The 142,500-nt window shown below is 38.7% G+C and overlaps 1 protein-coding gene and 1 long non-coding RNA gene across 10 annotated transcripts; one reads left to right on the top strand and one right to left on the bottom strand.

The window, feature by feature from the left end:
- Window positions 1-63,067: 63,067 nt before the first annotated feature.
- On the top strand, window positions 63,068-85,101 carry LOC130454991 (uncharacterized). 2 transcript variants are annotated; one of them, XR_008912743.1, is made up of 3 exons: window positions 63,068-63,244; window positions 71,968-72,164; window positions 84,781-85,101. It is a non-coding gene; the product is annotated as an uncharacterized LOC130454991 (long non-coding RNA). The 2 variants fall into 2 exon arrangements; XR_008912745.1 differs by lacking the exon at window positions 63,068-63,244 and adding an exon at window positions 69,706-69,820.
- Window positions 81,462-132,320, bottom strand: ALDH18A1 (aldehyde dehydrogenase 18 family member A1). 8 transcript variants are annotated; one of them, XM_007478725.3, is made up of 19 exons: window positions 132,182-132,318; window positions 124,998-125,074; window positions 121,509-121,639; window positions 118,412-118,635; window positions 113,089-113,238; window positions 112,903-113,007; window positions 109,416-109,574; window positions 108,838-108,928; window positions 102,156-102,280; window positions 100,408-100,552; window positions 99,731-99,804; window positions 98,016-98,115; window positions 92,483-92,703; window positions 88,558-88,695; window positions 85,964-86,159; window positions 85,532-85,653; window positions 83,335-83,521; window positions 82,723-82,818; window positions 81,462-82,468 (listed from the first exon to the last, which is right to left on the bottom strand). In XM_007478725.3, exons 3-19 carry the CDS (start codon window positions 121,597-121,599, stop codon window positions 82,287-82,289), a joined length of 2,406 nt encoding a protein of 801 aa, XP_007478787.2. In that variant the 5' UTR covers window positions 121,600-121,639; window positions 124,998-125,074; window positions 132,182-132,318; the 3' UTR covers window positions 81,462-82,286. The 8 variants fall into 8 exon arrangements, with proteins under 8 accessions (XP_007478787.2, XP_056657895.1, XP_007478785.2 ...); XM_056801917.1 differs by having other exon boundaries at window positions 109,422-109,574; XM_007478723.3 differs by having other exon boundaries at window positions 132,163-132,280.
- Between the last annotated feature and the right edge of the window lie 10,180 nt (window positions 132,321-142,500).

Genomic DNA, 142,500 nt, shown 5'->3' with positions numbered 1-142,500 from the left:
AAACAGGCATTTATTAAGAGCCTTCTATGTGCCAGGCATTGTACTAAGCCTATTAAGCTATTAAGTTCCTGAGGCAAGATTTGAATTCAGGTCCTTCTGACTCCAGATCCAATGTTATATTTACTATATCACCTAGCTACGTAGGTACAGTATGAGTGAAGTTCGGCTAAGCAACAGTTCTTATGAAAAAGAAATGAGTTTGAAAGGGAGTCAGAGTCAACAGGGCAGAGTGAAATGAGCAATTTTGCCAAGTTCTCCCAGCATACTCCTCTAATCAACTTTTAAAAGTATATCAAATTGAATTCTGAATGGGTAAACCAAAATAATTCATAGTGAGTAATTTTCCAGCCTAGGATAGTTTAAGAGGACAGAAAATGAAGTCTGTGGACATTGGAGTGGGAGCTAACACAGAGGAATGGCATCAGCTGTAGGCCTCAGATATAGTAGTAATAGTGGCAGCAGTATGCTGGGAGTGCCCAGTGCCCAGGGATGGTAAGAAGTCTGAACACCTGGTCATAAAGAGATTCCAAAGGATCTCTGTGCTAGTAATGGGCACAAGATCAGGCTCAATTTACAAGACCCATTGCCTATTATTCAGGTTTGGCTCATAGTTCCAAAAAGGAGAGGAGTGGTTGCAATTATCAGCAAAAGCCCTACCCAATTAAGGACAAGAGTGCCAACCAGGAGGACAGTGACCAAACCTCTCCCCAGATCACAATACCATGAAAGCAATTCCCCAGATTGGTTATTTGGGGTGGGGGGGGGTAAGGGGAGAGGGGTAGGGGGAGAGGGAAGCATGATACACAAGTAATAATATTGGCCCAGATATTTCCCTCAATCCCAGGGGAAAATAGAGCCCAACTCTAACATAAAGTCTAAAGTAAAATAATGGGCTGAAAAAAAAATATGAGTAAACAATAAAAAAGAACCTGATCATAAAAATCTAATGTAGGGATAAGGAAGGTCAAGACCTAAACCCATAAGAAGACAGATAGTGAAAAATATCTAAAAGCAAAGACTCAAAGAAAAATGAAGATTGAACGCAAACTCAACACGCAATCTAAGAAGAGCTAAACAAAGGAATTTTCTTTAAAAGTTCTAAAAGATTTTTAAAATTAAATAAGAATGAGAGAGGGAAAATTGAGAAAAGAAATTAGAGCAATGTAAGAGAATTTTGAAAAGAGAATTATTCACTTTTTAAAAGAAACACAGAAAGAGACACTGAAGAAAATAACTCCCTAAAAAATAGGATTGGTCAAGAGGAAGCTAGGAAATCCATAAAACATCAAGAAACAATAGAAAAAAGTCCAAAACCTGAAAAAATAAAAATGTAAATATCACATAGTAAAAATAACTGACCTAGAAAATAGATTCAGGAGAGATAATTTAAGAATTATTGGACTACTTGAAAGCTATAATAAAAAAAATAAGCCTAGAAATAGTAGTTCAAAAATTATAAAGAAAAACTACCTAGATATCAAAGAACCAAAAAGCAAAGTAGAAATTAAAAGAATCTACCTCTCACCTCCTAAAAATGATCCCTAAATGAAAACTCTCAAAAATATTATAGCCAAATTCTATAATTCTCAGCCAAGGTGAAAGGCAGCCAGAAAGAAACCAGTGAAACATTGTATCTCTGCAGTCAGGTTCACATAATATTTCATAAATCAGAGAGTTTAAATATGATATTCCATAAGGCAAAGGAATTAGAATTACTATCAAGAATAACCTACCTATCAAAACTGAACATAATCCTATAGAGGGAATATTTAATAAAATATGACTTTTATGCATTCCTGAGGAAAAGATTAGAACTGAATAGAAAATGTTATATTCCAACACAAATTAGGAGAACATGGAAGAAATGCCCTATGGGTATGGGAAGAGTTCATAACCTAACAAAGATAGAAGGGTTCACAGGAGGTAAAACGGATAATTTTGATTATATAAGTTGAAATTATTTTTGCACAAACAAAATGAATGCAAGTAAAATTAAAAGAACATCAGAAGCCTAAGAGGAAAATGTAAATATATGGCACATTTCTCTGATTAAGTTCTCTTTCCTTTTTTTCTTTTTTTTAAACCCTTACTTTCCATCTTAGAATCAATACTATGTATTGGCTCCAAGGCAGAAGAGTGGTAAGGGCAAGGCAATGGGGGTTAAGTGACTTGACCAGGGTCGCACAGCTAGGAAGTATCTGAGGCCAGATTTGAACCCAGGACCTCCCATCTCTGGGCCTGACTCTCAATCCACTGAGCCACCTAGCTTCCCCCTAAGTTCTTATTTCTTAACTGAATCAATTTTATAAAATTAGGAACCATTTTCCAGTTGATAAATGGTCAGATTATTTGATCAGGCAGTTTTTAGAGGAAGAAATCAAAGCTATCAATAGTCATACAAAATGCTCCAAATCCCTAGCAATTAGAGAAATGCACATTAAAACAAGTTTAAACTACTGCCTCACACTTAACATATTGGCTAAGATGACAGAAACCAAAAAGGACAAATGCTGGAGGACTTGTGGAAAAATGGGGTCACTAAGGCACTATTGTTGAAGCTATGAATTGGTCCAGTCACTTTGGAGAACAATTTGGAACCATGTCCAAAGGGCTATAAAACTCTGCATATCCTTTAACCAAGCAGTACCATTACTAGATTCTTCTGTACTCAAAAGGAGATAAAAGAAAAGGGGAAAAGACCCAAATGTACAGAAGTATTTATAGCAACTCTTATTGTGGAAGCAAAGAATTGGAAACTGAGGGGATGCCCATTAATCAGGGAATAGCTGAACAAGTTACAGTATATGAATGTAATGGAATACTATCATGCTATAAGAAATGACAAGGAGAACAGTTTCAGAAAAATATCAGAAGATTTTTATGAACTGATGCAAGGTGAAATGAGCAGAACCAAGAGAACAATTTACACAGTAACAGCAATATTGTAAAGATAAGCAACTCTGAAAGACTAAATAACTGATCATTATGACTATCCACCACAGTTTCAAAGGACTTGTGATATAAAAATGCTATCCATCCTCTAGATAGAAAATTGATAGACTCAAAGTGTAATTGAAGAATTTTTCCCTTTATGTTTATTGCTTTTTCCCCTTCAGAATATGATTAATATGGAAGCCTGTTTTGTGTGACTTCATAGATAGATAGATAGATAGATAGATAGATAGATAGATAGATAGATAGATAGATAGATAGATAAAGGAGATCATATTTCTTGCCTTCTCAAGGTAGCTATGTAGCACCACAGAAAGGGTATTAGGCCTAGTATCAGGAAGACCTGAATTCAAATCCAGCCCCACACACTTACTAGTTGTGTGACCCTGGGAAGTCACTTACCCTCAGTTTGCTTCCATTTCCTCATCCATAAAATGGAGATAATAATGGCCCCTCTCTCCGAAGGTTGTTGTAATGATCAAATGACAAAATAATTGTAAAACACTTAGCACAGTGTCTGGCACATCGTTAGTGCTATCATAAATGTTAGTTATCATCATCACCATCAATGACACATGCATCAATGGATGAAGGAGGAACTGAAGAAAGGGAAAAAATTTAGTACTGAAAACAAAAGTTAAAATTTTCAAAATATTATGATATTTAATATTTTATGTTTTATCCAATTACATGTAAAAATACTTTTCAACATTTTTAAAATTCTAAATTGTCTCTCTTCCCCACTACCTTCCCCCTTTTCTGAGAAGGCTAGCAATTTGATATAGGTTGTACATGCACAGTCATGCAAAACATATTTCCATATTAGTCATATTATGAAAGAACATACAAACAACAAAAACATTCCAAGAAAAATAAAGTTAAATAAAAATACTTCAATCTGTATTCAGACTCTATCTGTTCTTTTTGGAAGTAAAACAGCAAAAAAATTGAAAATAATTTGAAAATAAAAAACTCAAGATAATATAAAGCCATTAGGCCTGATTTAAAAATTTTTGAAGAAAACAATTTAATTTAATGTAAGTTCACTATGCATCAGAGTAATGATATAACAGAAAAAGAAAAATTATGGTAACCTTAGTTTGCATTGAGGTCTAGCATCCTAAAAGAGGAATATGGGATCCCCCCTCCCAATCTGTTCAGTTCTGAGTATCACATTTTAAGGACATTTAAACACTAGAGCACATTGAGAGGAACATCCGACTAGGTTCGATACTGACTTGTGAGGTTTGTTTTGAGGAAATTAAGCATGTTTAGCCTGGAAGAAAGAAGATAAGAGAGACATGATCACTTTGTTTTAAGTACTTAAAGGACTGTTTTGGGGAAGAAGGATTAGGCTTCCTCTGCTCTGGCCCCAGAAGGAAAATCAGGAACAATGGATGGATGCTGCAGAGAGGCAGATTTAGCCTTGAAGTAATGAGGAAAGCTTCCTCATAACTAGAGCTATATGAAAGATGAATTGGCTTACTTAGGAGGTAGTAAATTTCCCAACACTGGAGGTCTTCAAATTGAGACTAATTCACCATTTGTCAACAACAGGGATTTCTGGTTAAGTGTGAATGGGACTAAATGGCTTCTGAGATCCAGTGCTAACAATTGTGATTCTGACATGGTCATCTAGTGTGCAGATTGGCTTTCCTTCTCAGCTTTATGGCATCTGCCAATTCGATAAGGCTACCTTCTAGGTCATCACTCAAATCATTGCTAAAAAAATGGTGAATAGGCTATGAACAAAGCTTGACCTTGGCAGTACCCCATAAAGACTTCCTTGTGGGAGAACACTGATCTACTAATCAACCAATAGTCATAATTGTTCAGCCTGGGAATCCACCTAGTAGGGAAAGGTATAATATATGCCTGTCAGATGTACTCACATTCAAGTCTTTTTCATATTGCCTATTTCAGCATTTAAAGCACATTCCCACTCAAATGACTAGCCTTGGAATGTTTCTTTTTCTTCCATCCATGAACCTCAATACTACTGCAACATTAACTTTTAAAAAAGCTAATTAAAGCTTACACTACTAGTAGCTATTCACATCCTCTCTCTAGTGGCATTTTAATGCACCAAATGACTTCCCAGAATCTTTCTTCTAACACTGGGCATAAATAAAAATTCCAGCCAGGAAAGTCATGCATACAAAGTAGAGGACATGGGGCTCCAACTAACATGAAATAAGCAGGGGGAGGGGTGCAGAGGGATAATTCCTGGTGGAAGGAAGTCTTATATGATGCCAGCCATTCATGCATCTATAATGAAGAGCTCATAGAATGGGAATATAGAAAAATAAGATGGAGTAGGAGGAGAAACTGTGAGTTTTCAGAGGGTCCCTTGAATAACCGAGACAGCACAGTGGAGTAGTTAGGGCCCTGAACTTGGAGTCAAATAAGCCTAAATTTGAACAGCATCTCAAATACCTTTTAGATTTGTGAGCTTGGGAAAGTCATTTAACTTCTCAGCCTCAATAAGGATAATAATAGCACTTGCAACTTAGCATTCTTATGATGCTTAAGTGAGATGGCATATATAAAGACTTTTCAGGTGCTATGGAAATATATTGTGGTTATTTTCCACATCTATTCTTAGCAGGCCAGAATATTGCTCCAAACCTAGTAAGATGAAATTTATAGGGACAAATATAAAATCTTATACTTATAGGATCAGGAAATCTACTTCTCAGATACAAGATGGATAAGACAGTCTTAGATAGCCGACTGAAAAATATCTGGGCATTTAAATGGATTGTAAGCTCAATATAATTTAAGAGAATGATACGTTTTAATACTATACAGTTTAAAAAAGCATATATATCCTTTGGATGCTTTAAAAATGTACCCCAAGGAATAAAGAGATAAAGTCCTGTACCCTACTCTCCTCAGCTTGTATCTGGAGCTTTGTGTAAAGTTTTAGACTTCACATTTAGGGTATTGATAAGTTAGAAAAGATTTGCAGGAGGGCAACAAAGATGGTACTGTTAATGCCATATGACAATCAGTGGAAGGAACTAGTCATATTCAATTGAGAAAAGAAGCTAGAGTGTGTTTTTGTTTGTGAGTTTGGGGGGTGATGAGGGGTACACATGACAGTTGTATTCAAGACTTTTAAAGATTGCCACATGGAGAAGGGATTAGATTTGTCCTCTTTGATTTTAAAGGTGAGAGATACAAAGAAGAAAATATAGGTTTGATGTCAGGGAAATTTTTCTAGTTGAATTGAGCAAGAAAATTTTTTCTGCCACACCCAGAAAATAGGTGAACCTTATAGCATATTTTCTGCATCTTCATATTTTGTCTAATACCCATCATTTTCACAGGAATCCCAGTTTTATATTTCCTAAAAATCCTGTTTTACTCAACAGAATTGTGCTTGTTTAACTAACCCAAAATGTAGCTACTGATGATTTCCGGTTGTGTTTGGCCTATGAAACAAACCAACTAACCATCCAATAGTAGTGAGCCAGCATACTTGCACTCACTGTACCCTAATATCATTTTTCCATTATGGAGATTTCTTGATGGAAGCATTCCTTGCTCTCATTGCTGATACCACTTAGGTTTTCTGGGAAGAAATCCAAATGTGAATCCAAGAAATGGATCTTAAGTAGTATGTTAAATCCTATAACTTTAGAGACTTTGAGATCAATGGCAACTTCATATTACTTTCCTACCTTGTTGTTTCCCCCCCAAAAATTGGTCACTTTAAACCATTAACATGCCACTTCTTTAACTTTATTCAACTGTTCTACAGATCATTTATCTTTCTTGGCTTCTCTTTTCTGAGGAGCCACAAATACCACCCCCTTCTTTGAATTTAGCCTCCAAGTCTTAGAAATTTATTTTTCAGAGAAAGAAAACCTACTCTGTTTCAATTCATCACCTTGACAAAATTTTTATTAAACCAAGTTTAATGAGCAACAGTGGTAAGAAATCTTTTCAAGACTGAATCAGTGGTTGACTTTTCCTGGATTCAGTTCTTTACTTTGAGGCCAATGTTTTTTAATGTTGTTTTTGCTGCCTCTGATCTCCCCATTCACAAATAAAGCAATAGTATTTGGTATGCCCAAGTTGTTATCCTAGTAAAAGAGCAATCTTTCTCAGATCCTCACAGATGTGCCAAGAATACTTTTTAAACTTTATGCCTCTTAAGAGAAGTTTCATGTTTTGATCAAATATTGGTATCCTCTTGCAAGAAATTCTATTCTTTTAGTCCCTGAGTTGAAAGTACAACTTGATTCTTGAAAGCTAAGTCCATGAATAAAAAAAAGGCAGCCATGTTGTAATAGTCAAAAAGCTATCCCCAGAGATTAGAAGCCCCAGATTCAAGTCTCATTTCTGATACATATCATCTGTGTAATCCTGAGTAACTTCTTAGTCCTTTAAGCCTGTGGTGTCAACCATGCTGACCATGTGTGGCCCAAACCAGATTAAAAAGTAATCAGGAAATAGTTAACAAAATAAATTAATATATAACAAAACATAATGTTACATTTTTAAAATTAAGTTTTTAGGGACCCTTTTATTTGGATTAGTGGAGCCCATTTCTATTTGCATTTGAAAGTATTGCACTAAGCAACTCCCTTCATTGCAGAGGAAGTGTAGACTTGCAACAACAAAGGAAGTTTCTTCAGTTGGAGTTCTCTAGATCAGTGACTACAGGTCCAGCTCCTCTCCTCTCCTTAAGATCATGAACAAGGTCACAAGGTTAAGTCTACCTGAGTTATTAAATCTGAATCTGAGGACTGAAAGATTACTTCATATGGGAAATCACCATCTTGGTAGTTTCTTAGCTCATCAGACTAAGCTTTATCATCATTATAATTATAATGATTAGGTTCATATGGTTCATCCAAATGTCAAGTTTCTGATGACTGGGGTCAAGTAGCTCTTCATAGTGAATAAAGTAGGTTTTATAACTAATGGCAGGTTTAGATAGTGTATAGGAGGCCTAAACTTGAAGGTAATATCTAGTCCATTGGTAATCTGCAGTCTTGGAGGTAATCTCCATATTAATTAAAATAATTAATCAATAATCATGTATTAAGCACTTATTCTTTTCCAGGTACTTTGTGAAGTTCTATATAAGTATTAGCTGTGAATCTTAAAACTACTCAGACTGTATTTTAGAAGATTTGGTCTAGCTATTCCCCTATTGTAACAATGGAGATACTTGATCAGAAATGTATTGGGAACTTTTAAAATTACTCCACCCTACTCAGACAGTGCCTTGGGGGAGATAAAGTTGTAAACTCCTGATTGAACAATGAAAGTCCCCAACTCATACCTTAGAGTAAAGCTAAAATCTTAAGCTAGGTCTAGTTTTAGATCTAATACAAAAAGGTGTTAAGTACCTGTAAAGGTTAAATTAGTACCTAAAAAGGTCAAGTAACTTACAAAAGGCAAGCTTAACAAAGAGGTGTGAAGTACTCAGAAGATTTAATCTAACCAGAGAAGGTGAAAACCAAAGAAGGTGAAAACTAAGAATGGGCAGTCCTAGAAAAAAGCATCTACTGTGATTGGTAGATGTGAAAATTTAGGGGAGGTGACATAAGAGAAAAATCTCTTTAAAAGGAGGTGAAGGAACAGTTCAGGGACAATTTAATTCAGTTTGGAGAAGAATTTTTAGTTCGAAGTGGAAGAACCCAGCTTGGAGATGATCTTGTGGTGAGTGATGATCGCTCTCCCTTAGGCTCAGGCCTAGGCCATTTTGACCTAGGCCCTTTACTACTGCTTGGCTCAGCCTGAGCCAGAGCAGTTTAAATTAATTTTCTCTCTCTCTCTCCTTCCCTTAATTCCTTCTCTCTTTATTAATTAAAATCTCCATAAATCCCAGCTGACTTGGGTATTTTCATATTTGGGAATTTCCCATGGTGACCACTTACTTAGATTTTAAGTCAAAACACTAAAAATTATCCGTAACAGTTTTGGAATTTACATAGCTCATCTGAATTTCACAGCATTACTGGGAAGTAGGTAATATTATTATCATCCCCATTTTACTAACACTAAAGAAACTGAGGCAAACAAGGATTAAGTGACTTGCCCCAAGTCACATAGTTAGCAAGTATCTGAGACCAAATTATACTCAGGACTTCCTGCTTCTAGGACCGGAACTCTATTCTCTGTACCACCTACCTAGAGATATATTGAAAAGCAAAAACCTTCAAGGAGCTTCCAGGCTAATGGAGAAGGTGATATTAATAGTAACATGTTAAACCATATTTTTGCTCTCTCCACTGCAAATAGCATGTAATGACTTCCATGTCTCCAATTAGTAGTGTAATACAAGTGATGAAACACAAGTGGGGTGTCCAAGATTTATCCTGATCACCTATTACAAACAAAATAGAGTTCTTTTGCTTTCTTAAGGCAAGGAGTAGTTTCACCTCTGAAACTTAAAAGGTTAGGTCCTTCTATACATAACAAAAAGTATTTGTTGACTGGCATGTTTACAAGGAATGCTGGGAATTTCAGTTCTATACACCACCATTTATGATGTACAAAAGACTTGAGACAACAAGATTAGAAAAAATAATGAGATTTACCAAGAGATAACCATCACACAAGCAACCCATCTCCTTATACATTAAGAATTTTATGGTAGAAAATTATACCTGTGTGATCAAGTCCCAGCCTGCTTAGCTACACAGGAAATACTCTGGGCTTCCACATAGTTACAGGAACAAGTTAACCAGTGACCTCTACTACTCTCCCCTCCCCACTTCCTCTCGTGGGCAGCCAGATGTCACCATGGATAGAGCATTGCATCGGGGGTCAGAAAGACCAGAGTAAGGTCTTTCTTTGAAAGGAGGCTTCTTTGAAGATTCAGTCTTTAGCCCTTCTGTCTCTGTTCCCAACCTTCTGGGTAATGCTAGTGTTTAACCTCATCAGAGATCAATTGCTTGACTTCAAGTGCCACCTTCTGCAGCTGGCATCATTAAATCTTGCCCACCAAGCTAATCCCATTAGGCTCCTTTCCTATGTCTGACAATCTAGTCTATCTTGCATATCAACTTGACCTTAGGCTTCCCTCCCTTAACTGGCCTTGCCTCTCTGGCTAGAACCTCCAATTACCTAAGACAGTTCCAAATAGACAGCATGTCAATAATGGAATGGCCACCCTGACTAGCTAATAAGAACAAAATTTTATACTAGACATAATTTAAAGTAGCTGCTCTAGTAAATTATGATGGAATTGCTAATACGAGTTTTTAATATTATTTTGTGATCTGTCCTTCAAGAATGGGTATTTCATACTCAAATGGATGGAACCAAAAAGATGGACATGTCATCTCCATTGATGAATATAGCAGCTAGTCCATGCCCACCACCCATCTGGTGCTACTTTTGTCTCTGGCCTCTCATAAATTCACTTGGAGGGTGGGGAGTTGTCAGACCAATGTATTAAGAATCTTCCTTTCATTCTGAGATGCTGACCATATAGCCAGCTTATCTTGTTTTCTATATGTCTTTCATGGCTTCCTGTATCTCAGTTCTTTTTTTTTTTTTAAACTTTAACTTTTCTCTTAGAACTGATACTAAGTATTAGTTCCAAGGCAGAAGAGCAGTAAAGGCTGGGCAATTTGGGTTAAGTGACTTGCCACATAGCTAGGAAGCTAGGAAGTATCTGAGACTACACTTGAAACCAGATCTCCCCTCTCTAGGCCTGGTTCTCTATCCACTGAGCCACCTAGCTGGCCCTACCTCAATTCTTATTTATAATTCCTTATATAGGTTCATAGATTTAGAATTGGAAGCCTGCTCCTGTCTATCAGGATCCTCTTAATTAATCTGTCTGACACTAATTCTTACAAAGCACAATATTCATTCGACAAACTGAGTAATAAGCATTTAGTAAACGTCTACTATGTGCCAGACACTGTGAAGTACTGGAAATACAAAGACAAAGATGAAAACAGTGCCTGTTCTCAAGCACTTTAGAGTCTAGCTATGAGAGATGACATGTTATATGATAGGTAGGTATATACAATTAGATATGAAATATGGATGAACTTACTTGAGGGGAAAGGCAGTGATAGCAAAGAGAGTGGTTAGAAAAAGCCTCAAGCAAGAGGTATGTGAGTTGAGTAAAATAAACCAAGGGGAGATAGAGGCGAGATGATAGAACATTTAGGCTTAGGGTACAGACTGTACAAAGTCACAGAGGTAGGAGATGGAGGATTGGGCAAAAAGAATGGCAGGAAGGCCATTTTGGTTGAACCACTGAATGTGCAGAGAGATTTCATGTGCTAGGAAGATACAATATGTTGGAGCCAGGCTGTGAAGGGTTTTAAAACCCCAAAGAGGTTGGTTGTATTTGATGCTGGAGATATAAGGGAGCCACTTTAATTAAGTAGGGAAGGAGCATAGTCAAATTTGCATAAAACCAAGTCAATAAGTATTTATTATGTAATCCAGGACAATTCTGAAGTACTTATGAGAAAAAAACGCTTTCCACATCCAGAGAAATAACTGTGGGAGCAAAAACACAGAAGAAAAATAGCTGCTTGATCCTATGGTTTGATGGGGTATGACTGGGGATATAGACTCTAAACAATCACCCCAGTGTAAATATTAATAATATGGAAATAGGTCTTTATCAATGACACATGTAAAACCTAGTGGAATTGCTTGTTGGCTACGGGAGGGGGTGGGAAGAGGGAAGGGAAAGAACATAAATCATGTAATCATGGAAAAATGTTCTAAATCAATTAATTAACTAAAAATTTTTTAAATGAAAAAAGAAGTATTTATTATATGCCTCCTGTGTACTGTAAAAATTAAATTAGTGTCTAGTAATAAAAGTATTATATTTTATGAGTTTTATTAAAGATTATTAGAAATCAAGGATACAAAATAATGAACCAAGTGCCTAGGGCTGATTAGCCCATTCACAGCCTACTTACTACATGTTGCAATGTCCGAGTAGAGGAAGAGGCTCTTGGGAGGCAGAGAGCCCGTTAAATACTAAATTATGATCTCACCCAGGTGGAGCCTCAGGTGAGATTATAGGGAATTCTGGGATGTACCAAGGACTTCTGGGGATTGAAGTCTAGGGTTCAAATCTCCATTTTTACAGTACCAGGCACCATGCCAAGCACAAGCAAGACACAAAGAAAAAAAACCCAAAACAAAAATCAGTGATATGTGAGGTGAGTAAGAAAGAAAACTTGAGAATAACACCAAAGTTACCAACATGGGCAACTTTGGAGAAGGTAGTATTCTGTAACTGATAGCCATACAATTCTAGTCAAATGTTTTAATGAGAAATATGGCCCTTTGATTTTAGGGAAAATTTGACAAACATTAAAGAAATGTTGCAATTTCCCAAAGGCTATTCAGTCCATTCTCTTCTTGTCTTTTAATTTTAAGTCCAACTCTCTATCCATTTGTAGTTTCTGTCCATGATGCATATGTTGATGAATGAGCTCTCTAGGAATCTATCTAACTTCATGTCATAATCTAGACAGTAATCATCCATCATCCACTTTAAGTGAATGCTAAGGCCAGACTTGTTTGAATGGTTACAGAGCTTGTCCAGGAAATTCTGAAAAGTTCTGGGGCCTGAGGCATATGGCACAGTGTTATCTACAAACAGGATCACTTGGAAAATCTATTCATCTACATGGAATCCTTCCTCTACTTGGACTCTACAGTCTATCTCCATCAGAGTAGTAAACATCTTTGGGTTAGACTATGTCTTCCTGTTTTCTGCTTTCCCTGATATTAATGATAAGGGGCAGTTATCTCTACAGAATCCAGCACATTTTTTCATGTATATCTGAGAGAGACAACTTGTTAGAAAAATAGTCATTTAGGCAGAATTTTGCTCAAATCAAATGCTATTTAAGGTGGAATCATATATTTTGCATTTTTGGTCAATAATATTCAGATTCAGATTCAATCCACTGTGGAATATGCTTGCAAAGACTTACAAGATTTCAATAACTTCAATGCTGAGAGGTCTGAAAGAATGAGGATTGAGAAAAGACATTAGATTTGGCAACTAAGTCATTGGTAACTTTGAACCCAGAAGTTTTAGGAAAGTGATACCAGAAGTCAGGCTGAAGAAAGTTTAGAAGGATGTTGAGGGGTAAGAAAGTAGAGACAATAAACATAGATGGCTTTTTCAGAGTTTACCTGAGAAGAGCAGGAGAACCATAGAACATTAGCTGGCCAGTATGGCAAAATCTAATGGAAAATCGAGAAGTAAGGTAGAGGCACTTGGGTTGTTAGTAGACAGTAGGGAAGACAGCAGTGAATAGGGAGAAAGGTGGAGGATGAGAATGGATCAGTATACTGAAGAAGCTGGGAGATAATGAGATCAAGTTTACATGTAAAGTTAACCTTGTCCAGAAGAAAGTATCCCTCTTTATTACAGATTTTGGGAAAAGAAAAAAGCAGGAACAACAGTGGTGAGGATGGCATCAAGGGACTTTGCAGAGGGAAAAGGGAGCTCACAGCAAATGGCCTCAATTTTCACAACAAAGTAAGAGGGCAGACCTCCAGCTGAGACAGAGGGAGGAAGAATGCTGTGAAAAGCATAAGGAGAGAACAGAATGCTTGAAACAGCTTTTTTTGGTAAATGGGAGAGTCAATTAGAGGAAGTCAAGATGATCATGTGGCTTCCTCCAGCTCCATTTGACAGCATGGGAATAGGAACACAGAAGGCAGATAGTGGAGTAATCCAGGATTGGGAGTTGGCAAGCTGTTAGCAGCAAGTGAACCAGGTAGATAGGGATTTCAGAGTCAAATATACTGAAGTCAAACTATTCACTAAGACATCAAGATTGGGAAAGGAAGAGAGTAGAGGTAGAGTTGGAGTGTTACCTTGGGAAACACTGAAGAGTGAAAGGACCAGAAGTTACTATGGGGATGAAGGATAGGTTTAGACAAAGAACATCAAAAGGGGAGTTGGAATGATGATTATGATCAAGCAAAAAGATTTTAGAGTTCTTGAACATGGAAATGAAATACTTGTGAGCAATGGCAAGTTTAAGGGTATGACCACCCTTGGGTGCAGTAAAGGAGTAGATCAATCTAAATTGATTGAGGACCTGGAAAGTTAGAATATTTGAAATTACTACAGTTAATATGCTGAAGGCCCCTAGTATGAGGGCATGAGTTGAAGTAGAGAGAGAAACTGAGAATCAGGCAATAAATTCAATGAGAAAGGTAAGAGGATGGCCTATGGTTCAGTCAATAAAAACCACCAGGATTTTGACCGATTGACAAATATGAAGGGATTAAATCTTAAAGGAGGAAAAGTTGCTGAGTGATGGCAATAGAGGGATAATCTACAAGTAGCAATGAAAAGAAAGGAGCATTTTGACTATCTCACAAAGAAATATGAGAATTTGAGAAGGTAAGAGAGAAGATGCAAACAGTACTGGGATGAATGGCCAGGGATTCCATGTGATGAAAAGAACTCTAAAATAAAAGGAAATGTATTTATTATAGATAAGATTACAATGATAAAAAACATATGGCATGCAATTAAAACTCTATCCTGCTTTTTTAAAAGAACTTGACAATATGGGATATGAATGGACAGATATAAAAGAATGGACATAGACACAGACTACAATGATTTTATGCAGAAATTTAGTCAATATAAATCCATTTCTATATTAAAAGAATCAAAAGGGCTAAAAATCACCTAAATTAGCAAGCTTAGCCATTTAATGTAAACACAAATTAGTAATATCTTCTGGAGGCTGATAAAAAATTATGAACAATGCTGCCTTATAAAACTTAGAGAAGCAATGGAGGATAAAACTATTTTTTAAAAAGCTTGGTGAGAACTTTAATTGTACAAAATCATCCCTAGGAGAGTAAAAGATGAAAATGAAAGGAAGACAACATGCGGAAGAAAAGTAGAGAAGGTCTACAAAAATATTTTAATAAACTTTTTTCACCAATAAGGACAGTGCTGCCACCATGCTTGCATTAATCTGCCTAGAGGCTATAATGGAACATGGTTCATATGAAAAGCTTTATTGCTTTGAATTTGCGAGCTGAGGTGCATTTGTAATTATTGATGCTCTGACTCTAACATTATAGTCTTATATAAGTGCATAGAGGAGAAAGACAGAAAAAGCATCAGGATTAGATCAAATGTATATAGAAGATATCTGACTTGGAGGAAAATCAGTTATTTATAATATCTCTAAAAGGGTAAATAACAAAAGGTGGGGGAAATTTCAGGTTTTACTAGTTCCCCCTCCCAAAAAAAGTGACTGAGAAAACATCAATTACTGAACTATACCCCTGCTTTCTCATATATATGCCATTTGAATGAAAATAAGGGTTATTCAAAGCCCTTCATAACCTAGCCCCCTCCTACCTTCCTAGTCTTCTTACCTCTTATTCCTCCACAAGTACTCTTCAACCCAGTGACATTGACTTCCTTGCAATTTCACAAACAAGACACTCTATCTCTCTGCTCTAGGCATTCTCTTAACCCTCTCCCATGCCTGAAATGCTCTCCCTTCACAACTCTACCTACTGACCTCTGTGGCCTCCTTTAAGGCACAACTAAAATTTTATAGGAAGCCTTTCCCAAACTCTTAATTCTAGTGCCTTCCTTCTATTAATTAGTTCCTATTTATGGTGGTTATAAGTCTTTTGTATATATTTGTTTACATGCTGTCTTGTTTATTAGACTGTGAGTTCCTTAAGAACAAAAATTGTTTTTTGCTTCTTTTTGTATTCCCAGGGCTTAGCGCACTGCCTGGCACATAGTAGGTGTTTAATAAAAAATGATTGATTGATTTTGTACTTGCATCCAGGGAATAGCCTAGTTCATACTAACTTCATTGACAGCTAAGTTGTTCAGTGAATAGAGCAGAGGACCTGAGTTCAAATCCAGTCTTTGATTTGAATTAGCTGGGTGACCCTGGGCAAAACACTTAACCCTGTTTACCTCAGTTTCCTCATCTATAAAATGAGCTGAAGAAGGAAATATCAAACCATTCCAATATCTTTGCCAAGAAAACCCCAAATGGGGTCCTGAAGAATCAAACAAGACTAATTGACCAAACAATAATGACAGTAAATGGAGACTGTAAAAAGTTTAATTTGTGTTTATAAACTTCAAGGTTTCTATTTCTAATTCATTCTACCCCTCTGTAGGGTTCACATAAATCTGGAAATAGTCAGGCTGGGCAGTTATACCCAGAGCCATCACTAACACAGGACAGATGTGGCTTTGCCATAGGATATTGACACCTGCAGGATGTATGGGTGAAGTGAAGTACTTTCTTCACCTCAAGGTGACCACTATTCTTATATCTTACCTTTTAGCCCCCTCCAGGTCCATATGATCATGGCACAACTACCAGGGCTACCACTCCCAGGGAACCATCACCAGGTTGTCTCTCTCCAGTGGTCTGTCTTCTTTTTGACTCCCATAGGAATAAGACCCAGGCTCTTTGGGAAACAAGTTTCCTTTTCCTTGTTCAAATGCATTTACAGCAGGATTGTCCTCTGTGCTATCACTGCCTCCCTATTCCCTACCAATAGCTGGATTCCTAATTATGCCTCTAGTCACATCTATTAAACACCTGGTACCGGATAGCACTTGGTAGCAACAAAACCCAAGGGCATATGGAACCCCCATTAGCTCAGCTCAGAAAAACTTAAATAAGAATTCACAGACTCCTAAAATCATAGAAAGTTAGATCTCCAAGGAACCTCGAAGATCATCAAGTCCAATCCCCTCTTCTTTACAGATGAAGCAACTGATTAACACCAAATCATAATAGCAATTTTGAAAAGGGAGGCTGTGGATATCTCCGAGGAAAATGAATGTGGACTGAAAAACCACTTATGCACCATTGATTTTCCCTGCTGATTGTGCCCTGTTTATCTCATTTGGCAGTATTGCCTCACAGTGCTTGGACTATTTTTGCTTCATTCATTTTCAATAGATTGATTTCACTGGGCTTGCTAATTGGCTATCTTGAAATGCAGCTGGCAGCAGTAGGCATAATGTCAGCCTCTGGAGCAGAGGCCATAGCAACAGCAACTACTGTTGTGGGGGTGGTAGACCAAGGAGCACCACCCCCCTTCCCTTCCCCACCCCCACCCAAAGCCAGAGGATCTACTACGTCTGTTGCATTCTCTCTTCTGGCCATCTCCATTCTCCTTTTCCCAAAGTTCCCCTCCTTCTTCTTTCCTCACACCTCAATCAGTCATCTCCTAGCTGGAATAAGATGATGATGACAGTTCAAGGTAAGGAGGCAATGAGAAGAAGAGGATAGATAAAAAGAGAGGTCAAGAGATAGGTTTGAGACACTTTTTGAAGGGAGAGATGGAAGGATGGATCAAAAATGAAAGGGAGGAGATAAAGACTAGAAAATGTTCATGTTAAAGGGAAATGGTAGTATCCTGAACACAAACAGGGAAGGAAGGTTGGGAAAGAATTGTTTTCATGGGAGGATGATCTGGTTTTTAACATATTATATCTGAAGTGATGCCCAGGCATCCCAGTGGAAAGTTGAAAATGATCTCAGGAGACAGTGATGCCTAGAAACAGATTTGGGGTTCATCAGTCTGCAAGGATAGTTGATAGTTCAGTTCAAGTCAATAAACATTTCTAAAATACCTACTATATGCAAGGCCCTGGAGATAAAAAGATTAAAAAAAAACCCTGAAAAACTAGTAACTGCCCTCAAGGAGCCTGTATTCTACTGAGGAAATACAACATACAAAGAAAAAGTAACCTTCAGTAATGCTGATCTATAAGAGAGTACTATAAGAAATGTAAGTATGGGCAATCTTCCATCCTCAAGCCTGATTTGGCTTATTTCTCTACTTGTCATCTTTAGAAGGAATGGAATGTAGTCACCAAAGATACAGGGTGACTGCTGGAGAGGTGTTGATTCCTCAAAGAATTCAGAAAATCTCTGGAAAAAGAAACTTTGAGTTAAAGATGATTAATGGGATTAATTGTCTCAACTCCTTGGGTTAAACACTACTATCACCTCAGTTTTTTTCATTTGTAAAACAAGAAAATTGGAACTGATGATCTCTAAGGTTATTTCAAGGAGCAACTAGGTGGCACAGTGAATAACATGTGGGACCGGGAGTCAGGAAGACTCCTCTACTTGAGTTCAAATCTGTCCTTAGAAAAAGTAATTTGTATGATCCCTGGGCAAGTCATTTTAACCCTGTTTGTCTCAGTTTCCTCATCTAGAAAATGAGTTGGAGAAGGAAATTGCAAACCACTTCAGTATCTTTGCCAAGAAAACTCCAAATAGGGCTATGAAGAGTTAGACAGTGTTGAACAACAAGGTCCCATCCAGCTTTGACATTTTCTGGCTCTACAAGTAGGGAAGGCTTTGTAAAGCTGACTTCTTTTTGGTCAGGGGCTTGATGAGTACTTATGATGAGAAGCTGGATCTTCAGGGAGAAAAACATTAAGTAGATGGGTGTATTTATATAGAGGTTTTGTCTATGGAGGAGAAAACTCTAAGATTGGGTGAAAATGCTAGTGAATGACAGGGGTTCAGTTTTTACATTGCTGCCACTGTCCAAAAAATGAGAAGGAAATTGAGTAGACTCTGAGGCTCTATAGAGGCCTGTTTTTTAGTTCTATATCACTCCTCAGCAAGGGTTCAGCACATAATCCCCAAGAATACTTAGAAGGAAGGGAGAAGATAGTTAAGAGCTAAAAAAGTGAGAGAAGAACCTTGTTTGCTTCTAATTCAAATCTTTCCCTCAACTCATGCATAGTGCATTCAAGCTGCCTGGACAATGGTTTTCAGACCCATCACCATCCACAAAATTTATCAACCAGCCACAATATTATTAACCTACTCACACAGATTTATCAATGGCATATACCAGTGATGGCAAACCTTTTAGAGATAGAGTGCCCAAACTGCAACCCTCACACTGCATGTGAAACACCCCCTTACCCCAGATAGGGGAGGGAAGAAGCACTCCCATTGGGTTGCTGGGAAGAGGGATGGGTAATGTGAAAAAATGTCCTCAGGCCCAGTAGAAAGGGGGAAGGGAAAAGCCCCTTCTGGCATATGTGCCATAGGTTTGCCAACACTGGCATATATGCTTCTTAGAGTCTCTTATCTATTAAATAAATTCAATCCCAAAGCACTTATTAAGTGCATACTATGTTCTATGTTCTAGCCACTGTGCTAGGTGCTGGGGATGCTTAGACAAAAATAAAAATATTCCCTGCCCTTGATAATAATATTAGTTCTTTATATAGCTCTTTAGGGTTTGCAAACTGTTTTATAAATAATATCTCATTTTGTCCTCACAACAACCCTAAGAAGCAGGTGGTGTTTGTTATCATCTCTATTTTACAGAGAAGAAACTGAGGCAGACAGAGGTTAAGTGACTTGGAGATAAGTAAGAAGGTCATACATTTAGGAAATGTAGGCTGGGTTTGAACTCAGATTTTCCTGAATCTAAGTCCAGTGCTCTATTCATTATACCCTTCTTGAATAGCCTGTATTCTCTTGGCATAAGTTTGGTTGCCTGGATGATAAAGAGGCTTATTCTCTTCCTCTTTCTCTCCAATCCCAGAAAGTTCTCCCATCCCCCGATTCTCCTTTCTCTTCTATACTCTTGACAATCTATGGTTTTTCTTTCTTTTTTTAAGAACCCTAACCTTCTGTCTTAGAATGAATAGTGTGTATTAGTTCCAAGGCAGAAGAGTGGTAAGGAGTAGGCAATGGGGGTCAAGTGACTTGACCAAGGTCAGAAGAAGTATCAGAGACCAGATCTGAATTCTGTTATATTTCTATCCTCTTTTTATCCTCTCTCCCTCACTCTCGATCTTTACCAGTTACATTTTTACCTGTACCACTTTTCCACTTGCATAACCATATGCTCACTCACCTTCCCTTCCGTATCCTTGCCATTTCTCCCTGTATTTTCCCCACCATGCAAAGCATCACTTTCACGTTGGAAATTCACTGTTCCCCAGCCTTCTCACCTTGAAAGTTTATCTAGCCCCCATGGTCCCAGCAATCAGTTCCTTAAGAGAACCTCGGATTCAAATAAAAGGGCAGGATCCTCTCCTGCCTCGTAGAACTTTACTTCTCTTTCTATCCCTTTTTTAGCCTCTTTCCCTATTTTGTCTTCCCTCATGAGAATGTAAGCCCCTTGAGAGCAAGAACTGTGTTTCTTTTTTACTTCTATTTGCATTCTCAGGACTTTGCATAGTCCCTGGCCCATACCAAGTGCTTATTGACTTGACTTGATATGACTTCTCCTCTGGTAGGAGTGCTGAGGTATCACTCAAGCCATGCTAGAACAAAGCTTTGTATTTTATCTCTTAATCTTGTCACCGTAGCTGACAGAGAGTCAGCAATTGGACAGAAAAGCATAGGATGGAGGCATACAAGGCCAGAAAGTGACAAACTCCAGAGGATTGTTAAGGGAGAGACTTGCCCTCAATATTCAGGAATTAACTTAACAGTCATGAGGAAGAATTGAGGCCACTAGGGAGCCTGGTGGAATCCTATCCAGATCTAGAGTCATGTCTCAGACAAACAACTCTTCAACCCAATTCCACAAACACTAGTTAAGCATCCACTCTATGCAAGCTACTCCTCTTACCCTGCCCTTGCTAATAAGATACTGTGACTTTTCATCCTGAGTTTTCTCCATTAATATAATAGCCAATGGCCTGTTTATGCAGGCCAACTGCAAATTTGGGGCCTCATTTTCCTTCTTGGACCTTCACTTATTAATTAAACAAGATAGCTCTGGGTTTTCCAGACTTTAAGAATAAATGAAAGAAAACCCATCTCTTTTCCAAGCAAGGCCTGCTTAAAGTGGATATGTTGCTGTTTTTCCATTCTGGTCAGGTGCTATGAAAGCTGTTTCTTGTTCTTCTTATTGTGGGTGGATGAACTGGTATTTTTTCTAGCTGATGGAAATTCAGGAAGGAAACCGAGTAAATCCCAGTAGAGACAAGTACTTCCTATGGTACCATCCAAAAGGGCTTTTAAAGATTTCAATCTTGCATGTGAGAACACTGGCAAACAGAACCTATTTGTGAGCTCATAAATTGTTAGGTTATGGATGTAACCAATTCCAGAAGGTTGGAGAGAGGGAAGCAATGCTGCCATTTTGCAATGGAAATCTTTTAGATCTAGGAGTAGAATCATCAATAGGCTAAATAACATACAACAAGCAATGGGACTTAGAGTTTGGAAAACTTAGAAATCATCTAGTCTAACCCCTTTATTTTATAGATGAGTAATCTGAGGCCCAGAAAGGGGAAATATCATATTCAAGGTCACAGAAATAGTAAGTTTCTGAGTCAGGATTCAAACTGACGTCCTCTGACTTCAATCCAATGGTTTTCCCTTTATACCAGAGGTACTAAATACAATATGCAGATGACCCACAATACTCTCAAGTAAAATGTAACGGGAAAATATTTAACCAAATAAAACACAATTTAAAATATTGTTTAACATAATAAAAATAATTAAATACATTATAAAATAAATTAAATCAGTTAACATTATTTTTTAAAACTAAGTCAGTATGTAGCCTGCAATAATCTTTATGAATGAATTAGTAGTCCCTTTTTAAATTTGGATTTGATACCCTACCTTACACCATGCTATTTCAACAATGATAAGAAATTTTAGTAAAAACTGGTAGCCATATATAATATATTATATTACTTGCTATCTCAGGGAGAGGGGAAGACAGGGAAGGAGAGAAAAAGGGATTATGAAATAAAAAAAACAAATATTAAAAATTATATCTACACATAATTTGGAAAAGTATAATAGTTTTTTCAATTTAATTGGTAGGCCCCTTCAAAAGAAGGCTCTTTCCTTTCACTCACTTGAGCCTTCTTTCCAGTTTTGGTCATAGCAACTTTAAAGGGGATTTGGAATATGAAGGCTATATCTATACAATCCCAAATAGTCAGTTGTAAAATTCAGTCAAATTGCCTAAACACATGGTTTTAGAAAATTTGCAAAGGGGTTTAAGGAAATAACTTCATAGTATTACAAACTTAAAGGAACCTCAGGAGGTCTTTTGGCTAACACTCTTATGTAAATGGAAACTAGGCATTAGAGAGGTTAAGTGACTTGGCCAAAGTCACATGGAGAATAAGTCACAACCTCAGAATTTGAACCTAGGTCTTCTAATTTCCACTATAAACGCTCTCTGAACCCTTACCTCCCACCTATTCTAAAAAATATAGTCTGAGTCACATTTCAAATGATCCAGCCTTTTTGGTTGGTCCTTCAAACTAGAGGATGCTCCTTTTAAAAAAATCTGGGTTTGATTCTCATCTCTGATGCTGAGGTTATATAGTGTAGTTGATGGGTCCTTGACCTTGGAGTCAGCAAAATCTGGATTCCAGTTTTGCCTCAGACACTTTACTGTGTGTCCCTGGATAGGTCACTTAAGCTCTCTGTGCATTATTTAGTATCTTCATTCCTAAAAGGAGGGAGTCAGATTTGATGATTATACTTAGTGCTAAATCTATGATCCTATGAACCTCTCTGGGCATCATTTTCCTTCCATATAAGATGAAGGAGAGATTGGACTAGATGACTGGGAAGGTTCCCTTTTAGCTCTAAAATAGGATGATTCTAAGCCTTCTCTTGTCTTAAATAGTTGGGTGGATATCAGTGGATTCTTTTAATTTCTATTTTATCCTCTGATTCTTGAATTTCTGGGCAGTTTTCCTTGATGATTTCTTAGAGTATAGTGTCTAAATTCTTTAAGAATTAAAGTAGTTTCGACTATTCCTGAGGAAAAACCTGGTTGGGGTGGGGATAAGAAAGGAATCTTTCAAAAGGTGGATAGAATTTTTAAAAATGTAAGGGGGAAGGGACAAGGGAGGAACCTTTGAAAGTAGGAGGGCAAGGGAAAGGATAATAGGAGATTTTTGGAAAGCAGTGTGATTTAGAGAGATATTGGTCAAAGGAAATTGGACATCTGAGGAGGGGTATGACAGAAAAGAGAGTGGAAAAAATAGGCAGGAGGAATGGAGTACAAAGAAATGTACAACTAATAATGATGACATTGAGTATAAATGGGATAAATACACTCATGAGAAGAAAATGGATATCAGAAAGGATCAAAAACTAGGATCTGACAATGTATTGTTTCCAAGAAACACATTGAAAACGAGAGACACACATTGAGTGAAGATGAGGGGCTGGAACAGAATATACTTTGACTCAGCTGATCCAGAGAAGGCAGGAGTAACAGTTATCATCTCTGATAGAACTTGGACTAAAATGGATATAATTGGAAGGGATGAATAAGGTAATCATATTGTATTGGGGGGTACTATGGATAATGAAATATTATCAGTATTGGACATGTAGACACCAAGAGTTATACCATCCAGATTTTGAAAGGAAAAACTAAATGAGATACAGATGAAAATAGATAACAAAATAATAATAACAGGAGACTTTAATTTTCCCCTCAGAACTAAATAAATTAAACAAAAAATAGATGAGAAAGAAATTAAAAAGATGAATGGATAAGTTAAATATGAGAGATATCTGGTAAGCACCCTCCTTACCTAAACAAGACTAGTAATATATATATATATATATATATATAAGCCTGAGTGTACACATAATTCAAATATAGTTTCTGGTGGGACAACAATAGTTTAGAGAGCAAGAATATTTTGTAAATGTCATACTTTAACACTTATACTATGGAAGTAATCCTGCACTCCTGAGGGGTTGAGCCATTGGACATAACTTTCAGGTAGTCCAGTAATTCTTAGATTGTCTCTCCTGGACCTATTTTCCAAGTCAGTTGTTTTTTCAATGAGATATTTCATATTTTCTTCTATTATTTTCATTCTTTTGATTTTGTTCTATTGTTTCTCGTTATCTCATGAAGTCAGTTTCTATTTGCCCAGTTCTAATTTGGGAAAATTTTCTTTTATGAGCTTTTGTACCTCCTTTTCCATTTGGTTAATTCTACTTTTTATGAAACTCTTCTCTTCCTTGGATTTTTGGGCCTCTTTTTCCATTTGGTCAATTGTGCTTTTTAAGCTGTTATTTCCTTTTGCATTACTTTCATTTCTCTTCCCAAAATTTTCTTCTGCCTTTCTTTTTTTATTTTTGAGATCTTTTTTGAGCTCTTCCAGAGGCCAAGATCAATTTCCATTTTACTTTGAAGTTTTACATGTGGTTACTTTGACCTCACTGTCCCTTACCAAGTCTGAATCTTGCTCTTCTTTCTCTCCAGAAAAATATCTATGGCTAGGTGTTTTTTTTTTCTGTTTGTTCATTTTTCCAGCTTTGACCCCCCCCTTTTTTTACTTTTACTTTTATCTTAAAGGTGGGTTATATTCTCAGGCTAGAGAATGTACTCTCTTAATCTTCAGTTTTGCCTTGGCACTACCTTCAAACTCTAGTTCTGGTTTTCTGCAAATAGCTTCCAAAGTGGGATGATGTGGGTTGGGAACTCTGCAAGCCACCTCTTGCTGCTGTTTCAAACTACTCTAGGAACTGCTGATAGCTTACAGGGCTCAGAAAATTGTGAACTGCTATAGGTGGGGGTGGGAAGCTTGTACTTCTCTGTGTATGGTTTTACTTCCAACTCCCTTTTTACCCCAGTGGAATAGATCCTTTCTGCCTACCTTTCAAGATGTTTTCTGTAGGAGAGTTACTTCATTCCATCCCCTTGTTGGTTCTATGACTCCAGTATTCATTTTGAAGTGCTGTTTTATGATTGATTTGAGAGGATTCTCAGAGTGATCCCAGTTTTCCATCCTGCTACTCTGCAATCTTTGGATTGTAGCATTGGAACAAAAGTTTCACTGGGTATAACCAAACTGGAAAGACTTGGTTTTGGAAAGAGTATAGTCCTGGCAACAGATTGTGTCTGCTGCCTATGGACCAATCTCGTTAAATACGACCCTGGTAATGAATGTTTACTGAGAACCAGGTGGGTCAAGTTAACTAAATTAAATGCTGATGGGAACATGGAGAACAGGCCTAATATTACATTACTAGAACAGCTGTGAATTGTTTTTTAGAGAACAAAATGGAATGTTCATTGACCTAGGATTAGACCCCAAGGGCATTATTGAGAGAGTAAAAAAAGCTGTGTGTGTATGAAAATATTCATGGAAGCTTTGTTTGTAATAACAAAATAATTTAAAATAACACAGATGCAATGACTGGAAGAAATGGCTACATAGATTGTGATATTTGAATATAATGGATTATATATGTATATATTTTAAATAAATTGTAAACAACATGGAGTTTGTGATTTTGCACATAACTTTTTTATGCATTTGTTTATTTAAATTATTTTGGTGGTTATTATCAAGTATATAATTTTTAAAAATAAAGGAAAAAAGGGTTTGGTTTTTTTTGCAGATTTTGTTTTCAGATTTCTAGTGAGAGAGAACTCACTACTTCTGAGGTCAAGTCATTCCATTGTTAAATAGCTCAAATTGCTTATATTTATATTAAGTGTATAGTTGCTTCTTTGCAACTTTCATTGCTCCTAGATATGCCCTATAGGACCAAACTGAATATCTCCAGTCTTTCTTCCAAATAAAGACCTATAAATGCTTAAAGACAATGATCACACACACCTATCTTATCTCTTCTCAAAACTAAATATCCAGAAACTTCTCATTGTTTCTCATTTGACAGGACCTGTTGAACATAAATTCCTAGTGAATAGGGGTTGATTTACTCATTGTATTTGCATTCCCAGCATTCCACAGAGGGGATGATACGTAGTGTATATTTAATAAGTATCTGTTGATGATGATGGTGATAATCTTTATGTCCTTCACCACCCTAGTTGTCCTTTCCAACAGTCTAGCTTATCAATGTTCTTTCTAAAATGTGGCTACCAAAAGTGAATATAATGCCTTAGATATTGTCTAAGAAGGACAGAAAGCATTGGAATTACCCAGAAGTTAGCATTGTGCCTGACAAATAGGAGATTTTCAATAAATGTTGTTAGCTGACATCTATGTTCTGGATACTATGCCTTTCTGAAGACAACCTAAGCTTGTGTTGGGTTTGGGGATAGCCATTTTGCACTGCAGACTCATTTAGCTTGTGGTTTCTAAAAATCCTTAAATGTTTTTCATATGAACTGCTCTCTAGTCATAAGTAACACACCTTGTGTTTGGGAAAATAGTTTCTTTAATCTAAGTGTAAAAGTTTATTTTTCTTCATCTTGTGAAAACATTGTACAATCCTCCATTTTAATTCAACTGAAATTATTAAGCAAAAACACTTTCTCTAGCCAAAAACCCTTTCTAGAATTTTCCTTTTAAGAAACTAGGTAGAATAAAAGCTAAGGTCATATTAAGGAAAATGAATGAAGGGAAATAACCAAATTTAACTCTTGCCTAGATAAGATCTTTGCTTCTTCAACTATCTGAGATCATTAGCCCCATGATCCACCTTGGGGCAGTGAGTGTCCTTTTTTGCATTGAGGTTAAGATATTGATCAAAGGGAAGAAGGCTGTTTCATTCTTTGAGGAGAGAAGGACAAGAAAGAACTGAAGAGTGATAACTATTTGGAATTTTAACCTCAAGCTATATTTTAATATATTGCTATCTCCTTGTTCAAACTTTCTATAAATGTTACTTGAAATCTTCTTTAATTTGGAAGTCATGTTCTATGGCACAGGAGAACTATGCTTGTTTGAACATTCTGTCTCTCGGATAGAAATGCTTAGATATTAAAATAATGATAAATTAAATAGCATTGTTTCTAGTATAAGATTTATATTAATATCCAACACTCCAAGAATTATAGAGTTAATTAATAATCACTTGAAGTGGAAGGAATAAAAAGGAAATAGAAGTTTAAAAAAGCCTAATTATCTAATAAAATTAAGACCACATGAGCAATAGTCTCCTGGCTCTCACCTCACACTACCTCCATCAAACGCAATCACAGGAAGAGAGCCAGAGGCGGGACTACATCAAATGTATATCCTTCCTATGTCAGCACATAATGTGAAAAGGAACATGAGATGCTGGGAATTGGAGTTCTAGGGTAAAGAAATAATTTACACAATCCCTCCTGTGATTTCCATGGAAAAGGAGCATGTAAAAATCTCTCAGATTGACATGCCTAGTTTCCCCATGGAATCAGTACACATAACCAACTTATATCTCTAAAGATCTATAACTATAGGTACATACAATATTGTCATTTCTAAGGGGAAAATTACAATAATTTGGGGATAAGAGGGAAATTTAAAAAAAGAGAATAAAACTAATGATTACTAGGTGCATTGACAAAAAAAAAACAATTAGGGGGCAGTCCCCTTTGGCATAAGAGTGTACATAAAAAACAAATGCATTCAATCCCCCACAGTTCAATTTCACTACAACCCAAAGTTCATTCTGGATCTTTTGGTGCAGTGTGTGGTTTCTGCAGGCATCTCTATGGAGCCTTCTCCAAACAGTTCACTTTCTTGATTTGGGGAGGTAGCAAGTTTCTTATTCTAAAATTACTCTCAAACAAAAATAATTTTTATAAAACTAGAATTTTATGACAATAATACAATCCCCCTGAGGAGGGTATTGATAAATATATGACTCACTCAGGGATACATGGCTGAGTTATGAGGTATGTGAATCAATTGTAAAAAGGAAGTAAAAAACACACACACACACAAACAAATTGAAGAAAAGAAAAAAAAATCTAAATTAAATAGTATATAAAAATTCTGAGTAAGCAAGAGAGATTAAGCTGATAACAAGTCCTGGAATCAGGGCCCAGTAAAGTGATTTATGTCCTACAAGCCTGTAGGACCATTGCAGCAATAGTCTCTTGGCTCTCACCTCATGCCACCTTCACCAAACCTGATTACAGGAGGAGAACAAGAGTCAGGGTTACACCAAATTTATATCCTCCCTATATCAGCATGTAACTTGAGCAGGATGGGATGCTGGGAATTGGAATTCTAGGATACAGAAATTAATTACACACTAGCAGACTTGTGTCTAAAACAGAGTGAAGAATTAATTTTTTTATTCTAGCTCATAAAATTTTTCTTCTGTCTTGATTTTTATCATCTGGTACATTAATTATCCCTCTTAGTTTTGTGTCATCTATACATTTGGCAAGCATGCCACTAATAATAATAAGCAAGTCACTAATAAGAATGCTACACAGCACAGAGTCAAACTCAGATTCTTGGAGCTTTCCTGGAGCTCTCCTTCTGCTGGGGATCTCCTTCTACATTGCTAATGAGCCACTAATGACTACTTTTGGGGTCTGGATATGTATAGGTAGTTTTCTTCCTTCTCTTTAATAGTTGAAACCCCCTTTGATTAGATGTGTAAGACTCCTGGAAAATACTCTTTCATTTGTCTTTGATAGGCATATTACATTTGTAGTAAAGAGCTCATCATTTCTGTTTTAAGCTTTGGTCCAGAAATTAATGACATAGGTTTTTAAAACCTTCACCACCTTGGTTGTCCTTTGTATGTACTCTAGTTTTATTTTGTTTTTTAAGTTCTTAGAATGTGGGACCTACAACTGCTTATACTGTTCCAGACTGACTCTAACTATTACAGAATGTGATAGAGATGTTATAGCCCATGATCTGGACTGTATTAATTTTCTTAACATCTACATCATATTATAGAATTCATAATGGGCTTGTGCTCCACAAGAAACAAAAAACCTCTCTCATTTTTTTTCATATTTATTGCTACTAAGGCAGGTTACTACTATCTTGTTCTTGAGGAATTGATTTTTTGACCTTAATGCTGATCTTCCTAATTTTCCCTGTTAAATTTTTTAATTGGTTTTTACATAATTGGTTTTGGCCAATGTTTTTATATCATTTGGAACCTTAAGGCTTTCATCTCTGACATTAAGCATTCCTCTAAGCTGTGTGTCATCTACAGATTTGATCAACATCCCTTCTATATTCCCATCCTCCATCAAAGATAAAAATGTCAAACAGGATACTCACCTTGAATAGATCCAATAATAGGCTCCTGTGGCACTCCACCCTAGATTGTCTTCTAGGTTGTGGCTGAGTTATTATTAGAAATGTTGGATGCAATAGTTCCTAACTGTGATTAATCTACCTAACCTACTATTTACCACCTTATCCAAAAAGGATGTCATGGGAGATTTTGCTAAATATTTTGCTAAATTGAAAGATGATTCTTGCATTTTCTGACATGCCAATCTGGCCTATAAAAAAGGAAATAAGATTGTGTTGTGATTTTTTAAAAATCTGTGTTGGTTTTTAGGAGTCACCTCTTTCTTTGCTAAGCGATATAAAGCATTTGCTTAAGCAATCTGTTCTCGGCATATAGAATGATCTCTGCTTTTAATATCTATTTGAAAGTTGGAGACATTTGCTTATCTTCCATTATCTGATACTTCTCTTATGACTTCTCATCAAAAATGATCAATCACCACCTTAAGGCCATACCAACTGCTCCCATAAGTCAGCACCCTGGCATCTGACCAAACTGAGCATTGAATCATGAACCACTGAAAGCAGCTATGTGCGCCATGATGGTTTCTTCATATCTCTTGCACTGCAATTCCTTCTTTGCCATATTTATGCTACTCTTTCCAGTTTCATAACCTTTCCCCCTTTGATGTAAAAGGAAGCAAAGGAGGAACTGGGTGACTGCTTTCTCTGGCCTCTGGGAACATTGGACTATGTTCTCCAAGCATCTCCTCTGTTCTTTCCATGGTGGTCTTCATACTCCAAGGCTAGACTTTAAAAGCCTGCTTTTGTCATCACTAGCATTTACTGCAGTTTTAACTCATTCAGTACTTCAGCCTTCCTGATCTATCTCTCATGAGTCTGTACAATCCTTTTATTATAATAGCTAGCACTTACATTGCACTTTAAAGTTTGTAATGGGCTTTACAGATATCTCAAATTATCCTCACATAACCCTGGAAAGCAGATTCTATTATTATCCCATTTTATAGATGAGACAGATGGGACAGACTTAAGTTCAGTGATTTGAGTAGGATCACATCTAGTATCTGAGACTGGATTTGAACTCAGGTCTTTTTGACTCCATTTCTAGCACTCTAGTCATTGTGTCCCCAAATGGCTCAAGGATTATAGTAATCACTAGTTTTGTGCTTCTTGTCTTTTATATGGATATTTGTAATAATGGCATATTTTCAAGTTTCATATGTGAGAGCCTCTGGTATTTGCTAAGGACAGATTTTAGAGGTATCTGAGATCCTTTTGGCCAAAAGTAATATATTCACACATATTTACTTCTCTTTATTCTCCTTACCCCATTTCCCTTCTCCCAAATTTCTCCCAAAGTAGGCAAAGCACAAGTCAGAATAAAAATAGCTTAAACTGAAACGGCTGAATTAGAGAAAATAGTTCTGACCTGAATGGGAACACTAAGCTAGGAACACTCGTGTCCCAAGTTTTCTGCCTTCCAAATAAACCAAAGATTATCAGAATTTTTAGAGATGGAAGGAACATTAGCGCACAGCTAATACATCCCTATCATTTTTCAAGCAAGAAAGTGGCAGAGTGAAGTTGTTGTTTGGTCATTTCTAACTCTTCTTTGGGGTTTTCTTAGCAAAGATACTAGAGTGGTTTTCATTTCCTCCTCCATTTCATTTTACAGATAAAAAACTGAGGCAAACAGGGTTAAATGACTTACCCAGGGTCACACAGTAAGTGTTTAAGACCAAATTTGAACTCATGGAAGATGAGTCTTCCTGATTACAAGCTCAGTTCTCTATCTTCTGTGTCATCTAGCTGCCCTAAAATGGTAAAAAGACTGCTCCAAAGTCACAAAGCTAGGAAGTTGCTTCTATTCCATACTAACTTAGGCATGTAAACCTATTCCCTTCTCTCCCTTTTTCTCTCTCTCTATCTCTAATTCCTTTCTTACTCCTATTGTAATTAAACTCCAAAAAAGGCTGACGGCTGACTTGAGTTTTTCATTTAGGAATTACATAGCTGATTCCTTGGCGACCTTAAATTAATATATATCAGTCTTTTAAAGTGATTCCCTTGTTACAGGCATCCCAGTCTACAATGGTGCTAGATAAAATCATTTCCAGCTGCTACTAGAGCCCTACTAACAATTAATTAGGTAAAATTCTTTCCCAGTCCTTCGTCCTTCACTTCTCTCTTATGCCTGCCCTTTTCTAAGGGCCCTCTTGCTACTGTTATGATGGAAACCCCATCCCACCCTGGGGTTCCCTCCCTTATGCTCCATATTCTAAAATTATTTCTTCCTGTGCCACCCTCTTTCTTTCAACATGACAGTATGTACTAAGAAGGATAGTTATGTGTTGATCTAATTCAAGGTCTAGAGATTTAAACCTCTCCATTTCTGGGAATGCTCTCATCCCAGAAAAACAGGCTGCTTAATCCAGATGATTCTAAGTTGGTGGAATAATTAGGGAGATTTTTGGAGCTTAGTTGGGAGGGTGAATGCCTTGCTGACTTGAATAAGGCATATTTCCCTTCTCTGACACCCCCTCTCCCAGATCAATCAATCTGCCAACAAACATTTATTAAATGCAAGTCTTCCAGAGAATAAATTAACTGGAATTAGAACTAATATCCGGCAAACATACACCCACAACTCTCCTTTGCACATGGCCCTGTAGCCAACCATTAGAAAACAAGTATGGGTTGACACAGAAGAATTTTCAAAACTAGGGACTTCCTGTGAATGTCCAGGGTCTCCTACAGTCCCTAAAAGCATTTGCTTGAGTGGCATTGTAGCTGTGCTTCTGGATTAGTAAACCAGAACTTTGTTCCATCATCCTGAATTACCCAAAGCTGGCCAGGCCCCTTGGCCGAGAAGTTTGGCAATTGCTGGGTCTAAAAAACGCCAGGGCTGGGGATCCTTCACAAAGGACATCCAGCTGGAAAGAGGGAGACAAGTGTCAGAAGCAGGAACATCTCACCCCCTCCTGGAACTTGCCATTTGCAGATGACTCAGAAGTTTACACCAGAGGATATACAAGATAGCTCCTTGGGCATCACACACTACTTTGCCAGTTTCCGTCATCTTCAATTATTCACTGCCTCACTGTCTGCTGCTGAAATAGAATCTGAAAACTCAGTCATAGATGGAGCTTCTGCTACAAATGAGAAATGAAGACCCACCTTTCAGCAAAGAACTCGGGACAGGAACAGTCTAGTTCTTCCTGAGATGCCATAGCATCCCAAGCATGCATTTTGTTTTTCTCAAGCCATACAAATTGTCCGTAGGAAAAACCATTTCCAGCTATCTCACCAGAAATTTTGATACTTTTTAGAGTTCCTTCATTATTCTTAGAAAATTCACCGGAAAAGAAGTGACTAGAAATACCATTTTTTGGCTTAAAACTCAAGAATTGGAAAAGACATTAGCTATTAGATCTGCTATCAAATAAAAATCTAACAGGTGGACATATGAACATTTCTGAGTCATCCATCACAAATCCAATTCACTGATCAGATTAAAAATAAAAAGGACAGATTTCTCAGTGTTCCTTCTTATCTAGAAGAGTGGTGTCCATAAATAAAGGGGACTTGGCCACTTGGGGCACGGCAAAGAAGAAGATGGAAGTTAGATTGCATGTTTGTTCCAGGGCTAATAAATGGCTGACCATGAGCTAATGTCCATAAACAGAGAACAGCTATTAACGTATGTAGTGAATAAGGATTGGACCCGTCATTTCACTGACATGGGGAGCTCCCAGATGAACAAAGGAGGAAAAGCTCCATTCCTCTTCAGCTATTTTGAGAGTTTCCTAAAAGTCTGAGGGGTTAAGTAATTTGACCAGGTCTTCCTGAAGCAAGCTGTCCATCCCTCAAACTAAGCTCAGCTATTACAAATGATCCTAAATAATGACTCCTAACAATTAGTCAAGTTAAGCATATGCAGCTTTAAGTCTGGTGTATGCTGAAAACAAAATAAATCTTATGCACATTTACACATTGCAAGAATAATTATTCCAATCTTTATTGAGTATTAATTTACTTTTATTTTCAATTTTAAACATCATGAATGTAAAAATAAAAAAAACAAAATAATTTTTTTTTAAAAGCACTTACCTTGCGTCTTGGAGTCAATACTGTGTATTGGCTCCAAGGCAGAAGAGTGGTAAGGGCTAGGCAATGGGGGTCAAGTGACTTGCCCAGGGTCACACAGCTGTGAAGTGTCTGAGGCCAGATTTGAACCTAGGACCTCCCATCTCTAGGCCTGGCTCTCAATCCACTGACCTACCCAGCTGCCCCCCAAAAGAATTTCTTAAGAGGCCATGTAGCACAGTGGATAGAGAGGATTGACCTTGCCTTCAGCTTTTTCCTCTGACACATTTTGGCTGTGTGAACCTGGACAAGTCACTTAACTTTTTAGCACCTGAGACATCTCACAAAGATTATATAAGTTAAAGATTAGTTACAACGAGAGTTTATACAATAGGAGTTTCCATCATGATGAAACCATAGGTCCAGACCAAAAGATCCAAAATGTCATGCAAAAGAAAAACATCCTTAAATCATGGAATATAAGATTTTGGAGGAGTCTTCAGGATCACTTATAGTACAACCATCTTGATTTACAGATGAAGAGGAGGCTCAAAGTCATGCAGCTGGCCAACAACAAGACTAGGACCAGATCCTTGATGCCATGTTTTTTGCAATCTTCCATGCTGCCTTTCTGCAAGGAAGAGGTAGGAAGAGGCGAGAAAATGAAAAAAAGACAAAGATTTCTCTCCCCAATCAGAAGCATGAAATTTGCCTGCTAATAAGGGACACATTAAGGGGAGAGAGGTAAAGAAAAGATGCCTTAGGGATAGTTAGAAAAACCAAATGCACCTGTTATTTGTATCAAGTATCTCTAGTGGATCTTTAAATAATTAAAAGTAGTCAGCTCCCTGAAGGTGGGAGGCTATAAGAGCTGCCAAGCAATCTTCTCTTCTTGCAAAATTGGAGCACACTAAGGATCTGATTACTTGAAAATGGGTCCAGCCAGTGGCTAAGATGAACTTCCTTCCTGTGTCCTATATCTCTCTTTAGGATTAAGACATTGAAGACCTTTGTTAAAATGCAGAGATGTCTCAGAGCAGGGTAAAACATTAAACTATGAGGAATTTAACTTGAATTAATCTATCAGATTATTCCAGGTATTTCCCTGGAGGAAAGAAGCAATAGAACAAGTAGGTTTTTTGGGAGGTGTTGGAGGGTAGGGGCAAAATAATCATAGAAAGCAATAATAGTGCTTTAAGGTTTCAAAACACTTTACATGTTATCTATTATGATCCTTACAACAACCCTGTGAAGAAGACAATATTATTATCCCCATTTTATAGGTGAGGAAACTGAGGATGAGTGAGATTACATGACTTATCCAGGGTCACACATCTAGTAAATGTCTTGAGGAAAGATTTGAACTCAAAGACTTTTTGATGTCAAGTCCAACACTCAATCAATCCCCTATGCCAACTAGTTGTCCTGTCTGAAATGATGGAGTACCCCACAGGGCAACATGAACACACTGGCCCCCTAGGAGGGAGGGCATTGGAAAAAAAAGAATATATAATAGCTTTCTGCCTCTCCAACCCTTCAGGACCAATAACTGGAGTCCTTTTACTGCAGCTTGTAGAGTGAAATTCCGGGACTAAACTAGCAGGAGAGATCACAAGGACCATGGATCAAATACCTCAGCTCTGTTAGGCTTGCTATCAATCCTATTCTAACTGGGTCTAACTCTGCCCAGTCTTCCTTACGCTTAGGCTGTCTCTTCTCCCTGGACCATGCCCCTTTACACTGTTTCTTCCAGGAGGAGGAGGAGGGCTTAATTCCTCCTCATGTCCCAGGAAGGACTGTCTCTGATTCACAACACTACCGTCACTTCCTGACCCAATACCTGGCCCTACACGTATCTATTTCCTCCAGACCAACTTGCTGGAAATGAGGTGATAAATACTATAACTCACAAAGGACTATAAGGCTATACATAGGCAGTTGAATTTAATTGGAGTTGTTCACGTTTCAAAAAAGTTTTTTTGCTAGAAACATAACAACAGTAGACCTACTTCTATGCCCATTCCATTCCCATTCATGCAGCACTAGAAGATAAGCTCTCACACTATGTTGTAGTTATCTGTCCAGATCTCTCAGAGTACCATTTGGAACCTAGGCTGTTATATTCCCAGGACATTTTTTATTATATAATAAAAGACTCATCTTTATCTATACAGAGCTTTAGTGTTTGCAAAGTGTTTGCATCCCAACAGTCCTGGGAGAGGGTCTTTATATCCCTAATACTGAGGATAGTGCCTTGCTAAATATTAGGAACTTAATAAATATTTCTTGGGGTTAATGAAAGCATTATACCCATTTTACAGATGAGAAAAACCAAAACTCTGAGAGGATATATGACTTGACCAAAGTCACATGAGAAATGAGCATTAGAATCAGAACTCAAAATCACATCTTCTAACTCCAAGTCTAGTATCACTTTTGCCCTACATTCATTTATTTATTTATTCATTCAACAAGCACTTATACAAGGCATTGTAGTGTATAACGGAGATGTCATACTGGCTGAATCAGAGGAAAACCTGAGTGCTTGCCAAACAAAATTAGACTGTAACTGAGTAGGAGTAGGTAAGTGACTCAGTGAATAGAGAGCCAGGCGTTGTGAGGGGAAGTCCTGGATTCAAATTTGACCTCCAACATTTCCCAGTTTTGTGATTCTGGGTCAGTCACTTTAACTCTCATTGCCTCTTACTGCTGCTATGCCTTGGAGCTGATACTGAATATCACTTCTAAGACAGAAGTAAGGTTGTTTGTTTTTTAATGTAATTGAGCAATAGTTAACAAAATAAATAAAAATATAATACAACATAGACAATGTTCATTTGTGGTTTCTAAACCGTAGGAATCAGTTTCTATTTGAGTTGGACACTGTTGATGTAGAGGATAAAGTATGCTTTGAAGTCAAGAAGACGGGTTCAATTTCACCTCATACATCAAGGCTGTGTGATTCTAGGCAACATACTTAACATCGTACATTGCAGAGCAGTGGCTAGGCTTTGGGGAAGGGAGCTTTCTCATGGGGAGTCCCCTTTGCAAATGAATGTAGAAATCTCATCTAATATATGAGACACTATGCACCAGCCCCTGCCCTCAAGGAGCCTACATTCCCCCAGACTGAACAATAGCATATTGCCCCTCGCTATGGCACGCTGCCTCTTTGGGCTATTAGAAATGGGTCCCCACTACACCCAGGCACTTTTTTTCCTTGGGGATTCTGTTTTCAGAACGTGATCAATGCCTGGTCTCGCGGGTGTGATTTACAAAACTGGATTCTCAAGTCTTTGTGACCAGACTGCCCCCTAGTGGGGACGGACAAAATGATGCGGGCTACAAAGCCAAAGTTGCTTCTTCTCTCAGGTTATGGCGACTTGGGTTCCAGATAGGAAGCCAAAACACAAGCTCAAAAAGAAATCACTGGTTAGTTGTCAGCTTCAATCCCAGGAGTAGAAATAAGGCTAGTCTGTTCTTCACAATCTGATCCCAGCCCGCCTTTCCAGGCTTCCCCTCCCCTATTCTATGCTCCAGAGAATGTGGACTACCTTGTACGTGCTGTCGTCTGCCTCTGTCTTTACACAGACTTTCCCCAAAGCCTGGAAAGCTATCCCTCTTGGCTTCAGTCTCGTGGAAAGCCTTAATTCCCTTCAAGGCTCAGTTCAACTGTCACCTGCCACACAATCCCGCCAATCTTGGTGACCTCCACATCCCTTCGTATCTATTTTGTATGCGTCGTACATTTACTTATCTGCATACCTGTTACATCCTCTAGTAGAATGTAAGCTTCTTAATAGCAGAAATGGGTTATCTTTGTATCTCGGTGCATATAGCAATACCAGGCACACAGTAGGCATTTTTAAATGGTTTTTGATTGACTGATAAGGACTAGGCAGTTATAGAGTTGTGAGATATTAGAGAGTGTAGGTGTACCTTTCTAGAGGACTAGTTGGTTATTCCATTTCTCTGCTCATCTTTGCCTCCAAATATTTTTTTCCAAAGCTACACCCTCTAGATTCTTTCCCCAGAGTTCATAATCTTTCCCCATTTTCCTCTCTTACAACTTACTATATTTCCTTTCAGACTTTTTTAGACCCTGCTCCCATCTACTGTCTTCATCCTTTCTCTTTGGTCCACTTAAGCTGAACATTTCCTCACTTATTTTGTGCTTTTTCTTCTTCTTCACCTTACATGCTCTATCCGCCTCCCTCCATTACACACTTGATCAATCCCTGTCTGCATTAAGCTCATCCTTGTATCCAGTTCCATTTTTGGTAGCTCAATTACAGGCACATTTCCACAGAAACAGAGTCTTGGGGGCATTTCCTGAATGTTTTCTTCCTTTTACTCTTCTCAGAATGATCCAAAACATCTAAGTATGGTCTGACTGAGGATAAATGATGCTTTTGTCAGCCGTGGACCCATCTGAAATCCTATGAGGTGTCTCCTTCAGCACAGTCAATCCCTTTCACGTCACTCCATACAGGCTTTTCCAAGTTTATTGTTTCAGAATTTTCTCCTGGTATTTCATGTTTGTAACTTGCAGCCCATTTGCAAGTCCACTAGGCAGCCTCCACTGCCCTTTCTATAGCCATTGCCAAATGTGCCTATATAGAATTTTTAAATGCTCACTTATCTGCAAAAAATGGCAAAGAAATCTCCTTGCAAAATCTATCCATTGACTTTGCCTGCAGCAAAGCATCTATATCTTCCTAGAACTGTTCAATTTCCCTGTCTTCTTGCTGTGTTAGGCTGTGAGTTTGGACTATTTAGAGTGTTTGCAAATTAATTGATATACAGAGGGAGTATTGCAAAAGGGGTAGAGCACATTGCAGCTTTCAAGGAGAATGATGGCTTCAGTCTTCTCAATAAATCCCACACCTGCACCACTGTTTTATGCTTCCCTTCCAAGAAATAATTGTTCTTGCTTTCCCTATGCTATTATTTCCTTTTCCTTCTTAATTCACATATACTAGTGACATCAGCATTAATCTCAATTTTATCCAGACCAGTGTTAGTGTGCCTATTGCTTGGTGGTTGCATATGCTACCTGATAATTTGTAGTGTCCCTGTTTTTGCAGAAATTCAAAACATCCTGGATCTGCTACTTCTTATCTGTGTGATCTTGAGCAAGTCACAATCTCTCTGCTCTGCACCTTCTTCATCTGTAAAATGAGAACCCTGGACTCTGTAACTTCTATGGTTATGCTAAAGCTCCAATCCTATGCTCCTGAGTTCAGACTTTGTTTGAAAAGTCTGTGTGCCAGTGATGGTGAACCTATGGCACAGATGCCAATGCCGGCATGCAGCGTGCTCTCAGTTTGTTACTAGAAAAGCAGAGGGTCTTGGGTGGAGCTATTCCCCTCCCCCTCTCCACTATGCCTGATTACATTTTTTCACATCCCCTACCCCTGTGCCCAGCATTCCAATGGGAGAATACAGCAGGTAAGGGAGGGCAGCTCATAGGTGGCAGAGCTAGAGGGGAGCAGAGCACTCAGGACACTCCCCCACTCTACACTCACTGAGGACACTCCTCACCTCACCCACCCCTCCACCCAGCAGCCCAATGGGAGCACTTCCTCCCACCCCTGTTTGGGGTAAGGAGGGTGGGAACATATTCAACATGTGGGGGGGATATAGCCACAGGACTCAGTCTGGGGGATAGAGTGGGGATAGGGCTTGGCACTCTGTCTCTAAAAGGTTTGTCATCACTGGTTTATGCATTTATTGACCAGTATTTCTATTAGATTCTATGGAATTTTGAAGCAGGACATTCAGGTTGCTGACCTTCTTCTCCTGCTACTGCCTCTTACTATCTTTTAGCCAAGCTACCTGGAAGATAAGTAGACTCTTATTTCCTTTGGGAGATAGCTCCGTATCTTCTCAACTGAGGATCCTGTTGGAGGATATTTGAGTTTCTTTCATCAAGTTCAGTTCACAACCAGGTGACCAGAAGGGAGGGAGGCTTTTGTGGGCAAAGAAAGAAAGAAGCAAATAGAGAAAGCTTAATCATTAATTCATTTGTTAACTCCAAGGTCATCCATTGGGTGGATTTTGACATAGTGCTAAATGCTTTAAAAAATGGAATCAATCTGCTATATATCAATTTGCTGGCAAACACAAATGGGGACTATAGGGAGAAAAAAACATTCAAATCTTTATATGTCATCATTAAGAAATATAAGAGCTAAGACAGCACAATTTCTTAGAAACTATTTATGTAATGTAGAGAATCAAGTTGATTAGGTTAAAAAGGAGATAAGCCTTTGGAGCTTTGATTGCTTTCCTTATGTGGGTTTGAATGGGCCTACAGTTCTTGGGCCTGAGTATTAGTTAATTCATTTATACCATCTTTCATTTTGGATGAATAGATTCAACTTGTGTTTGAGGGAGATCTGATTGGATCAGGTTGTTGAGCCAATGGAGTTACCCTTTTATAGTGGCCCAATAAAAGGACAGCTTATCAGCAGCCTCTGGAGAGATCCAGGGAGACCTGAACTTGCACAGTTAGAAAGAGAGAACTGTGCAAAGGTAAGAGAGTGAATAATAGCTAATACTTGTATATAGTTCTTTAAGATTTACCAGATACTTGATGTAAGTTTTTTTCATTATATTCTCACAATAACCCTGGGTAGTAATTGCTTTTATTGTCTCCATTTTATAGCTGAGGAAACTGAGGCAGACTGAGGTTAAGTGATTTAGCTAGGGTCACACAGTAGGTTTCTGAGGAAGTATTCAAAAACAAGTCTTCCTAGCTCCAAGTCTAGCACTCACTACTGTATGTACCTAGCTGCTTGAGAGAAGGTCTAGGTCCTAGGGATGGGGGAGAGGAAGGGGAAAGATATGAAATCACAGCCTCCATAGCATCTTCCTAAGAGAAGTTACTGATGGTAGCCTTAGAGGGGAAGGGACAGAGGTGCAATGTCATCACACATGTATTCAGCCCAAGATGTGGAAAATCATATAGACTGCATTTGGGCTACTATGAGTCTTCGGGGTTTTTTTGCATTCTTTCTAAGGAGTAAAATAAAGAGTATCCTATACCAATATGCATTATCACCTTATGTGCATGTTTAGGAGTTCCCACATCTGTGGATACTTAGACCCAATTTGTATTTTGACATATCCAGAAACTCTGGGTAGAGGAGAACAAGCCAAAGAGAAGTGATTTTTGGAATGGAACCCAATGTTGAACCCAGGCTTTGTTAATTCAGGGCTTGGGAGCAGTGGGTTATATCTCCACGAGTAACTATTAATTAAGTCATGTTATCATCTTCAGGTATGTGAAGCACTTTCTTCACAACAATGCTGCATGGTAGGTGGTGTTATTATTGTTATCCCTAACTGACAGGTGTAAATCTTAAAAACTACTCAGACTGTACCTTAGCAGATTGGTTTAGCTATTCCCTTATTGTAACAATGGAGATACTTGGTCTAACAAGAATCAGGAATGTATTGGGGACTTTTAAAATTATTTCACCCTACTCAGACAGTGCCTTAGGGGAAGATAAAGTTGTAAACTCCTGATTGAACAATGAAAGTCCCCAACTCATATCTTATACTAAAGCTAGAACCTTAAGATAGGTCTGTTTTTAGATCTAATACAAAAAGGTGTTAAGTACCTGTAAAGGTTAAATTAGTACCTAAAAAGGTCAAGTAACTTACAAAAGGCAAGCTTAACAAAAAGGTATGAAGTACCAGAAGATATAATCTAACCAGAGAAGGTGAGAACCAAAGAAGGTGAGAACTAAGAATGGGCAGTACTGGAAGAAAGCGTCTACTGTGATTGGTAGATGTGAAAATTTAGGGGAGGTGACATAAGAGAAAATTTCTTTAAAAGGAAGGAGAAAAAAGGCAATTGAGTTCAGAGTTGAATTGAGTTAGATTCTGAACTCAGTTCAGGAGATTCAGTGGAGACTGGAGCTTGCTTGGAGACAATCTTGTGGTGAGTAATAAGACTGACTCCTCTCCCTTAGGCTCAGGGAGGCCACTTTGGCCAAGGCCTTTACTGCTTGGCTCAGCCTGAGCCAGAGCAGTTTAGATTAATTCTCTCTCTCTGTCTCTCTGTCTCTCTCCTTTCCTTTCCTTAATTCCTTCTCTCTTTATTAATTAAAATCTCCATAAATCCCCAGCTGACTTGAGTATTTTCATATTTGGGAATTTCCCATGGCAACCACTTATTTAGATTTTAAGTCAAAACACTAAAAATTATCCTTTACAGTTTTGGCATTTACACAGGTGAGGGAACTGAAGCTTGAAGGTGTCACATAGCTAAAAATAATCAGAGTTGGGATTCATTTGGTTATCTTGCTATTGGCTTATTGTTTTGTCTTTGAGCTTTTTGGTGATGCTAAAGTTGGATGTGATAAAAAATTAAAATAAAATTTTAACCAAGCCTCCAAAAAAATTTAAATGATTAAAAAAATTTAAAACTCTCCTGACTTCAAGCCTTGCATTCTACTTACTATTCTCTTGTTCAAATACCAGTAGCACATTTCAGTAAGCTTATCTGAGAACCAACCTGGAAGTAGAATAATTGGAGGTAGCTGGCACATTAGCTTTCTGGAGGTAACTACACAATACTTACCAAAGATCTCCATGGGTCTGTAATGTAAAAAGCTGCAACTGCAAAAACTAAGCAACTCCAACTGGACCCAATATGAAAATATCAAAGATGATATGAGTATTCAACAGACTCTCATCAAGGGAGCTAAGTCAATAAGAGAGAAATCCAGGAAGGCAGTTGGCTCAGTACTACTTTGAGGGTCTTTGCTTAACAACAGAATTACCTCTGGGGGAAATTTAGCTGAAGAAGAAAGTCAGCCTGAGTAAGCTATGGCAGATGAAAACATCCCAGCTAGATGAGTAATTATCCAAAGCAAAGGAGAAACCATTTATCTGCACCATGGATAAGTGGCTTAGAATATTGGTCAACTAGATTCATGGATGGAAAAAAGTTAATAACAACAAAATAAACCACTGTGAAGAAGAAGACAGTGACTCTTCATTCATTTATTCACACATTTATTTGTGCAACAAATACTTTGTTCCTCTTTGGTGCTGCCCATTATATTTGGGTTTGGAGATACATAAATCTAAATAAGACATAGTCTTTGCTTATGAGGGAACTTACAGTTTAAAAGGGGAATAAGAAATCCTGGCCTCTACTTCTTCACTACCCATTAACTTTCCAGTACATTGAATAGTTACTAACCCCACCATGCAACTGAAACCTCGGTTTTGACCAAGATTCACAACAATCTCTCTTACCTGCTGAAGGAGAAGACAAGGCATATATCATCTGATTCTAAATCCAGGTTTCCCCCTTACTTTATCACCCTGTCTCCTCTGAAAGGTGTCCTGCATGGTTCTGTCCTAGACTCTATTTTTTTCTCTGTCTATACCAAGAATTCTGAACCTTTTTTTTAAAAATCTATGTACCCTTTTGGCATTCTGACGAAACTAGGTGATACAATACTAGTCTTCGAGTCAGGAAGACTTAAGTTCAAATCCTACCACTGAAACTAACTGTATGACCCTAGAGGAGTCATTCAACCCCTGTTTACCTCAGTTTTCTTAAATGTAAAACAGGAATGATAATGGTACTTACTTCCCAGTGTTGTTGTGAGGATCAGATCAGATAATAATTATAAAGTGCTTATCACAGTGACAGGCACATAAGTGCTATATAAATTTTAGCTATTATTATTATTATTATTATTATTTTCATTACCTCTGGACCTCTTCTCAGGATATAATTTATAAAGACACAAAATAAAATACACTGGATTAAAAAGGAAACCAATTATATTGAAATACAGCTATAATTTTTTTTTTAAATTCACAGATCCCAGATTATAAACTTATTTTATACTTTCACTTTTTGATATTCCCATTTCCCTTGACTATCTGAATTAGACTGTGAACTTGAGAGCAGAGACTATCTTTTTCCTCTCTTTGTATTTCTAATGCTTAGGAGGCATAGTGCCAGGCACATAATAAGCACTTAATAAATGCCAGGTGTTTTGAAAAAGGGAAGTTTGGAGAAACCGTGGTTCTGAGAGGAAAAGCATTCCATTTGGGACCTGCTGGAGGACAGTCCTTTGTCTACAGTTCTAGGGTTACAACCTCAGAATTGTTACTATGGGGTGTTTAAGTGGAAGAGACAAGAGGTAAAATTATAAATATTTTGAGTTTATTAATGTGAAATGGGATAGGAATGAGGGTAACAAGGAGAAGGGACATTTCTAAATCATATCCCCAAAATGAATCCCCTAATAACTCTCCTATTGGCTAACCTCCTAAGCTAAATAAGTTAAGTCCCACATAAATAGTATCTCACAAAGTTGAGTCCAAGATGGGCCAAGGTCCAAGAGGAAAGGTAACAATAGTTCCCATCCAAGTAGATGAATCTTCCTTATATTCTCTAGTCCAACTGACCTGCAGTCTGGCTGAAGTAGTCTCTCCACAGTTGATATCTTCCAGGGCCAGTTGTATCTTTGTATGGTTGAAATTGCAGCTACCAGCCAAACTTCCTGCTCCTACTTCTGCTCCAGAAAGAATGACCTTTGGCAGTTGGGACAAACCTCCCCCAACCTCCTTGCTTAGAATCTTGACCCAGGGTCCCATGTTATTCTGTGTCACATGGCTCTGTCAATCAAAATACAGTCTTTTCCTTAATACAGTCTTCCCTTTGCACAAAGCCTAAATTGTGTTGAAAACATTATTTTAGCATTTGTGCAGAACCTAAAATACTTACCTAAACTAAGATATCTACCCAAAATAACAAACAATCTACACTCAACTATCTTAATCTATTACTAACCTATTCTAAGGATATTAACAAGGAAAAGGGAAAAGGAATTAAATGATGAATAAGTATATCTGTCAAACATAAGCAAAAGCTCAACAAGCAAATAACATCAAAACAAAAGATGAACATAACTTCCATGCAAACATCAAACTCAAAATACTACTCATCAACTAATACAGAACATTGTAGTGCATTAACATCAAACTTAGAGAAAAATTTTTTTTGAAAATTACAATAAACACAACATTATACAAGTTTTACACAGAAAATCAAACCAAAACCTTAAACTCACTTATGCAAATACATGTAACAATAGATAGTAGTGAACTATGTACATAATTTTATATACACACACACACATATATAATATATAGAATCATCCTTGACTTTTCCTTCTTTCTTATTCCTTCATAAACAATCAGTCCTTTTTTCCTTCTCTACATCCAAAAACTCTCACATCTGTCCTCTTATTCCCACTCATATAGCCAACACCCTTTTTCAGTCCATAGCCATCTTTTGATTAGACTGTGTGATGAAAGAGGTTATTTGGGTCTATTAGTACATATCTATAGGCCCCCATTCATGTCTCAGTGCTGTCCATTGCCATAATCCCCTAATCTCCAGAGTAGCTGTTTTAGAGCTATATGCCTGTCTCTGGCAAGTCCTCAAACTAACCAGTAGGCTGAAAAAGAGAGCTAATTGGATTCCATAATATCAGTTATGCTGTGATATCATTTATCAGCTTGCCTTTTCACACTGGATTATCCCTCTGCCATACTGCCCTCTTCTCCATTGGCATGTTCCTTCCAGAGGCCTCTATTTTGGTCAGAGGCCTAGGCTGGCCATGCTTCTTCTTCTCCCTACTCTCTCCTCTTTAGCTTCTGACTCTCCATACTTCACCACCATAATTGTGAGTATAAGCCTTCTGACTATAGGATTTAAATTAATATCCAACACGCTAATAATTATATTCTATAAAGTTTATTAATAATCATTTGAAGTAGAAGGAACAAAAAAGAAATAGAAGTTTAAAATAAACATAATTATCTAACAAAATTAAGACCATGTGAACAAACTTCTCACACTACCTCCACCAAACCCAAACACAGGAAGAGAAGGAGAGAGGCCGGGCTACACCAAACTTATCCTCCCTAGGTCAGCCCATAATGTGAGAAGGAAAGTGAGGTTCTGGGAATTGTATATCTAGGGTTCAAATTGTAATTATACCACCCCAGCACTTTTCAACTGTTTTAATGTGTTGTTGAGTCATTTCAGTGGTGTCCAACTCTTTGTGGTCCCATTTGACTAGCCTGGTTTGCCATTTCCTTCTCCAGTTCATTTTACAGATGAGGAACTGCGGCAAACAGGGTTAGTGACTTGTCCACTGTCACAAGCTAGTAAATGGCTGAGATCAGATTTGAACTCATGAAGGTGAGTCTTCCAGATTAAAAACCTAGTGCTCTATCTCTTGGTCCACCTAGCTGCTCCTTTTATGTGTTATCTTTCCCCATTAAAATGTATTTGTATCCTCAGTACTTAGCAGAGTGTCTGGCACATAAGTACTTGGTAAATGCTTATTGCCTGCCTACTTGTGTAAAGGCCCAGCCTTGTCTCTAAGTTCATTCCAATCAATTTACTCCCACCTTCAATCTAGTACACTGTCATCTGGGCCACCCACTTTGAGTTTCCATCCCAACCACCTTCAGGATCTATGCCAATCTAACCACAAAACAGCAGCCAAAATACCTGTAACAGAGTCCCTACAATCAGCTCCATGGACTCTGCTCATCCAAGCCCAAGCTACCTATAAGATACAGATCAATAAGCAGCCCCAGCTTGAATGTCCTTCTCTGAGGACCATCACGGGGGCTAATGTCTTCAAGCAAACCTGACTTTCCTTTCAGCCCATAAACTCCATTTTCTAAACTCTCTGAGGTTCTGACAAATGTTCCCACTAACTTTTTAAACAGGAACATATCCAAACTAAGTACATGAAAAAATCTAGCTCTAATCCCACATTCTGTAGATCTTGCTGGTTTGCTTTTCACTCCCTCCATTAGCTTCTAGTGTCTTCCCACTGAGATTCCCTTCCATCAACGTTATATATATATATATATATAGGTATATATATATATATATATATAGGTATATATATATATATACCTAGTTTTTACACATAGTCTTCCCCATTGGAAGATGGGCCCTGGGGAAGGGGGAGACCAAGACCCCCTGTTTTTGTCTCTTTTTGTATCCTCAGAACTTGGCACAGAGCCTAGCATATAATAAGTGCTTGATAAATGCTTACTGCTAATGATGGTAAGCAACAAATAAGACTGTTATGAACAGTTGTGAAGTAATGGAGTAGAAATCAACAAAGTTAACACACACTGAATGACAGGCAGAATTGTGTTACAGGCAGTTATTGTGTTACATGGCAAGTAAGCATAAATAGGACACAGTTCAAAGAAATGAATGCAATTATTGTTACTTTTTAAAAGCCAGAATGCAATTATTGTTACTTTTTAAAAGCCAGACCAGACATTTGCAGGAATGGAGGACAGGGGGAGAAGGAAAACAAGGAAAAACAGAGAGATGCTCTGAGACATCCCTAAAGATCCCTGGATCTGTAATTCAGGAGGATTCTTGTACTCCACCCCACCCTACTTTTCTGGCAGAGGATTGCTTCCCCCACCCACCTCACCAAGGGTTGAGAACACTCTAGCCATGAATCAGTTTGATTCATTGTAAGGTAACACCCAGCCCTTCTGCTACAAAAGTTTCCTACTCAGAGGAATTTATCCTTCAGTGTTACAGAGATACCTTTCCTAATGCTCTCACTCTGATCTCCCACCAGCTGCTTTTGCCAATAGTAATGATTCTGAGGAACTAAATCAGAAGACTGAATTTAGCTGCATGGCATAATTTAATTAATGAGTATTTTTCATCTACTCAGTTATGAAGGGATACTTGTTTCTTTTCCCTTCTTCATTAGACTTAGCCCTATATCATCTTTGAACACTTTTATAATGATCAGATGAATTCCCAGGTTTCTCTTGACTCTTGCTTTTATGTTTAAGAGTTCTTTCTCAGCTTTGGCCTTTTATCAGAAATTCTTGAAAGCCTTCCAAGTTGGATTCATTTTTGGGTGGGATGGTCAACTTTGCTTGGTGTGTCTCCTGGATTCCGGCAATCCACCTTCTACCTCTTGGGTCAGATCTCCCTAAAACTTCGAGATTCAGAGTACCAGGTTCTTAGGGCCTTCTATGGCATCTCCTAGTAGCTGCTAGCATACGGCAGTGGCCACACCCTGGGCAACGGCTTCGACAGGCTGGCTAAACCTTGTGAGGGTAGCCAGCAGGTCATAGACCCCTGATAAACTAAGGTTTTGCTCACCCAGCATGTGAAGACTGCTTCGGCCAAACAGATGGAAGAAACCAATAAGAAGGTTCAACGGCTGAGAGGGCAACGCAGCAAAGCACTGTGGAGTGCTTAGGGGGTATTGGAGCACAAAGGACAACACGGCCATCCAATGCAGCTGAGGAAGTCTCCAGGTGTAACAACTTTTTGTGCCACTGATCCCAGGCTTCCAACACCGAGAGAGTGGGACTGTCTCTGTGCATCGACTTTTCCACTTAAATCTCCTTCACGTACAAGTGTCTTTGTGCACACTCATCTATACACCATAGATGAAAGCGCACAAAGACAATTGTCATCCTCGGTTACCGAGAGACTACTACTAATGATTACCTCGGTTCCATTTAACCATTTAACATCAGTAAGGAAAAAGTCACAACAAAAGTACAAATAGTTGCCCCCAACTCTCTCCTTGATCTTTGAGGAGAGTAAGCACAGACCATAGAGAAGGGAGAGGATCCAGCACTGGATACCATCAGTGAAGGAGTTAAAACTAAGAGAAGAGATTAATTAAGAGAGAACAGTTAAGGAAAAAAGTCAAGTCCCTGGTCTTCTAGTAACTTTTAGAAGCACCCAGTTCTAGCAATTCAAAAGAGTTTCTCCCAACAACATGGCTAGCAGGCTAGAACTATGTATAGAATATCTACAGATGTATCAAAGTCTCTCCAAGGCATGTCCATCACAAATCATCATGACTTTCCTTTGGAAGAGGGTCCCTGTCTCTTCCACATGGAAAGTAGTGTCAGAGGCACTGTAAGCATGTCACAGTCACTCAGTCTAGGAGTAAAGGGAAGATAATAATTATTCTGAAAGTGGTACCCTCAAGAAAATGGTGGGGGGGAGGAAAACGGGCAGTGAATAATAATCCCGAACCACTGTTTCTGCCTTGGAAAGGGACTGGGGATCCCAGATTTCATTTCTAAACCCATCTATTTGCACTCCTGCAGCTGATTGGGTTATGGACATAAGGGAGTTTATAATAATTCTAGAATATTAGAGCTGGGAGGAACTTAAGTTATCTAGTTGAATCCCCCATTGTACAGTAAAGAAAACTGAGGTCTAAAGATAAGAGGCACACAGCCATTGTCTGCTCTACCCAAGTCCTTTTCTTTAACTGGTGACTAGCTCTTTTATTCTCTTGCCTCCTGATCTGCTCTTTCCACTACTGGTAAATCACTTAGAATTAATCACACTCTCTTTCACCCTTTGTGTCTCCCTCCACACTGAACACAGGACCTAACACAGTAGGCGTCAGTGCAGCTGAGGTCAGCTGAACATTACACAATTCAGCAGCAATCAATGTCTACTGCTCCAGGGCTTCCTAGCATTTACAGAGATTTAACTGTCCCAGCCATCATTGCCCTACCCCTCTTCTTTGTATAATTTTATTACTTAGAAAATACTTTAAATTTCTTTTTCAAATTATTATTTATACAAATTATTAGATATCCCTCCTACCTCCTTATTCCCTCATCCTCTCAAAAGCCCAAGGCCCTTGTACCCTCCACCTCTCACTATTACATAATTATTAATGCAAATTATAGCTGATATTTATACAGACTTTTAGATTAGCACAGTCTGGCACAAACATAATCTCATTTGATCCTCCCAATAATGTCAGGAAAGAGTTATGATCATTCCCATTTTACAGATGAGGAAATTGAGTCTCAGAGAGATTGTGACTTCCCCATGATGATATTACTGCTAATATTGGAGGCAGGATTCAAATCCGTGTCTCTCCTGAACCCAAATGCAGTTTCTTTCCATTTACCACAAAATAAATCTCTTAGGCAGTCAATAAGCTTATTCACACTGCTTTATAAAGGACTGAGAAAGATGAAGGACCGTCAATCCTAATGAGTTTGCATTTTGACAGAAAGATAAGCCATTAACTAAAAATAATATACTGTGCATCTAATTATGAAATTTCACAAGCTGACTCCCATTTACCTCCAAGAAAGGATGTTTTAAGGTAGTCGTTCTGCCCCCCACCCAGAAATCATAACTGGGCAGCTTCCAAGTTTTAAGGTTATCCATCCCAGGGTACAGAAGTAGAATATTGGAAAGTAGCCAGGGTAAAGGTGAGGCTTGCCAAGCCTTGTGGATGTAAATCAGACTAGGAGAGGGAAGAAAGAAAGAGTATAGATTTATGAAGGGAGAAGGGGTGCTTTGTTGTCAAAATTCTTTTCCTTGTAATTGAAACAAAATAGAAAAGAAAGTCAGTTCAACTCTTTGACACATGCTGTTTAATCTGTTGGGATCTTCAGCTCTTCCCAAAGAAATAGATTAATAAAAGAAAACCTGAATTCAGTAGCGGACAGCCAATCTCCTTACCATTATCTAAATAAAACTTAAATCACTTCAAGTTTTAGGGACTAAAAATGAAAGCTTTCTCCCTTAGGACAGAAATCAGAACATCAAAGCTTTTAACTTGTTATCATACAATGATGTTTGCAATATCTGCAGGCCTCATATTGGTGTTCTTTTTTTTCTCTTGATTTTCCAGAAGACCAAAACATTGGCACTTGATTAAACTGTAATGAGACTTATTCTGGTTGTTAAAGGAAAGCAGAAAACAAAGTTGCAATAAACTCTTAGAGGGACACATGTAGGATCCCTCTGTAGATTTACAACATGGGGGGGGGGGGGCGCGGGGAAGTGTCATCCTCCATATCCTGCCCACATTTCAAACTTAGCATATCCAATACTGAATTTAGCATTTTCCCCCAAAACAGCTCTTCCTCCAAGCATCTCTATTTCCTGGTGCTATCATTCTCCTAAGCACCTATATTTAAAATTCTGGCATTAATTTTTACTCTTCCCTCTCCTTCACTCTATAGATCCAATCAGTTGCCAACTGCTATACATTCCACCCCCACACCATCTTTCCCATCTGCCCCTAATCTCCACTCACATGGCCACTACCCAAATTCAGTCCCTTACTACTTCTCATCTAAACCAATAAGCCTTCTGACTGGTCCTTTAGTTCTTAGTTTCTTCCATTTCCTATCCCTCCCTTACCTGGCTGCAAAAGTAAGCTCCTGGTATACTGATGGGATCTCATTTCTGTTCCACTGAAAACCACCACAGAATGAATTACACATTCTTTATTTTGGTATTTAAGAACCCCAGAAAACTAACTCCAGTCTACTTTAGCAGCATTAGGTCATACTACTCCCTTTTGTGTATTCTACGTTTTAGTCTATCTGGACCAAGAATAGAGGCAAAGCCAGGAATTGCCAGCTGGTTCAACACTAATGAAAGTCACTTTCTTCCTAAAACTTCACCTGTAGCTGGGGGGTGCTGTGTCCAGCACCATGCTGAAGTAATGTTTCTGGGACACTGAAATGAAGAGCAAAGGCTGTTAATGGGGCTCTTTGATGTAATGAGACTGGCCAGCCTTTTGTATGTGTGTGCCTTTTGGTATTCTAGATTTGACTCAAAGTGAAATTAAGATCTAGGTAAGCTTCCAGGCTGAAGGTAGGGAGCTATTGCATGGCTTGAGTTTCCTGTCTAATGTGGGCTTGGGGATAGTTGCAGGGGAAATGTGTATCCCAACAGGACACAAGATCAGTTTTCTGGTGAAGTCTGAAGTGGAAACTAGTGTGATCTAACTGGATGATCTTTAATAATTCACTTAACTTCCCAGTTAGATTACACTAGTTTCCACCTCAGACTTTACCAGAAAACTGATCTTGTGTCCTTTTGGGACACACATTTCCCATCTGTAAAATGAAGAATTTAGACTAGATTGTCGCTGAGATCTCTTTGAGTTCTAGATCTAGGATCCTATGGGCTAATATTTAAACTTTTTTAAATTTGAATTCCAAATTCTTTCCCTCTCCCAGCCCCTTCCCAATCTACTAAGAAAACAATCAATTTAAAAAAGAGACAGAAAAATAAAGTGAGAAAACTATACTTCAATTTCCACTTAGAGTTTAATTCTCTCTCCAGAGGTAGATAGCATCATGAGTCCTTTGGAATTGTCTTGGATTATTGTATTGATCAGATTAGACAAGTCTTTCACAGTTGATCATAATTACAATGTTGCTGCTACTGTATACAATGATATCTTAGTTCTCTTTACTTCACTGTGCACCAATTCAAATAGGTCTTTCAGTGTTACTCTGAAATCATCCCCCTCATCATTTCTTATAGAACAATAATACTCCATCACAAGTATGTGCCACAACTTGTTCAGCCATTCTTCCATTTGATAGGCATCCCCTCAATTTACAGATGGGAAATGTGTGTCCCAAAAGGACACAAGATCAGTTTTCTGGTGAAGTCTGAAGTGCAAACTAAGTGTGATCTAACAGGTGACCATTACCTCTTCAGTTTATTTTCTGAGATCATCTCAACATAATTAACTCAGGCCTGTGCCCTCTGTCGATGTTCTAAGGACAGTTATGTGTTGATATATGTAGACTGTGTCTAACTGTCCTAATGATGATAAAATTCTTGAGAAATACATGTATCATTTTCTCATACAGGAATGTAGTTTAATCTTGTTGAACCTCTTATGTTTTCCCTTTCGTGTTTCTCTTTTTATGTTTCTCTAGGTGAAAGTGCCAGATTTTCTATTCAGTTATTGTCTTTTCATCAGGAATGATTGAAAGTCCTCTATTTCATTAAATATCTATTTTTTGCCTGAAGGATTACACTCAGTTTTCTTGGGTAGGTTATTCTTGCTTGTAATCTTAGTTCCTTTGCCTTTGAAATGTTATATTCCAAGCCCTCTGTTTCTTTAATGTGGAAACTGCAAAATCTGTGGTTCCATTATATTTGTGATTCCTGACTGTGGTTCCATGATGTTTCATATCTGAATCATTTCTTTCTGGCCATTTACAATATTTTCTCTTTGACATGGGGGCTGTGGAATTTGACTATAATATTCCTATGAGTTTCATTTTGGGATATCTTTTAGAAGGTAATCAGTGAATTCTTTCAATGTTTGTTTTGGTTTCTGGATCTAATTATAATTTCCTGAAATATGATATATTGGTTCTTTTTTTTTTTTTGATCAGGGTTTCCAGATAGTCCAATACTACTTAAATTTTCTTTCTCTTTGATCTATTTTCTATGTCAGTTGCTTTTCCAAAGAGATAATCTACATTCTTAATTTTTTCATTCTTTTGATTCTGTTTTACTTCTTGATATCTCATGGTGTTATTAGTTTCTACTTGCTCAATTCTAATTTCTTTGGGGGGAATCTCTTTCAGGAGGTGATCAGTGTATTCTTTCAATTTTTTTTTATTTAAACATTATTTTATTTGGTCATTTTCATACATTGTTCATTGGAAACAGATCATTTTCTTTTCCTTCCCCCCCAACCGCCCCCACCCCTTCCCTAGCCGACGCAGGATTCATCTGGGTATCACGTGTGTCCTTGCTCTGAACCCATTTCCTTGTTGTTGGTATTTGCATTAGGGCGCTCATTTAGCATCTCTCCTCGATCATGTCCCCTCAACCTCTGTAGTCAAGCAGTTGCTTTTCCTTGGTGTTTTTACTCCCTCAGTTTGTCCTCTGCTTGAGGATAGTTTTTTTTTCTTCTCCTAGATCGCTGCAGGTTGTTCAGGGACATTGTAAAGCCATTACTGGAGAAGTTCATTACGTTCTCTTGTACCACAATGTGTCAGTCTCTGTGTACAATGTTCTCCTGGTTCTGCTCCTCTCACTCTGCATCACTTCCTGGAGGTTGTTCCAGTCTCCATGGAATTCCTCCACTTTATTATTCCTTTTAGCACAATAGTATTCCATCACCAACATATACCACGATTTGTTCAGCCATTCTCCAATTGAAGGCTTTCCAATTTTTGGCTACCACAAAGAGTGCAGCTATGAATATTCTTGCACAAGTCTTTTTCCTTATTATCTCTTTGGGGTACAAACCCAGCAGTGCCATGGCTGGATCAAAGGGCAGACAGTCTTTTATCGCCCTTTGGGCATAGTTCCAAATTGCCCTCCAGAATAGTTGGATCAATTCACAACTCCACCAGCAATGCATTAATGTCCCTACTTTGCCACATCCCCTCCAGCATTCATTACTTTCCTTTGCTGTCATGTTGAACAATCTGCTAGGTGTGAGATGATACCTCAGAGTTGTTTTGATTTGCATCTCTCTGATTATGAGAGATCTAGAACACTTTTTCATGTGCTTATTAATAGTCTTGATTTCTTTAACTGAAAATTGCCTATTCATGTCCCTTGCCCATTTTTCAATTGGAGAATGGTTTGATTTTTTGTACAACTGGTTTGGCTCTTTATAGATTTGAGTAATTAGACCTTTGTCAGAGGTTTTTGTTATGAAGATTGTTTCCCAATTTGTTGCTTTCCTTCTAATTTTAGTTACATTGGTTTTGTTTGTACAAAAACTTTTTAATTTGATGTAGTCAAAATTATTTATTTTGTATTTTGTGACTCTTTCTAAGTCTTGCTTGGTTTTAAAATCTTTCCCTTCCCAAAGTTCTGACATGTATACTATTCTGTGTTCACCTAATTTACTTATAGTTTCCTTCTTTATATTCAAGTCATTCATCCATTCTGAGTTTATCTTGGTGTAGGGTGTGAGGTGTTGATCCAAACCTAATCTCTCCCACACTGTTTTCCAATTTTCCCAGCAGTTTTTTATCAAATACTGGATTTTTGTCCCAAAAGCTGGGGTCTTTGGGTTTGTCAAAGACTGTCTTACTGAGGTCATTTACCCCAAGTCTATTCCACTGATCCTCCTTTCTGTCTTTTAGCCAGTACCAAATTGTTTTGATGACCGCTGCTTTGTAATATAGTTTGAGATCTGGGACTGCAAGGCAACCTTCCTTTGTATTTTTTTATTATTTTTCCCTGGATATCCTTGATCCTTTATTCTTCCAAATGAACTTTGTTATTGTTTTCTCTAATTCAGTAAAATAGTTTTTTGGTAGTTCAATGGGTATGGCACTAAATAGATAGATAAATTTGGGTAGGATGGTCATTTTTATTATGTTAGCTCGTCCCACCCATGAGCAATCAATGTTTTTCCAATTGTTTAGATCTAGTTTTAATTGTGTGGAGAGTGTTTTGTAGTTGTGTTCATATAGTTCCTGTGTTTGTCTCGGCAGATAGATTCCTAAGTATTTTATATTGTCTCGGGTGACTCTAAATGGAATTTCTCTTTCTAATTCTTGCTGCTGAACTGGGTTGGAGATATATAGAAATGCTGATGACTTATGTGGGTTTATTTTGTATCCTGCAACTTTGCTAAAGTTGTTGATTATTTCGATTAGCTTTTTGGTTGATTCCCTGGGATTCTTTAAGTAAATCATCATATCATACGCAAAGAGTGACATCTTGGTCTCCTCGTTGCCAATTTTAATACCTTCAATTTCTTTTTCTTCTCTAATTGCTACTGCTAGTGTTTCTAGTACAATATTAAATAATAAAGGTGATAATGGGCATCCTTGTTTGACTCCTGACCTTATTGGGAAGGCTTTGAGTTTTTCCCCATTGCAGATGATGTTTGCTGATGGTTTTAGGTATATACTGTTTGTTATTTTTAGGAAAGGCCCTTCTATTCCTATACTTTCTAGTGTTTTCAATAGGTATGGGTGTTGTATTTTGTCAAAGGCTTTTTCTGCATCTATTGAAATAATCATGTGATTTTTGTCGGTTTGCTTGTTTATATGGTCAATTATGTGGATGGTTTTCCTAATATTGAACCATCCTTGCATTCCTGGAATGAATCCTACCTGATCGTAGTGGATAACCCTTGTGATGACTTGCTGGAGTCTTTTTGCTAGTATCCTATTTAAGATTTTTGCATCTATATTCATTAGAGAGATTGGCCTATAGTTTTCTTTCTCTGTTTTTGACCTGCCTGGCTTTGGGATCAGTACCATGTTTGTGTTGTAAAAAGAATTTGGTAGAACCCCTTCTTGGCTTATTCTGTCAAATAGTTTGTCTAGTATTGGGGTTAGCTGTTCTTTGAATGTTTGATAGAATTCATTTGTGAATCCATCTGGACCTGGGGATTTTTTCTTAGGGAATTCTTTGATGGCTTGTTCAATCTCTTTTTCTGATATGGGGTTGTTTAGGTAATTTATTTCTTCTTCTTTTAGTCTAGGCAATTTATATTTTTGTAAGTATTCATCCATATCACTTAGATTGCCATATTTTTGCCAGTTTTTAATGATTGCCTTGATTTCCTCTTCATTAGAGGTGGTCTCCTTTTTCACCTTGGATACTGTCAATTTGGTTTTTTCTTTCCTTTTTTTATTTAGACTGACGAGTACTTTGTCAATTTTATTTGTTTTTTCAAAGTACCAGCTTCTAGTCTTATTTATTAAATCAATAGTTCTTTGACTTTCAATTTTACTAATTTCTCCTTTGATTTTTAGGATATCTAATTTAGTCTTCATCTGAGGATTTTTAATTTGTTCACTTTCTAGTTTTTTAATTTGCATGCCCAATTCATTGACCTCTGCCCTTCTTAATTTGTTTATATATGAACTCAAGGATATAAATTTTCCCCTGAGTACTGCTTTGGCTGCATCCCATAGGTTTTGAAAGCATGTCTCACCATTGTAATTTTCTTCAATGAAGTTATTAATTGTTTCTAGGATTTGTTCTTTAACTAGCTGGTTTTGGAGAATCATATTGTTTAATTTTCAATTAATTTTTGATTTATCTATCCATGTACCCTTACTAATTATTATGTTTATTGCACTGTGGTCTGAGAAGGTTGCATTTATTATTTCTTCCCTTTTGCACTTGTTTGCAATGATTTTGTGCCATAGTACATGGTCAATTTTTGTGAATGTACCATGTACTGCTGAAAAGGTGTATTCCTTTTTGTCCCTATTTATTTTTCTCCATATGTCTACTAACTCTATTTTTTCTAAGATTTCATTTGCTTCTCTCACCTCTTTCTTATTTATTTTTTTATTTGATTTATCTAGTTCAGATAGGGGAAGGTTCAGATCTCCCACTAGTATAGTTTTTCTATCTATTTCATCCTTGAGCTCCTCTAGTTTCTCCTTTAAAATTTGGATGCTCTGCCATTTGGTGCATACATATTGAGTACAGATATTTCCTCGTTGTCTATACTGCCTTTTATCAGGATGTAATTACCTTCCCTATCTCTTTTAACTAGATTTATTTTTACTTTGGCTTTGTCCGATATCATGATTGTTACTCCTGCCTTCTTTTTATCATTTGATGCACAATAGGTTTGGCTCCATCCTCTTACTTTCACCCTATGCGTATCTACCTTCCTCATGTGTGTTTCTTGCAGACAGCATATGGTAGGGTTTTGGATTCTGATCCACTCTGCTATTCACTTGCATTTTATAGGTGAGTTCATTCCATTCACATTGAGAGTTGTGATTACTAGCTGTGTATTTCCCAGCATTTTGATTTCTATTCCTGGTTCTGCCTTTTCTTCTTTCACTATTTCCTTCTATACCAATGTTTGTTTATAGTCAGCCAACCCCCACCCCATTCCCTCCCTTATTTTACTTCACTTTCTACCCCTCCCTTCTTATTCCCTCCCTTATTTTCCCCTGTAGTCTTTTTAAAATTTCCCCCCCATACCCTCTCCCCCCCTTGTACTGCTTCCCTCCCCACCATTCCATTTTTTACCCTTCTATTCCCCTATAGGGCACAAATCTATTCTCTTCCCCAATGGATTGGGTTGTTTTTCCCTCTTTGGGTCAGTTTCAAAGTACATAAGAGGTGAGTATTTCCTGTCTCCAACCTCTTTACCCTTCCAATGTATCGATGTTCTCCCCCCTCCCACCATGAGATTCTTTGTGACATATAAATTTACCCCCATTTGTTTCTTTTCCCATTACTTTTAGTCATAACCTCTTTTCTTTTTTAGCTCTAGTCATGTATATATATGTACATACACATGTATATGTATTTATGTATGCATATATCTATATACCTATTTATGTCTTGTCCTTTCATCCTATACAGTTTGTCACTGTTCCCTCTGAGTGTAATTCTTCTAGCTGCTCAGGTGATAGCAACAGTTTTTAAGAGTTACCAATGACCTCTTTTCTTATAGGGATACATATCATTTTAACTTATTGAGTCTCTTATAAAATTGTTGTTGTTGTTTTGTTTCTTTTTTTCCCCTCTTTTTTAATTACCTTTTGATGATTCTCTTGAGTTCTGTGGTTGGACATCAAATTTTCTGTTCAGGTCTGGTCTTTTATTTATGAATGCTTGGAACTCTTCTGTTGTGTTGAATGACCATACTTTCCCCTGTAAGAATATAGTCAGTTTTGATGGGTATTTTATTCTTGGTTGTAGACCTAGTTCCCTTGCTTTCCAGAATATCGTACTCCATCGGTCCTTCAGTGTGGATGCCACCAGAACCTGTGTTAACCTCACTGTATTTCCATGGTATCTGAATGGCTTCTTCTTGGCAGCTTGTAATATCTTTTCTTTCATCTGATTGTTTTTGAATTTGGCTATAACATTTCTTGGTGTTGTCAGTTGGGGATTAAATACAGGCGGTGATCTGTGGATTCTTTCAATCTCCACTTTCCCCTCTTGTTCTAGGATCTCGGGACAGTTTTCCTGGATAATTTCCTCTAGTATTATATCCAGGTTTTTTCTTTTGTCGTGGTCTTCTGGTAGTCCAATTATTCTTAAATTGTCTCTTCTTGAACGATTTTCTAAATCGTCTGTTTTGTGAATGAGATGCTTCATATTTTCCTCAATTTTTTCATTCTTTTTGTTTTGTTTTATAGTGTCCCGCTGCCTTGTGAGGTCACTTGATTCTAGTTGTTGTATTCTGGTTCTTAAAGATTGGATTTCATCTCTAGCTTTTTGGTCATCTTTTTCCTTCTGGTCTGATTTTCTTTGAAGATCATCTTTCATCCTCTTTACCTCATCTTTCATCTCCTTTGCATCATCCTTCATCTCCTTTGCCTCATTTTCCAGCTGGTTGATTTTGGCTTTCAAGACACTATTTTCTTGTTTTAGTTCAAGTTCCTCTGTTTCCAGATGACATATCTTAATTTTTCAGTTCTTTTCCCAATTGTCTTCAGCCTCTCTTAGTTGTGTTTTGAGTTCTTCCACAGCCTGTATCCAATTCTCTGGGATTTCTGGTTTATCGTTTGCTGATCTCTCCCCCTCTGTTCCATTTGCTGAGTAGTAGCTGTCTATTATAGTTTCTTTCTTCTTTTTCTGTTGTTTGCTCAAATTCACCCCTTCTTTACTCCCTGTATTTGTCTGTGCTCTTGTTCCTCTCATTTTCTTTGTTTTTGGGGGACTTCTATCAGTCTCCCCTCTTGGAGCTTTAAGAGAAGATCTCTTGGTGTAGTCTCTTGGGGAGGGTTGTTGGGGGTTTGAGCTTCCCTGTCCTCTGGAGGCTTTTGATTGGCTTAAAGTCCAGCAGTCAATGAGGATGGGTGGGGAACCTGGGCTTCCCTGTGTTCTGGAGACTTTTGATGGGATTAGATTCAGCTGATTCTTTCAGAAGACTCTGCTCTCTAAGGGGGGAGGGATTGTGGCCTCCCTGGGCTCTGAGGGCTCCTGATGGGATTAGGTTCAGCTGGTGTGGACCGAATGATCCCCGAGCCAAAAAAAAAAAAGAAAAAAAACCAACCTCCTCCTCCACAATTTGTGTTGAATGCCTGGAGACTGGCCCAGGTTACTTTCAAGGTAAGCTCTTTGAAGCAACCCCTTTGCCAGCCCTAAGGTCTCTCTCCTTTCAGTAGCTCTGAGGGCTCCTGATGGTATTGGGTTCAGCTGGTGCCCTAAAGCTGGGACCTCCCTTGAGACTCAGTTGGAAGGACCCAGCCAGGGTGCTACAGGCTTCCCCCTTCTCTCTATGTTTCCCTGCCATCTGTGTTGGGCATCCCGGAGACTGGCTCAGGTTGCTTTCAAGGTGAGTCCTTCAAAATAGCCAGCCCTCGGACCCTTTTGCCGACCCTGAAATTCCCGCTGCTCAGCACTCTGGGTTGGGGGGAATGGGTCCTGGGACCATCCTTCTGCCTGCCCCTTAGATCCGAGTAATCTAGGGTTTTGGCTTTTGGGGGACCGTACCTTTTGATCCAGGTCCAGGAGGAGGGTTCCCCGGATCTGTCCTGTTGTTCAGCTTGAATTTCGGTGTCCTAGGATCTCTCAGTTTGCGATCGGTAAGGAAGGGTTTCTGAGGTCTGAACTTTAGCAGCTTCTAAGTCACCATCTTGACCGGAAGTCCTGTATTCTTTCAATTTCTATTTCACCTTTTGATTTTAGAATGTTAGGGCAGTTTTCCTTGATAATTTCTCCTAGTATTGTGTGTAGGTTCTTTTTTTTATCTTGGTTTTGCAGCAGTCCAATACTTCTTAAATTATTTCTCTGTTTTCTATTTCCCTGGTCTGTTGTTTTTCCAATGAGAAAGTTCATATTTTATACTATTTTTTCCATTCTTTTGCTTTTGTTTGTTTCTTGAAGTCTTATAGAGTCATTATTTTCCATATGTGTGATTATAATTTTTAAGGAATTATCTTCAGTGAGCTCATGTATCTCCTTTTCCATTTGACCAATTCTACTTTTCAAAGAGTTGTTTTACTCAGCACATTTTTGGATATATTTTCCCATTTTTTGCATTTATTTTATCAAGGAATCGATTCTTTTTTCATGGATTTCATGTATCACTAATTTTTCCCTCAATTCTTCTAAGTCTTTAGATTATTAAAGTCTTTTTGATTCTTCCATTAGATGTTGGGGGACCTGAGGCCAATTTATATTTTTCTTTGATGCTTCATCTGTAGTTGTTTTGTCAATGCTTTCCTCTTCTATGTTTCTATCTTGAACCTCCCTTTCACCACAGTAACTATTCAGGGTCAGATTCTTTTTTGTTGTTGTTGTTTTGGGGTCATTTTCATTTGACCTATTTTAAGTGTTATTTTCTTCAGTATTTATTGTTCCTCTTTAACCAAGCTGTTAATTCCTTCTTTATCATTTTCTTGCATTACTCAAATTTCCCTCTACAACCATTTTCTCTTTCTTTAACTCTTCAAGGAATTCTTAGTTGAGCCTGTATCAAATTAGCATTTTTCTTTGAGGCTTTGGTTACAGGGTTTTTCACATTTTTAATCTTCTGAGTTTATGTCTTGGTCTTCCCTGAAACCATAGCAGTTTTTTTATGGTTAAGTTCTTTTGTTGTTGTTTGCTAATTTTTTCCGACCTATTTCTTGACTTTGAACTTTATGTTAAGTTGAGCTCCATTTACCCAGGGGTAAAGAGGCACTGTCCTAACCTTTAGGCTTTTTTGAGTTACTATTTCACAGCTAATTTTGGGGATCTTCAAGTTTTTGGTGCTTCCAAGGTGGTATGATCCAGAGAGATGTTTGGTCACTGCTCTCCTAGTCTGCAGCCTGGTCTTTACAAAAGGAAAGGCATATATTCTCCTACAGCCACTAGTACTAGTGATCCTCTTGGACCTGGAAATGTGATCAGGGCCCCTGGCCTCCTGGAGTTGTAAGTACTAGTGCTCCTCTTAACCCTGGGACTATGACCCACAACTGTATATGGGCAATAGATTTTCTGCTGCTGTTGCTATTGCTATCACAGCTGCCTCCAAGGTCTGCTGCTGATGTTGTATGTATACTCTGTGCCAGTCCCTACCTAAGTGTCACAGACCTCTCCTGCCAACATCTTAAATTATCTTAGGCTAGAAAAATGTCTTACTTTGACCATTCTTGACTCTTCCACTCCAAAATTTTATTTCAGGCACTATTTTAAAGTTATTTAGAAGGGAATATTGGGAAAGTTTGGCTAGGTTGCTGGCACTGATCTGTCATCTTGGCTCTATCCCATCTCCTTCCCACAAGCTTATCAAAGAAGCCTTTTCAGAGAATTTCTGACAAAGTTCAGGAGCTGAAATTTTATTATCATCCAAAAAAAGTATTTTGGGAACTCCTATAAAAAGCTAGCTAGCTGTTCCATCATCTTTTGTTTTTTGCCTACTTCCCCCTCTGTTTATAAACAGAGGGTAGTCTCCATCTCTGAAAGAGGTCTATCTATATCTTTACCCATTGAAATCCTTTCATCCTCTATGATACTTCTCCCAATAACTCATAAATAAATAAAGTTCTTTCCTCTCTACATCTCTTATAGGATCATAAGATAACATTTAAATCTATAAGGGATCATTTTATAGATGAGGAAACTGAAGACTAGAAAGGTTAAATAATAATAATAGCTAACAAGTCTTTAAGGTTTGCAAAGCACTTTACACATATTTTCTCTTCTGATCCTCACAACAGCCCTGGGAAGAGAGAAAACTGAGGTAATGACAGTGGACTGCTGCCTCTAGCAGACCCTATCTTGCTAATGTCTTTGGGAATGGGCCCAGTGATGGAGAGTCTCATCATGTCACAGAGATGATCCTAGGTTCTTAAATGCTATAGCAATGAACCATAAGCTCTGACAGGCCCTTCTTAGGTATTAGTCTGATAATAGTCCCTGAGATGGAGAGTCTTATCACAAGGTTCAATCCAATTTGATAACAATTCAATAAACTAAATGCGTATTATATACTAGGCATATGTTAGGTGCTGGGGATAATAAAGACCTAATTCTTAAAGAGCTTATAATATACGAGAGTGATAAAATATGCACAAAAGTCAATCAAGACAAGATAATTTCAGTATATAGGAAGCACCAGAAACTAGAATAATCAGAGAAAGCTTCCTAGGAGGTGGCCTCTAGGCTAAACCTTGAAAGAAGTCATGGTATGAGGAAGGGAATCACTCTACAAATTAGAACAAGCCCCTTGCTAATGCTTAGAGACAGGAGATATAGTCTCAAGTTTAGAGGAACATTAGTAAGCTAAATTGGTTACAAGACAAGGAATTATCCAGTTCCAATAACCCTCAAAGAGCATTGTCATACAAAGGTTGTGTTCTGTGTCCCCAGGAAGGAAGTACCAAAACCTTATGAAACGACAGATCTTCAAAGTATTGAAAATGTATCCCTCCCACCTACAATGTCTAGTCATTGGTAGGCACTGCATTGAATGACAAGAAAGATCTGAGGCTCTATATATGCCCCCAAGGACTCATGTAAAAACCCTGGGGCTCTGCAACATCTTAAATAACAGATGAATAAGGTAGGTAGAGTCAGATGTCATATTGGTCACCTTCATCAGAATCTAAGTTCTTGGGCAGTAGAGATTGACACCATTATTGCTTTTTTATTGAATTGTATCCCTAGCACCTAAGACAAGAGACAGAACTTGGACCATTGTAGGCACCTTTTCATTGATTTTATTCATATCACCAGCTCCTAGCACAGTGTATGACACATTGTAGGCCCTTGATAAATATAAGATGACAGAATCTCCCTAGCCTCCTCAAATCACTACCCACCCACTCTTGCTGAGTCATATTGGAGTGACTGATGGGACACAATCAGGAGAGATCAAAGATCTATAGCACCCCCTTGCTGATTCTAAGTTTAAAAAAAACTCATTAGGGTTCAGACTACTCATATGGAAGATCCCAAGCCCTGAATCTCTTAAAAAACCAAATTACTGTACTATCAATGTCATGATATCATGAAATGGTAGAAGTGGTGAAGTAATGAAAACGGGGAACTTAAAACAGAAAACCAGGGAGAAATTAGGAAAAGACACTGGTATTCAGAACTCTCGATATCTGTGGCCCAAACTAAACCACCAAACCACTCCCCACAAAAATTCTATCTATGGAAAACTGGAAGTCTAGCTCTGTCTTAGCCCCTCAGACCTTGTTACAGGAAACTGATAGATTAACATATTTCCCCATGGATGACCACAGAAAGTCATTTTGATGATTTTGTCCCCAGGCTGTTCATCCTCTGACTGGATGAGATCAGGAATCTTCCACTGCTGCTCCCATTATGACATGACTGCAGGAACTGTAGGTGGCTTTTACATCAAATGTCAACCTAGACATCAATATGAATGATGAAACCTCCCAGAGCTATAACAGTGCCCAACATCAAGAAGATGACTTCAGGCCCAATACCCTATATACTGTGCTACCTAGCTATTCATAGTAGGTGCTTAATTAATATTTATCAATTGTTTGATTGATCTTTAATATATCACTGGCCTAAAAGTAGCACTTAAAACTAAACAAAATACTTTAGCAGGAATGGTATCATAGGGACAAAATACAATGGGGCCTTCCTTTCTGAATGCATTCTAAGATGAAATCAATATTCTTTGCTACCATATAAATTTCTTCATAGTGAATTTTTTTAAACCCTTACCTTCTGTCTTAGAATCAATAATCTACATTAGTTTCAAGACAGAAGAGCAATAAGGGCCAGTCAATTAGGATTAAGTGATTTGGCCAGGGCTACACAGGTAGGAAGAGCCTGAGACTAGATTTCAACCCAGGACCTATTATCTCCAGGCCTGGCTTTCTATCCACTGAGCCACTTAGTTGTCCCCCCTACTCATAGTGAATTTGAAGTCTTATCACCACTAATCATTTTTTAGGTGAATTGCTCTCAAATCACACTCTCCTCCACACTAGCCTTTTAAATTAATTTTTTGTACCCAAGTTTAAAACTTTACATTTAAAATCAACATGACTGTAGTTTTTACTTTGATAAACTGAGATTTACAAAGTGCAAGATGAGAAGATTGAGGAAGAATATATAGCTAAGGATAGCTGTCTAATTCCTATAATAATTACTGGGAAGCTAAGATGCTGAATGAGAGAGGCATCTACCACACATACACACACAAATCCCCAAGCAAGTAGAATTAAAAAAAATGTAATGCTCAGAAAGAAGAAGCATTAGGAATGGGCTGGCCCACTTCTTAGGGAAGATAATGATTTTGTTGGAACTGTGGGTGGGATGAAAGGGAACATGTTTTGGAAAGTTGTCATAATGAAAATTACGTAAGTAATATTCTTCACAGACTGGAAATGGTGTCTTCCTGCCCTTAGTTTTGATATTCAAAAGCCCAATATTGTTAGGAATTCTGTTGCAATCCAGGTCTCTCTGGAAGGAGAAAATTTTTTGAATCATGTTCCAGAGAACCTTCTTCCTATGGCATGTCCACATGCAATCAAAGCAATGGTATTCCTGGCTTGCAGTTCCTGACTATTTCAGGAGTACAGTAAAACCTTCCTTCCTTCCTTCCTTCCTTCCTTCCTTCCTTCCTTCCTTCCTTCCTTCCTTCCTTCCTTCCTTCCTTCCACCTTCATTTGTTCATTCGTTCATTCCTTCCTTATTTCTTTTCTTCTTTCCTTCCTTCCTTCCTTCCTTCCTTCTTTGTCTTTTTTCCTTCCTTCCTTTCTTCTTTTTCCTTCCCTCCTTCATTTCTTGCAGCCTTCTTTCCTTCCTGCCTTCTTTTCTCTCTCCCTTCCTTTTCTTCTTCCTTCCCTTTTTTCTTTATTCCTTCCTTATTTTCTTTCTTCCTCTTTTCCTTTCCTTTTGTTGAGCCTTTTGGCTCCATATTCAATACACTATGTCCCAACAAAAACCTAGCCCCACTGGACCTTACCCAATTAAGAGAAAGCCAATTTTCCCCTTACCCAAATGTTTTCAAATTTGAGTTCCCACTATTTACTTTTCAATGGACCTCTTGTGCTTAGGGATACTAAACCAAAGAATTTCAAAACTGGAAGGAATCCTAGAAATAATCTGGACCAACTTTCTCATTCAACATGTAAGGAAACTGAAACCCAGAGCTCCCAGTGATCTGCCAGAAGTTATGGAGTCATTCAGTGGATGAGCTGGAACCAGATTCCAAATGCCCTGATTCTAGTTGTGTTCTTTGCTTTGTACTACACTATAAGATCTTTGCGATCTTTTTCATGTCTCTGTCAGTGTGACTCAATCAATCACAGACTCAAAAATAGTATACAAACACTGGCTGTAAGGAAAACTATATTTAAGAGGTGGAAAAAATATCTTTGTCCCCTGATAAATGAATAGAAAGATCAGATACATCCCCTGTGACTAGTATGGAAATTGATTTTTTTATTAAGATCCATGATTTCATCGAGTATTTCATTCCAGCTATGGAAACTCCCTCTACTTATGCAGGTAAGCAACTAACTCAGCTATAATCTTCTAGTCTTAAAGCAACTAAAAAGTTAATACATTATTAGTTTGGTCATAGGCAGAACCTGAATTTGGTCTTTCCTGACTCTAAAGCTAACTATCTATCAACTTTGGCCACATTGTCTCTCATAACGGAAATAGAAAGAGAATGATTTTTAAAAGCAAGGCATCTTAACTTTTTTGTATGTCATGAATCCTTTTGGCAGCCTGGTTAAAGTTTATGGATTCTTTCTCAGAATGTTTTTGAAGGCATAAAGACATATAATTACTAAGGAAATCAAAGTCTGGTGAAAATAAAGATGTGGGGTTCTTTCACCATGAAATCTTTCCATGGACACCAAGTTAAGAACCCCGTTTTAGAATAAGCCATCCACACTTGAACTTACCTTGGAAGGAAGCTAGGATTCTAAGCTATGGTGATAAGGAGAATGCATTCCAAGTCTTGAATTGTTTGCCTTTTCAGATGTGGGAGTTTAATTTTTCCAAATTCATTGTACACTTCCAGAAGGCAAAGGCAATATTTATATGCCCCATAGCAACTGGTAGTTTTCTGGGTGCATAGTGCTCAATAAAGACTTGGGGATTTCTGCATTGAAAAAAAAAAAAGAAGAAGCCATCCATGATTCCTCACTCACTACACCTGGGATCTAAAGTATTAGCAAACCTGTCAGGAACAGGTATTACCTAGCCAGTACCACAGCAAGCTTATTCTACGTCACTAAGTCCTGATTTTATTGATCTAGAAGCATTAAGTGTCTACTATGTGCCAGTCTGAGTGCTAGACTATGGGGTATGAAGACAAAAATAGAACAGTTGCTACCCTCAAGGAGCTTACATTCTAACAGAGGAGAAACCATGTCTATGTATAAATATAAACAGGATAAATTAAAAATAAATACAAGATATCTTGGGAAGGGAGAGTAGTGGGAGCTAGAAGAGTCAGGAAAGGCTTCATGTAGAAAATGATACTTGAGGTCAGTTTTAAGGGAAATAAGGGAGAAAGTATATTCCAAACATGAAAAATGGCTAGTACAAATGTCCAGAGATTGGTGGAGGGTGCTGATGTGTAAGGAACAGTGGCTAAGCTGGCCTTCTTGCTGTCCCTCTCACATTCAGTGCCCCAATTTCAGGCACTCTCAAGAAGGTCAGTGATGGCCAGGAGGCACACAAGAGAGAGCCAATATCTAAGAGAGACTCTAGAAGTTATCTCTAAGTAAAGGAGCTTAATACAGATCTAAAAAGACAGACGAAAATTAATAAGTGAACAACTAGGGTAAAATACAAATTCTACACTTGAATAAATGAGTTCACCAGATGTGGAGGTAATTATAGAAGTCAGTCTATCTGCTGTACCCTGAATATATTACCTTCATAATCATCATGGTTGTTTTCTGGAACCATTTTTAAAAATTAAATGTTAAGTTAAACTAATTTAAAAAATTTTAAACTGAAAAAAAATATCTTCTATTTTTCATGAACTATACTTCCTACTACAAATAACTTTGCAGGGAATCAGTTCAGCTTATTCTATTTAGTTAAAGACAGTATTCAGCACAACTCCCTTAAAAGTTTTGTTTAATCCCTGGAACAAGTCATTTTGAACACTAATAATTGGGGGCCTGAAGCTTGATCTTGGCCCCAGTAAAATAAAAATAAAATAAAATCAGGGTATAGATCTGTCTCATGGATCTTTGTGTAGAAAGGTAGATCCTGGTTGTGTATTCTTTAGAGTATTGGGAGCTTAGATGGGTGACAATGCCAGTTGAACCATGGAGAACTGAGACAAACACGATCTCCATTTTCTAAGTGGGGTCTATCAGGCTCAACCAATTCCTGATTGGGGATTTTAAAAGGAGAAGGATTCAGAGACTTGCTGAGCCCAAAACTTGAAGCAGACCACCAAAAGATAGAGATAAATCCATGGTTAAAGGCAAAGGGTAGGCCCTATTACCAGTTGCCCATTTTAGATCAATAATGGCTACAATACATAGATTTCAAAGGACACAGGTCCAAACAAGGTCTTCCCAAATCATTTGTGAATATTGGAGGGCACTGGCACAAGTTCCAAGTTCCAAGTCAAGAAATGGGGATAGAAATACGGGTATACAGAGGAAAACACCAAACAGTGAAGGAATACTATAGCTTAAGGGAAGGTGAAAAGATAAACTGAGAGGAGGAAAGGTACTCTGCAACAACTATAAGTAGAATCTCAGAGGAAGAAATTACTTTCTTCCAAGAAATACAAGAATGGGTGGAAGAAGTCAAGCAAGAGATAAAAAAAAATTACAAATGAAATCAGATTTTTTTGTGGGGGGAATCACAAGGAGAATAAATAGCTTATATCGGAAGGTAAAAAAGAAATGAACTAAAATAATAGATTCTCTAAAAATAGAATGGAGGCAGAAAGAACTCTATGAATTCCATAAGACAAGGAATATTAGAACCAAATTAAATGACTTTTTAAAAATTGAAGAAAATAAAAATTATCTAACTTCACAAACTGATCTGAAATACAAGTGAAGGGGAAATAATTTAAAAATCATTAGACTATCTGAAAACCAACAATGAATAAAAACACTAGATAATATTTCAGGATATCATAAAAAAATTGCCCATATCTATTAGAACCAAAGGGCAAAATGAAAATAGAATCTCCTGAACACCTCTTGAAACTCAAAACTGTAAATATATAGTAATATCATAGGCAAAATCCAAAGTTTATGAGACAGAACAAAAACAGGGCAAGCTGCCAGAATAAAAGAATTCAAATACCAAGTAACCAGTCAGGATCACATAAGACTACACTACAAGCAGATAAAGAAAAGAAAATCTTCTAATAAGATATGCAAAAGGCAAAAGATAAAAGACTTTTAAACAAGCATAACTCAACCTGCAAAATTGAATATAATCATACTTTTTTAAGAAGAGAGAGGAAAACCAAATTGTGCAGTATCAAAATTGAAAAAGCAATAGTCACAAAAATAAAGGAACTGATTAGAAATTGTTTCATCTAATTATATTCCAACAAACTGACAGTTCAATGAAATGGATGAATAACTACACAATACAAAATACCCAGATTAACAGAAGAAATAGAGAATTTAAATAAATCCATCACAATGAACAAGCTATAAATAAACTCCTTCCCTCCTTTAAAAAAAAAAACACAGGGATTTATAAGTGAATTCTATCAAATAGACAATGGACAATTCATTCAAATGTTATACAAATTGTTTGCAAAAACAGGGAAGGAAAACATACTATAAGACTTCTGTGATACAAATGTAGTACTGATACTTAAATCAAGGAGAACTAAGGCAAAGAAAGCTATAGGTTAATTACTAATGAATATCAACACTACATATTAGGTAAAATATTAGTGGAGAGGCTACAACTTATTTAAAGGATCATATACAATGAATGGGTTGGATTTATGCCAACAATGCAAGGTTGAATAAATATTAGGATAACTAAAAAACATAATAAGCCATCTTAATAACAAAACAATAAAATCATATTATTACATCAACAGATAAAGAAAAGGCTATGGACAAATATAACATCTTTTAGGCTGAAAACATTAAAAATAGACCATTCTTTAATATCACAAATAGTATCTATGCAAATAATTAACATTAGAAATAAATGCTAGAGGTCTTTCCAATCAGAGTAAAAATAAAATAAGTAAGCTTACTGTCACCATTATTATTTGCTATAGTCCTAGAAATACTATTAATAGCAATAAGATAAGAAATTGAGAACAGCATAAACAAAGAGGAAAGAAATTATAATTTTTGCAGATGATACAATGGTTTACTTAGAGAATTCTAGAGATAGAATTAAAATTAAATGAAACAATAATTAGAAAATCTTATATAGAATATATAAGATATTTATTATTCTATCTACCAAAAACAAAGAGAAATTATATGCAATTAAATGCAAAATTCTTTTTTTACAAAAATGGATTTGTAAAAATATGAAGGAACCTGGGACAAATTAGGCCCACTGAGGAAAAGCAGCCACAAATACATGCTTGTAAGTTTGCCTGAGACCCTTGGCAAGGCCAGTCTCAGCTCACAGCTGCGAGCTGTTGTCTAGGCTGAAACTTATGGGAAGCTGTCAAGCCCACGCTGTCTGAAATGGTCACACGTGAGTTCCATAGTTGCAAACAACACTCTGGAAAAATAAGGCACTCATGGAACATCCCCCCCACCCCCATGTGACTTCTCTTTCTAATGGAATTGTTATGATTATTGTTCTCTCCCCAATACAGGAGAAATAATATAAGAGCAAATACTTATAGGGTTAATACACATATATCCCACCTTAATCCCCCACAGATTATTACCCTAAAAGATTAAATTCACAGAATTAAAAACCTAAAGATCATTACCAATTACCCCCCTCCTTTCCCTCTCCACAGAGTTACATTCACTCCCATTACAAGCCAGGCAAGTCAAGAACGTCAATCACCTTTAAGCCCAGATCTACAGGACAAACTCTGCTGAATCTGTTTGTGGACAGAAACCAGGCAACATTGCCAGGTACTTTAAAATAACACAAGAAAAATAGAACTTGTAAATTGAGGAAAACCCTAAATCTGATCTGTCATTAAATTACCCTCTAACCCTATACCTAGCTACAAAATATTTTGTTACCCATCTCCTAAGTAATTGTTATTGATTGTGAAAGCTGACCAAAAGTAACAATGATTCTCCTAACTGGTGATCCCCTAGGTCAAGAGGGACTAACCTCCAAATCACTCTACTCTTCATCTTATCTTCATCTCTATTGTAGCAACAATGCTTCTTGACTATCTCCTCAGGCTTTGGGTCTGTTGTTAGGTTCTCTGGAAACATATATGTTGAGAAATGATTGTGTGCCAAGAAAGTATGTACTCACTGAACTTATAAAATAAATCAACCCCTGTGCCATGGCAGAGCACTCTGTAATGACTGACATGGGATTGAGCATGCAGTGCCTCTCAGCAATTATTTGACTGAATTGTTACACTTAGACAGAAGGACCCTTCTCTCTGAGAGACTGCTGGCTTGGCTCTCAGAGGAAACCCAGATAAGGAGAACCCTTGAAGGATTCCTCCCCAAAATGGTCATTATAAAACCTTTAGTCTTTCCTTATTTTGAAGAGCAAAGAAGCCTTTATAATCATGGCCAAATCACCAAGACCTTCCTTTCCCCAAGTTACGCAGAATAGATTAGCTGTCACTCTTTCTTAATTTGCTTGCTTTTGTAGAGGAGCCCTGGAAGTGTTTTGGGTATCATCATTTCATAAAGAATATTCTGTGGGGAAAGTAATACCTCCTAAAAATAATGTAATGCTTAGTATTCTACTTTCTATAAAAATCTTTCTCTTTGTCATAATAAATGGAGATACTGCTCCACCCTGTCTGGCCTTGCTTTGTATATATCTTCCTCCCTCCTTCCTTCTCTCTTTTTCTCTTTCTGCTTTTTCTTTCAATATCAATCAGAACCTTAACTCAATGGAAAAATAGGAATTGTTCTTGGTTGAGCCAATAAAATTAAATGATAACACTACTAAAATTAACTTACAACATGCTACAGTAGTATACTAATCAAACAACCAAAGAGTTACTTAAGAACTAGAAAACAATAATATAAAAAATGGAGAAGGAAAAGATCTGGAATCTCAAAGGAAATAATGAAAACAGTGGAATGAAGGTGACTTAGCCATATCAGACATAAAAGGGCATAGCATAAACAAACTAAAGGATGAAGAAAAGAGATTTCCACTTGCTGCTATAAATGGGGAAAAATCCTTGACCAAATAAAGAATAAAGAGGAGCACAAGAGATAATGGTCAATTTTTATTACAATACATAAAATGGAATAGCTTCAGTCTAGACAAAGGCAATCATTAAAATTGGAAGAAAAATAGTTTATATGAGTTAACTGGGGAAAATATTTTCAGCATGTTTCTCTGAGCAAGGCCTTATATCCAAGATATATAGGAAACCAATTTAAATATATAAGAACAAGAGCTATTTTCTAATAGATAATTAGTCAAAGATTATGAACAGGACATTCTCAATGAAAGATACCCAATCTATCAACAAGTATTTTAGAAAAAAATACCCTAATTCACTTATAATAAGAGAAATGAAAATTAAAACAAATTGGCAAAGCTGGCCTTAGGAGAAAAAAAGAAAAGAAAAAATGACAATTGTTGAAGAGGTTGTGGAAGGACAGACACACTAATGCAATATTAGTAGAGTTGTGGAGTAATCCAACAATACCGGAAACCAATTTGGAACTATATCCCAAAATTCATTAAACCATGCATGATCTTTTGACCCACTGATACAACGTACTAGGCTTATACCTTAAATAGATCAAAGAAAAAGGGAAAGGAAGATTAAGCAATCGATAAACTTTCTTCATGTGCTAAATACTCTGATAAAAAATACTATGGTAGCATGTTTATTGTAGTAGAGAACTAGAAACAAAGTTGGTGCCCATTGATTAGAGAATGATTGGACAAATTATTTCATAAAATGCGCTGAAATGTGATGGAATTGTGATAAAATGAGATAAAATTTTTAAAGTGCTTTGCACAGTGTCTGGCATATAGTAACCATTATATAAATGCTAAATTGTTACTTTTATTTATAATTTTGCAATTTGTAATCATTATGATTATTAAATTACAAAAGGGATGGATTCAGAGAAACCTGGAAGGACCAGTATGAACTGATATAGTGAAGTGAGCAGACCCAGAACCATTAGTACATTGATGACAACATTGTAAAACAAGATGACTTCAAAAGAATTAAGAATCCTGATGATCAACCACATCTCAAAAGCCTGATGATAAATCATGCTTTCCACTTCTTGACACGTATTTTCAGAGGTAATTGGTATATTTTTTCTTGATTATACTTATTTGTTACAAGAGAGCTAGGAGGGAACAAGGGAAAGGGGAGGAAGGAAGCATTTATTAAGCAACTACTATGTGCCAGACATTGAGTTAAGTACTTTACAAACATTTCATTCAATCCTCATATCAGGAAGGTAGATGTTATCATTATCCTCATTTTATAGATAAGAAAGGTTAGTTAGGTCAAGTCTATTACAGTGCTCTCTCTACTAATATTTTTTTAGCAGTGGTGGGGGGAAGGTAATGGGAGGGTACACGAATACAAGGTTGTAGAGGCATGTAGTTATAGTGATGCCAAAAAAGAAAGAAAGAAAAGAATATAAAAGGAAATATTAAAAGATACAAAGAAAAAACTATCAATAATCACATGAAAAAGTGTTCTAAATTCCTCCTGATTAGAGAAATGCAAATCAAAATAACTCTGAGGTAGCAAGATTGGCCAACATAACAGTAAAGGAGATTTGGCAAAATTGGGATATTAATGCATTGCAGATGGAGTTGTGAAGTGATCCAACCATTCTGGGAGGCAATTTGGAATTACGCCCAAAGGGCTTTAAAAGAATGAATGTCCTTTGATCCAGAAATATCACCATTAGGTTTGTATCCCAAAGAGATAAAAAAATGGGAAAAAACATGTTTGTACAAAATATTTATAGCTACACTTTTTGTGGTGGCAAAAATTTGGAAAATGAGGGGATGTCCCTCAATTGGGGAATGGCTGAACAAATTGTGGTATCTGATGGTGATGGAATACTATTGTGCTATAAGGAATAATGAACTATTTGATTTCTATAAGAACTGGAAGGACCTACTCAAACTGATGCAGAGTGAAATGAGTAGAACCAGGAGAACATTATATGCAGTAACTGAAACTTGTGGGATAATCAAATATAATAAACTTTGCTATCAAAAGTAATACAATGATCCAGGATAATCCTGAGGGATTAATGAGAAAGAATGCTGTCCACATCTTGAGAAAGAACTGTGGGAGTAGAAATGAGTAAGAAAAACATATGATTTATCACTTGGTTATATGGGTATATGATTTGGGTTTTTGGTTTTAAAAGATTACTGTTATAAAAGTGAATGATATAGAAATAGGTTTTGAGTGATAATATATGTATAATCCAGAGGATTTGCTTGTCAGCTCTGGGAGGGGGGAAAGTAGAGGGGAGGGAGACAACATGAATCATGTAACCATGGAAAAATTTTAAAAATCAAATATTATATTTTAAAAAACATACATAGAAAAGAGCAGAAATAACCCAGAGGAAAAGATAGATCAGAGAGTTTAGAATTACCATGTTAAACATTAGGTCATTTAAAAAAATAGCTATGAATAATAATTTGTATTTTCATATTTCTTTTGTTTTTTAAATATGAAAATGATCATTTTAATTGATATTTCTCAAGTTCACAATCATACAAAAGAAACTTGTGTGAAAAATAAAAATGTTTTCAAAAAAGGAAATGAGATTATTGGGTAATAACCTATTCTTGATGAGTGTAGGCTAGGCTTTAGAGACCATAGTTTCTTGCTCCAAATGCTTACAAGCCACTCCTTTAACAAGATGTTCTAGAATTTTGCCAGGAACTGAATTCAACTTGACTAACATTGCAGGCTACACCCTCTTTCCTTTTTTGAAAATCGGGACATTTTCTCTTTCTAGGGTCTGTGATACCTCTCCTTTCCTGAATATCTTTCAAAGATGATCAATCGTGGCTCAGCAGTCATTTCTAACATTTCTTTCAGTATCCTTTTTACTTCCCTTGGGCTAGGTAACTAACTCAATGAGAGCAAGTCTGTGCCCCTTTACCCTCTCCTCACTCAGCTTGAATTTCCACTCTTGTCCAATTTTGTTATATTCTTCCAGGCCCAAAATCATTCTTCTTAGACTGTAGTTTACTCTCGCTGTTGGCCATTCTTACCATCCCATCTACCCCCAGCTTTGATCACTAATTTGAACTTTTTGCAAAAATGTCTTTTTAAATAAAAATATTTTAGTGACGACAGCATTTGAAATTAGCCTTACTTCCTTCTAGGCCTCAACAGTTTAATGTTCTTAGGGGACTTTGTTACATTTTTTATTCATTCCCAATTTCTTGTCTTTCGATATGTTTCTATCCAATGAATCCTTTGAAAGCCTATGCTGAGTGTTACTTTCTACCACCATTTTTGATAGAATGACTACTTGCTCCTTGTTGAATCATTTTTCATTTGGGGCTGACATACTATCTTTTAGGGGTTTTCTTGGCAAAGATATTAGAGTTGGTTTGCCATTTCCTTCTGTAGCTCACAAGGAAACTGAGGCAAATAGGATTAAATGACTTGCCCAGGCTAACACAGCTAATAAGTGTCTGAGGCCAGATTTGAATGCAAAAAGATGAGTCTTTCTGATTCTAGGCCTGGCACTCTATCCACTGTGCCACTTAAGTACCCATAACTTGCCCTTTAAACTTCCCCTAATTTCTACTTCATCTAACTTTGTTGGTTAAAATCAGATCCACTTATTATCTCTTTGGGGTACAAACCCAGCAGTGCTATGGCTGGATCAAAGAGCAGACAGTCGTTTATCGCCCTTTGGGCATCGTTTTACAAAGTACAAAGTTGTACAAAGACTTGTACAAGAATATTCATAGCGGCGCTCTTTGTGGTGGCCAAAAATAGGAAAATGAGGGGATGCCCTTCAATTGGGGAATGGCTGAGCAAATTGTGGTATCTGTTGGTGATGGAATACTATTGTGCAAAAAGGAATAATGAACTGGAGGAATTCCATGGAGACTGGAACAACCTCCAGGAAGTGATGCAGAGCGAAAGGAGCAGAACCAGGAGAACATTGTACACAGAGACTGATACTGTGGTACAATCGAAGGTGATGGACTTCTCCATTAGGGTCAATGCAGTGTCCTTGAACAATCTGCAGGGATCTAAAAAACACTATCCACAAGCAGAGGATAAACTGTGGGAGTAAAAACACCGAAGAAAAGCAACTGCTTGACTACAGGGGTTGAGGGGACATGTCTGAGGAGAGACTCTAAAAGAACACTCTAATGCAAATACCAACAACATGGAAATGGGTTCGAATCAAGAACACATGTGATACCCAGTGGAATCGCAGGTCAGCTATGGGAGAGGTGGGAGGGGGGGTAGAAAAAGAAAATGATCTTTGTCTCTAGTGAATAACGTATGGAAATGCTCAAATAAAAAAAAATAAATTAATAAAATCATATCCACAATAGCAATTCTCTTTCTTGCCTTCTCCACCTCTTAAAAGGTAAAATTCTCATTAAAATAAGTCACACATTTATCATTTGGACTCCTTTTGCCATAAAGAGAGCTCTAGCAGATCTCTGAATAATTAAAATTCCCTATCAGCACAAAAGCATGCTTCCATGCCAAATTTGTGATCTCTTTCCCAAACTCCTGTGGTATATTCCACCTAACAATATTGCTTTTGTTTATTGTTCCTTTGATCCTTACCCAGATGCTCACCACTGTTTCCTTCCAGTTTTCATGAATATAATAGATTATGCCATTCCATTGCCTTTCATTGATTTAATTCCTTTCGAATAAGGCCTTTTCTTCCATAGCCATATTCCAGTTAAGTTCCAACTAGGACTCGTGCTACCAGGTCGTTTGCATTCTTATATTAAGAACTTATTTAGATAAAATACAACACCCATTCCTATTAAAAACACTAGAAAGCATAGGAATAGAAGGGTCATTCCTAAAAATAATAAACAGTATATATCTAAAACCATCAGCTAATATCATCTGCAATGGGGATAAACTAGATGCATTCCCAATAAGATCAGGAGTGAAACAAGGATGCCCATTATCACCTCTACTATTTGACATTGTACTAGAAACACTAGCAGTAGCAATTAGAGAAGATAAAGAAATTGAAGGCATCAGAATAGGCAAGGAGGAGACCAAGTTATCACTCTTTGCGGATGACATGATGGTCTACTTAAAGAATCCTAGAGATTCAACCAAAAAGCTAATTGAAATAATCAACAACTTTAGCAAAGTTGCAGGATACAAAATAAACCCACATAAATCATCAGCTTTTCTATATATCTCCAACACAGCTCAGCAGCAAGAACTAGAAAGAGAAATCCCATTCAAAATCACCTTAGACAAAATAAAATACCTAGGAATCTATCTCCCAAGACAAACACAGGAACTATATGAACACAACTACAAAACACTCGCCACAGAACTAAAACTAGACTTGAACAATTGGAAAAACATTAACTGCTCATGGATAGGATGAGCCAATATAATAAAAATGACCATCCTACCCAAACTTATTTATCTATTTAGTGCCATACCCATTGAACTACCAAAATACTTCTTCACTGATTTAGAAAAAACCATAACAAAGTTCATTTGGAAGAACAAAAGATCAAGGATATCCAGGGAAATAATGAAAAAAAACACATATGATGGGGGCCTTGCAGTCCCAGACCTCAAACTATATTACAAAGCAGCAGTCATCAAAACAATTTGGTACTGGCTAAGAAACAGAAAGGAAGATCAGTGGAATAGACTGGGGGAAAACGACCTCAGCAAGACAGTATACGATAAAACCAAAGATCCCAGCTTTTGGGACAAAAATCCACTATTCGATAAAAACTGCTGGGAAAATTGGAAGACAGTGTGGGAGAGACTAGGAATAGATCAACACCTCACACCCTACACCAAGATAAATTCAAAATGGGTGAGTGACTTAAACATAAAGAAGGAAACCATAAGTAAATTGGGTAAACACAGAATAGTATACATGTCAGACCTTTGGGAGGGGAAAGGCTTTAAAACCAAGCAAGATATAGAAAGAATCACAAAATGTAAAATAAATAATTTCGACTACATCAAACTAAAAAGCTTTTGTACAAACAAAACCAATATAACTAAAATCAGAAGGGAAACAACAAATTGGGAAAAAATCTTCATAGAAACCTCTGACAAAGGTTTAATTACTCATATTTATAATGAGCTAAATCAATTGTACAAAAAATCAAGCCATTCTCCAATTGATAAATGGGCAAGGGAAATGGATAGGCAGTTCTCAGATAAAGAAATCAAAACTATTAACAAGCACATGAAGAAGTGTTCTACATCTCTTATAATCAGAGAGATGCAAATCAAAACAACTCTGAGGTATCACCTCACACCTAGCAGATTGGCTAACATAACAGCAAAGGAAAGTAATGAATGCTGGAGGGGATGTGGCAAAGTAGGGACATTAATTCATTGCTGGTGGAGTTGTGAACTGATCCAACCATTCTGGAGGGCAATTTGGAACTATGCCCAAAGGGCGACAAAAGAATATCTACCCTTTGACCCAGCCATAGCACTGCTGGGTCTGTACCCCAAAGAGATAATGGACACAAAGACTTGTACAAAAATATTCATAGCTGCGCTCTTTGTGGTGGCCCAAAACTGGAAAACGAGGGGATGCCCATCAATTGGGGAATGGCTGAACAAACTGTGGTATATGTTGGTGATGGAATACTATTGTGCTCAAAGGAATAATAAAGTGGAGAAGTTCCATGGAGACTGGAACAACCTCCAGGAAGTGATGCAGAGCGAGAGGAGCAGAACCAGGAGAACATTGTACACAGAGACTAATACACTGTGGTATAAATGAACGTAATGGACTTCTCCATTAGGGGCGGTGTAATGTCCCTGAACAACTTTCAGGGATCCAGGAGAAAAAAAACACCATTCATAAGCAAAGGATAAACTATGGGAGTGGAAACACCGAGAAAAAGCAACTGCCTGAATACAGAGGTTGAGGGGACATGACAGAGGATAGACTTTAAATGAACACTCTAATGCAAATACTATCAACAAAGCAATGGGTTCAAATCAAGAAAACATCTAATGCCCAGTGGACTTACGCGTCGGCTATGGGGGGTGGGGGGGAGGAAAAGAAAATGATCTATGTCTTTAACGAATAATGCTTGGAAATGATCAAATAAAATATATTTAAAAAAAAAAAGAACTTATTTACTCTTATCATTAGCTACAATTCATTTGCATAAACATCTATGGCATTGCTTATTGCTGGTGCTTGTAGATACTTTCCCATCACTAGAGCTCCTCTGCTTTTCTTCCTTTGTTGGGCTGAATGATTACTTAGAATACTACAAATGAATATTATCTATATTGTATTGTAGTTACATTTATTTTGTTAACTTCCCAATTACATTTCCATCCGGTAGAGGCTGCAGTGGGGATCTATTTGGCACCTCTCCTCTATTGTATCAGACTTGATAGATCTACACAGGCCATTTTCTCCTTCCCTCTCTCTATTTCAATTTTGTTCCCTCTTGATTACATTTACTTAGGCTCCAGTTAAACCTGTTTTAGCCAGCCTTTGCAAAGTGCATGCTACCCATCTCTTCCTGGCCAGGAGCCCATCAGTCCCACATGTCATGGTCCAGGAATCTAGTACCTATTCAGTTACTCTCATTGTAGCTAGTCACTCCCTTCTGACATGCCTCTCCATCCCCCCAGCTGTCAGCAGGTGGTAGTACTACAAATGTTAATTCTACAATCTTTATTTTTTTTTTTGCCTGGGATTTCGTATTTCTTAGCAAAACTTTCTTCTGGGCTGTACTGCTTATCCCTTAAGTCAACAGAAGTGGTCATCAGAATCTCTTTCATATCTTAGATGTGTCCTAAAAATGATACCAACTTAACTTTTATACAGTACTTCCTCACAAGCCTATAAAGTGGTGTCATCCAACTATCATATCAGTTTTACAGACTTGAAAACTGAGGCTATGATGGTTTGAACAATATGCCCATGGTCACAAAGCTAAAATGTCAAGGGCAAAACTTGAACCTAGGTTTTACTCCAAGGATGGCATTCTATCTACTACACTACACTCTCTTGTTACTCTTATTCCAATATGACTGGCTTGATATCCTTCAGAAAAACAAATAGTACATTTTGTGAGTCATTAAAAAATGATCTTTGCCAGACATACTTGCAAGATCACCGCCTTTTGTCTTCTTTAAAGTAGCTCTTTGTTAAATTGGAAAATGAGGGGATGCCCTCCAATTGGGGACTGGTGGAACAAATTGTGGTATATGTTGGTGATGGAATACTATTGTGCTCAAAGGTAATAATAAAGTGGAGAAATTCCATGTGAACTGGAATGACCTCCAGGAATTGATGCAGAGCGAAAGGAGCAGAACCAGGAAAACATTGTACACAGAGACTGATACACCGTGGTACAATTGAATATAACGGACTTCTCCATTAGGGGCAATGCAGTGATCATGAACATCCCGGAGGGATCTACATGAAAGAACACTATCCATATTCAGAGGAAAAACTGTGGGAATAGAAACACAGAAGAAAAACAACTGCTTGATTACATGGGTCGAGGGGGATATGATTGGGGATATAGACTCTAAATGATCACCCTAGTGCAAACATCAACATGGAAATAGGTTCTGATGAAGGACACATGTAAAACCCAATGGAATTGCGTGTTGGCTATGGGAAGGGGGAGGGAGATGGGAGGGAAAGAATGATTCTTGTAACCAAGGAATAATATTCTAATTGACATTAAATAAAATTTTCCAAAAATAAAAATAAAGTGGCTCTTTGTTAACCAAACTTGTGGCCAATTTGCCACCTCTGTTCATTGTTTTATTTGCTCACCAGAATTTGACTTCTTGGCACCTAACAAATCATCCTGATGAAAAGATATCTGGATCAGAATTATTCAGTTATTTCTGAAACACCTCATCCATTCAACATTCAACAATTTCCAAGTACCAACTCTAGTGAAGTTCTATTCTTGGTACTGTGATATCTATAAAGATTAGAAAATATTGAACAAAGCAGACATACAATAAACAGCAGTAAAATATTATACTAATCTGGTATTTGATCAAAGAAAAAAATTGATAAAAATCAGATTTATGGATAGGAGAGGAATCTGTGTCAACAAAAGATAGAGAATTGTGAAATGTAAAATAGATAATTTTGAATACATGAAATTGAAAAGGTTTTGCTGAAATAAAATAAACACCACCAAGATCAAAAGGAAAGCAGGAAAGGGGAGGTTTATAGACAACCCCTCAGATAGAGGTCTCATATCTAAAATATATAGTGATCTTTGTTGAATTTATAAGAATGAGAGCCATCCCTGAATTGATAAATTGACAAAAGATTTGAACAATATTGAGATGAAGAGCTAAAAGCCATATAAAGGTATATGAAAAAATGCAAACCAAAACAGCTCTGAGATTTCACCTCACACCCGCCAGACTGGCCAATAGGACAAAAGGGAAAAGTGACAAATGTTGAAGGGATGTAGAAAAATAGCAACACTAATGTGCTGTTGAGGCTACAAATTAATACAACCATTTTGGAGAGCAATTTGGAATTATACCCAGAAAGTTACAAAACTGTGTATACCCTTAGACCCAGCAGCTGGGTCTGTTTCTCAGAGATTGGGGAAAGAGGAAAAGAACCCATATGTTCCAAAATATTTATAGAAGCTCTCTTTGTGGTGGCAAAGAATGAGAAACCGAGGGGATGCCCATCAATTGGAGAATGACCAAATTGTGGGATATGATTGTGATAGAATACTAATCTTGCCATAAGAAATGAAGAAATTTAATTTTTTTTTAAAAAGCCTGAAAAAAAACATATGATAATGGATAGTGAAATTAGAAGAACCTTATAAACAGCCACAGAACTAATACTAGACGAATAAATTGAAAATGTTACCTCCAGAAAGTGAATAGAAAGATAAAACATGAAAGATTTACTTTTTATGAACATGGCCTCCATGATGATATCATAAATGATATGGGGAGGGTAGGGAGGAGTTGGGATACTAGTAGATGGGATCTATTATGTAGATATGAAGGAAAGTAAGTTAATCATATAGGAGATTTGTGATTTCATTTGTGTAATGTCTTTTTTCTTTATATATGGAAATACTTGTTTTATTTGTATTTGTAAACATTTAGAATAATAAAAAATCATTAAAAAGGTTAGAAAATATTCTTATGGTTGTTCTTGTTGGGTTAGTTTATTTTGGATAAATATGTAGGGTTCCTTACAGTAGCCCTTTTGAATAAATGTGGCAGTAATAAAAAAGTGTTAAATTCATTTCCAAGTTGGGTGAAAAAGGAATTGTATAAAGAGATAAAGCAGTGGTCTGCTTTAAGACGAGCACAAGAAGGCACCAAGTGAATGAGAGTAAAAAGGAAGGTAATGGACAAGAGAAAACTTTAATTGCACACACATCTTTTAATAAGAACTTTATTTTTAAAAAAGGGAAAAAAATTTAAAGTATTAAAATATTCTTTGTTATTTCATTGGGAGAAGAGCAGAGAATGGGAAGGATAATAAACAGTTTATATAAAATACTTGAACGTAGCTGGAGCAAAAACTGTTTCCTTCCTCTGTAGATGGGACATCTACTCCTAAATGTTATAACTTTTGGTTTCCTTACTAGGGTTAACAAAATAAATCACCTACAATTTAGAACTCTCTTGGTCAAAGGCATTTGACAAATAAATACAAAAAAAATCAATCACAGTCTCAATTTTTTCTGATTTTTCTAATGAAATGCTGAAGAGAAACAAGTCTTTATAGAGTACCCCACATTTCCTCTTTTCTAGTAAAATCATGACAATGTAGGGAATGAGATAGTCTGTCAAGAACATCAGGCTACAGTACTGAAAAAAATGTCCAAGGGGAGTCTTTACCTCACTGAGGCGATAAAAAGGCAAAAAGAGGAAACCAATTGTCCATTTTCTTCTCTCTCTAAGGATAATCAATATCGATTTGCATTATATAAAAGAAATGAATTTGGGAAAGAGAAAGTCCTATCTGTGACAATTGTACTTTCCTAACCGGCAACCTGGAGTGTGTGAATTAGCAGACACATCTCATCTTCTACTGCACAGGTCAAAACAACCCAAAAACTTCCAGGTGTACCTCAAAAGAGCAAAAAATCACCCAAGAATTGGAGACAAAGTCCTGTGTGATCACCGGAGTTTTAATAGTGAAAAGAGCTTGGAACATGCCCCCCATATGTTCCAGCGTGCTCTCAGCTGTTGTTTCTGTGAGAGATGGGAAGGTTTTCATGAATATATTTTAAAGGTCCATTTTCTGAGAAGTCAGCTACGATATGTTCCCGTCCCCTAAGTAACCACTTAGTAGTTAATAATCCTTCAATTCCTACTGGTCCCCGGGCATGGATTCGAGACGTGCTGATGCCTACTTCAGCTCCTGCAAAAAATTAAATTAAATTAAATTAAAATAGTAAATGAGCCTTCTTAACTTCATGAACCCCCTGCTCTAACCAGATCTGCCTCTTCACGCTTTTGCTAGGATGGCTTCCCTCCCTTCTGCACTGACCCGGTTCCTCCTCACTGCCCCTCTAGGCGCACTTCATTGAGTTCTGGCTATAGGATGCCTCTTCCCCCCAGCACTTCCAATCATTGACTCGGAATCACAATACTCCCTAAAAAGTGGTCTCCTACCCAGGCCAAAGCGGTAGCCATCTGAGAAGCGGGTGCTAGCATTCCAGAACACACAAGCGCTGTCCACGTGCTGAAGGAAATACTCTGCAGTTTCCTCTGCTCAGGAAAGAAAAAAGAGTCTGTCAAGGATCAGGTTCACAGGAGATGGGTGTGGAAAGTGGTCTGCTGTCCGAGGTCCTCCGGCTAGCCTTGAACCCAGGTCTTTACTCATCAGAGATCGGTACTCTGCCCACCACGCCATTCTCCTTCTAGCATCACTATTACTTTTAAACAGGAACATGATACATAGAAAACAAAGGGAATGTGAAGGAGAACTAGACTTGAGAGTTCAAACGCCTTGAAATGAAAGACTTTTCAGTAACTACAACTACCTGACATTCATTCGGTATGAAAAACGTTACCATTTTCAAAGCATTTCATACGTAAGCCATTTGGTCATTCTAGATTGAAAGGTTATAGCATCTAGTGGCACAACCACAGAAACCTTCCATGATAGCCATGAAGGCACAAGGATGGGAAAGAGCCAGCCGTGATCAAGTAGAAGAGCTGGAAGCTGCCACGTTGACCTGTGGATAGCCACCCTTTAACCATTTAACCCAACTTCGTACTGACCGTTCTCTGTAATAATCGCATCCGTGTGGGAGCTGCCATATTTGTGGATATGGTCAATGGCTTCCTGTACGCTGTCCACCACTTCAATACAACATTCTAGGTCTCCATACTCTATTCGGAGAGACTTAACTTCACATGGGCTGAAAGTCAAATAGGAGGCAAACTTGGGACCTGCATGAATTTTCACCTAGACAAAAGAAAATACAGAGGATGGCCGGCAAAAAAATCAACAAAAGTCCGTGTTTTCTCTCTTAGATCTAAATGTAAGACATTCCCAAGGGCCTTTCCCTTTAAGTTAATATTTATGACAACTGGCCAAATTACAGGATGAAATTTTCTACTCATATAATTAGTCTATTCAAACACACTTCTGTCTTCAAACTAGAGCAAACTTCTAGTCCTTCAGAATGTACTCACAGGCCAAAAATCAAACTCTTTTCACCTAAAGCAAAAAAGTTCTCCAAGAGGCCATGGATCAAGAGCAATAATTAAAGATTTGGGATTTCAGGTAGAAGTCAATAAATAATAAATGTCCACGACTACAAGGCATTTACTAACAGATATGACTATGTTGTAGAGTACATTCTTCCACTTTTAGTAGAATTTTGCCTAAAAAAATACTTAACTAAAAATCATGTCTTCTCCGATAGTTTTCTACCTCAATTATTCTTTCCTTTATTTTGAACTCATATATCAAAAAAGAGCTTCTTTGTATGTTTAACAAAATAGGAAGGTTCATGTGAAAATGGAAATCTCTATTTCAAATTGCCTTTTTTTAAAAAAAGTCACAGGTCACTTTTTTGTTGGAACGAGTATTGCTTACCCCTTTTTTTCTACCCCAAGTTAAAAAATGAGAGAAAGAAAAAGGGGAAGTTAGGTAGTTCAGTGAATTGAGAGCCAGGCCTAGAGTTAGAAGGTCCTGGGTTCAAATCTGACCACAAACACTTCCTAGTTGTATGACCCTGGGCAAGTCACTTAACCCCTATTGCCTAACCCTTACTGTTCTTCTGCCTTGGAACCAATGCTTTATATTGATTTTAAGATGAAAGGTAATTTTCTCTTAAAAAATAAATACAGGAGAGTCCTCATATCTGCAATGGATACATTCTAACACCTATGATGGATATGAAACAGTGGATATAAGTGAATACCTTCCAATTCCATATAGAACATGATTTTTGTGTATACACATATGTACGATAAAGTCTAACTGATAGTCTAAACACACGGTAAGACATTACCAACATTAAAATATACTGTATATTATTGTATAGTATTATACGATAGTTCCCCCTTATCTGCAGGGAATACATTCCAAGACTTTCAGTGGATGTCTGAAACCATGGACAGTTCTCACTCTAAATACCCACATTAACTTTTAATTTGATTTAAAAAATTTTAAATTTAATTTAACAGTTTTTAAAATTTTTAAATTTAATTTAACAGCTGAAAACTGCTCCTTCTCCTTGGCTCTGTGCTCTGAGGTCTCCTCCCTCTCCGAAAAAAAAAAAATTCTAAAAAACAAATTCGTCTTGAGTGAAAGTAGAAAAATGGATCCCTGGGGAGACTGGACAGCCTGCTACCATGGGGATGGACCTTGGGCACATAAACGGTGCGCTGATCCCTTCCTGATGACTCCTTCCCCTGGAATGACTGTAACCATGAAAAGTGAAATATCAGATAAGTGAGGGATTACTGTATTTTCAAAACTGTCCTGCTCGTCTCTGCTTCCTTCTGAACTTCCTTTTGTTCTTTTCTGTTCATTAAAAAAGAAAAAAAAAAGTTTCCACGGACCACTTTTTTTTTGGTGGCACCAGTACTGCTAACTCCTTTTCTCGACCCCAGTGACAGGCCAGTTAAAAACGGAGAGAAAGAAAGCATCGTGTAACCAGTATGTAGAGTCAAGCAAAAGAAATCCACATTGTGGCCCTGTCCGAAAGCGGGTCCTTCTTTCTGCATTTCGAGCCCAGCATTTGTCTCGAGGTGGGCGCCTACTTCTGCCCCCGAGTCCTCTGGAGACACGGATGAGCGCTGCACCGGTTAAGCCTCCCACAATCATTCTCACTTACAAAATGTTTATTTTAAAATGTTTAGTAATTTATAAGGCAAATTCACTAGACCAGCCTGACCCAAGAGGCTCTATTCTACTGGGGTGATTTTAATCCGGGTTTACCCCGATACACACTAGTGCTCTCACCTGCTCTACTCGCAGCATGTCAATGACCATGTCGAACAAAGGGGTCCTCAGCAGATCTCGATGGATTAACAGAGTCTCCAGGGCATTGCAGGCAGCCGGATATTCACACTTAGAGTCTCTCACTGGAAGGGAAAGAACAGGTGGGGGATGGAATGAAGATTTCTGAGAGGGGGCAGCTGGGGGGTTCAGTGGATGGAGAGCCAAACCTAGAGACGGGAGGTCCTGGGTTCAAATCTGGCCTCAGACACTTCCCAGCTGTGTGACCCTGGGCAAGTCACTTGACCCCCATGGCCTAGCCCTGACCACTCTTCTGCTTTGGAGCCCATATGGACTCCAAAACAGAAGGAATGTTATTTTTTTTAATTAAAAAAAAAGAGTTCTGAGAGAGGAAGAGAGTCCCCAGTGAAATGAAGTCTAAGCTCTCCCCCTTACCTAGTCTGGTGACCTTATCGGGACAAGCTTCTGCATCTATGTACATGTGGCAGATTCCTTCGCTGTGACCCAGCACGGGGATGCCTTTGGCAGCTTTCTGGATGTGTCTGACCAGCTGAGAGGAGCCCCGTGGAATGATCAGGTCAATCAGTTTATCGAGCCGGCAAAGGTTTTCCACGTCTTCTCTGGTGTTCACCTGTGAGGACGGGGGAAGGAGACCTGGGTCAGGGCACGCCTCGCTGCCAAGTACAACTGAAATGCCTGCCGAGCAGGACGTTCTGACAAAGATGACGGCCCTCAAGCGTTAGGGACCTAAAAGCTTTACAGAAAAAGTGCCCCAGCCAGGCGCACGTGAGGGGGTGCAGGGGCTGCAGCTGCCTCCCCTCAGCATTCTGCGTCCACAGGGTAGCTGCTGAGTCTGCAGAACCCCCCCACGGGACAACTAAGGCAATGCCTTCAGCTTCCTTCCTACTGCTCTACCTGTTCCTTCTCTGAATCCTCCTCCTCCTCCTCCCAGAACTCTGTCCTGGCCCTACTTGTCTCCTCTTTCTACACTATCCTCCGTGATCTCAGGATCACGCGCCAAATCCCTCATCATCTCTATGCAAGTGACTCCCAGAGTTCTCCCCTACACTCCATTCCCACATTATCACTCCTGGGTAAAGCAAACTTCAGATTTAGCATCGCTCTCTGTGTGTGCTGTGTCTCTCTCTGTGTTTGTCTGTCTCTCTGTGTGTGTGTCTCTCTGTCTGTCTCTCTGTGTGTGTCTCTGTCTGTCTCTATTTGTCTCTCTGTGTTTGTCTGTCTCTGTCTCTCTGTGTTTGTCTGTCTCTCTGTCTGTCTCTGTCTCTCTCTCTCTGTGGCTGTCTGTCTGTGTGTGACTCTCTCTCTGACTTCGTCTGTCTCTCTCTGACTTCGTCTGTCTCTGTGTGTGTCTCTCCCTGTCTGTCTCTGTCTCTCTCTCTCTGTGGCTGTCTGTCTGTGTGTGACTCTCTCTCTGACTTCGTCTGTCTCTCTCTGACTTCGTCTGTCTCTGTGTGTCTGTCTCTCTGTCTGTCTCTGTCTCTCTCTGTGGCTGTCTGTCTGTGTGTGACTCTCTCTCTGTGTTTGTCTGTTTCTCTCTGTCTCTCTCTCTGACTTTGTCTCTGTCTCTGTGTGTGTGTCTGTCTCTGTCTGTCTCTGTCTCTCTCTCTCTGTGTCTGTCTGTCTGTCTCTCTCTGTTGTCTGTTTTTCTCTGTCTCTCTCTCTGACTTTGTCTCTGACTGCGTGTCTGTCTGTCTCTGTCTCTATAACCACAAAACTATTGCTCCTCCAAATTTTCCTATTTTTGGCATTACTGTGTACAAGGCACTGGTAGAACCGGGAATACAAAGACAGAACAGCCTCTGCCCTCAAGGAGCTTCCGTTTTACCAGAGTAGTAGTGGTGGTGGTGGTGATAAAGGATGCACCCAATCAAGTCAATACAAAACAGTTTCAAGAAGGAGAAAGGGTTACAATTGCTAGGAGCTTGAGGAAGGCGTCTTGCCAGCAGTGGCTCCTCTGCTGGGCTCTCAAGGAAGCTTGAGATTCTAAAAGGAGGGGAGACAGTGTGTGCCGGACATGGGGGTCCCTGGGGCAAAGGCTCCTACATGGGGGATGGAGTGTCACATACAGGGAAGAGGGAGAGGGTGAGTGGAAAGAAGAATGCTGCAGAGGTGGGAAGGAGCCTGACTGTGCAGGGTTTTCAGTGCCATGATCACCCCGTTCGTAATAGGTCAGGGGATCCTGAGATATGGAGCATAAAGCAGGGGTCCTTAACCTAGAGCCCAGGAACTTGGCTTTTTGAACACGTTGATAACTGTAGCTCCATGCAATTGATTTCCTTTGTATTTTTGAAGAATGTATTTAAAAACACTATTCTAAGAAGAGATCATGCTCTATCACCTCCCCTCACGGTAACAGCCATATGAATAAAGTCCCCTTTTTCATCAAAGGCAACTCAAGCCCCGCACCCTCTTCTATAAAGCTCCCCTGATCACCCCAGTTCTCTACAATCACTCCCTTCTCATATAGTATGGCATTCACTCTCTCTAGCACTCACTTAGCAGTGGCTTCGTATAAATGCATTCAAATCCCACCTCAAACACTTTACTTTCTTGCTGTATGACTCTGGGATAGTCACCCTCTAATTTGGCCTGAGTTTTCTCATCTTTAAAATGGGGATAATAATAGGACCTTCTCTGCAGCTTTGCTGTATCAAAACAGATAAGATTTATGCTAAACTTTGCAAAACTGTGTAGTTCTGTTAAAAGCTAGTTTTTAAAAACTTTTTTTTTAGCATATCAAGTATTACTTTTAAGGTCATTTTATCTTTTTTATATGTGAATTCCATCTACTTAGACTATTAACCCTTCGAAAGAAAGGATGATGTCTAAACCCCTTGCATCTTCGAGCAAAATCCATACTTGCATGAATCATTCAGTTAAATTTGGTTTACGATGAGGAAGAAATAAAGTCTGGCTCCATGATTATCCCTTCTGTCCCTCCCTATCCATTCACTAATACACGTGAGATTTTCTTTTGGTTGTGCCTTAATTCAAATCTGCAAACCTACCAGCTGCACCGCGTCTTTGACCCCGTAGAGGGAGAGTGCCTCCTGAGTCAGCTGATGCAGTAATCGGTTGCTGTTGGTTGCCTCTTTTCCTCCTTTCAGAAGCAAGCCATTGCCACTTGCAATAGCCAAAGCGGCCACCTAAAGATCAAAGGTGAGAAAGATCAGACAGAAGTAGTGGCCCAGTATTGGTCAGATTAAGTTAAAACAAGAATTCCTGAAGATCTCCCTTTGTGCCAACAGTAAACTTCCTAGCACTGCATCTGAGGGCCGAAAAGTCAATAGGCAGAGGCTTACCGGAGTAAGTGCACGCTTTTTCCTGAATCTTAGATAATTTGCCAAAATTTAATATGAACAAGTGGAGAAGAGGAAGGAACCTGCCAGCCCCTAGACAGCTAGAGTATCAGTTACTGGGGGAGGGACACTGCAGCCCACACTGGTGGAAACAGAACCATGAGCCATTCTGGTCAATGTTTTGGTGACACTGGTCACAATCCTGTTCAAGGGGAAATATCATATGCTCACAACTTGAGTGGATAGCTTTAGAACACCTCAAGATGAAAAGTCAATTGTTGTAGTAAATCAGTGTAAGGAAAGGACATTTCCCAAGCAAAAAAAACCCCTCCAGATGGTTCAGCTAAGAGCTTCTCTAAAACACCAGCTTATCTGGGTAGAGAAGAGCCAGGATACCTAAAGGACCCTACAGTGATCCAGAGAGACTCGGGGCCAGAAACCATTAACCTACAAGACAGGACTCAACTTAGCAGAGGGGAGAGGGGATCTTTGCCAGCATGAGGCCGAGGAGTAGACTTCACTGCAACAATTTAAGAGTCTAAGGAGTACCTGATAGATCCATGAACTTGGCCTTCTCCATGTGCAAAGAATGTGAAGGATAAGAAAACAACATACATAATGACTTCAATGTAAACAATCACATGCAAACAAAAAAATATGATTGCAAAATTACATAGAACAAGCATGGCTCCAAAGAAGAGATGTGAGAAGACCCTCTCATTCCACTGCTTTGCACGTGTGGGAAAACCATGAGAGTGGCTCATAGTTTTATAATTTCTCAACAGACAGATCGGTTTTGGTGATTTTTTTCTGTTCCTTTTTTTTTTTAAGCGAATATTTTTTCTTATATAGCATGGCTCTCTAGGTAGGGGCAAGAGTGAAATTTTTGTGATGTCAATAAAAATTTATTAAAAAAACAAAAAAGCCAGGAGTGAAAACCCAAAATACTTTAGGAAATGGTGAGAAAGACTATAACCCTTCTTAATGATAGGGCTCCCAAAGGAATAATAAATATCACTGCTAAGTCATTATTGGTGACCGTTTAAAGATCTTGGTGAACAGAAGGACTGACAAAATATTAGAAGAGGAAAAGTCCTAATATTAAGGGAAAAGAGTGAAATATGTAAAGTAGAAGTAAGTGAGTCTGACATCTATTTCTGGCAACACTTTAGCATACAATATTAAAGGAATGATTGGTAAGCACACAAAAAAGGAAACAATGATTAAAAGAGAATGTGGCTTCATCAAAACTGATTAAGGCACATTATTAACTTCATTTCTTGTTTTGATAACCAGACTGGTAAATCAAGAAATGCAACAAAAGTAGGATAGTTAGCATTTATGAAAACATTTAATGAAGATTCTCATGCTATCTCTGAAACACGGAGAGGCTTGGGCTAGAGGATAATAAAATTAAATGAATTTAGAAATAACTAAATGATTATCTCTAAAGAGTAGTTATTAATGAGCCAATGTCAATTGGGATGGTTGGTCTTTAGCATGAGGGATTTTTACTTGGCCCTGTGCTACTGACATTTTTATCAGTCATTGGGGTAAAGCCATATAAGTCATGATTGCCAAACTAGCACATTATATAATACTGGGAGGGTCAGCTAAATGTTTTGGATGACAGCTAAATATCCAAAACTAACTTGGCAAGCTAGAAAAATGAACCACATCTAATAAAATCAAAGATAAAATCATACACTTGGACTAAAAATTAGACTTTATAAACAAGTTCAGGACAGGAAGGTGTAGCGACATAAACAAAAACAGGAGATCTAAGAATTTTAATGAGAAATGGCAAAAAAGCTAATGCTCTCCTAGACCACATTGAGGAAGAGTGACCAGAACAAAGGAAATGGTGGTCCCCTAGGATTCTACTTTCATCCGACCACATCTAGAGAATTAAGTTCAGTTTTGGGGCACATTTTAAGGAGGACAGAGTCAGCTGCAGGAAGCCTTAGTTGATTAAAGGAATTGGAAATGGAACCTAGACAAGAAATGTTTGAGGGGAGAAGGTGGGGGGAAGAAAGTAAAAGAGACATGATATAAATCTTAAATATCTGAAAGGCTATCTGTCATGTAGAGAAGGAATTGGATTTATTCTACTCAGACAATGAGTACAAGTTGCAGGAGTAGTCTTGGGCATGATATCAGGCAAACTTCTTAAACATTCAAACTGTCTTAAAGTTGAGTGAGTGGTCCAGGAAGTTCTTCCTCAATGGAAATCCATCATCAGAAGCTGGATGATCACTTATCAAGAACACTGTAGAGAGGGTTTTAGTAAGATGCTACCTAGATTGGATGGTCCCTTCCATCTCAGAAATTCTAAGAAATAACATTTACAATGTCAATTATGGGACTCTGGGACACTGGAATATTGTGGTTGTCCCTTTATCTCACAGTGATAAAACTTTCTTTGGCTATCTTGTGGCCAGAATACTTACACAGAAGGAGTTGGTATCAGCGGGGGGTTAAGTAGTAGAGAGACTTTCCCTAGAGGATTTGAGCTAACAGAAGCAGAGCATGCCTTTAAGATTAGTTTTTTTTTTTATTTTGTGGAATCAATGTCTCTATTGTAAGATTACACGAACACTACTGACCACCAGGATGATTCCAAAATTTATTTAAGTTAAGCCCATGTTCCATTTTTCATTTATTGGAGCTCCTTTAAATATAAACTCTATGTCCAATTGGAAAATTGATCTTGAATTGTCCTATCTTTTGTGAAATAATTTCCCTTTTAGTCCCCCAAAACAGTTTGATTTTAAGGCTGAAACAGAGTCCTCCCTTCTTCTGTTTATATCTTGAAAGGATAACAGGATTTAGTTTAGGACTAAGCAGTCACTGGACTGAAATAAAATCAGCAAGCCCTAACTACCATTTTGGACTACGGTGACCCAACTCACATGGCGGGGAGGAAAAAGGTCTGTTGGTGACCTTAAGACCTGCCATGTCCTGTGATGAAGTAATGAAGGAGGATTTGGGATCTCTCAGACCACCTTCTTGGTGGCTATTCGTCTTGGGCTGTCCAGGGGATGGCTGAGTGATGAAGCCACAAGGGGCGATATTAGCATGCCTAGAAGTTTCCTGGGCTCTCTCCCTCTTCTGGCCATGAGGGTTCTTTTGTTAAACTCCTTTGCCCAGCTCACTCTCTTTGGATTCTAGACTGGCTAGTTTAGTTTGTCTTGAATGATCTATTAAGATCTTAAAATTAAGGTTACTTAAAACGAGAATATTATTGCTCAAGAATTTCAATGGCTACCCTAGTTAGACATTTTGTGCTACTTAAAAAGGTCCCTTTTTACACCAGGTCTAAATAATCATTGGCACTGAAATACTAGAGAGATGAAGTGGGTCAGGAAAGTTAAACACTACACTGCAAAACATTTTGTACTTTACTGTGTGACTTCAGGCAACCTCCTCCCTGTTCTACCTCTATAGATGAATACGTTCTTTCCCATCTCATAGGTACCAAGTCAGAACTAAAGAAACACGATAGGCATACTGCTAGCAGTGACTAAGGAAGAGCTGAGAATGAAACCTCGAGCATCTTCTTCTGAGGAAATCAAGGTCAAGTCATGAGAAGGACCCCAAGCCCAGAGGGCAGAAAGGTGTCACTGCTACATACCTGAGGCAGGCAATCAGGGCGGGACTCAAAAATCACCAGAAGGACTCCAATGGGGACTGTAACTTGCTCCAGTTCCAAATCTTTTGCGAGTCTTATCCTGCGCAAGACTTGCCCAACACTGTCCTTTGAGGAAGCAGCAATCTGACGTAATCCAATGGCTAAACTATTCAATTTAGATGTAGACAAGCTCAATCGTTTTAGCAAAGGGGCTGCTAGACGACCTGGTGTGAGAGAAGAGCAAGTAGAAAGGGTGAATAATAAACTGTCAAACTTCTGGGAAGAGTATTTCCAACCATAAAGTAAAATGTATTAACAGTTGATTATGGAATATAAACATTCACAGCTCTTTGGCACCTCAGTCAATTTGGTTTCCCTGTGCGATTCAGTCCTGCCAAGGGAGGGAATGAGTGGGAGATGTTCATCCACAAAGCATTCCAACCCTTTTTGCTATTCACAGGCAGATATACTGAAGTACCCAAGATATGTATCGGCCTTACTCAATATTCCGTTCAATCTTGGGACATGTCAGGACCCCATTTTCCCTTGCTTCTCAGTGGCTATTAGACAAAAACAAACAAAACGACCTCTTTGATACTTTTTCCTGAGTGAAGTCAGTGATGCAGTGATACAACCTTCAGTTCACACCTATTCAATTCTTCCTTCCAGTAATTTAGTATTTACTAAAATGTGGCAGGCTTAAGAACATAATTCTGTTCAAGAAATGGATATTAAGGCTGTTAATAGGTAGAGAGCATGTTTTAAGGTGTGGTAAAATTTAACTAAGATGCAATTCTGACTTCAGAGGACAATAAGACTCACAAACAGATACCACGAAATGCTTCTAACATTGCTTCTAAAATACTTCTTCAAAGTACGTTAGAGAGGGTAACATAAAAAAATAGCAGGAGGTTGTGGGACAGCGTGGTTAGTGATACACCTTGAACAACAAAGAAGCTTTCCTGGAGGAGGTGGCTCGACCTCATCACTCATTCACAGAGTCAGGAAGGAAGGGAACAACATCCCAGACACTGGGAAGAAGATGGAAAGAATATGGCATATTAACAGGATCACAAAAACAAACAAACAAAAAAAAACCCCTCAGCATCAGAAAGAACCACAGAGGCCATAGAGATCAAGCTATGCAATTACAAGATTCCCTTGGACAAGAAACCAAATAGACTTAAAAAAAAAAAAAACCTCCAGCAGAGGAATTTGTGCTTGTACCCAAGGCAACCCAGTTTATATTTGCATAGCTCCAAGAGTTATGAAAATGTTCTTGACATCAAGCCCCAGTTGATCTCTTTGTAAGATCTGTCCACTGCTCTTAGTTCTGACCTCCAGAGATTAATGATCAGGAGACATTGGTTGGCCTGGCTAGAGCACAGAATAAAGGGCAGGGGAGGGTGAGGAAGGAGGAATTATAAAATAAGACAAAGCTAGAAAAGAATAGGAAACTGCAATTAAGAATGAAACTTTTCCTCAGAATCCTGGTTCAGTGCCAAGAGAAAAAAATCTATATAAAACCCTGCAGATTTGGGTGCAAATAGAACCTGATGCTCAGGGTGAAAGCCACACAGCACCGTTCTGAAAAAATGAAAGTGGAAGAGTCAGGAAGGGTTGCGTAAGGCTGCAGACTTTGCCATTTTTACTACTACCATGATCACATCACTTAATGCATCTCAGGCTCCTCATATGTAAAATGAGGGCTCCTGGGGTTTGGATTAAATAGCCTAAGATTCTTGCCAGCTATAAATCTATATTTATATATAAGCATATGTAAGTATATGTATATATAAATTCCATGAAAACACATCTGTCCAAATACATAAAAATATAAACAATTTATCAATTCTTTGAGAAACAATCTTCAATGAAAAAGAGGGCATGTTTTGCAAAAATTTAAAATAATATTTTTGTAGTAATGGAAGTTAAGAGAGTGAGTGGGCTGTACTGAAAACTTCTTTCTCTATTTAAATCCTCATTTTTTATTGACCTTATTCTAGCTCAGTACAACTTTAAGGAAATATGGTTATAAAAGAAAACAGTGTTAGCAAATATAGATATAGAAAAAAACATCCAGGTCTTCTGATTATTTAACAGCCAAGGTTGCTCGCTCTCCCTCTCTCTCCCTCTCTCCCTCCCTCCCTCTCTCTCTCTCTCTCTCTCTCTCTCTCTCTCTCTCTCTCTCTCTCTCTCTCTCTCTCTCTCTCTCTCACACACACACACAGACGGCTGAAGAATCACCCTATTTTAAATAGCTTTGAAAGCTCACTGGTGTCCGTTATGTTGCAGTGACACCTACTGGGTACTACAGCACTGTGCTCTCCAACACTGAAGAAAAAGCCACTGCCCAGTCTCTGTTCTGTAGAAAAAATTCACAAACACAATAAGTTTAGGATCATCTCATCTTGTCTACTCAGTTCCATGGCTTATCCCATACTTTTTCGTAGAGGTTATTTTAAAAGCTTCATTTTTGATGTGCTTTCCAAACATTTCACAAGACAAATTCTGATTAACATCTAAGAAAATTAAAGACAGGAAAGTGAAGAATAAAAGTAGTAGCTGGTATCTCAATCCTATTTTCAAATCTAAAAATACTAACAAAACAAGGGCTACACTTCATTGAAATAGCCATGAAAACCTTTATTTACATTTCCTGCTCAAACAGGGACAGTTTAATTATTCTTGATTTCCATGAAGTACTAGACAACCCAAAGCTGACCCAAGTGTAATGTGGGTCTGGACTCTGTAGGACTTTTCTTGGAAGCCTTCGGTGCGCCCCTAGGAGGCAGAGGGCACGTCTCTCTTCAAATTCTGTGTTTCCCAGGTTTGTAACTTTTCCCCTTTCATTAGCTCAGTCCCATCCCTTGCAGTAAAATACAGTAGGACACAATGCTGAACCACCTCACTACATTATTAGGGATTTTCTTCAGAATTAAAAAGTTTCTTCCAAGTTGGCTCTGTTCCACTCATCTTAGAATCTGGCTGGCTCCCTCTCTAGTCCTGGTCCTGGCAGCTCCCATCCTTTCCTACGATCATCTCCTGGAGCCAAGGGTCTGTCTGTTGGTCAGTCCAATCACAAGGACTGCTCGCGATAGGCCAGGCACTGCACTAATCACTGGGGGTACAAAGGAAAAGCCAAACCAGTCTCTGTCCTCGTGGAACCTACATTCTAATGGGGGGGGGAAGCAGGAAATTAGAAGGGACCTAAAGGATTCACACAGCGAGATGGGCGGCAGCCTAAAGGAGAAGGCACCAGCATCTGAGGACAGGAGAGGCCCCCAGAAGAGAAAGCCAGGGATTCCCGGAGGCAGGAGTAAGGAGGGAGAGCATTCAAAGTCCGAGAGGCAGCGGCCGCAAAGGTTCTCACACAGGAGTCGTGACAAGGGGCCGGCACGGCTGGACTGTAGCCTACTGGGAAAGGATAGGAAAGACAGGAAAGGCCACCCTGGGAAGAGTTCTAAATGTCCATAAAGGCGTTTGTGAAGACTGGGGGGTAATAGGGAGCCACTGGTGTTTACTGGGCTAGAGCATGATGCAATCAGAACAACACCTTAGAAAAATCACCGAAAAGGAGAGATGAGGAGGGCCTGAGCCCAGGCCGTGGCTGTGGAAGCAGAGGAAAGTTGTGAACGATGGAGAAGAAGAAAAGACGAGATTTGGGGATGGATTAGAAATCAGGGGAGAGCCTGAGAGAGGAAACAAAAAGAACTCGTGTGCTCTCAATGCCAAGGGGGAAAATGGGAAAGAAATGAGTTTTGGGGGGGAATAATAATTTCTGTTTTTAATATGCCTAATTTGAAATGCTGATGGGACAACGAGCTCGAGGCAGCTGGGGATGTGGTGATGGAGCTCCAGAGGGAGACACGGGTTAGACAGAGATGTGCGAAACCTCCACAGAGGATGCAAAGGAGTAGAAGGGAAGAGAGAAAGGCCTCGGAGAGAGCTTTGGGGGACACCCACAATGGAGGGTGTCGAACAAGACTGAGCAGTGGTCAGACAGGTGGGAGGAGAACCAAGGGGGAACAGTCATGAAACCCCCCGAGGAGAGCATCCAGGAGGATGCAGGCACGGGTCAGAGGCTGCCGAGAGGTCAGGAAGCTCGAGTCCTTTACACTGTCTGAGCCTGGTTTCCTGACCCGCGAAACGAGGAGAAAAAGAACTAGAATATCTACGGTTCGGGACGATTGTGAGAACCAAATCCAGTCATTTTGATCAGCCTTCACAAACATGAAGGCATTTTAGCCGCTTGAGTTCTATTTCCACCACCGTGTGACTAAGTCCCATTTACCACGTTCCTCTGCCGAACACCTTCCCTTCCTCCGGTGTGCGCCGCGCCCTCCCCGCGTGCGCCGCGCCCTCCCCGCGTGCACCGCGCCCTCCCCGTGTGCGCCGCGCCCTCGTCGGCTCTCTTAAGGCTCTCATGTCCATGGGCGGATCCACAAGTCTCCCGCATGTCAGTTCCACCCCTTCACTACTCATTCACGACTGACCTCAGACCACAGGCGAGTCTCTTGGGTTCTCTGCAATTGCAGGGATTGGGCTAAAGGATGGCTAAGGAACTCCCACATCTCCTAAACAGATTCAAAAGGATAAGCTACAAAGTGGAATCAGAGAGGAATCCCAAAGGCCTCCTGCGCGCTGGCTGCCTGCCTGGCATAACAAGCCAACTGTTGACGGGGCAACGGCTCAGCTGGCCAGGGAAGCCCGTCAAAGCCGTCGGGCTTACAGCCACGGAAGCCCACTTCATGAGCAAGGAGCCGACACAGAGGGTGCTGGAGACAGCCCTGCGCGGCCCGCTCTCGAGTGGAAGCCACACCATAAGACCCTCCGTCACTTCACAGCCGGGGGGTCAGACATGCGGCCCACGACACTCCCCAAGGCGGATCAAGCCAAATTAAAATGCAATTGGGAAATGGTTAACAGAATGTTTAAAAATGCAGTACGACAGAGACACTGTCAATACGGAGTTTTGTAAGTCAATATAGACCCTGCTGGGTTCTATTGGAGTAGACAGTACTGTCCTTGACCCCATATTATTATCTCGTATGGAACTGCAGACCCAAAAGGTATGCAATAATTATCAGCTGACTAAGGGACAGGTTATGGTATTCTATGTCTTTTTTTTCTTTTTTAAACCCTTACCTTCCGTCTTGGAGTCAATACTGTGCTCCAAGGCAGAAGAGTGGTCAGGGCTAGGCAATGGGGGTCAAGTGACTTGCCCAGGGTCACACAGCTGGGAAGTGTCTGAGGCCAGATGTGAACCCAGGACCTTCCGTCTCTAGGCCTGGCTCTCCATCCACTCACTGAGCCACCCAGCTGCCCAATGGTATTCTATGTCTGCATCCCCCAATTCTACAAAGCTTTCAAAACATGTCTCCATCCAGTGTTTCTTGAAAAGGTTTTTCAAGAAAGGAATATTTTAGAGCATGATTTCTGACATGACAGACTTGCCCCTCTTGGAAAGAACCACAATAAGGGGGTAAAAAGCACCCCAGCTGCTACGCAGCGGATTTCCAGGGCATGGGGTTACCTTGCTCCTCCGCCTCCTCCAGGTCCTCTTTGTTGGCCAACAGGATCTCTTCCCGCTGGTCAGTCAGGAGGTCGGCGAGATGGTTGATGATCTCTGCTCTCTGAAGAGAAGAGCAAAAGCAAAGCATCTTAAGGGAAACCACGAAGGTGCTACTCCCACGACCGACATCCACGATCCCCTGCTCGGACAGTCGTTGGAACAACCCCCGAGTGTCCGTTATTTTTTCTTCCCATTTTCTCATTCTTCCCTTACATTCCTTCCCCTGCTTTTCTTATTCCGTACTCATTGAGCAAGTGCAACAACATGGAGGCTGCACAAATCACACGCAGGCTGACCCAAAGCCTGGAACCTACACACGCCGCATAATAAAAAAGATAATAAACAAAACGCATCTCCCTAAAGGGCCAGCTGGCGCTCTATCTGCTAGACTCTCCCTCTCCATAACAAGAGCCACTGTCTGTAGCAAGCTTTAAAGCTGGCAGAGTATTTTATTTACGTTCTCGTCTGTCCTCAAAATAACTCCGTAAAGTGAGCGCTCTCCTTAGCCCCAATTTAAAAATGAGAAAACGGAGGCTCTGAGAGCTAATAAATGTGACAGGACGAGTCACGCGCGGAGGCGAGAGGCAGGCCCAGCTCTTCCTACAAAATCATTTTTTCTCTCCCACATGTCAATAATAGCAAAAAACGTGATTTCTAAATGTTAGCTGTGGCTTCCGGACTTTGATTTGTACCATTCTTATTTAACAGGGGAGAAAAGACAAAAATCCCCCCCCTTGTGAATAGAGAAACTATTTTGTCTATCTAGAGGAGAACTTTAAATCAGCTGACAGAGAAGACAGAACCCTCTTTTGCTTTCTCCTACTGCCGGCTCTTCTCCACATTCTCCTTCCCTTTCCCAGACTGCAGTGACTGAAATACGCTAAGGCAGCCAAGTCTTTCCCCTCCGGCCTCCCCACTGGCCCCAAGTCCGTCCAAGCCGTGCCAGCTTCAGGCAGACCGCACTGCGATGGGGCGGTCTCGGCACCGGCTTCCCTGGCACTTAGTAGGCCATTAAAAATATCCTCTGCTTGGCTGACTGATCTTGGTGGAAGCCCAATACAATTCCTGCTGGGCTAGGATACACGCTTTTCTACATGGTCTCTGGGGACACGGCAAGTCAACATCAAAGCGGGGGTGCCTGATTTCCCCATATTTGTTCACCCTAAAAACTTAATGTCTCAGTGATTGAAATGATACTGTGCTTCCATCTTTAAAGGAAAATAGCACAAGGACCGCTGAGGAAAAATAAAAAGCTACAGACTCAAGGCAAAGCCAAGAAAGGGAGGGCCTGGAAATGGGATTTCATTGGTAGAGGCAACATCCACATGAGGAAGTTCCTTCTGCCGATGCAGACTGGCACCTCCTGTGACTTGCAGTCTTTAATGAGTTCTCTATAGCACTGAGAGGTTAAGTGACTTGCCTAGTGTCACACAGTCAATACGTGTTAAGAGGCAGGATTGAACCCAGGTTTTCTTGGCTCTGAAGCCAGCCCACTATCATCTTCTATGCTCTGTTGGCCCTCTGGGGACATTACATGAGGAAAGGCAAACCACAATCTAAACGATTTTAGTTGGAAACAGTAAAATAGCATTAAGGAGAAATGTGGAGTGAGTGCCAACAGGAAAGGTTAGGCCAGTTCATATTTCCCTAAAAGCAAGGCTGAAAAACCAGCTCACCTTCTCTGGTTCCAAAGTGGCCAAAGACCTTCCTCCGGATCGAGCCATCTCCCCCTGTTGTTCAACAGTAGGACCTGCAAACAAATTTGAAAGAAACCGTCATCTCTGGGTTAGCACTCTTTCCAGCAGTCTTAATATGCAGGCAGAAGAAGAACTTATGGGTTTTTTTTTTCCCATTTGGTATTCTGGGATCAGTCTAACCGACCTTTTGGGAAAAGGAAATAACTCAATGATTTAAATAAAGTCTTCTATGAACTTCCGGGACTTACATGCACGATTTGTACAATTTATTTTGACTTAATTTCCCACAAAAATCTGCTTTTATCTAGGAATTCATTTTCTGAAAACAGGTTTTTATAGCCTTATAACAGTCACCTGGGAAGAATAGGAAATACTGTTGAATAGGAGCAGAAGAAGGAGCTGCCCAGGGCTGCTGACATTTAGTGAGTTGGCAGCAAAGTGTGCAGACCTAAAATCTGACTACACAATCTAACTCTGCCAGCAGTTTTTAGAAACTGACTATAAACGGTTTAATTTTTTTTTAAATCAAGCAAATCCATCTACTCTCCCCGAGTAACATGTGAGACGTCAAATTCATCTTTTCCGGACTCATGTCTATTCAGGTGAATGTCATCCATTCACTCACAAACGACGTGATCTCATGAATTTCCACTTACCTGCGGGTTTCACTTCGGAGAAGAAAGTGCCAACTTTTTTCCCCTCTACGACGTCTGTAATGACATGGCCTGACACCTTAGGATGGCTTCCATTAGCAATCACAACAGACGTTCCACCCTGGAGAGCCCAGAGGGCAGCCTTCACCTAATAAGAGAAAATGTCTAGATAACAGACCCAGAACGTGCCAGGGTTCGGCCAGCTAGCCACGCACTGAGTGTCCTGCGTGCTGTGGAAATGCAGAAGAGGTCCTTATTTAAAGAACTCACCGCCTGGGCGTCAGGCATAAACTCCTGGAAATTTACACACAATACTGTGAAAAAGACAACAATAATCACAAAAAATACACAAGCAAATAAACCTTAAGGTGGACTCTGAGCGGAGCCCAGTCAGGAGGTGAAGGTGGGTTCATGATTCTCAGTTTTACGAATCAGTGACTTTATTCCCCAGAAAGGCAGGAAGGGATCTTGTGAAGAGCTTGAAATGACAAATAGGGAGGTTTACATTTGATCACAGAGGTAATAAAGAGCCACTGGAGTGTACTGAGTTGGGGGAGGTGACGTGGCGACTCTCACACTTCAGAGAGGACCAGTTTGGTCGCTGCATGGAGGACAGGCTGGCGAGGAGAGTGCTGTGAGGCTGGGAGTCTGGCTGGACACCTACGATGATAATCCAGGTGGCAAGTGATGGATGAGAGAGATGTGGAGGTAGAGGTCATGAGAGCTGGCTAGTGACTAGAGAGTAGGCAGGCTGACACTGAGGATGCCCTGAACGGTTATAGGAAAGTTCACAGGAGGTATGAGTTAGTGGGGAAAGAAAAATGAGTTTTATTATGGACAAGCTGCGTCTGGGAAGACTCTGGTGGGACTTGGGAGAAAAGCCAGGGCTGCATGTACAGAACTGGGAATTATGCACAGAGATAAACCAGGGATCCAGGGGGGATGATATGGCCGAGTATACCAAGAGAGACGGCCAGAAGAGACCCTTAAGATACACCCCATTCGTGTAGATGACATGAATTATTATCTAGCAAAGGAGACTGAGAAGGAGCTGTCAGGTAAGCGGGGAACCTGAAGAAAGAAGAATCACAAAAATCTGGAAAGCAAAGAATTGCCAGAAGACAGTCAAGAAGACTGAAAAAAAGGCATTTTGACAATTAAGAGAGCCTTGGCAACGTGGGATGGAGACGTTTCAGTTGAGTACTGAGGCTGGAATACTGCAGAAGGTTTAGAAACAGCAGTAAGCTGCAACAGTTAATAAAACTATTTTTGAATGTATCATTTACTTGATAGAATTATCCAATGATCTCTATATGGAAAATGGACTAGAGAGATAGTTTCTGTTTTCTGGATAAAATGTGCAAATCCCCAAATACCATAAATTGTAATGATTATCTCATTAACATAATGAAGTTACTTATCTTGCTATGAAAAATAACACCTGATGAAAACTCCAGGAGTTCTCTGTCTCTAAAGATTCTTTTTTTTTTTTAAACCTTTACCTTCTGTCTTGGAATCAATACTGTGCATTGGTTCTAAGGCAGAAGAGTCGTAAGGGCTAGGCAATGGGGATCAAGTGACTTGCCCAGGGTCATACAGCTAGGAAGTGTCTGAGGCCAGATTTAAACCCATCTAAGATTCTTAAGACGAGAGCTGAAGGATTCTATAGAAAACTTTAAGACATTAGACATTTTAAAGTGCTTTAAAACAATTTTATTTTATAATTAAACAATAGCCAATTCTCTTCCTACCTTGGCCTCCATGCCACCCAGTCCCACTCTAGACTTGGTTCCAAAGGTCACAGACTGCTGGTCTCCAGGGTAAAATATATCAATGAGTTTGGAATCATCTGATCCTGGCGGTCTGTCAAAAAGACCTGAAATGAAGATTGTAAAGTCCCTTTATGCTATATTTTATACAAGAGAAATAGTAAAACAGGGCCCAAAGCAATGCCATATCATGCATACTGGAGAGCTTCCCCATTGGCCTCTTCACCAAGACATACAACAACTCCAGCAACAGTGGGAGAACAGGAGCATTGAGTCTTTGAAGTCCACCCAATTAAAAAATCAAAATGAATTCATCCATTAGAATATCATCAGAATACATCTTATGAAATAGATTAGTTTAATAAACAGATTTAAAAAAAAACCCACATTTCAGCTTTCTAATATCACAAAGCAAATGAACTGTTGCCACTCCCTCTGAACAGGTAGATGACAGTAAAAGACCTTGAAGAGTCCTACATTATTATTACACCATACCAAGCAAGGTAAAAGAGTAATGCAACCATTAACTCACCAAAATCTTCAGTTTATCACCAAAATAGCCAAAAGAATAATCTCCCCAACTTCATCAGTAAAGCAAGACTTTATATATATATATAAATATATATATATTTATAATAATATATAATCTATATAATATATTCTATAATAATATATAATAATATATAATATATATAATTCTGGTGTTGAAAACTTAGACACACTTTATATATAAATATGTATATTTATATATAAATAGGAACATTTGTCTATATATAAATAGGAAATATGTATAAATTTATACATATAAATATGTATATTTATATATAAAGTGTGTCGAATGAAAACTTATTCATATATATAACTATATAAATAAATCAAAACTTATTCATGGCCAACACCAGAATTCAAGACTCTTGATACACAATTTGATGCTTGGGTATTACCATCATGCTATTTATACTCCTTTTTATAAAGCTGCAGGGTAGATAATTCTCATCAAAAGTTTTCTTAGGGTAAGGGGCACCTATTATTATTCTGATTTTCTACACTCACACACTTTCCTTTAATCACTGCCCTAATCCACCTCAGTGAAATGCATATGATGAAACTCCAGGATGTCCCAGAGAAAGGACCTTATAGAGCAGGTAGGTAATGAAGTGAATAGAGCACTGGGCCTGGAGTCAGGAGCCCTGGGTTCAAATGTGACCTCAATAACTTACCAGTTGTGTGATCTTGGGCAAGTCATTTACCCACTGTTTGCCTCAGTTTCCTCATACATAAAAGTGAGAATAGTAATAATACCTATTTACCAGGGTTATTGTGAGGATCAAATGAGATAACTAAGTGTAAAACACTTAGTACAGTGCCTGGCACATAACAGGTGCTATATAAATGCTGGTTGCTGCTATCAGTAGTAGTATTACAAAGGTGATACTTTATAATAAACACTTGATTGATAAAAACGGTAAGAGAGCTACCTCAGCACAAGTGTTAATGGCTGGCATGGAGCAGGGTTTGACCTCGATAGCTTACAGAAAGCATTAACCTGGTTTAAAAATCTAGAGACCAATTCAGACTATTAACAGCTGGACAAATGTGTCTCCTAGAATCAGATGTCACCTTGCCAGTCACTCTCTGTTCCTCACACATCTTATCAACTAGCTCCTGCAATCTCAGTTTATTCGTTAATCTGTATCAAATGCAGTGTCTTAACATGGTACCTTCCATAATGGTGTTCAGTAAATATTTGTTGACTGACTCACTGAAATTCATTCTTTTTGGTGCCACCTCAAACTCTCCAGAGTTGAGAAACCATCATGAAATGCATGTGCTCTCAGGAAAAATGGCCTCCAAATCCATCCCAGCTAAAGGGATATTATCTCTGAGCAGAATCTCTCAGTCCAGCACTAATCTGCTGAAACTCAATCATACACAAGCCAGCAGACCCCAACCTGGGTCAGGAACTTGCAGAGCTTCTACCAGAAGGGTGGGGGACAGACTCTCCCTTGTTCACACCAAGACCTGCTGGCCCTCCAGACTGAGCTATGAAAGCAGCAAAAGAATGTAAAAGTATAGAAACATGGGCCAAAGATCAGCCACCCTTCCCCTGCAGAAGTACACAGAATCTGGCACTGATAGAAAGTCCAAAGTCAAAAGGAGTTAAGTTAAGCTAGAGTAACAAATAACCCGACCATAAAGCATTATTATAGTGATTGGGAAGGTCAAGACACAAATTCAAAAAACAAAAATGACTTGGAAACATTTAAAAGCAAAACCTCAAATAAAAATGCAGATTGGGCACAAGCTCCACAAGAATTCCTAGAAAGGTTAAAGAAAAATTTTTTTTAAAAACATTTTAAAAACAGAATGAGAGCTATGGAAATGTAATGAAAAAACTAACAGCTTGGAAAAGGAGGTGCAAAAAACTCATTAAAGAAAAACAACTTACTGAAAATTAGAATTGGTCAAATGGAAGATAATGACTCCAGGAGACAAAAAAAAATCAAAGACAAAAGGCTGAAAAAATAAATATGAGAAATATCTCATAGGAAAAGCAACTGGACTGCAAAATAGATGAAGGAAAGAGAGTTTCAGAATATTGAACTACGTGAAAGACATGAACAATAACAAAAGGATCCTAGACATAACATTTCAAGAAATTTTATAAGAAAGCTGCCTAGATATCTTAGAAGAAAAGAAAAAATAGACGCTGAAAGAATTCATCAGTTACCTCCTGAAAGAAACCCCCAAATGTAAACTCCTAGGAATGTTATGGCCAAATCTAGAACTCCCTAGTTACTCCCAGTAAATGAAAAAAAATATATTGCAAATAGCCAGAAACAAAAAATTCAGGTAAAAAAAAACAACAAGAAGAAAACTATTATCAAAAATGGAAAAGAGAAATTCAAAGCCAGGGAAGCAGAAATATAAGCAATTATTAGGAGTTTATTTCACCTAACTATAAGCCAATGAAACTGGTAATCTAAATGAAACACATGCATATTTACAAAAGCATAAATTATCAGGGAAAAGGAAACAATAAATAACCTTATTTTGGAAAAAGCAATTAAACAAGCTATAAATGTATTTCCAAAAGGGAAAAAAAAGTCAAGACTAGATGGATTTTTTAAGTGAATTCGACCAAACATTTAAATAATGATAATTCCAATTCTACATAAACTGTTTGAAAATATGGGCAAAGAAGGGATCCTACCAAATTCCTTCTGATACAAAGGATTTTGACACCTACACCAGGAAAAGTAAAAACAAGAGAAAAAAAACTATAAGCCAATTTCTAAAATGAATATTGATATAAAATGTTTAAATTAAATATGAACAAGGTGACTCCAGCAATATGTTGTGCTATACCAGGAATGTGGGGCTGGTTCAATAATAACAAAACTGACCAAAAAAAAAAACAAACGAATTGTCTGATTGGTTTGGGGTTTGTTTTGACCCTTACCTTCGGTGTTAGAATCAGTACTTTGTACTACTGGTTCAAAGGCAGAGCAGTAAGGGATACACAGTGGAGGTTAAGTGACTTGCCCAGGGTCACACAGCTAGAAGTATCTGAAGCCAAATTTGAATCCAGGACTTTCTAGTTCTAGGCCTGGCTCTCTATTCAATAAGCCACCTAACTGCCCCCCCCTCCACCCCATTCTCATTAGAAATATAGAAATAAATGGAGCTTTCCTTAAAAGAAGTAGTATATCTAAAACGAAAAGCAAGTATCATCTGTGATGGAGTTAAGCTAAGAAGTCTTTCCAACAAGATCAAGAGTGAAGAAAAGATGTTCATTATCAACATTACTATAAAGTATTTTACTAGAAATGCCAGTTAGAGCAATAAGACAAGAAAAAGAAATTGAAGAAATAAGCATAGGCAAAGAGGAAACAAAATGATCACTTCTTCCGGAACATAGCATTAGGGAGTGCACAGCAGCCAGATTAAACTATTTTGGACATGTTTAACAAAACAACCCAGATAGTGTTAATTTGTGGCTTCCTAAATCTACACGTGACCCTCAGAGATCCATTTCTATTTGAATTTAAAACTAGGCTTGGAAAACCCTAGTCAACTAAAAAACTAACTGAAGCAATTAACCCACACAAGCCATCTGCATTTCTGTATATTACCCACAAAATCTAGTAGAAAAAGAAAAAAGAAATTCCATTAAAAATAACTGCAGAGTGTAAAAAACACTTGGGAGCCCAGCTGCCAAGACACACATAAGCATTATGTGATCACAATTACAAAACACTCTTCACCTAAAGACATCTAAATACTGGAGAAATGTTCATTGCTATGGGTAGGCTGAGCCAATGTAATAAAAATGACAATGCGACTCCAAATTCATTTACTTATTCAGTGCTATACCAATCAAACCACCAAAAAATTACTTTATGTAACCAGAAAAAATAATAACAAAATTTATCTGTAGGAATAAAAGGTCAAGAATATCAATGAAAATTAAAAATGTGAAAGAAATGGACTACCAATACCAGATCTCAAACTATGTTGTTATAATTATCATGACAATCTGATACCAATGAGCACAGCAAATCTACTGTTTGATAAAATCCAAAGATCTTAGCAACTGGGCAAAAACTCACTATTCAACAAAAACTGTTGGGATAACTAGTAAATAACCTGGTAGAATAACATCTCAGACAACCTCAAAATGGACACATGATTTATACATAAAAGGTGGTATCCTAAGTGAATGATGGAACAATATAAGAAATTATCTCTTAGGTCCATGGCTAAATAGAGTTCATGATTAGAGAGGTTCACAGGATGTAAAATGGATAATTTTGATTAAAAAATTTAAAAAAGTTTTTGCATAAACACAACCAATGCAGTTAAGAAAAGCAAGAAACTAGGAAGAATCTTTACAGCAAATTTCTCTGATAAAGGTCTCATTTCAAGATTACAGGGTACCAAATCAGATTTATTGAGTTGCATTTTTCTGATTCAAGAAACAGAGCCATTCCCCATATGACAACTGTTCAAAAGATATGAACAAACAGTTTTCAGAGGATGAAATTCAAGCCATCAAGAGCCTAAATGGTAATGGCAATGATGGACTTCTTTGGTTCACCCTTGATCTTCTTGGAAAGACTTCTACTTTAACTCCATTACAGATAATACTTGCTCCTGGTTTTAGATATACTGCTGATTTTAAGTAAAACTCCATTTATTTCTATGCTTTCTATGCTTTTTAGCGTTTTAAACAAAAATGGGTATTATATTTTGCCAAAGCATTTTATACAACTGTTAAAAAATTCTCTAAAACACTAATAATTAGAGAAATGCAAATGAAAACAACTCTGAGGAACTCCCTCACACTCATAAGATTGGTTAAGATGACAGAAAATGAAAGTGGCTAATGCTAGAAGAGTTGGAGGAAAACAGGCACACTAAGGTATTGTTGGTGGAGGGGTGAAATGGTCCAATTACTGTGGAGAGCAATTTGAAAATTATGTCCTCAAAGCTATTTAAGGGTGGATACCCTTTGACCTGGTGACACCACTATTAGATGTCTATTCTGAAGACATCAAGAAAGAGGAAAAGGATCCATATGCTCAAAAATATTTATTGATAGCAGCTCTTTTTAGGGTGGCAAAGGACTGGAAAAAGAGGGGTATTTATTCATTGGGTAATGACTGAATAAGTTATAGTATATAATGTGATGGAATACTATGGTGCTCAAAGAAATGATGATGGAGGTGATTTCAGAAAAACCTAGGTGGACTTGTATGAACTGAAAATAAAATAAAGTGAGCAGAACCAGGAGAACAATGTATACAATAACAACAATATTATAAAGATGGGGGCAGTTGGGTGGCTCAGTGGATGGAGAGCCAGGCCTAGAGATGAGAGATCCTGGATTCAAATCTGGCCTCAGATACTTCCCAGCTGTGTGACCCTGGGCAAGTCACTTAACCCCCATTACCTAGCCATTACCACTCTTTTGTCTTGGAACCAATACTCAATATTGATTCTAAGATGGAAGTAAGGGTTTAAATTTTTTAAAATAATATTATAAAGATAACAAAGAATCTTTTTCAAAGCCTTTGTAACTTTAACCAACAGAACACATGATGTAACATGTTATCTACCTCTAGATAGAGAGCTGATGGACTCAAAGAGTGCAGACTGAATTCAGAACTGAAAATAAAACTGGCATTTTCTTTAAAAAGGGAGGGCAGAACGATCACCCTAGTGCAAATATCAATAATATGGAAATAGGACTTGATCTATGACACATGTAATACCCAGTGGAATTGTGAGTTTGGCTATGGGAGGGGGGTTGGGGAAGGGGAAAGGGAAGGAGAGAACATGAATCTTGTAACCATGGAAAAATCTTCTAAATTAATTAATTAAATAAAACTCTCCAAACACACACACACAAATAAAAATAAAAATCTCTTCAAATCTAAAACAAACAAATAAATAAAAAGCTAAAAATAAATCAATAAATAAAAAGGGAGGGCAGGGCTAGAGCCATCTGAGAAGCAGGTGGACCAAATTCTAGAAGGAGGATGAAAATGGAGAGAGGCGCAGCACTGGGTCTGAGGTTCCAAAACCATGAAGGAAATCTAGACGGTACTCGGAGGATTTAGAGGTGGCCACAAAGGAAGAGGAAAATGTCATCACGTACCTTCTACATCTGAAAGGAGAATCAAGAGATCAGTTTTCATTTCCACAGCCAGACGGGCAGCCAAGCTGTCATTATCTTTAACACTAATGACCTAGAATTCAGATAAAATGTCATGAATCAACCATACTGTCTAAGAAGGGAGCCAGATAAGCAGTAAGCTGTGCTCAAATAGCAAACAAACAAGAGAGCCAAAGTCCAGGCAGCATAAGCGACATAGCTTTCTTTGCCCAATCTTCCTGAGACTCAGAGGGCCAGGCCTCGGGTGGCCTGTTTGCTCTCTGTGCCTCAGTTTCCTCATCTGTAAAGGGAGGGGCTGAACTACGTGCCTTCCCAGGTCTCTTCGCCCAACGCCCAGACTCTGGCCCTCTAACTCCCCTCCACTGCCCAGGGTTAAGGAGCTGCGATCCCACACACACCGCTCGATTCTCGGGCAATGCCTTCTGACGACTGGCTTCTCTGAGGAATTCCCCTCAGAGTGACTCTTTCACTGCTTCCTGGCCTTGGCGGGATTAGTATGAGCAGCAGAGGCAGGCATTAGTGGCTCCAACGGGCTCCACCCACGGGAATACTTTACCCACATTTACCCCCTGCAAGTCACTATTGGGCTCAGCTGGGGGGACAACAGCATCATTTGTGTTGACAATCGGAACAATGTTCATTCGAAGGAGCTCACTGAGTGTCTCATTGAGGTTCCGGCGCTTCTGCTCATCGTGAAAATCTAAGTTGGTCACTAAAATCTAAAAGCAAACAAAGAAGAGGCGTCAGCGGAAGATGCTGCAGCCATCCCCCGGCGGGGAGGATGCGTCGGAAGGACAGGGAGGGGGCAAGTGAGGGGAAGCGACAGGCTTTGGCATCACGGACCTCTGTGCCCGTCTGGCGAGCCCTCCTCTGAAGCATAGAGTAAAACCCACAGGATCAGAACGAAACCCCATTTACTAAAACAGAATGATCCAAACATCTTTGAAAACACGCTCGGAGTGCCTGGGGAAGAACTGGGGTGCGTGCTGGAGCTCAGGCGTCCCTGCATACTTTCAGAAGCCTGATCAATCCTAAGCATGCATGACCAATCATCAAAGGACTGGAACTCCCCAAAACAACAACTGGATCCAGCCTCGAGATTTGCAGAATACACATAAGGGAGAGTAGAGAAATACTAGCCCCTGGGACATTTATTGAGCACCCTCTTTGCCACTCTGACTCCTAACACCATCTCGTTCTGCTGAAAACTGTTGTAGACTTTAGTGCTGCTCAAGAGCCTCTCAGATGATCCCCTGCTCCTGTCTCTCCCCTCTCTAGTCCATCCTCCATACACATAAATGTATGTAGTATAACAAGCGGGGAGCTGGGAGAACCCCAAAGTCCTGGACAATCTGGTCACCAGCCCTGCCTCTTCTACATACTGGTTGTATGATCCTGGGTAAGGCCCCAGAGAATACCTGAAACTATAAGATGCCAGTAAATGCCCATTTGTATTGTAAAAGAAGCCTCTTCCATGGATATTCTCCATACTAATGAAATAAGAAATCTTGTCCCACTCTTTTCCTCCCAAATGGAGGTACTGTCTGTGCTACATATATTATGGGATTTTTCCTCCCCATTCTTTCCTCCCCTTTTTTTCTCTTCTTTTTTAAATAATATTTTATTTTCTTCCTAATTACACATCAAAACAATGTTCAGCATTCTTTTTTTTTTCACTTTGAGTTCCAAATTCTCTCTCTCCTTCCCCTCCCTGCGTTGGTATAAGAATCTGATGTAGATTTCATACATCAATTATATAAAACATTTTCCCATATGAGTTATTTTATAGAAGAAAATGTGAACCAAAAAAGTGAAGAAAATAAGTATTAGAGTTTTTAGGAAGATGAAGGCAGATATGTATATAAATTCATTGCAAATTTTATTAAGTACTACATTTATCTCAGCTGTTATTATTATTTGTTTTTTCTGCTATCTAAATAAAATGCTTCTTGCTGTTATTTCATAAAATAAGAGTGGGAAAATGTTACATATAGAGTAGAGGGGTACTGAGAGATCTAATATCTACCACAGTCCATGTCATGGATTTCATCCTCCCATAAATGGCAGCAAAGCTATCCCTAAGCTTTGACTGATCCAGGAGCAGAAGTTCTAGAAATGAAAGGATAAATGTATTGATGGCAATGGGGAGTACAGAAAAGAGTCAAGTTGGTAACAAAAAAGCTCTTAAGAGAATGGAGGAAGAAAAGTTTGAAAAAAGTCCCCAAAAGTTCTCTCAGTAAAATGTTCTACAAGTCACAGAGCCACAACCCTAACTGTGGAGACAGGAAAGTGAGTCCCAAGAGAGAAGTGGGTAAGCTTGGATGAGTAAATCAGAGACCTAAATTCCCCCAACGGGAAAAAAATGAGACTTATCAGGCCTGTTTAGTTCTTTGACAGTCACACAATTTACTTAAGATTCTGAAAGCTACTGACAAAGGCCTTTTGTAAAGGAGGATTAGAGAAAATCTGAGGCCACAGGACAAAAGTTAAAGTTCATTTGGAGATAAGAACTTGAGTAAGTAGTAGGAGTAAGAAACCCAGGAACTGGTGTGTATACAGGGATATTAGTGAACAAGGTAAAACACCTGTATAATGATGTTTCCGTTAAAGTACCAAGATATCAGGTATTCTGACAAGTTTTCAATGAGGAAAGGAGACACATTAAAAAAGAGATAAAGACAAAGCTGGAAAAAAAAACAGACAGACAGAAAAATCAGAAGTACAGAGGGGGAAAGTAATCCAAAAAAAGGAGAGAAGACACAGATAGAAAAAGTCAGCGATTATGGGTGACTTCATAGGTTTTGTGGCCAATATACTCCATGTTCCCTGGGGCTGTGGGCATTAGAAGAGTTGTCATTGCCCTTTGAAATACTCATGGGCTTTTCAGCAACTTAAAATACCTTTTGTGGCTCCTCACTGTCTATAAGATAAACTAGAAACTTCTCAACCTGCCATTTGAGTGACTCCAGCACCTAGATCTGGTCTATCTTTCTAGTGTTAATTCATAACTGCTTAATTACATGGGTCGATGGGGGTAGGATTGGGAATGCAGACTCTAAACGATCACCCTAGTGCAAATATCAATAATATGGAAATAGGTCTTGATCAATGACACATGTAAAATCAGAGTAATTGCGCATTGGCTACAGGGACTGGGGGGAGAAGGGGAGGGAAAGAACATGATTCGTGTAACCATGGAAAAATATTCAAAATTAATTAATTAAATAAAAATGTTCAATTCTAGTGTTAGTTCATGCACACCAAGCTGAACACTGACCAAACAGGTCTACTAGTCACATCCTGATCTTCTCTGGGTTTCTCCTGAATGCCTGGTTTGTCTGCACCATCTCCCAACTCAGAATCAAACTCTGTCCTCATCCTGAGGTGCTGAAACCCTTCCCTGCCTTCAAGGACCGCTGGTGGTGCTGCCTCGTCCAGAAGGCTTTCCTGACTCCTCTTTCCTTTGTGTCTGCCCTTCTGTGCTGGCTGTTCCTGGGCGCTTCGGTGGGACCTATTTATATTGACCTAATTTATACATACTTATTTGTGTTTGTGTACCATGACCTCACTAAACGGTGAGCTTTCTTAGGAGAGGGAATATAACCTTTTAAAATCTTCCTTTTTTCACCACCGAGCACACAGAAGGCACTTAATAAATACCTAAGTGAATCCATGAGTTCTGCAATAAAATCGACTTGTCTGTTTTTATTACCAAAGAATTTCTTTTTTTTTAGTGTTTACCAAAGAATTTCTGAACTACAAGAGACCTCAGCAGTCCTCTAGACTACTTATAACAAAGAAAAGCAGAATCTTCTTAAAGGTAGGGCAGACATGTTGGGGATGAATGGGAGACTGCCTGGTTTCAGTCCAGGCTCCTGCATGCACTGGGGCCGCTGGACAAGGTCTATGAGCACAGGGCCAGGCACAGTGGGTGCTGAATAAAGGCCTGTTCCTCCTACCGTGAGCTACGGAATACACAGAGCAGCTGAAGAGGAACTTCTGGACGGTTGGGTCGCTGTGACAGGCCTGCCTAGGAGGAGCTCTTACCTGAGCAACGCAGATGCTGTACTGTGAAAACATCGCCTCGTACAGGGCCATCAGCCCGCTCTGCCCGGCCGCCGCACAGGCCCGCGCCTCTAAGACAGGGATCGCCTGCAGCAGATCCACAAGACACGTCATTAGGAAGGACAAGGGGATGACTGTAAGCATCCTGAAGGGAGCTCAGGGACCCACCATCTCTTTGAGCTGGTTCTGTCCTGTATGGAGGGCTTGCCGGACGCTCTGGGACAAGAGGATTTCCTGGCGCAGTCGCTGCTTCCCAAAGGCGACTGCCCCGCTCGTGACCAGCATCATCTCTCGGCCTTGGGTCTGGAGCACCGACACCTGCCAGAGAGAGGAGAAGTAAGGCCCGGCGCGGCTGGACGAGGTGATCTCTGAGGTCCCCTTCCAGCCCCGGGATCAGCTCTAAAACAGGGAGGCCAAGGCAGGTCCCCTCACGCACACTGCAAAAGCTGCTCCCACATCTTTACATACTTATCTTGATTTCAGGAACAAAAGCATTTGTCAGTCTACACCCGTCCCCAGAGTCTCCTTAAGGATGTAATTCCTGCACTAATCAAATAAACCAGGTGAAGGCCAGTGATTTCCTGCCCTGCCCTATGAAATCCAGACGGGGTGAGAAAGTCCAGAAGATTCACCACCATCAGACTATTTAGTGCTATCTAATGCCTGACCTTTATTTTTTTATTAATCATTATATTTTTATCATTATTTTACTGAGAAAAATGTTGTGATTCTGAAGTATTATACCGGCCCTGATCTAGTGATTGGTTCTTGCCATGCATCCCGGGTTTCCTAGAAGGGGGCCTGGTAGTTTGTCACGAGGGCTTCCAGGCTCTTCTTCCAATTAATTCTATATAATTAGGTGGCCAGATTCCTCATCTAAAACTATTTTGATTAGGTCAGTTCTTTGTTCGAAAAACTTTCAGTTGCATTGTTTCCTGTTCCTTTAGTGGATCCCAAGAACTCTTTATGAAAGGGTATATGAACTTGTAAAAAATATTCTGATAACTATATTTCAATTTAATTGATTTCCCTTGTAATCCTATACATTTTATTTTATGCATTTGAGAAAACGTATTCTGAGATAGGGTCCACAGGCCATTCCAGACTGCCAAAGACATTTCTGCCATGAAATGAAAAGCTAAGAATTCCCCTTCTCAACTCACTCAGGCTCTCCTCAGGAGACATAAGGGTTTGAATTCTGCCTCTGAGATTTTCTAGCTGTGGGTGAGTTACCTAACTTCAATCTACAAAATAAGAACAATACCTATAGAATTTCTCTCTGAGGACTGTTTGGGGGACTCAAAAAAGAGGATGCATATAAAGTGCTTTGCCAACTTTAAAGCACTATAAAAGTACCAAATACTGTGACTGTCCATCTAACTTTAATTCCCATTGCTCCCCAGTAAAAACCATCCCACCTCTGCTGAGCCAACTTCTCCTGTGTCCCAAATCAGTGTCCTAATTCTGTTCCCCAGCCTGGAGTTATCCCTCCATTTGCCCTGGCCAAGTCTTCCTTGTCCTTTGAGATCTGACTCCAGCTCTCTTTTCTCCATGAAGCCACCTCTGACAATTCCAGTAGAGGTTCAGTAGCCCACACCTCCCAGCTTTGGGTTTCCTAGAGCACTTACTGCTTGGCTCAGCTGATCTGTCATTTAATCATATACTGCCCTGCAATACTTAAATCTTTTAGAGGAATGGTCCAAGTCACAGCTCTGTAACCATAAAGTCTTTATTTAAACTCTTTGGAACTTAGTGACACCCACTGCAAAATGGAGATAGTAATGGGGTTGTGAGGATGAAAGAAAAAGCCTCTGAAGATGCTCTACAAGCCTTAAAGTCCTCTCTTCCCAGGGGCTCTCAAGCTGGGACCTAGCTGCTTACTGCCCCCACTCATATACACAAAGTATGTAGCCCAGAGCTTGGTAGGAGTTCAATCACTCCTTAGAGAACTGGATCCAACAGAGGCAGCATGGTGTGGTAGTCCCAGACGAGGAGTCCTGGGACACACACTGGCCACAAGACTTAGCCCTGCAGAGCTCGAAGCAAGTCTCTAAATCTTTAAGTTGCAGCGAAGGTAGCAACCTGCATGGGTAGGAGCTTCCTCAATTAGTGAATCACAAGTCCTGATCGAGAAACATTTATTATGTGCCTGGAGTGAGCAGTCCCCTGGCTAGAGAGATGATGGGTGAAACACAAAGCTTAAAGAAAGACAGTTCCTGCCCTCACAGAGCCTGCAGTCTGGCAGGGCACAGGGAAAATAAAGGCACATATCTATGAGGCAAAGCAAATGGCTAAAAGTGCATAGGAGAAGTAGAAAAGAATTATCATGTTAAATCTAAGCAGGAAAAGGTCGTTACCAACTGATCTGAGGGGAGGAAATTCAGAGAAATTCCAAAAAGAGATTGAAAGAATGAGTAGGATTTCAAAATGGACAATTTTAGTGAACTGGAAATGATCAAAGAGCTTTATGTGAATTAAATATTGAGGCGACCTCAATCCCAGGGAGATCATCACAATCGACAGGTGTCACAGAGTCATGTGTCTTAATTTGCCAGTGTGGCAGGCAAGATTCCTGACCAGTGGTAGTCAAGGGATGTGACATGTAGGGACTGAAGGGAAACCCTGGTCAGCTAGAAAATCCTAGGGGAGGGTTAAGATTGGGCTCAAAAAGCCAACATGTGAAGCAGGCTCACTCTCTGCCATTTGGGGGGTTTGTAATGTCCTGGTACTTCTCTATATAAGCCATCTCTGCAAGCAAAGTGAGGACGCTCAGCTGGGAATTGGGGAACTAGGTCTCTTGGGCTCCAGGCCCTTCCTGAACTCAAGCCCACTCCTTGGCTGGCCTTACTTTGTCCGGCCCAACCATGTGCTAGCTGGAGCCATGGGGACTAGGACCTGATAAAACAGAAGTAACTTGGCTGCGGCCTTTGAGTTACATAGGCTGGAAACCTTATTTCTCTTTCTTTCTTTTTGCTAATAAATACTTAAAATTTTAGTATAAAGTCTCCAAGATTAATTTTTATTCTTAAGAAGCCAAAATGCATAAAGATAATGTCTGGTAGCACAAAGATGCTTTGGAGGTAGGAAGACCTATTAAGAAGCTACTGTAATTTTTATACAAGGAACAGAGGTTATCATAAAAGAAAACGAACCATTTTAATTACATAAATGTAGGTTTCCTTCCCTACCTTCAGCTCACTGGAACCAAAGGCCTACATTAAGATTTTTCTCAAGAAAAAGTACATGGCCTCCTAGGAAAGAAACGCAGGTCAGAAACATGGTGGATGCCCTTTACCTGATGGCAGCAACTTGAAGTAGGAAGAAAAAAGAATGAGACTGTGAGAAAGTTTCAAAGGCAACATTTTGGGAACGATACAGTTTGAAAGCTGAAAAACCTGAGGTCATAGCAAGGATGCTTGCAGAGATGAGAAAGTTAATTTGATAATACTGGGATAATACATCAAGCAAATATCAAGCTCATTCAGTCAATTTACTATTCAGTGAAAAAGAGAAAGACTTTAGGAATTTATAAGCTGAGTAGTCAGTAAACCACAGAGATTAACAGAAAGAATAACAGTCTGAATAGAGATGCAGCGGGTAGGCAGGATCAAGAATGCAGGGCTGTGGTCACTAGCTTGTCCTTCGTTTTTGAAGTGGATCAATGATATATCTTGACCAGCAAGTCAACAGAATAAGGGAGGCAGAATCGCACAAAGTCAGCCTCATTCCCTCTACCATAGTCAACAAAGTCTACTGACAAGACAAAAGGTCAAGATGACTGGGTGACTCAGGATGCAATGGATGGCTGTGGCATATTCGATGTTTGACCAAGCTCCAAGCATTCCACACTGCATGCTTCAGCTGCCTTCATAACCATTGGAATGAATTACTCTAATTCATCCATTCCATTGGATGTACTCAGTGACCCCCAGCTGATCTGGCTCATCTGCAAAGATGATTTTACTGGATCTGGCTATTGTTAACACTTCTTGGAAGCACAGATGAGAGCTGGGTGAAAGGTAAAATCCAAAAATGGTGGATGAGCAGCCCTCAAAAGGGCTCAGCAAGTCTTCATACCAGAGGTCCTGGCTCTCCCTGAACACCCCATAAACCCTTGCAGGGATGAGGTAACCTTGAGGACTAAAGACATACTTAATCGGTGACAAATTATGCTCACTTGCAAAAAAAAGAATAAATCCTTACATAAAATTTAACAGCTTATATATCAACAGAATCAATGCAGCTTGAATAATAAGAGATGCTATTAATGGAAGTGAAAGAATTTTCACATCAAATATCTCTAATATCCAAGAAATATAGAAAATTGATATAACTATATAAGAAGAAAAGCATGCCTCAATTGGAACAAATAGGCAAATTGGTATAGAGAGGCAGTTTTCAAAGGAAGAAACAGAAACTATCAGCAACTAAATGAAAGAATGTTCTAAATCATTAATAAAAGAAAAGTAAATTTTAAATTTTAAATTCCACTTCATATCACTAGGGTGGTAAAGATGACAAAAGAAGAAAATAGTAAATACATGAGAGGTCGGGGGAAGACAGACACATTAACACACTGTTGGTAGAGCTATGCATTAGACTTACAATTCTGAAAGAACTAGAACTACACTAAAAGTCACTAACTCCTCATACTCTGTCCCAGTAAGAGTGCTAAAGGACATATACCCAAAGCTGAAGATGTAGGGACAAGTCCAGGAAGGGAAAGAGGGAGCAAGGAAAGAAGCAAGGCAAGGGAATATACATCAAATATAAACCAATGTGGCAAATAAACGCAATGGGATATTGTAACAAAAAATGAAAATATGAAAAATTCTGACAAAATTTAGACAATTGACATGAAATGACAAAAATAAGCAAAACCTTTTGTTAACTGAAAAAAGGTAAATTTTTTAAAAGTACACAGAACCAAGAAGGCAATTTACACAATAGCCACAATAATATAAAGGAAAACACTGAAAAGTATCAGAAGTCTCATTAATACAATAACCAGTCTTGATGTAAAGAGAGCTAATGGCAAAATATACCTTCTCTCCACACAAAGGTCAGACATAGACAATATGCTGGTTTGCCTTAACAACATTTGTTTGATATAAGGTAGAATTCTAGGGGGGGGATATTATTGATAATAAATAATATTGATGTTTAAACAGGTTTCAAGAAGCAATTTTTAAAAACTAATGAAATAACCCATACAGTGTGGCAACAACAAAGGCTACAACTGGGTGGTAGCAGTAGGAATAAAGAGATATTGCTCATATCAATCTCCGTTTTCGTATTTTATCACTGTGATCTACACTGACGAAGGGACTGTCTAGATTTGCTGAAATCATTCAAATGTGAATTAGGAAGCTTTTTTGTCAAGTTGATCTTTTTCATCTTAACACTGATAATTACAGGACAATATTTTAAGTCAATGAGAACACAAAATTTCCAAGTTTTTTTTTTTGGGGGGGGGGATGTTGGTAATCACCTGCTCAACAATAGATGCCAGTCGCCCCAGTGCCAGACCACATTCATCCCCTCGAGTCACCACAGCACTTCCAAGTTTCACCGCAATCCTCTTGGCATGCTTTAGCTCACTCCGGTGGGCAAAGGGCTTGCCACGTGTACGACTGAGGGGCACTGTGATGAAAGGAACGCTGCTCCAAGAACGAGAAAATTTAAATCTGAAGGCTGGTTGCTGGATGAGATAATCTGGAGATCAGGGGAAAATAATATCCTTAACAAACAAAGAGTCCCTCAACAAAATACAAGCGCCACCCCCCCAAGCAACTACTTCTTGCTGTTGAAAATAGTGGCTCACACCTACAATCCAGTATCACTATTCAAACAATTTTGTTATCATAGTTGATTGACATGCCTGAACTGCCACGATATGCTTTTCGCATTATTAATGGACATGAGTTCAGGCTTATGGGAGCATAAATTCAAGACATTATAAAAATATACAGCACACAGAACATAAAAGAATCATATAATTACACAAAGATAGCCACAGAACAGGGACCTTGTCATGTTCATCATGTGTCACGACACCTTATGCATATGTATTAAATAAATATTTGCTGAATTAAGAAAATTGTGGTCAGTCCATGTGAACCTTTTCTCCCTGTCACAATGACCCATGGACTTGAAACTCAGCTAAACCCAGGAAAAGTAAGGAGAGAGGGAGGTTCTGAAAGAAAAACTAGTCTTGGACTCCAATCTTTTTCTTCACTTTTCAACTGCCGTACAACCTACTTGGTAAAGTGAAGTATTCTTAACCCTCAGAAACATTTTCATTCAATGATCTGGAATAGAAGTCACTGGGAAAATAACATTCCTAACCATCAAAACCACTCAGAAAAAGCGAAGAGCCATGTGTTTCCTGACAGTGAGGTCTTTGGATGGAAGATGGATGCTATAGACATAATAAAAGCTAAAGGTCGGACATCATGATCTGAAACATATATTACTATTACTACATGACAATCTACACTGCTCTTAGTATTAAGAACTGTGGGTGAGATGCTGCCCACTTTTTTGAAACATCCAAAAGTTTTGTTAGGTATAAGGAATGCTAGAGAAATCACCATCTCTTCCACTTGCCTCTGCTTTTATTTTTTTTTTTTTTGAAATCTGTCTTGACTCTTGACCAGCAAACCCAATGAATAAGCTTATAAAATCTTAGAGAGGCATTCATTTAAAGCTAGATGGCTGCTTTAAGAAATGATCATTTATAATTTATTAAACAAAAAATAATGAAAAACAGAAAGCAAAAATTAACCAAAAGCCAAATCCTTTTCAAAATATTTTTGTAAACTTAATAGATTATAATTATATCTTCTTACATAGATTTTTTTAGCCCCCCTCCCAAAAAATGAACTTAACAAATACTTATGGGAGCCTATGTATAAGACACGGTTCAGTGCAAAGTACATAAAATTACATGGTCAAGAAGCATGTTTCCTTCTACTAGAGAAGAAATGACATACAGAGATGCAAGTATAAGACAGAGATAATGGAGCAAAGGAGAGATCCAGACCTAATGTTCAAAGAGAAGAACACTTTCAACTAGGTCAACTCGGGGTAGAAGGGTGCATCGGGGAATGCTTGCTTCACAAAAAGAAATGCTACCTGAATTGAGACATGAAGGAGAGGATTTTGACAGATAGGAGGAGGGAGTCCATTCCAGATATAAGGGGAAGCTAACATAACACAAAGTGGAAGTTGATACTATGTTGAGTAAAAGGAAATGCTCCATATTGCTTTTTGCTCCTGGTTCTTCCCTCTATGACAGCCTATCATATCAACATTAGTTGAAGGATTTAGCCTGAAGAGAAGGTTCAGGGGAGAAATGATAGCTTAGTACAAGAACTTTAAGGACTGTCCTATGGAAGAAGGATTAGTCTTGTTTTACTTCATCTCAAAGTGCAGAAGTCAGAATAATCAGTGGGAACTGCACAGGCAAATTCAAGTTAGACAATGGGAAAAACTTCCTTACAAAGAGAACTACTGAAAAAGTCATGCAGCCCAAACTGCCCTCACTCACAAAAAAGGTAGGGGGTTTCCTTCTCTGAGGCCTTCAAGACAGGACAGATGTCCACTTATTGGGGATGTTATGAGGAATCCTTTGGTATATAGGTTGGCCTAGATGGTCACTGAGGTGCCTTCCAACTCTCAAGTTCAGTGATCAATGAATCAAAAGTGAGATATGACAGCTAAGAAATGAATGAAATATTGAGCCTTAGGAAGACAGGGATGAAGAAAGGTCTTCTAGTCCCACTGCAATTGCCATGAAAGCTCTGGAGAACAGCTAGAATATTATATTCAGTTTTGTGCATTAGAGCCATTGATAAGCTAAGCAATTCAGAAGACAATGAGGAGAGTAAAGGGCTTTAAATCTATACCATATAAGGATTAGAAATGAAGAAATTACAGCTATTTAGAGGGGACATCATACCTGTGATCAAGCGTTTAGTGGCTATCACGTGGAACAGGAATTGATCTTGCTCTGTTTGGCCACAGAGAGAAGAACCAGGAGCAATTATTGAAAGTCAGAAGGAGGTAAATTTATGGTTTACAGAAAGGAAAATTTCCTAACAATTAGCACTGTCCAAAGATAGAATAGGATGACTCAGGAGCCAGTGTATTCCCCTCATTGAAGGTATCTATGCAAAGACTACTGGATGACTTATAAAATTTGTAGTGGCAGATATTTTGGGAGGTAAAGTTTGAACCAAATGATTGATGGAGTCCCTTCTAATTCTGATAAAATTCTGTGGTTCTGTGGGTGTCTTCAATCTTCTCGGTGATGTAAAAGGCAAGGTCATTCAATAGCAGAGAGGATCCAAAACAGAGCCTTGGGATGGGAGATGTATTTAGGAGGAATTTGGAGCAGCTGTTATGGGCAATCTGACAGGAAGTTCATCAGAAATGAAAGAACAGAAGAAGAGAAGAGAGAAGGCCCTTAGACGTCATATCCAAACATGATGGAAATTGTCCTTTGCTTTGCATTCCCCCTCTAGCCCCATTGTTTCTCCCTCCTTCCCTGAAACCCTCATTGACTCTGAATTTAAGATACATACGTGGTCTGGAGGCAGCTGTGGTTCGAATCCAGGAGAGAAGGCAATGGTTGAAGGGCCGAAAGCCAGAGCTGTTAACAACGTTACTCAACATTCTGAAGGGCTTGGACTGATCAAACCACAGGTTCTATTTTCTTTTTGAAGACAAAGAAAAACAAAAATCAGAAGTTTATTATATAGGTTGTTGTCTCCTCCTATGCATCTTCATGAAATAAGAGGATCTGATACTGCTGCTTGACTCCCTGCCATCTCAGAAACTGGCACTCAAGGTCTTAGAGATGAACAAGAATGAATCAGATAATTCATACCCCTTTACCCTACTTCTAGATGCATTCCCCCACAGACTAATTCAAGTTAGTGAATGATCAAACCAAGAGTTAAAGATGACCTGAGACATTATCCAGTTCAGTCCAAGTCTGAGGAATGAAGGTTATATCATGATAAAAGGTATCAATAAAAATAAGATCAAAAACAAAATTTAAGCAATTATTAAAAAAAAAAGAAATCAAGACTAGGCAGTAATTCAATATGCAGGAAGAGAGGGACACTGTGGTAATGGCCAGGAAAGGGGAAAGACTTCAAGTAGTCGGTGTGGCTAGAGCATAAAGTATTCTAAGGAAAGAAAGGAGAAAAGATAAGGCGGACTTTTAGTGGCACCAAATTGAAATGGGCTTTCTAAGTTCTAAACAATGGAATTTTAATTTTACTGTCAGTAACAGGGAATCACTGAAGATTTTTAATTAGAGGAGAAACAACCACTATTAGGTGACACTCGAGAAAGACATGGCAGCAGCATGAAAGGGGGACAGATGGAAGAAAGAAGATAGAGACAGGAAGGAGACTCAACATCCATGGGGCCAGAGGACAGTGTCACTTCCTTACATAGAATACTGAATACTGAGATGACATTTGCAATGATTCCACTATTGTCAATGAAAGGAATATGATCATTAAATACCCAAAGATCCCTACTTTCACCTGATTTTGTCCCTGTCTATTTGTACTTTTAGATGCTTTGTGGTTGTCCTAGTTTGACTAAATCTCACACCAAACTTTCTATTTTCTTTGCTCTTTAAGAGCATAATAGCACCCTAATTTTCTATCCTCTTACTGTTACAAAAAGTCTTACAAATGACCTTGCACTCTCAATCTATGTTGCCCTTGGACGTCATGTTGTTCCACTTGGCAGAGTTAAGTCTTGTTCAGGTAGTTCCTTGGCTCTATCAACCCCTTATGACAGTGACTATTCTTTTATCTGTTAAACTTCCTTAGGCAGTTTTTTTTTTTGAGCCACCAGTTTATTAAACAGGTTGAGGTGCCATAATTAGTCTCTTCTCACTTTTATTCTTATTTCTAATTTGGTATTAGTTGTGCCTTCTTTGGACTGAATAGAGATGGTGCACCGCAGTATCAACACCTTATATATAGGAAGATACAATCAATTTCCCTTTTGGTGATGTTTGTTCTTGCCACGATAAAGCTTTCTGTCAAGAACGTACTCATAGTACATAGGTTCTAGGCTTTGGGGTAGCCTTTCATTTCTTGATCCTGAACGTCACTTTTCGACATTTTGCCCACCTCTGTGTTGAAGTCTCCAAGCACAGGCAGGCACATGTTGACTTGGTCTACGGACTCCTCTCCTAATTCATGCGCTGCCACAGATCCTGGTGCATGTACTCCAAAAGCCCTTTTTAAAAAATCTATTTTTTTTGGTAACCACAAAACAGGCAAAATAAGATGATCAAGTATACTGAAAATGTGTTTCATACTGACTTTGGGAAGATGAAAACACATTCCTTCATTTACCTGTCAAAGACTAAACTGTCCTTATTTAAGTTGTCTTCTGCAACTTCTTGGTTATCTGGATTTTTTAAATAAAGAGTGTCAAGATCCATAGGGTTTAGTTTCTCCAAGAGCAGTCATTCACTAGATAAAACTCTCATAGTAGACTACAAACTGATTTTTGGCATGCTCTGCCCTTCTTATCTAACACTCCACTCCTCTTACTGCATCAGTAAAAAGGAAATAGGCAAGACTGAGAGCCATGTGCTCTGTGGTCAAAATAATCACTATGTAAGCAGTCAGCTTAAAGGGGATGAGGCTCTCCTCAGTTAAGTTGGTCCTCAGAAAACAGGACTTTTTTTTTTAAAACTGCTTAAAAAAAAAAAACAAAAAAACCCTTACCTTCTGTCTTGGAATCAATATTAAGCATCGGTTCCAAGGCAGAAGAGTGGTAAGGGCTAGGCAATGGAGATTAAGTGACTTGCCCAGGATCACACAGCTAGGAAGTGGCTGAGGGCAGATTTGGACCCAGATTCTCCTGTCTCCTGACCTGGCTTTCTATCCACTGAGTCACCTTTTGCTCCTTTTGTTAGGGGGAATTTTTGTTTTTGGGAATCAGTTTTTGGGAATCAGATCTGTAACTTCACTCCAAATGAATAAATTCCCTCCTCCAATGCAGATACCTGGTCTGCAAGAGCCAATCTGAAGAAAAGTGCCTGAGTCACTGAAGGGGTTAAGTGACTTGCCCAAGACCACAAAGTCAAGAGGCAGGGCTATCACTCAGGTCTTCTGGATAGGGCTGGATTTCCATCTATGCTTTGTACCTCCCTACCCCTCCTCTCCTCATTGATTCTGGTTCTAGTTCCACTCCCCCCTCACCCCCCAAGCTTTCGCAGGTCACTTTATTTGTTCCCTTCTACTCCCATTTATATTTCTGTATGTATGAGACGGTGATGTCATAGAATACTCTTAAGTTTCTTGAAAACAAGATATGTTCGTCTTTGTCTTCTCAGCCTTGCATAGTGCCTATCTACATAAGTACTTAAAAAAAAGAAACCTGTGAAGATTTTTCAAAAACCTATATGTAAGGGAGCAGCTGGATGGCTCAGTAGATTGAGAGTCAGACCTAGAGGCCTCAGACACTTCCCAGCTGTGTGACCCTGGGCAAGTCACTTAACCCCCATTGCCTAGCCCTTACCACCCTTCTGTGTTGGGAGCTATAATTAGTATTGATTCTAAGATGGAAGGTCAGGATTTTTTTAAAAATCTGTATGTAGAAGAAACAGGATACTAGACAACAAAATCTTCTAGGAAATTGTTTATTGAGCTCCATGAAGACTCTAAAAGCAATTTCTTCAATGATTGTTAATTTAGATATGTTTAGTGAGATGTTCAGTGCCAAACAGTACAGGTGACTTCTACTGTCTTTGGGAATCCAGGGGTACCTACGCTTTCCACATATTTATTCTTCACATTTATAGGGAGAGGTAAAGACTAAAATACAAAGTCTTTTGGCCATAAACAACAAATACATTAACAACGATGTTAGCATGTAGTAAACTGCAAAAGCAGCAGCAGTTTAGGGCTCTACACAGGAGAGCTCCTTTCAAACCCTGCAAATGCAGAACATTTTCAGATGTCACCAAGGACTGCTCGTTAGGATTTGGCTAGATATATCTGGTCTGCACTATGGCAGCATTTGCAGATCACCTGTAGCTCCTTTTTTCCTCTCAATTTGATCAAATCTTCAGACTTCTGAGGGAGTGCAGTAGATAAGAGGGCTAGACCTGAAATCAGAAAGACCAAGGTTCAAATACAGCCTCAGACACTTCCTGTTTGGCAAGTTACTTAACTTCTCTTTCCCTCAATTTTCTTATCTATAAAATGGGAGTAATCATAGCACTTACCTCTTTATAGAGTTGATATGGGGATTTAATGATGTAATTGTGAAACTTTATGTGAACATTAAAGTACTAAAGAGACAAAAACCAGGCATCAGTGGGGTTAGGGGACTACTAAGTAAGGCAGCCAAAAAGTGCCCAGGATCTGGGGTCCAATTAGAAGGGTAGAATATTCTTAGGAAGAAATAATATAATAATAATAATATAAAAGAGAAGTTTGTCTCAAACAGGGTAAATATTCAGTTTTCAAAAAGTTAAGATGGAAAAAACTGAAACATCAAAAGTAGTAGAAACTAATAGACAAACTTAGAAAATAAGTCTGAGAACTTCCCATGTGACATATTGGAGTCAGTGAATAGTGTATATTTTGTTCTTTTTTTTTTAACTTCAGCTCCTTCTCTGAAAATGATTACTTTCTTTTTAAACCCTTACTTTACATCTTAGTTAGAATCAATACTGTATGTTGGTTTTATAGCCAAAGAGAGGTAAGGGATAGGCAATGGGGGTTAAGTGACTTTTCCAGGGTCACATAGCTAGGAAATGTCTGGGGCTAGATTTGAATTCTAGACTTCCTCTCTCTAGGCCTGGCTTTTAATCCATTGAGCCATCTAGCTGCCCCCAAAATGGTTATTACTTTCTGCATCTTCCTGTTACTAAGGCACCTGTTCCTACACGTCTTAATAAGTACGAGGAGATAAGGGTGAGCAAAAATGTGCTAGATCTTGAGAAAGGAAGGGATTACTTCACAGTTCCCCATGTAGATGGAATAGCCACTTAGGATAGACAAAGTAACACCAAAAGGTATACCAAAAAGGTACACTATTTTCCATATTTTTGCCATAATGTTGATGGGTTCTTCCTCTGACAAATTGTTCCTGCTTCTTGTAAAGAGGCAAAAACTAGGCATCAGATAGAATATTCCTAGTAAATCTGAGTTCAAATCCATTAAGTCTGTAAGCCTAGAGCCACAGGTATGGATGCTCTGAGTCTGGAGCAGAAGGCCAATGAAGAAGCCAAGGCTAAGTACAGAGAGGGCCAGGTGAGGCTCAGAAAGGCTGGGGGTGTGAGGGGGAAAGGGAAGAAGAGAGAGAAAAGATATTGGGGGAGAATGGCAAGAAAAGGAAGGAAGAGTGGAGAAACAAACAGAAACTAAAGGCCAGAGAAGCAAGAAGTCAAATGTTCAGAAGAGGAAGAGTATTCCTATGGTACACAAGGTTCTTCTATACAAGGAAGATGTATGTGCTGATACCAACACGGGGTTATGACTCCTGAGGAAAGAAGTTAGCCATCCTCTGCCCTGTTCTTACACGTCTTAATAAGTACGAGGAGATAAGGGTGAGCAAAAATGTGCTAGATCTTGAGAAAGGAAGGGATTACTTCACAGTTCCCCATGTAGATGGAATAGTCACTTAGGATAGACAAAGTAACACCAATAGGTGTTATTTATTCCTTTAAATTTGATTCTTTGTAACGTCATTAGTCAAACATTTTTAAATCGATACAATTAATAAGCGTGTTATTCTTTTCCAAATAAATTATACTCTGGAAATAACACAAATGCCTAATAGATGAACCCTAAGCAAACTCGAGTGTACTGACAGCAAAGAACATTATATGGCTACGAAGTATGTGACTGCTGATACATGAAATCACAAACAAGTAGCACACCCAAAAAAGTATGTACATGTTTGTAACAACTATGTAAACTGATTTACATATATTAATAGTCAAAGAATTATTAGTAATGAAAACTAAGTTTTATATATTTATTTTTATTTTCTATAAAGTTCACAAGAAATCCAAGTGAGGATCTTAACCACAATTTAGAAAATAATTTTAGAAACAAAAATGTATCTTTAAAAGGACTTTTAGCTTAGATTTATTTATATCCAAAATTTATTGTAAGTATAGATAAGTTTTTTAAAATACTTTCCCGTGGCTTTAAAATGTCCAGAAATTTTAAATCTCTATTCCACTGCATATAAAATACAAGCATTACTGACCTATTCTACCCTCTTACTGTTGGTAGTAGATGAATTTGGGAGTTTTTTCCTCTTCATGGGAGAAGGTTTTCTCTGAATCTTGTATAATTTTTCTCCTTGTTCTTTTGGGAACCAGTGGCTTACATTATGTTTCAGTGGAACTAAGGGGTTTAGATTCTCACCAAGTCTCTTTTGAAACTTCTATTGTCCCCACACATGCCCCCCATTACCCTGGCAAGATGGATTCAACTCCCTCATTTTCACCTTTCCCAAGTATCTTTTGGATTCTTCTACAGACCTTTGATGAGTGAGATTTCAATAAGAGATTAGACAGAAACACCCTATAAAAAATAACCTTTTTTCTTTCTTTTGTTTGTCTTTCCTCAAAAGCCAAAATATGTCCCACTGTTAAGAGTTTTTGTTGTTGTTATTATTAGGGGGGGGGGCAGAGTTTAGTTATTAAAAGTAAAACAAGCATGTTGTCAAGCCTTGGACCAGATGATTGTAAACTGTTTTTAGCTCCAAAATGTCAGATTCTCCAATTAACACCACACTAACAATTGAGTTAAATGACCTAAGCATAGGGAAAAGAGAATAATGGACAAATCAAAGCTCAGATAGTGGACTGAAAATATTCTCTAAGTAACTGTCCTTTTCCCCCTGGATCAAAGTAGCTTCCCACAATCATAACTAGACAAACTACTGCCTGAACACTTTAATCATCTTCTAACTACATGATTTGGTGGCTTTATTGCTTCCCAAACAATGTATTAAGTACTCTCAGGACAGGGACAAGAGGGCAGAATGATGTTTCGAGGCATTTTGCAGGTGCTAACAAGAGGGAGATGAGCAAAGACAATCCAAATCTCCAGGTGAATGGAAAACAAGTTTATTTGGCACCCCTGACCATGAAACTCTGGAGCTTTTTCCAACTTCTAACTGGTTCTGCTGGCTCCAAATCTACCTGGTGCAAATATAGATAACTCTCCACAAGAAAGAGAAATTTAATTTCTAAGTCAATTTACTCTTCCTTGGCTCTGTTCTTGACTCATGTTGGTTCCCCCATCTGGAACATGTCCCCACTGCTCTACCAACTAAAACCCTTCCAGATCAAATACCACCTTCCTTTAAGAAGCCTTCTCAGATTCACCTGGCCCATTTTCACAACAATACCTTCCCATTTCTCATCTTTTCTTCTAGACACATCCTCTGAACTTTTTATAATACCAATATTCTACTCTGCAATATACTTGTTTCTATCATATTTTCCCCACTAGGTTATCAGATATGAGGGTGGGGAATCAATCATATTGTAGTCATACGCTTTTGCCCACCTCTCAAAGAGTTATTTTACAGACTAAAGAGGAAGGTATACTTTGACAGTGCCATTCGATCACTGATGACTGCATTCAACTTGAATTTTGTTGTCTTTCCATACTGACTTTGATGACTGCATTCAACTTGAATTTTGTTGTCTTTCCACACTGACTTTGTATTACTTATTTTGTTTCTTTTTTCTTTGCTCTTCATCCTCAAACAAATCTCTTATCTCTAAATTGTTATATTATACAGTAGCAAAATTCTCTGCTACTTTATTAGTATTTTCACATTTGGCAAAACATTTAGCCTCCCCACGCCTGAATTATCTCATAAGTAAAGTGAGAGGGTTGGACTAGATCTCTAGGATTCCTCATTCTAAATCAATCAATAAAACATTAAGCACAATGTCAGGCACTGCACCAAGTGCTAGGATACAAAAGAGGGCAAAAGACAATTCCTGTACTCAAGAAGCTTACAGTTCAATGAAGGAGACAGCATGCAAATAAATATATACAAAGGAAACTATTTACAGGATAAAATAAATAATTGAGAGGGAAGATATTAGAATAAAGAAAAGTTAGGAAAGGTTTTCCATAAAAAATTGGATTTTAGCTGGGATTTATCCTTAACTAATTTAAGACCTTATTATTTCACATCAGATAACTATAATTTATTACCAGATAACCACAACAGTATGGTAGCAGGTCATTCACTTCCAAGTCTCCTTCTCTAAATCATCTGCATAACATATACTGCCAGACTAATTTTTCTAAATCAGTATTTTCTTCATGTCATTCACCTACTCAAGAACTTATAATTGCTACCTACTGAATCAAGTTTAAACTCCTCTGAGACTAACTTTCAAAGCCATAATCTATAATTTAGCCTCACTGTAAATTCCCAATTTACTTCTCAACAGAAAGACACCCATCACTTCAATTCCTTTACTGTACTTGGCATATTCCCTACTAAAAAATCCTCTCTCCCTCTTCACATTCTCTTCCTCCAAGGTCCAGCTCAAATCCATTCAAGGCTGACACCACTTTATCTTTCTTGACTAATATCAGACTGATCTCCTTTACAAGTGCTATGCTCTGGCCAAACAGTTGTACCCAGACCCTGTATACTTCTCTGCCACCACCACTCCATAGACCTAAACTGTCCTCCTCCTCCTCCAGATTCTGTCTCTTGAAATCCTAACCACTTTTCAAGTTCCAGCTCTAATATCAATTCTCCACAAAACGATCCCTGATCTCTTACCCTAAAATAGAAGTTCTTTCTTTCCTCCAGAAGTGGAAAGGCTCTGTGTTTCTCCAGGTGTGATATAACCAAGAAAAGGCTGAGGAATCCCATTATAGTGGAGTTCCTTGTTCAGGTACGGTTGATCTATGTCCTATGAAGTCCTTTCCAACACAAAGATGCTGTGATTTTTTTTTTTTAAGTTCTGTGCTAGGTGCAAGGTCTTCAGACCTTAAAGAGCACCTTTTGCCCTTCATTATCACAATTGAAAGTATCTTCTGGGAATACATCTGATTCTCCCAAATCCATCCTAAAGCATAAGCCTCACTGAGAGCAGAGAAAACACTTTTTAGCTATATCCCCCCCAACTCACTCAGTGCACTGCGCACGTCAGCCAGAGAAATAAATGGTTGCTGAATGAATCTGAACTTCAAAATAACCCTGGTGGGCAAGACAGGCACTCCAATGGCTTTTTTTGCATGTGTTTAGATTTGTAATTTCTTCAGGGCAGGGAGCTCCTGGTAACCTCTACCAATTCAGAGTTGCAGCAATTGTGGAATTTGCTATCCTGGTGATCTGTAGAACAGAGAGCTTAAAGGCCTTGCCCAGATTTATCAGAAGCCAGACACCCAAATCACCCTAGTTCCAAGACTGGCCCCTCAAGTCACCTTCCTCCAACAACACTGCTTCTCATTCCTATTTTTCAGGTAAAGAAAATTAGTCTTAGGCAATGCTAGAATTTGCTTTATGTAGTTTTAGATATCTGTTACAAAGGTTTTGAGGAAGAAATTGAAGGGGGAAAAATGTACATTTTCATTATTTGGGGAAAAATACATTTAAAAACTGAGCCTTGGAGGGGTAAATAGGTAGCTTAGTGGACAGAACATGAGGTCAAGAGTCAGGAAGATATGGGTTCAAATCTGGACCCAGGCACTTCCTCGCTTCATGACCCTGGGTAAGTCATTTTAACTCCATTTGCCTAATCCCTTGCCCTTCTATCTTAAAGTTGTTCTTAAGATAGAAAGTAAGGGTTGAAGGAAAAAAAAAATATGAGCCTTGGGGAGGGTCACCACCCAAAGCTACAAAACTAGAAAGAAATCAAGGTCCAATCAGAAGCCATTGGCTTGCCAGCCAGTGTTCTTTTCAATATCTTTGCTCGGACAGACTGAAATTCTTAAATATTCAATCCAGCATAAGGCATGGATATTATCTTGTCTGAGCTTCTCATTCCATTTGGGGGCCTCAGTTTCCTCAAGCATAAAATAAGGGCATTGTTCAAGAAGACCTTTTGGTTCTAGATCTATAAAGGAAGACAAAGTCTCAAGTCTATTTAAAGGAGATGACCAGTTACTTGAAACAAAAGGTATTTGCACTCAATTTACTTCTAGCAAATAGTTTTTGATATTTAAACTAAGTTAACTAATTTCTCCATTCTACTTTTTAGTTCAAATTCAAATTCAAAACAGAAAGTCCATACCTCAGTGATTTAAACAGAGCACGGAACTTCACTCCCAACCTTTTCATAAAAACACTCACTATAAGCTACACATTATAAAAACACCTCTGATATAAATGTATATAGAGATGTATACACACATTGTATATATAGTGTTTGATAACTATATTTCACTATAATTGGTTTCCTTGTTAGTCAGTCAACTAACATTTATTCAGCACCTACTCTGATCAAGGTAAAAGACAGTCTACCCTCTCCCGGAGCTAATCCGGGGTAATCCCTACATATTTTATGCATTTAAAGCTATCATTCTGAGGGGTCCAGGACACCCAAAAGGCAACCACTGCTCCTCTACTCTACATCTTCCTCCTCCCTAACTATTTCCACGTTGCCTGACCCATCAGAAGTGAGCTCCCTCAGGGGTTGTTTCTAACTTCTCTTGGTATCCCCAGCGCTTGGCACACATCTGTGCTGCGAAGATGGAATGGGGGAGGGGGTTTCCCAGGTGAGCAGACACCTGAACAAAGGTAAATAAACAGGTGCCACAATCGGCCCGCAGGACGCCTACGGGGATCACTAGAGGTGCCTCGGAGAGGAGCCGGCTCCTCGAACTTTGCCCGGCCTCTCCACCACCCGGCCGAGGCAAAGGGCGTCTGGAGCGCCGCAGAGAGATGGACGAGGCAGAGGCTGCAGAGCCAGTGCTTTTTGGGTACCACGACCCCATCCCCATCCTCCTGCTCCCACGGCGGCATACGTGGGCAACCGCATCCCGGCGCGGGCATACGCCCATCCCAATCCCCGGCTGGACCAGTCGGCGCCCCACACCCTCGCCCCAGGATCCCTCCTACCTTCAAACCTCCCCCTATTCTCACCCCCAAGTAGTGCTCCCCAAGCCAGATACCGCTCCAAGCTTCATGGGAAGCGCCCCCCCAGCCAATCCACGACTCGGACCCCCTCCCATGCCTGGTTCATCGTACCCCTCCGTGGCCTCCTCACCAGCCTCCTCAGGTCGGAAGCCGCCTCCCCAGGGAGGGTTGGAGGTTCCCTCCAGGGGCCCGCGATGTCTGCCCGAGGCCACGTAGAAGAGCGATTCTTAGCTCGCGCCGGCCCGCCCCTCCCCCGGCCACCGACGTTTCGCCTTTGGGGAGATTTACGCCAGCGGCGCAGATGAACCGGGGACGTAGCGTAAGCGGCCGCGATTCCAGCGTAAGCAGCTTCCGAGAATCCCCGGCCCTCCACGTGGCGGGCTCCGCCCCTTCTCTCCTCCCTCTTCCCGCCCCCGCCTTTTCGCTGACTGAAATTGACCGTAGCTCTGCCTGAGAGTCCCGCCAGGACTAAAGGCACATTCTTTTTCTGGGTCCAGACAAGCCAATAAAAAGTCTGTTGGCTCCTCTGTCTAGGCTCGTCTAGGGAAGGATAGCCAGGTGTCCGCTCTCCTCGAGTAAATTGACTTTTTCACTATTTTTTCATCAAAAACCACAGTTCTGGGCATAATGTATAAAAAATCTGACTGACTACAAAGATCCTATGGGTTGCCGGAGGCAAACAGTGCACGAATCTGTATAGAATACGTATTATTACTTTCAGTTCATGACTGAGAAAGTTCTGGAACGGAGAAAATTACTTTCCCCCTGGGTGGCAACATCTCTATAAACAAGTTTCTTGGGAAACACTATTTCCTTATTTCTACTGTACTGCTTAGAAAAGACAATAGACAGTGGCACTATTTTCGGGTCAACTTGCTGTATTTCATGATGATTCTAATCCTATCACATCAGGTCGAGTTATTTCTTTTCCCATTTGCCACGTTCCTCCCATAGGGCACGGATCCATTATAGGAACAAATACATAAAGTGTGAGGTACTCTGAAAATAGTTAAAATTTTACCAAATGAGCGCCCTGTTATGGAGGTGACATATTTCCCCCGTCATTTCTTGCTTCTTTGACTCAGACTTTGCTTATGTGGCAAACAAGCTCTTTCAGGAATACCCACTGCCAGTCTTTTGTAGCAATTGGATAGCTCCTCCTAACCAATTTGTAGGCCAAAGAAAGTGGTTCTCAAGTGTTTTATTGGGGGCTTTTTACACTTCATTGGCACCTAATACAATGTCTCATACATAATGGGTGCTCAACAAATGTACATTTAAAAGGCTGTCAAAATTTAGTGAAAAATCATCAGTTTGGAAGAGTGCAAAAGCTTTAAGCTTACAGCTATAAAAGCTAGTATGACTACATGTCCATCTCAGTTTTTTCTCCCCAAATCCTTCCTTCTTCCAACATCCTTTACTACTACTGTTGAAGGCACCACAGTCCTCCTAGTCTCTACTCTGTACTTCCAGAGGCTTTTTATGCAGGCCAGGATTGAATAGAGCAGTTTATAGATAAGTGTTTTTTTTTAATTTTCTTTATCATTCTTTCTGATGCTTTTTTAGAGCTTTATTAGGTTATTGGTAGGGGATCTGGCCTCTTCTATTATTATCTTCCTCCAACTCTCCTCTGCTTATATCCTTTGACCACTTATCTCTTGGGGTTGTTCTTATTTCTGTTAGTTTACATATCTTGGCTATCAACTCACATCAGAAATATATAGGTAAAAAAGATTAATTTCTTATTTCCTTAAATTCTTATACCATGTAGCATAATAACTTCAAAAGAGATATGTGACCTAAATATTGAACATGGAAAAATTGAAATAATTTGAGTACTTATTACTTGACAAGCACTGTGCTGTAGAAGTAGAATATATACTTTATACCATATGGAATGTATGGGATGTTCATCAAGGACTAGCACTGATGGCAGGAGGATGGACTTAGCCCTTTTCAAGGTTGCTTATATACCTTTGGGGTACACTTTTCACCCAACTCTTACCCGTAGCTACAACTATAACATGAGCAGTAGCCACACATTGGTAAGACTGTCTTAGCAGGTGGAATAAACCAGGTTGAGGGTAACCAACAGGCTTTAAACCCATCTGAGTTAGAGAGATGTCTACCTAAAGCATGTGAAAACTTTCCCCAATGGAATGGGCAAAGGAGAGAGGTCTCATATCTAAAATATATAGAGATGCTAGGAGCTAAGATGGTGTAGAATAAGGGAAACTCAGTTTGCCCAAACCCCCAAACACCCAAAAGTAGAAAATAAATTACCTCAGAACAAAGAAAAGCAGGAGCAACACATCTCATGGGGCAAAAAGGGGAAGTAGCCCAACGAGTATTGCATGGAGGAGCTTACTGAGCACACACCATCTCAGCCCTACTCACTGCCAAGCAGCCCAAAGCAATGAAACAACAGACAGGGAGCAACCTAAAACCAGTCCTATGAAGGTGGGAGCAGCCTTATGCTTGTCCTGAGGCAATGAAACCAGCAGAATGCCAGTCCAATCCTCTTCCAGAGTTGGAAAGTATGAATTTTAGATTTACTGCACCCTGCTTAGTATTTAGAATTTTAGCAACCAGGAATGTATACACCCCCACTTAAGGATTAAGGTCTATGACCTATGTGTGCTAGCAAGTTACAAATCAGAAACAACTGACTGACCCCCTGGGCTGTCCAAAGCCAAGTTTAAGCCACCATTGGTACATGTAAGACACAGGAAGTGACATAAAGAAGAGCTGTTATATTTCATATCACTTACTGTGAGAAGATTTGGTGGTAGAACTTGATTTGAAGGAGCTCGAGCATGAGACCTCAGACTGCTTCCCTTAGACCATCATGTAGTGAGTGATAAGGCTGACTCCCCTTTCCTTGGCTTTTCTGGAGGCAAAAGCCTCTGGAAAGGACCCTTGACTGAGGCCTCTGAACTCTCGCTGGGTTCAGACCAGGTCAGGGCAGCTATCCTTCTCTTTTCTCTTTTCTCTCTCTCTCTCTCTCTCTCTCTCTCTCTCTCTCTCTCTCTCTCTCTCTCTCTCTCTCTCTCTCTCTCTCTCTCTCTCTCTCTCTCTCTCTCTCTCTCTCTCTCTCTCTCTCTCTCTCTCTCTTTCTTAATTTCTTCCTTCTATTGTAAATAAACCACCATAAAATTCCATTCTGACTTGAGTATTTTCATTGGGATTTAGAATTTCAATCCCTGGCTACCAACTAAAATATATTCAGTCTCAACCATAAAATTTACCCTTAACAGAAGAGCACTAGAAGCTGCCAAATAGCCTGAAGCAATGAGACTGCAAAGTGAGGAACAGCACAATACAGGAGACAACAGGGAAACAAAAAGCAAGGGAGATGGAATCCAGCTGGAAAAAAATTTCTGCAAGCCTCCCTATGAGAAGCCAGTCAGTCTACCCCCTGAAAGTGCATGAAAGACTCAAAGACACCCAGACCTATCATAAACACCATAGAAGTCTATACTGCAAGTTTGGAACAGCTTTTCCTCTACCCCCAAAGCAGAGCAATACCTCAACAGACAGATAAGGTAATCAGGCAAGGGGGAGGGGGAAGAGGAAAGAATAGTTAGAGAAATGGGCAAAAGACACACACACACAAATTCTTAACTAAAGAAAATTACTTTAATAACAAAAAAGATCAAAATATATAAAAAAGGATAACAATGAGGAAAAGGAAACATATGGAGTCTTAGAGAAAAGTGAAAAAGGATGTCGGGCCCCAAAAGACATCTTGGAAGAACTTGGAAAAAAAAAGTTTAAAAAGAAAATAATAAAAAAAGATATAAAAATTCAGCAACTTGAAAACTAGAAAGGACAAAAAGAAAATGAAGGTCCCCCCCCAAAAAAAAACACTAAGGAAAACAACTCCATAAAGATTAGAATGGGCTAAATGGAAATAGCACCCCCCCAAAAAAAAAACTACTGAAGAAAACAACTTCCTAAATACTAGAATGGGCCAATTAGAAACATAAAAAGTCTAGGAAGGAAATAACTTCCTAAAAATTTGAATCAAGCAAATGATTCTATAAGGGATAAGGAAGACAAAAATCAAAAGAACAAACAAATAGAAGAAAATCTGAAATATCTCTTTGGAAAAACAAATGACCTGGAAAATAGATCTGGGAAAGGCAATCTAAGAATCATCAGAATAACTGAAAGCTATGATTAAAAAAAAAAAAGCCTTGACACCATATTATAAGAAATCATCAGAGAAAACTGCCCTAACGTCTTTGAGCAAGAGGGGAAAACAGACATTTAAAGAACTCACCCAAAACCTCCTGAAAGAGATCCTAATATAAAAAAATCTCAGAACTATAACAAAATTCAAAAACTCCCAGACCAAGGAAAAAAGTACTACAAGAAACTAGAAAGAAGCAATTCAAATATCATGATTATACAGGGTTTGGCAGCCTTTACAGTAAAGGACCAGAAGGCATGAAATATGATATATATTCTGAAAGCCAAAGGATCTAGTCCTACAACCAAGAATGACATATCCAGTGAAAATGAGAATAACTCTCCAGGGGGAAAAAAGTGATATTTAATAAAATAGAGGACTTCCAGGAAATCCTGACCACTCTCCCCCCACAAAAAAAAAAAAAAACAGCTGAAAAGAAAATTTGATAACCAAATTCGACACTAAAGAGAAGCACAGAAAAGTGAAAATGTAAGGGATTCAATAAAGTTGAATTGAGTACATTCATACTTCAGAAGGTAATACTTAAGACATATACTTGAGTTATATGAGGTACTTAAAGTATTTTTGATATTTAAAGTACTTAAGATACTTAAGAACTTAATCATTATTAGGATAATTGGTAGGAGTATACATAGAATAAACTGAATAGGATGGTTTATATAAAAAAATCAAGGGAAGGCAAAGAGGAACACATAGGGAGAATAGAAAAGGAAAAATAAAAGGGGATAAATTATCTTACATGAAGAGGTACCCAAGAGTCATTTTACCAAAGGAGAATATAGGGGGTGTGGTGGGTAATGTTTGAATTTTACTCTCATTGGAATTAGCTCAAACTGGGAATAATACCCACTCTTAGCCCACTACAGAAAGCTACCTTACCCAATAGAAACATAGGAGGTAAAAGGTAATGAGAGAAGGGAAGGGGATGGACAAAAAAGAGGGCACACTGGAAGAGGTGGTAAAAATCAAAACATTTGTGAATAAGAAAAAGCTGAAAGGAGAGAGACAGAATGGTAAGGGGGGAAATAAATCTGATAATCTAAGTGAAATAGATGAATATTTACAAAAATATAAACTGCCCAGATTAATAAAAGAGTAAAAAGAACACTTAACTCCATCACAGAAAAAGAAACTGAACAAGCCATCAAAAAATTCCCTAAGAAAAAATTTCCAGAGTCAAATAAATTCATATGAAAATTCTACCAAACCTTAAAAGAACAATCAACTCCAATACCACATAAACTGTTTGGAAAGGTAGGGGAAGAAGGAATTCTTCCAAATTCTTTTTATGACACAAATACAATACTAATACCTAAACTAGGAAGAGCAGCTAAAACAGAGAAAGAAAACTGTAGACCAATCTCCTTAATGAATATTGGTGCAAAATTTTTAAATAAAATACTAGCAAAGAGATTATAGCATTATATCACAAGAATCATATATTAAGACCAGTTGGGTTTTATACCAGACAGGAATGTAAGGATAGTTCAGTATTAGAAAAACTATCAGCATAATTGACCATATCAATAACAACACTAGCAAAAACCATATAATTATCACTATAATAGATGCAGAAAAAGCCTTTGACAAAATGCAACACCCATTCCTTATAAAAACATTAAAAAACATTGTAATAACAGGAGCTTTCCTTAAAATAATAACTAGCATATATCTAATATGAATAGCAAGCATTATCTGTAATGGAGATAAACTAGAATCCTTTCCACTAAGATAAGAGATGAAGCAAGAATGCCTATTATCACCACTATTATTTAATAGAATACTAGAAACAATAATTATAGCAATAAGAGCAGAAAAAGAAATTGAAGGAATTAAAATAGGCAAAGAGGAAACAAAACTATCATTCTTTACCGATGATATGATCATATACCTAGAGAACTCCAGAAAATCAACCAAAAAACTAATAAAAACAATTAACAACTTCAGCAAAGTTTCAAGATACAAAAGAAACCCACATAAATCATCAGCATATCTATTTACCACCAAAAAAAAATTCAATAGTAAGATATAGAAAAAGAAATTAAATTTTAAATAATTGTAGACAATATAAAATACCTAGGAGTATACTTGACAAAACAAACCCAGGAACTATATGAACACAATCACAAAACACTTTTTACATAAATAAAATCACTACTAAACAACTGGAAAAATATTAATTGCTGAAAGATAGGCCAACCCAATATAATAAAAATTACAATCTTACCTAAACTAAACTATTCACTGCCACACCAATCAAACTACCCAGAAATTATTTCCTAGAACCAGAAAAAAAATAATAAAATTTATCTGGAACAAAAAGTCAAGAAAATAAAAGAAAACCATGAAAAAAATATAAAGGAAGGAGGCCTAGCTGCACCAGATCTCAAACTGTACTATGAAATGGTAATCAAAATAATATGGTACTGGCTAAGAAACAGAGTAGTGGATCAATGGGATAGGTTAGGAAATCAATAAATAGTAGTCAATGACCATAATAACCTAGTATTCAATAAACCCAAAAGATCTAAGTTACTGGGGAAGAACTCACTATCTGACAAAACCCAGAAAACAATATGGCAGAATTTAGGCATAGACCGACATCTCAGAGCATACATGAAGATAAAGTCAAAATGGATACTTGCTCTAGAAAGCAAGGCTGATACCATAAACAAATTAAGGGAACATGGACAAGTTTATCTGTTAGGCTTATAGTTAAGAGAAGAATTTATGCCCAAACAAGACATAGACAAAGGGCAAGAGTGTGAGTTGAATATGATGGGATGATACTGAAAAGTAAAAAAAAAAAAGGCATGAGAGAACAATGAATTGGGAGGAGGGTGAAGAGAAAAATAGAATGGGGTAAATTATTGAACATAAAGGAGGTATGAACAGGAATTCTTTATTCTCTTTGTCTATTTTGATTTACACTTACTTAACACTTTGTTATCAAGTAAGAGAATTCACAAGTCTCTTACTTGGAGAGCTCCATCCTTTTAATCAGAAACTCCGTGAATCCTTTCATAAAAGTTGACACCTTCAGAGGATTAGAAGTGATCCCACAGACACTACCCTCCTTGGGCATTGCTAGGCAATTTGGAAGCTGTGATTGGCCCCTGTGAAGAGGGGAAGGGACAAGAAGTGACTATTAAAAAGTCCTGAATTTCCTCTGCTGGGAGGTCGTCTTCAGGAAATGGTCTTCAGGAGATGACTTGGGACCTTGGCTCTTGTACTGTTTCTTAGGTGACTTTCCTTTCCTGGCTTCTGGAGAGAGATTAGCTACAGAGAGACTTTCCCCTCTTGCAGGAGAAGGCCTCATGGGTGGAACACCAGGTCCTCCTGTTGAGGGTTAACAAGCCCTGCTGGGCTAAACTGAGCACTGGAGCAATATTTAATGTGATAGGCTAGACATCTTCTCTATCCTTTTTTTTTTTTGTATTTCTCTACTTTCACTCTACCTCTTTGTAAATAAAAGCTATTAAAAGTCATTTTGACTTGAACTATATTTTAAATCAGCGACCACCATATTATTTTAGAATTCTCACATATTTAGCCAAACCCTTAATTTAATTCCTTACAGAGGCATGAAAGAACATTTACAGTGAGGGAGAAGATGGGAGAGGTAGGGAGAACATATAAACCTTACTCTCATCAAAATTGGCTCAATGAAGGAAGAACATGCACAGTTAATTAAGTATAGAAAGCTGTCTTCCCTAAAATAGGAGGGAAAGTGGATGAGAGATGGGGTGGGGGGTGGAGCTAATAGAAAAGGGGGCAAATCAGGGGAGATGGAGGTCAGAAACTAAAGAGGGGTAAATAGGATGTAAAGTATTACACAGGAATCATAATGGTGCACATTTTTGGTGCAAGGCTTCTTGAAGAAGATACATAGTCATTCCCCAGTAGATAAATGGTCAAAGGCAGTTCTCAAACAAATCAAAGCTCTCTATAGTCATGCAAAACATGCCCTAATTTACTATTAATTAGAAAAATGTGAATTAAATCCCTGAGGTACCACCCCACCTCTAACAGATTGACTATTGGGACAGAAAAGGAAAATGACAAAATTTGGAAGATGTGGGAAAGCTGGGACATGAATGCATTGTTGAGGGAATTGTAAACTGATTAAATCTGGATCTATTTTCAAAAGGCTATAAAAGAGTACTTATCCTTTGACCCAGCAATACCATTACTAGGCTTGTATACCAAAGAGATAAAAAAATGGTGTGGGGGAGGGAAGGACCTATATGCACAAAAATATTTAAAGCAGCTGCAAAGAATTGTAAAGTGAAGGGATATCCAAAAATTGGGAAATGGCTGAGTAAGCTATGGTATATGATTGTAATAGAATACTATTGTGTGGTAAGAAATGACAAGCAAGAAAAGCCTGGAAAGATTTATATAAACTGAAGCAAAGTGAAATAAGCAGAACCAGGAAAACATTGGACAGTGACAGGAATACTTTACAAAGAACTGTGAACAATAGGTATTCTCAGCTACATAATGACCCAAAACTATCTCAAAGGAGTCATGATAAAAAATGCTATCTAATTCCAGAGAAAAAGTCTGAATCCAGACCAAAGCAAACTTTTTTTACTTTCTTCATTCCTTTTTCTATTTGAGCTTCTTTCAATAAAAGGATTAATATGGGGAAATGTTTTACACGATTGCACATGCTATATCTATAAGACTGGGGTTGGAGGACGGGAGGAAAAGAATTTGAAATTCAATATTCCTTGAAAAATATTGGAAACTGTTTTTACATGGAATTGTTGGGGAAAAAATAAAAGGAAAGAAAGACACGAGGAACAAGATGAGATCAGAAAAACCTGGACTTTTGTGAATTGATCCAAAGTGAAATGAGCCAAACCAGAACTGTGTATACTATAACAGAAATATGTATAATAAAATCAGCAAGACAAAGTTCCAAAATAAACCCAAAGGCCTCATGATAAAAAAAAACCCTCCCCCCAAAACAAACAAATAAAAAGAAACCCACTCTGCACTCAATGAGGAAATTGTTGGAATCTGATTGCAGAATGAAAGCATTCCATCCTTCACTTTATTTACTTCATGAATTTTTTATTGTACAAATGATGTTTTCAGTTATGACATGGGGAGTATGGAAACATGTAGTCATGAAAGCATTGATATAACCTATATCAGGCCACTTACTGCCTTGGGGGATGTGGAGGGAGAGAATGAATTGTGAATTGCCAGATAACCATTGATAAATATTATTGCTACATGTATATGAAAAAAAAAGAGAATTTTATCAAATTGATAAGAGCCATCCCCTAATTGATAAGTGGGCAAAAGATGTGAACAGTTTTTGGATGAAGAAATAAATCAAAGCCATATAAAGGTACATGAAAAAAATGCTCTAAATCACTACTCTAAGTCACTCATTAGAAAATGTAAAACAAAACAATTCTGAGATACCATCACACACCTATCAAAGTGAGTAAATTTATAAAAGGGTAAAATAACAGATGTTTGAGGAGATATGGAAAAATGGGGACATTAATCTACTGTTGGTGGAGCTGTGAAATGACTCAACTTGCAAATGTTTTTAATATTTGACAGTGACAGAGACAGTGAAATGGGTAGAACCAGAACACTATATACAGCCACAGAATTAATGCTGGGAGAAGTTCCTCCTCACCCTGAGACCTCACCCCACCAGGACTGCTACCTGGATCTGTGTATGGACAATGCAACAGGGGTCTGGCACCTAGAGATGGCAAAAGGACCCTAGTAAACTCCTTCTGAGTAGTTGTCCAACCTCACCTTACCATCCATGGCTGAGAGCCTAGGAAGCTTTTGCTGATTCTGTGCCCCCAGGGCCTGTTGCTATGATGGAGGTTGCCTTGGTGTCCTGTTTAGATCTCTACTTCTACTCTGGGGCTCACTAGTTGTTTTGGGCTGAACAATTATTTTACCCCATCTTTTTGTTGGTTATTCTGATCCAAAATTCATTCTGAGATATCTTATTGTAGTTTTGGGGTGGGTAATTTGATAGAGATCAGGTAAGCCTGTATGCCTTTTCTACCATCTTGGCTCCACCCCACCGCAGAATTAATATTTGAAGAACAACTTGTGAATGTACTCCAGAGAATGAACTGGCAAATAGAAATACAAAAAATATAACATATATACATGTTATTTTGGTCAGGCAATTCCTTCTATGGTGTAGGGAAGGAGAGGGGGAGATGCCAAGGAATATATTTTTT

The sequence above is a fragment of the Monodelphis domestica genome, chromosome 1, assembly GCF_027887165.1.
Source record: "Monodelphis domestica isolate mMonDom1 chromosome 1, mMonDom1.pri, whole genome shotgun sequence".
NCBI lineage: Eukaryota > Metazoa > Chordata > Mammalia > Didelphimorphia > Didelphidae > Monodelphis > Monodelphis domestica.
The sequence above is the reverse complement of the archived record's forward strand: the minus strand, read 5'-3'. Positions and strand labels throughout refer to the sequence as shown.

Bases quoted from the DNA above. Each gene is read 5' to 3' on its own strand.
- ALDH18A1 (XM_007478726.3), bottom strand. From the start codon at position 121,599: ATGTTGAGTAACGTTGTTAACAGCTCTGGCTTTCGGCCCTTCAACCAT. The intron at 108,929-109,415 runs GTGGGTAAAGTA...TCTGAATTCTAG, and splicing joins GTGACTTGCAGGGGGTAAAT to GTCATTAGTGTTAAAGATAA. The intron at 102,281-108,837 runs GTACGTGATGAC...TCTTCATTTCAG, and splicing joins TCTCCTTTCAGATGTAGAAG to GTCTTTTTGACAGACCGCCA.